Source organism: Gymnogyps californianus, chromosome 7 (assembly GCF_018139145.2).
Source record: "Gymnogyps californianus isolate 813 chromosome 7, ASM1813914v2, whole genome shotgun sequence".
Taxonomy (NCBI): domain Eukaryota; kingdom Metazoa; phylum Chordata; class Aves; order Accipitriformes; family Cathartidae; genus Gymnogyps; species Gymnogyps californianus.
The window spans coordinates 16012038-16137726 of NC_059477.1; the positions used below are offsets into that span (position 1 = coordinate 16012038).

General features: G+C 39.5%; 1 protein-coding gene across 1 annotated transcript; it reads left to right on the forward strand.

Moving 5' to 3' along the window:
• Nucleotides 1–24821: 24821 nt before the first annotated feature.
• RAPH1 (Ras association (RalGDS/AF-6) and pleckstrin homology domains 1) lies at nt 24822–121693 on the forward strand. The gene is made up of 14 exons (XM_050900097.1): nt 24822–25092; nt 63622–63741; nt 67217–67322; nt 68188–68705; nt 98522–98599; nt 99963–100122; nt 103732–103853; nt 105571–105636; nt 107091–107234; nt 108456–108566; nt 112277–112375; nt 112870–112990; nt 114639–114781; nt 119403–121693. Exons 2-14 carry the CDS (start codon nt 63622–63624, stop codon nt 121377–121379), a joined length of 3765 nt encoding a protein of 1254 aa, XP_050756054.1. The 5' UTR covers nt 24822–25092; the 3' UTR covers nt 121380–121693.
• Nucleotides 121694–125689: the final 3996 nt, after the last annotated feature.

A 125689-nucleotide genomic window follows, 5' to 3' on the forward strand; every position in this document is an offset into this window, starting at 1 on the left:
GCTGAGGGTGTCCCAGGAGCACCCTCGATGCTGGCTGTGGGTGGGCACAGCTCTCTCCTCGTGTAACTGTCTGACGACTGGGTACAGCATCCAGCAGAGCAGAGAATCTCCCATGTTTTATAGAGCCTCTGTTCTCGCTCCCACCAGCTGCTGCATCCCCTTACACACAGTGCTTTCCTTGTTCCTCTGAAGCAAGGACAAGCCTTTCCTGCTGCCTTCTCTCACTAATGGTGGAAGATCCACAGGCCAACACTATAACACTCGTCATGACAAGACGAGACGGGAGCTTTTCGCCTGACTGAACTTCTTTACCTCTGTCTCTGAGGTGTTTAGAGATTCATGGGAGCAAAGCTGCCTTTTCCTGATACCTTGTCTGATGATGTGACAACCTGGACTGTCATCACAGGGCAGATGTTTTCTGCAGCAGCTGGGCAAAAATAATTAGTACAACAGAGGTATAAGCAATCCTGCACTGTCTGTTCCTCAGCAACAGAGGCCTTAGGCTTTGGCTGCCTGAGCAGCAACATGAAAAAGTGGTGTAGTCCAAGGGATCTATTACATGAACCTGAATTTAGCTTGCAGCACAGTTTGATCATTCAGCTCATTCAGAACAGCCATCTTTGACCTCACTTGCTTCTCAGTTAATGCCTTCTGCTCCTCCTTGGTACCAGCATGGGTAAAACAGAGGTTATCAATTTGCTGTGCAGACTGTAGTAGCTGGACTCAGAAGAGCAGCTCCCTGCCAGAGTGGATTTTGGTTTGCTCTTCATGGGTTACAGCTGTTCCTGAGCAAACTTTTCTTTCCTTCTCTTATTTGCATAGCAGACTGCAAACTTTTCAGGCTAGTTCAAATGGCAGTCTGGTTGAACGTGAAATCCTTGCCACCAAGAGGTCTGTCATTTGGCAGATAAATAACATCATTGCTAAAGTATTAAAAGAAATAATAAATCTTCCACCCTCTGTGTCTTACAGCTGTCCTGGGTCTGTGGAGCTCACAGCTGTTTTTCAGGAGGGAGACAGATTTATGCAGAGAACTAATGTGCATGTAAATCTCTTCCCCATATATGCTGCCTCCTCCTGCATTGAATCTTGGCCTTGGTAAGAGCTGTCATAACAGCCAAAACTTCTTTAGCATTGATTGAAGAGACTATCCGCTGTGAAGCCACTCCTCTGTTGGGTCTCTCTGAATTGGGGAAGGAATAAAAACTAATTCAGAGATAGCATTACAATCAGTAACAAATTCATACTGATCAGATTCAGAAACATTCATACTGAAAGCCTGCGGTCTGTTCCTCTCTCTGCAAAACTCCTGTTACATATATTGACAGAAGAGAAGCATTTCTGTATCTGTGGGGGATCTTCCAAACAGAGGTCCTTATAATTCTGCCAGACTGTCATCTCACTCATTTGAATATTGTCCCCTGTCTTGAGAAGAAGCATAAATCTGACATTGCTGTAATGACTTATTCCTACCCCATAGAGAATTTTCATTACATGTGATACAGACGCTGCTCCAAGTTTACGCTCAGTGTTTCAGGTTTCAGAACAGACTATAAGTGCTAAAAGGAGCAAATTCATGATAGAACACAGCTCTAGCAAAAAATGGGAAGATTACTGAGCCACGTAAGGGTATAAACGCAGAGACTACAAGACAAACTGTCTTAATCTGGTGGTTACCTTCAGCCTGGATGTGGTCCTGGATGGTATCACCCTGTCCACCAGATTTGTCTTAGAGGGGCTGCCCCTCCCTGCTTCTGTAAAAACGTAGAGGGGAAGGACTGGATCTGTCTCCTACTGCCCATACAAAGCTCAGCTTCTCAAACCAGGGGCTGCTGCCGCTGCAGCAGAGCTCATGAGTGGAAGCCCAATATACACTGACCAGGAAAGAGGATGCACCTGGAAGCATGTGCATCTTCCAGGAAGACCATGGAAATCTAGGATTGCTCAGTGACTTTTGTCTTGGGTGTTCAGGAGGGATGCCAAAAGGTGAGAGATGTAGTGCAATGTGGCTACAATTTCTTTAACTCCGGCCACGCAGAAGTTGTCCGTTCATAGAAGGGCACCATTCTTCCCTCATGCACGCCAATTCAGGGGATGAAATTTCTTTCAGTACAACAGGACCTGTTGCCTAACTATCTACTTTGCCAGCAAGGTTCCTTCTGTGCTGAATGAATCCAAATGCAGAGCTCACCCAGATTAAGACCTTGAATGTAAGCTTCATTTCATTTTCAAGAAAGGGTCAAACACTTCATCTGTTATCCTGTGAGCCATCACCACAGGCAGCTTATTTTCCAGTATCAGCACATCCCAAGAATGGCAAAAACCTGCAGCTGGCTCCCCAGCCTCTAGCACTGCCAAATCAGAAACTATGCTCAACTTTAAATCCACCACAAATTAGTCTGGATCTGAGACCAAACAGTATACTCTGTCTCAAACACCAAAGCAAGAGAGTGGCTCCACCCTCCAGAAACAATTTAGCCCGGTATGACCTGCATACTGAAAAGCATACATTAGTGTTAGCATTAGCATGCTGATTTAAACATGGCAAGGCAAAGAAGCTGGCAACTAAAATTAGATGCATAGGGCACAAGAGTCCTGTTCAGCTCCTTGCTTCATATTGCACCACAAAAAGAGAGGGAGGAGAGATGCCTTTTGTCTTTTTTTTTTTTTTTTAAACACAGCATTATATAGAAAAAACTAATCCCTTTCATTTAGCAAATCCATTTTGTTTCTTGGAGGGTTAAATCCTGCTCGCCTCAAACAAATGAGTAATCCAATTGGCTTCAATGTGACAACTCCCAAAAGGCAAACAGGATTTGACTCCCTCCAGAATGTAGTACACAGATTTTGTGAATGAGCTATTTGAAATGCTGGATACTTTGTGTGCTAGCTTTGGTGCTGCCCTATAAACCCATGATGACTGTGTCAGCCAGTTTTTCTTGTGCTGAAGGTTTAAATGGCTTCCTATGGCTCTAAATTTAAACTAGGGCCTCTCACTACAAATCATAAATTTGGCCATGTTGGTTTTGTAAGATGGAGAGAAGAGGGAGGAGAAGGAAGCACTCTGTTTGAAAGCAGTAGTTAGGGCCGATTTACTTTTACTGGATGTTTTAATTTCTTGAGAACCACGTAATCTCCTAGGACTCTTGCAAAACTGAAAGCTCTGTATCTCTAATACGAGAGAGCGAGAGTGATAGAGCCACATTGTATAAACTTTCCCAGTTCACTGGCACCAGGGGCTTTCTCATCTCCTTACTGACTGAATTTCTATGTTCTCACTAAGCCCTCTCGCAAGAAAGCAGACATTTGAGCTTGCAGTTTGTCTCACATTTGCTACTGACAGTGCAGGCTGTTTTCAGAGCAGCCTGAATTTCTTTTCTTTGACACCTCCGGTTACTTCACAGAAGACACTTAATTAGACACCTCCTAGCACCCACCTACAATGCTTGCACCACTACAGAAGGGAGCTCCCTTGACAAAAATGTTCACACTGGCAGGAAACCAGATCAAGAAGGTAGTCAAGAGTCCATATGCATGAAACGCATCCAAGGAAAATAGCTTCAGTGATCTAACCTCGAGAGCTGAAAGAACGTGGAAAATCACCCACTGGCTGTTTAAAAACAGTCAGATGCGTAGAGGCACTGAGTCCAAATAGCAAGAAAGAGAAGACAAAATTGCAACAAATAATGTGCCAAACACATTGTATGTTGATTTAACTATGCCCAAAGACAGAATTAGTGCCATCGGACAGAACTTACATGTCTTTAGGTCCTCTATACTTGCCCTGATTGCTCAAATTGCAGCCTCCCACTGCCCCATATCCCCTAACAGGTAGCAAGGCTTAGGCAACTTGCTTTTTTAGAAGAATATTTGCATCCTCTTTTTTTGGTGAAAGAAAGCCTACAGAAGGAGAGGGGGAGTGGAGAAAGTTGTTATATAAGCAATGAGGATAGGGAGTTCTGATTAAGATTCTGCTCTGGGCTGCAAAATAAATAATCAAAGAAAATGAAGATGCAGGTGCTTCTTCCTGGGCACTTCTTCCCTCACAATACAGATAGTGTCATGGGACTCATCTGTGCTACGGTAATCAAGCTGTATAACACCACCGCATGCAGTATGTCTCACCGGGAGGGAGTATATTGGAAACTGGCCTAGTCATTTTTAACGTGTGCTGCTCATTACTAAATTCAAGCATTATATTTTAGAGAAAAGTCTTTGTATTAAGAACGGGCCTCAAACCAAAATGATGGATGTGAATACCTCCTGTCTGCTGCACTAGGTTTGATTTAGGATCACTTTGGAGCAAGGGACTCCGTATTCCAGTGCTCCGCCCAGACCATGAGGGTGACAGCAACTACAGCCCTCTGGCAGGAGAAGGGCACTGTGGCCAATCTTGTGTCCTGCCCTTGGCAGAATAAAATGCTGGAAATTTAGGGCAAGTTTGCAGGCGGTGCCGTTCTCTCCAGAGAAATTTCACAGGCAGGACCATGTAATCCATGACTATTTGAAGAAGAAAACTGTTGCACACCTTCTTAAATTACTTAGAAGGACTTTGATTTCAGTAATATTATAGCTTTTATTTTGGTAAACATGAAACAGACTCCCAAGCCTTGAAAGAGCAAATATCCTTGGAAAAGAAGACAGAAGTCGTCCATGAGCTAATTTGCTCTTTTTTCCAACTAAGACGAGATAGTTCCCTGGAGTCTATTTTCCTAAGATTTTTTTTCTCCAGTCTAGTCAAATGTCCTAATTAATAGATCTCAGCACAAAAAAACATAAAATTAAAATAATCCAAAGCTCGTGATATGATCTGAAGTGCTTTCCAGTTCCCTGTGTGAAATTTGCCTCCCAACAGCATGTGGGAAGCCCTGAGAGTTTGGCTCCTGCAGGGGCTGTGTTGGCACAGAGGTGGGCTGTGGGAAGATGAAGCTATGCGAAGCTGTACAAACCTCATCCATGTGAGTCTCCCAGATTTGGGGGGGGGTTCTGCATCCCATGGAGGGCATTTCCAAGGCACCTTCTGGGAAATTACTGCCTCAGATCTTGTTCATTGGAACTAGGTATTCCAAATCCCCTAGTTAGCCCTACAAATCTTTTTCTTTAATCTTATAAAAACATTTAAAATCTTTGTCTTAAAGGTCATAAAAGACAAAACAATGCTCAGCCTCCCTCTCCTGAAATTGATGTAAGTTGGAGTGAGATACCAGGCTGAAGGTGATTTAAAGGGGCAGGTATGAGGCAGAAGTTTTACAGTTACAACTAAGACTGTTCTAAGGTTAAAAACTTTTGCTTTCAGAACTTGCAGTGCATGTAGGAAGAGTGAAAGAGGGTTGTAACCATGAACCCAGCTAGTCAGCCAACAGGCTGCACTTACAGAAGTTTCAATCCACTAGAAAATTATTGATTTCTTTTCTGTGAAAAAGAGGCAAATGTTTCAGTAAAAACTTCCCTCTTTTCAACAAATACAAGTCTAGAAGTGTTGGTTTTTTCCAGTGCCATAAACACCTACAAGAACAAATACATTTACAGGAACAAAACCCAAGCTTTTTGCTGGAAGATACCATGAGTTCAGCTGAGACATCTGAGCACATTTGATAGCCAGTGCTGCTGCTGGATTCATAATCCTTTCCAGATAACTCTTTGAAGAAAGAAAGCTTAACCCCATTTGACCTACGCTTACTCAGGGTGTCTCTTCCACTTCAGCAGCTTGAGCCACATACAAAGGACCTTGTTTTTGCAACGGTTTTGATAGATTTTCAGGGACGCTAATGTGCCTGATTCTGAAGGAGGGCTGATGTGGTTTGTGCCTCTGGAAGTTGACTTGCAGTTCGTTAACCCTAGTTGCAGCTGTTGAAGCCCATTGTGCCAAAATAATGAAATGCAGCCCTGATTTCCTTTCTTCTGGGTCAGGTCTTGACAGCGAGTGACGTTCTCAGCTCTGAGAGCAGCTGGGGTCACTGGCTCTCAGAGAATTAGGCTCTCTGTCTCCTATGGAAAGTCTTTGGTCTGTTGTGGCTGTTGCTTTGATTTTCTAGTGATGTGTATTTTTATACACGTCTGTAAAAACAAACACAGTTTACCCTACTGCCACACAGATCCCTTGCGATCCCTTGTCAACAATGTCAAGCCAATGTTACACTCAAGCCCAGGAATGACTCATTTTTTACAACTGTGGTCTTCTGAGAACATTACAAAGGCTACAGCGGAAATGGTTTAATTCAGAACTATTTCCTGCATCACCATCAGTGACTTATTTTTCCTGGGTCTCCATTTCCTTTGCTTTTCCAATGGTTTGGGTGTTCTATATTTAGCCAGTTCACTGAAGCACACATGGAGAACTGAACTAAGCGCTTGTACAAGAGCTTTTCCCCTGAATTTCTGCCTTCATAGTAGAACCCCCTTTAATTTGACTGTCTTGTTACTCCCACTCATCCCTGCTGAATACAGCTGTATAAGATTTTAGCAGTGCACATTGCATTTTTAATTCACTGTGTGCCTCTCCCTCAAACGAGAAGCAGATGACATCTGCTGCCAGGGTGACTCAGCACGCGAAGAACTGAAATCGCAACCCATCAGCCTATGCTAAATAACCTGACCCATTTACTTCGAAAGTCAGTCAAATCTAAATGCCAGATATTAGATTAAGGTGCGGGTGGGTGGGGATTGGAATGAGCCTAGGAGAGGTGAGGGAAGGAACAGACGGTGTCCCTGAACTACATAGGCAAGCACCGGAATAGGGAGCAATGCGGCAGTGGTGCTTGGACCCCTACCCTGCAGTCCTGGGCAGGGTGGGTGGTGATTTGTAGCCCACCCAAACAAAAATATCAGGCGAAGGTATTACTGCAGTTGAAGGGGGAGAGAGAGAGATGTAGGGGCAAACCGGGGGAGCCTGTATGAACCTGCCTTCTGCTGCAGGAAGTGTAAGAGAAGGTAAAATGACTGGTTTCACAGGTGGCTCAGAGAGGATGGCCTGCGGGCAGTAGAAGCTCTCAGGAAGCAGTAGCTCACTTTATCTCCAGCAGTATTTTGGGAGGGAGAAGAGAGGGCACTATCCTGCATAGGCTTTGGCATGTGAACAAAAGACATTAGGTAGCCAGCAGTTAATCCACTGAAAAGGTGGATTCCCTGCCTTTGTAACAACAGATTTTCATTTCCAAGTGGACAAGATCATTGAAGGGATAAGAGATTAACAATCTAATGCTTCTCGATCTGCCTGATCAAGTGTAATTTTCCAGCAGTGCTTATCAGTGTCCAAACTTGTTTTTCATAGGAATGTAATGTTTTTACAAGGTCATTTTTAGTGGCTGAGCCTCAAAAGGGCCTTCCTGTATGTGTGAAGATATCATTGATTTTAGTATCTTCACTGGAAGTTGCTGATTATTTACAAGCCTACTATAGAGGAGCTGGGCTTAGTGCTGCTTTCTTCGTGTGTATGACAACATTGTCATATGCTTGTCATATTTTCCTTCGGAGTAGAAGGAGCTTTCCATGGATCTCTAATCTAAGCCCCTCCCTCCAAAAAGGTTTCCTTATTCAGAGATGAGGAAACTAAAACAAGAAGTGATTCAGTGGTTTTCCCGAGTTCACACAATTATTTGGAACCTATTTCATGTCTCTGATGGAAGAAGGCAGGTTTTGTGGCTGAATCTAGTGGCAGGAGCCCTTTACCCTTTCTGTGACCTAGAAGTTATGTTACAGCTATGTACTTCCATGTGCCCATCTTTTTAAAGCCATCAGGATGAGTGATTTACAGTGATTGTGTTTGGAAGAATTAATGGCTGAGATGAAATGCCCAGGAGTTCCTGGAGGACTAAAAGCATAAAGAATTTGCAGGTTCTGTTCTTCAGTCAAAAGGCTCTTTTCTCCTCTAGTAATGTGACTCCAGTTTCAGGGGTCTCTTTTTTTAGGAGCAAAAGGTCCTAGATTACTTTCCCCTGAGATCATTTGCGGAGCTCTCTGCAAGTCCTGGTGGCTTTGACTGTACAGCGTTGCAACGTGCGAGTGAGACGACGCGGAGGCAGCTGGCATTCATTCCAGAAATACATGGGCACTGGACTTTGCCAGGGCCACGCCTGGGAATGTCTCAGCTCTTCCGCTGCAGGGATGCATAAACACAGACTGTTTCTTCCTTAGAGCTGGTTAGTTCAATCTGGCAAACCCACCTAACTTTCTTCTTGGAAAACAGTTCTGCACTTTAAAGGTCCTTACCCTTCAAAGGTGTTTGAGCCTCTGTGCAGACTCAGTCGGAGAACGCTCTGGAAAAGGTGGGCTGTTGGCCATGATGTACGTGACAAAAAGTCAGCCACAAAGAGGGTTTTAATTTCAAAATGCCACATCACATGCATTACGAAATGATATAAAAAGCTACAGCTGCTCTGTTAATAATTCTCTACATGCCTTAATATGAAACATGTTATGAACTTGCTATACTTCTCAGACATCCTTTATCATGATCTCCAAGCAGCCTCAAGCTAGTTACATTATCATAACAATAAACAAAGTGTCCATCTTGCTGTCTCTTCCACACAGGTATCCTTTATGAATACTAGCAGCCTCTCTGAAGTCGACTAAGCCACTTGCATGCATAAAAATGTTTGCAGTGAAATTTCAAGGGTCAGTCCCAGCTTTCATTTTGTTTGATTATGTTTCATAGACATATACATCAGCCATTTCCCAGTCCTTATCTAGAAAGCATCTGCCCCTCTAGTTACACAGGGAGGAGTGAAGAAAAGAGCAAACTACAACATGCAGGCGCTTCAAAGGCAGGGAACAATGCTGTCTGCAGAGAAACACATACACACAGCCTGCTGCCCATAAGGAGCTGGACGAAAAGACTAAAGCAGCACAGAGGGAAGAAACAACACAGAGAAAGCCAGCTGTGTCTTGAGGTACAGTTTCAGTTGTCGTGTCTACTGTAGTATAGAAGATACACCTTATTTTCATTAGTCATGCTGAGGATGAAGTGAAGCTGAGCTGCCAGACAGTGCCTTTAGATCCTGCGTGCACTCTCCAAACATAACGTGTAACGAATGCATTAAACAGTTTTACTTGAATGGTGCTGCCGTTCAAAGCGTGCGGTGTGAGTACGCTGTCCTTTCATTGCCTGCTCTGATGCAGCTCTAAAGTCTGAGCCTGTGTCATCAGGGACCGGAAGGGATGTTAGCTACTGCCCAGCCCTTCCAAACAGCATATAAGGATGACTGAGGACAAGAAGTGTGTCAGAGCTCTAAGCTGCCCATCGGTTTATTGAAACTTGAGACCTTTAAGGAAGAGCAGAGTGAAAATACAAACTGTGTTAATTTAGTAGTATACCACAAAAACACTTTGAATGTGAGCTGTGTTGCAAGTAATCAATACTTAATGTTACAGTGAGCACTTCTTGGTTTCAGAAATATTGTCTTAAAGGTACAAAGCACTCAAAGGATTAAAAATAATCTTTGCATGTCCTGCTAAGATAAACGGGGGATGTTTGCACTGGGTTGATCCTGTTCTGTTACTCTCAGGCTGTAGCATACAAGACAGTGCTCTATTGTCTTATACTTCAAAAACTGTCTTCTCCCCCACCAGAACAGGAATAATTCTCATTTGAAATTAACAATCCCATCACCATTTTAAGGTGGAAAAAAAAGTGAGTCGGCCCACAGATTCCTTTTTCTTCAAATAGCAGATTCCTGTGTTTATCTCTGAAGTTCTCACATGTAGTCAATCTGCTGGGGAATGAACTGTACAGCAGCACTAGAGAGCCAGTCATTAGGCACATATGAACCGATCACATTAACGCATAATTAGCACATAATTTTCTGGAGAACCCATATGGCTCCAATCATATCATTACTAACAGCAGCACATCATATCATCCAACAAGAGCAGGTCAAGCCCTGGCCTTTTTCTAGCGTACATGTTCTGATAATAATAGATATTGGTTTTGGCTAGAAATAGATTTGTAGTGTAATTTATGACCCAGCTTATTCTTCTTTTTTCTTAAGAGTGAATGTTCTCTTTGATGATCTTGGTGGTGGTGTCTGCTATCTTGCTGCTGTGGCCGGCAATAACATAACAAAGCCGACTAGATCACCAGCTCAGTCTTACAACTGAGTAAGAGTCTGGCATCTTACCAGCTCAAATAGTGGTGCACTGGCTGCAGGGCCCAGGAAAAAAATGCAAATATTTCAGCTGTGTAGACAGCTATACAAATAGCAGAGCAGACGAGGCAGCCTCATCTGGGGAGACAAAAGATATGTGTGATGACCTCCTTCCTTCAAGTTAAACAAGTAAAATCTTCCCCTGCCTCATTGTCACAAGTTCCCCTCCTCTGTGAATGTGCACAAAGGGCAATGCACTATATCTGCAACTTGGCAGCATGACAAGAGCCCAGAGAGGATGTTCTGCGGTCAGGTCTCGCTGTGCCCTGTCTGTGTGCCTGCTGTGTGTGGTCAAGGTGCCTGCGGCTGACTGAGCACACAAGGCAGCAAATGCCAATTCAGGCTGCCGCATTTTCTGCCATTCTGTCTCTGCTCCTCTACCAGCATCTTTGGTGTTGCCATTCCATGTGTTTGCTCTGTCTCCTTGTGGTGCCCTGCTTTTCTTGCACTCTCATTTTTTCTTGAGGGAGCACAGAAGTTTGGCAGGAAAAGTGGAAGCTGCCTCCTCTCTGCTGAATGTCCAACATCTTGGTCATTCTTCCTTTTCAGCACGGTAGGCTTGGGTGTTGGGGTGTGATAGAAGTTTCCTTGCCAATTTCCGTCTATCAAGTCTGGCACAATGAGCAGTCTCAGCTGAGATATTTTTGGCTGACAGTGTCCCAACGTGCCATGCATTGTGCAATTTACTTGGCTTTGCTTCTTACCACAGAAATTAACAAAATCCATACCATGCTTCTTGCCTGTCAGGAAGCTATACTCTGCACTAATCTCTCATTTGGGAGACAGGCTATGTTACAGAGATGATTAATCCTAGCCACAGATAACACTTCCTGTCCTTAAATAGTTTCGGTAGATAAATAACTTCTGTAATGAAACACTATCCCACAATGGGGTTTTGGTCTAAGCCAGGAACTTTTGAGTTTTAATTCTGGCTTTCAGACAAATCGCTTTGTGGATAAAAGTAAGTAGAAGCCTGTTTTTTTCACAGAGAAGGTACACCCTCAGCTTTCTTTCACACTCCTCAGGAGTTCCAGCTCTTCAACACCTACAAATGCAACCCTGCTTCTCTGGCCACTTCTTTTGCTATAAGCTTGTCATAGAGTTTTCCCTGCAGATGTATTGAAAGGATAAATAACTCAATGCCAGAAAGATTTCTGAAGATGCAGGTCATGGCTTGAGGCAGATTACAGTCACACACAGTGCTCAGTGGTTGCTCTAGGGAGCCTGCATCGTCATCATGGTCCCCACCAGTACTCAGTCTTTACCTGGAAAATGTACCCAGCAGACCTCATTCTTGAATCTGGGTCACACATACATTCACTACTGCTCACGGGTAAGATCTGGTCCAAAGCCCATTAAAACCAGCAAGACTCTTTCCTAATTTAAGTGGGTTGGAGTCAGGGCTTTGCAGGATGCATGAACCCCAGCCTACCTCACTTGTGGATAGCACAGTGGTGATCTAACATGCAGCTGCCTTCTGAGAGCATGTTTACACAACTGGGGAAGTCTTGGCCTCTAGAAGATAAAGGACTTTCTACCATGGGCACTGTCTAAATGGTATTTAAAAAATAACATTCAGACTCCTGCAATCTCTCTGCAGTACTTGCCATTTAAATCCTTTTTCAAACCACAGAGAAATAGAGCATGCATTGCAGTGATTTTCTTCGATTCCCTTCCACCAGACAAACCAGGGAGAAGGGGCTGTGACCACCAGGTCTTGGGGCTGGAGGGAAATAAATGGAAACAGAAAATGCTGTGTGTAGGAATCTCATGCTTGCCAGGACATTTAAAAATAAGGAGTGGTGATGAGATAAATTCTCTGAAAGAGCTTCAATTTGTTTAAGGGACTTTTTCTTTTCTACCATGCAAAATAAATAGGCTACATGTTGGAAGTTCTTACTAAAGATAGCTGTGCAGATGCAGGAGCATCACTGAGCCTCCAGAAACACTGTGACTGCAATTTTAGCTTTAAACTAGCTACAGAGGACAGTCTCCACATCCCCATGCCTGCACTGCTGCTGCTGTTAGGCCCTGAGCTAGCTACACAGCACTGCAGAGACTTGCCTGTGATTTTGCTGGTACTCACAATAATTTAATACAGGCCAAAGTATCAAGCAAAGATTGGGATTCTGCATCTATAAAGGCGGGCAGCTGTGAGCAGAGCTATGTATGATGCTCTGATTAATGTTTGAAGTAATAACCCATTATTTCTCCATAATGGTGAGAGAATGAACTCTAACGTATGGTGGTGATTGGCAAAGTAGTGCTGTGGCTACTAGCACTCCCCTTTAATGCACCATGCAACAAACAGAAAGATGAAGCCAGGTTCCACCCTGTCGCATAATGATTTTTCCTGGTACAAATGCAGGAACAAGGATCTCAAGGACTGAAGGGAAGTAGTCCTTGATCCTTTTTCAGAGCAAAGTGGGAACTAAGACCCAGTACCTCTCCCTCTGTTCCCTCAAGAGGAGCCAGTCACTATAGTAATGGTTAACCAGAAAAGCAGATCGGCTCACCTGTTTAAACTCCCAGGCCAAGCAGTGAGAAGCAAATAAAGTTTCTATTTCATTAATTAGAAGCAGGGAAACTCTTTTACCTGTGTTTACTTTTGGCTAGTCATTTACTGGGAAAGGACTTGGGCAATGTGATTGAATGACTATGCCAATTCAGCACTGCCTGTGAGAGGTGCTTTCCCCAAAACCCTCAGCCTTCCCCAACTTGGAAGTCCAGACAACAGGTCAGTGGAGCACTGAGGCTCCAAGCACCCAGCTCTTCTCAGAGGGCAATGGTACCTCTGCCCAGGATGGAACCCGCACAGCTACTTTTTCTGCTATAATTTAAACCAAAAGGGACCAAATAGCAAAATCCTTATTTTGATAACAATTGCATTCAAACATGTTTTTGCTTGCGAGAATGCTGGCTACTGGGGCTCATATCCATGAAGAACATTGTTGTCAGAAGGGTTTCCAAGAAGAGTTCTCAAAACAAATTTCTCTGCTAGAAACCTAGGCTACAGCTAAGGTATCTCAGTATATGGGTAATGTTTTCAGAGGCAGTGGGAGGTCAGCATAAGAATCGTTTATCTTAGTTAACTGTAACCTCTACCATTAGATCAGACATCCTAAATAAGCTTTAGATACTCTGGCTTAATATTTTAACTCTAGGAGATGAAATTTAAGTTCCAAATGTCATATTTAAACTCCTAAATATAAGTGGCCTGATTTTCCAGGGTGTTAAGCATATGCAATGCCTGTTGATTTCAATGAGAAATGTGGGTGCCTGTCAACCATTTTGGAAAACCAGGCCATTTTATTTTGTCATTGACACATAGATTCCTAACTTTAAGCAGCCAGGTTTGAGACCTTTTCTAGCTTCATGCAGTTCTGCTTCAGCTTTAGCAGAAAATCACTTCCATTAAGAAGTACCCTTGGTCTACTCCCTTCCAGCCCTATTTTGCATGCTGTTGTAAGTATTCATTTAAGGCTGATTTTGCAGAAGCAAACAACAAAACCACATCAATTTAAAATATTGCTTTTTATTTTTTATGCAGAATTAATAATTTCATAAACATTTTAAAAAATGTCCCTTACAGAGAGAGTGACCTCATTTTTATATAGCAATTACTACTTAGACAGAAGGGAATTTGTGGTGCAGAACTGTTCTCTTTAGTACAGATGACACATTTCAGTGGGAAAGCCAAAGTTAAATACATAGCAAAGTTAAATACACACACTGGGTTCCAGCCATATTTGGACTGTATCACAAACTAAATAACACTAGAAAATTAAAAATGAGCACTGCTGCTCAACTCTAATCTAGATTTATTGTGCTCATCCCACATGATGCTTGATCAGAAAGGAATAGGAATGCATATAGCAGGAGACAATGTGCCAGGTCTATGCTAGATTGAATGTGCCAACTGTTCAAACACATAGTCCTACTGGAGGGACAACTAATACAAAGGAAAGCAAATATGCTTTAACTCATATAGCTTACACTAGTTCAGCATTAGTTACAGTGACCAAAATACTTTCCTCTTAGTACACTCTCATATATGTTAGAGCTATAAATGCTGCCAAAACTTCTCTGATTGATACTCATATAATAGCACAGGCTTTTAGTGGTCTTAGCCTTAATCTTAGACTTTTAGAGAGAATTAGCACCATGTGTTGCTTGCATACATCTCCTTGCCATCTGTGGATTCTTTAGGTTCAAAGGAGGCAACAAATACATCAACACTTAGGGAGCCATTTGGATCTTGAAATCTTAAAGTGGGAAGCATTTATGGAAGGGTGCAAATAGTCTGAACCTTCACACTGGAGCGGATGTTGCAGACTAAGATGCCTCAACACGGGCTCAACAGGAACAGAAAATTAATTAGACATGCCTTTCAGAGAGCAAGGGTAAGATGGTGAGGGGGCAGGTGGGGTTAGGGAAGATTTTGGAGACCTAAGGATGTAGCAGAGGGAGAATTTGTCTCTTTGAAGTCTTTTGAAAGAAGGAGGACATTTGTTTCCAAGGGATAGGTCTGAGCTTCAATATATCTTTCTTACACTGTCCTGCACACAACATTCTGACCAGCAGTAATTCAGGCTCTGGGTACATTCTCTTCTGGAAAAGAAGTTATGCTTCTTCCCTTAGTATGCCCTGGGGTTCCTGCGAGTCCACTGTGACATACCAAAAGGTGGATCTGCACAGGAGCAGTCAGATGAGCAGGAAGTAGGTAACAACAGTCCTGCTATCAGCTGCTTAACACGAGGCACTATGAGGTTACTAACTGAAAGGGAAATCTGGAACTATAGTGATGTGGTCTTGGCATGCTGAGGATCTGGTTGCAATTTGACACTTGTATTTAGTGGCATGATTTCTATTTAGCTAGCTGAAATTGTTTACAATGGTGTAAGAATAGCTCAGAACAGATCATACGCCCATTTTTCTGACTTTCTAGACACAACCATAATGTTTTAAACACAGGTGTTGGGCTCAGTCTCATGTCTTTGACAGTGTACACAACAAACCCATGACATAGTCATAGTTGGATCCTAAGTAAACCCATACAATAAACATACCCAAGCAAACAAAAGACAAAGAACATATGGGGTGCTGCTGGGGCTGATTTCTGGTTGGTTGTAAAACAAAAAACAAAGTCAGCACCACTCATAAACTATTTAAAGGAGACACAGCTGCAATCATCCCCACTCCCCCAGCCTGGCCCAGCTGCACAGACCCTACCCACCACCATTTTTCGGCCGTGGCAGGGGAGAGCTTCTCAGGAAGCAGCCACTGCATTAAGAGCCTTGCCACATCGTCCTGCAGCCACAAAGGGCCCGGCATTCCTCACCAAGCCACTGCTCCCCAGTCCTAGCAGAGGAGCGGGCAGTGCAGCCCAGCTTAGAGAGCCGTGATCCACACCACCACCACCACAACACAGCCTGCCCCAGGGACAAACCTGCAGCTGCAGCCCAGGCCCCTTTTCTGGTGAGACTGGAGCACAGCCGGTCACCTTGAATGTTCTCCAATGCTTTTGTAAATCAGCAGGGGTAAGTCCCTGGAAAGACCAGGCTTCTTTTCTACCATTTATTGTTTGTATTGTAACAGAACACAGGCTCCTGTGCAAAAATTTTGTCCTGGTGAAAGAAGATGGATGGGGCTATTTGTCTGGAACTGCTGAAGCAGCCCTGCGGGAACTGTCACTCTGGCCAGGTAGCTCAATAGCTGGGCATCTCCAGTCTGGCCACTTTAACCAGACCAACTGTCCACTGTGTCCAACGGCATCAGGCGTACTGCTTGCACACTGGCCATTAGGGCAGCAGATCTGTCGTACAGCTCATGCAGTCTGGATACGTGGGATTTGCTGCCTGCTGCATGAGTCGGTATTGCCACCCCAGGCAGCAGTATGGGTGTGGTAACCCAGGTCCTGTCTCTGCTCTCAGTGCTCTTTTATGCCAGATATTCACACATAGGTAACAGGGGACCGATGTCTTACTAAAGAGCTGACAGTCAGTTTTGACACAATACAAAAAGTGCAAGAATGTCCAATGGAGGAAATGGGAAAGGAAGGACAAGAATAGCAAAGATAAAAACAGGCAGTTGCACACATTGATTTTGTGCGCTGTAAGCATTGCCAGATTGCTATTTTGAGACATTTGTATTCTTACTGGTTGGTCTGGTGGCGTTATCAACTTTACAGATGTCAAAATGGAGTGCATATGGAAGAGGTTTGTAAGGGACCATGCAGTGGCTTCATATATTTGTCCAGGGAGTTTATTTTAGGACACAAAGGAGAAGACAGCTTGTACTTATAGAGGAGGACAACTGGTCAGTAGAAGAGGAGAAATGGTTAGACTTTGATGAGTTTTACAAGGATTTGAAACTTATGTGAAGAGGGTCTACTGGGCAAATTGGTTAACGTGAATGGACCTCTGGGAGGATGTGGAGGAAGTAGCAAGACTGCCGAATAACTTAGTATACATACAGCTCTAGAAAGAGAAGTGCCATTAAGGTGACTTCTAAGTTACAGTCTGGAAGAACTCACTGAGGTTGCTAAACATGAACTGGCTACACTAGCTAAATGCATAGGCATACGGTTGCTGGGGGACAGTGGGCTCTGTCCTTTGAAGCTATTTTCACACTGTGATATCCAGTTTGCTACTAGTTGGTATACACAATAGATGTTGCAAGTTTTTTGTATCTGTTTTAAGCCTAGTTGTCAGGTAAATAATCAGGAAAATCGTGGGGTTTAAATCTAATGTCACAAATAACTTCTTAAAGTAAATTTATAGATTTTTCTGGCTGAAAATCTGTCAGTTTAGTGTAGGCTTATGAGCTTTCCAGTCACATTTATAAAAAGGCATTTAATAAGAAGGCAGCATTCAGTTATGACTGTAGTCTGACTTATAGAAAAACTACCTGCCACAATATGATGATGAGTCAAAAGAAACCACTAGGTCCTCTCTTTCTCTACATGTACATATTGATACAGTACAAGTGAAAAATTAGTTTCAGAATTCTAACAGAAGGCAAAGTACCTTTCACCTAGACAGTATAATTTTGCAGGATTTCCCTTATAACCAGTACCAACCTGTGAAACTTTATGCCTGTCAATTCCTTCCTCAGAAATCTTGTCCACACAGACTCAGAAGTAATCCTCTAATAAGCAATACAAGTGTGGCAGAGTAAGATGGAGGGGGATTTTATTTCCAGCTTTCTTAACACCATATGTTCACTTAATCCCACTCTTCATTTAGTTAAAGGTAATCTCTGAGTACTTCAGTACAAATTACATGCAAACATACATTATGTGTATGGGTGTACCTGTATATAACACTGCACATGTGTCTCAGACTAAGAGAGGAATCACACTGATAGCTAAGGCAGTTGAATTTTCCTGAACAGATGCTCCCAAGTCATCTACCTCAAAAGTACACATTAAGATTCAAGAAGGAAATTTTCTCTGAAAGAATTACTAATGAGGATTGCTTGGATTTTTGCCCATCAAATCTTGAATAAAAATCTTCAAAGTTATTCTGAAGTGCCATTTAATTTTTCCTACATCATCACTAAAATTATTCAAAAAATCATGACAGCTCTCTTTGATAAGTCCAGAAACATCACACAGACCATGTTAAACATGCTGAAATGTTTATTTTCCACTTTTCACTTCAGAATGAGAGTTTTTAAATAAATTGTAAGTTTCAAAATACAATGAGAAAAAAGCTGGAATTTACTGTTCAAAAATCTACTGTCCATTCATCTACAGCTGTTCAAAAAAGAATCTGAAACTTCTCACAACTATTTTCAGTCAGTTACTAGTTAAAGAACAACTGCAGCAGTTTAAACTACTTCTTTAAAAAAATGTGACAAGTTCAGCCAACGTCACTTACGTGGTCAAGACACAAATTCCAGTAAATCCTAATGTATGACTTACAAGGCATATGTCAAGTATTTCACATATGCACAAAAATGACAGGAAAAAAATAGTTCTGCTCTGTAAACATTTGGTAGAGTTAAATAACACAGAACTTCTGGAGAAAGCTGTACTTTCTACCCAGTCTTGCAACTTGATCGGTGCCAGCTGGCTTCTGAAATAAAAAGTCCACTTCAGCAAGTCACTGTCCAGCATGGGATCTGAAGACAAGACATGGCTGAAGATAGCTGGGAAAGAACAGTTAATAGTAACTGGAAAAACAAACAGTAGTGCCAGCACTAAGTATACCAGAGATGTGTATATCTATCCCTGCAGCTCCAGAAACTCTACTACATTGCTGCAGTACATACACACAAAGCTTCCCCCTGCAATTATGGCCAGTGCATAAATAAGTTTGACTGAATTTAAAATATTTCACTCTATAAAGAAAGGAAGCTAAATGTAGTATATTGGATTTTCACAGTGCAGCAGGAGAAGCTCCAAAATTCTGTTCTATCTCAGACAGCAATGTGACTGATAACACTATTTTATTGCACATTCATAAAATCACTTATACTTTAATAATTATTAAATCAGATTTAGCAGGTAATTATTCCGTAATGAGGATTAACTGCATATAAGCTGTTTGGTCTTGAAGGAAAGATACTTTCAACATTTACATTAAAACACTTTTTCTAACTCAGTAAGCAAAAGACATCACTTCCAAAGTGAGATGAAATAGAACCTTTTCAGCGTAAAATGAGAAATGCTGTCATGGAGAAAGTAAAAACAGAAGGTTAAAAGTAATCTGAAAGGTAAATGACTACTTGTTCCTTCTTTTATGCCTTACTCTGTAATGGTAACATGGATAACATGAACTCCCAAGACCTGAGAAGTGCTTTCCAGCCTGACCCAGAGAAACGCCTAATCCAAACCCCTGGATTATCCTGGGACTCTCCAGTTTGATATCAAGCAGAGCCGTTATGCCTAAAGAGTCAGTAAGGCCATATCAAAAAGGTCATTGCAAGAAGACAAGAACTTTTCATCAGAACTACAAGACAAATTTGAGCTGCAAAGTAGAAGTAGCAAGCAGAAACAAACCCAATTTCTTTTCCCACCCCACTCTGCCACTCACCTCCCTTAGTATTTTAAACATACTGTGGACTTGGATTTTTTATGTAAAGCAATGGTTCTCATGACTGCAAAACTTCTGGTATACTTCTGTCATTTCACTGTGATGTTAATGACCAAACCTCTGCCATTACACCATCGCAAATGGGATGTTTTAATGCTTTTGAATTAATGTGTGATGTTTGCTCCTATGCTGAAAATTCTAGTGTTGATTGAATGAACGTGTGGAAAAGAATCACTATTTGTATTTTAAGTGAATTATGTGCCAGAACCTCGTAATTCTTGTGAATGAATAACCTCATAATTTTCAGAGGCATCACTAAAAGAAAGCAAAGATACTCCAGGCTGTATTTATTTGCAGAGTTGTTTGCAAAGTTGTTGCGATAGCTTTGGCCTCTTTTTTTAGACCATCCTTATCATGTAGTGACTTCCCCAAAAACTGACCATGACAGAGTCAATGTCCTCTACAGTAGCATTTGTTTACATTATCCCCCCTGCTGTTGTTGGTACCTCATTCCAGTTCTTGCCACCTTTTTTTTCCCTATGCTAATGGACCTTTTCCAATTCATCTTCACCACTGAGATTTTTTTCTCTTGGTTTTAAAGGTACAGGCAGATAGGAAAGTATCGGCTCCTCCCGTCTGCAAGATGACGATGAAAAACCTTGGTTTACGAATGGCCAGTGCAACTACTGTGATTGGGACCCACAGCTACATTATTTTCCCTTGTAATCATATTAAGTCAGATGAAGGAAAAAGAAAGGCAGCTAGAGAGCATTAATAGATCTTGGGGGTGTGATAGATCTTAAGGCCTGTAACTGCGCCACAGAAAGCCACTCATTTATCTGCCTCTCAGTAAGAATCTCTAGAAATAGAAGCATTTTACATTATTTTGTTCCTGAAGACATAAAAATACATACATTCTAATTGCACTTTGGAGAAGGAAAATTAGCAAAGACAGTTGCGCTATTCCCCAGTAGTGGAAATGCCCCACAGTTAACCTGCCTCAAGCACTTTCAATATCACTGAATCCCTTGTGTGGGACTTTCCAGAGTGCCAGCATTAGCTCAGCCCTGCTCCCATTAAAATCAATTACTGACTTCAGCCTGGGAGGAGAGTCCAGAGAGTCCCTGTGGTGCCCTGTATGTTGGAAGATCCTAATCTTTGTGTGCTGTTGCTTCCCTATTTTTATGTGCATGGCTGCACAGGTGCTCAGATACATTCAGGAGGGCCAGGATTTTCCTCAGAGGACCTAAAAAGGAACCAGAAAGTCAGCTGTGCAGAATAAAGAGTAATGGAGGGTAATATAAATCACGGAGGAAAGGGGAACTTCACATAAGATGAAACTTCATCAAGTGTCTAGTGAAGTCAGTTAATTGCAGCCTCCATGCCCCAATTCACAAAGCAAAACCTTCCGGAACACGTTTTCAATACTACTTCACACAGTATATTTTCTATCTATGGAATCCGATTGCCATAGGCAGTCATCAAGGCAAAGAGTTTAGTAGAATTAAAAAAGGGATTTAGGAAGCTTTGTGAGCAAAGACAGCATTTGCAGCTGCATGTGCTAGATTACAACAATGCAGGGGACAAACAAGCTTCCTGCTTCAGCAGCATAAGCTGACTGCTTTGAGGGTCAAGAAGTGTTTTCTTGCCATGTGCCAGCCCTACTGATTTATTGAGATGTGTGATGGGATGGTTTGAGTTTTCACTAAAAAGAGTGATAACGATAATGAATGCTGTAGGTAAATTATTTGCTAGTCCGTATTATGGTAATGCTGGCACTTCCATAAAAAGAGTATCAGTCAGTAAATCTGTGATGAAGAGCAATCTCCCAAGCAGGGACTGGTTTGGCACTGATGAGAGCAGAATTCAGATCTTGGCTATGAACGAGACTTCCTTTCTGACTGTAGGGAGGTAGCTTATTCTCTCTGTGCTTTAAATCATCACCTGAGAAATGGGAAGACAGTACTTCTCTAGTTCTCAGAGGTGGAATGAAGGGAAAGTGCATAAAGAAGAGAGTGGTCATATTTTCATTCACAGCCATTCTGTACTTTGGATTCAGAGCTGTCATCCCACTGTAAATCAGGAGTGCTTTAGCTGGAATTAGTCAAGATTTTCCTGATTTACACTGATGAAATGAGTTCAGAAAATGGTGTTTTCATTCCACTGTTTGTGGTGCTCCTCTGTTTGAACTTGTTCCCACATGCAAATAGCAGCAGCCTTTCCTAAGAACAGTAGCCCTAAGAAAGCTCAGCAGCCTTAACCTAGAACATGAGTGGTTTCTGCAATGGATTATGTATCATGCTGGCTGGCTTGAAACCCCAGAAGCTCCTGTCCAAGTCTGCATTCCTATTATGGGCTACTGTTGTCATTACACTTGTTGCTTCAAGGTCAGATCCTCTTCAAGATATTCTTGTTTACTCTGAACAGTAGATAACATCTGAGAGAAGACATTTTTAACGTATAGGCTGGATGAGCTGAATTATTTATGTTAATGGGTATGGGTGCTATACCTGTTGCTAAGAAACACTGTAATACTTTGTCATAACTCCCATTTGGAAATGCCATTATAGCTAGCTGAGCAGCAATAGATACAGTATAGGTTGAGCAAGCTATTGATGCACAGGAAAGGCTTTTTAATGATTTTGTACATTGAACACTGTACTTGGCAAAAAAATTGATAAAGAAGCAGGTGGAAACAGTCAGTCTGCTCTTCTCCTTGTTAGAGCTGGCAGGGGTCACAGGTGCTCAAAGTTCCATGATGGGGTAGCTGCATGTGTATATAGATGTACCTATATATGTACATATATATATACTTTTGATTGATAGAGTCTGGATCAGACCCAGCTGGTCTTCATCAAAATGTGAGATTTCTACTGCACAAGTCATTCAGCTTTCTTGGGTCCAACAAAGCAATCAAGATGGGAGTTGGTTTTTTTTAACTTTGAACTCTCATATTTCCAGCCTTTGCCTGGTGTGTCCTTTATGGAAATTCCCCCAACTGTCTAATGATCCAAAAGCCTACGTAACCTTTGTTTATTTATGTCTTCTTATTCAGAATCATTTAAATACAGAAAATTAAACCTTTGAAGGATTCAAAGTTAAGCTCAGCTGCCAACGCTGCTTAGCAGTACTTAAAATTGAGATTGATAGGCAACATTTAGGGAGAAGGAAGGGTCAATAGCCATGGAATTATTGCCCTGATTAAAAACAATGATCCATTTTATCCTTTCTTATTTGGAAGCAGATATACATTTAAACTGACCTTTTAACCTACTCAAAAGGCTTAACTATTTTTATTATTTCATTAACTGTTAATTTTACTGGCAGATGTATGACTAAATCCCCTGTACTACTTTGAAAACCTTACCCAACGTCTACTGCAGGTATGTACTATTTCCCTGGCCTGGGGGATGATTTTACATTAGTAACTGATGTATGTAATTGGATAGTGGTTCTGTAGGATGCACAGATCCAATCTGGTCCTCAAGCTTAAAATGGTCTGGCTCTGATCTCTACCCTACATTAAATTAACTGTGTTGTCTGCTTAGGCTTAGGGCAACTTAGCAAGTTTGATATAAAGGAATAACATTTCCACATGCCAAAAGCAGAGTTTGCATTAGTCAGCTGCAGCCTCTTTTGCCTTTTGATGCAATTTCATTATACAGTTGAGTGTATGAAGCTTTGCACACTTCATGGCCATGCAGTTCCTGAGCTACTGTGGAGTTGAACATGACTGGGCAGCGCTTCTGTGCTGGGTTAGACGTAGCTGGAGCTGCCATGGAGCTACAGAAGAACCTGGCCATGGCACACCCAAGTTGCTCCATGTACTGCCCATGCACTCACTGTGCTTACTCCATGAATCTCGAGTCTGCTTCTGGGGGAGGTGTTGTCATTGTAATCCCTTCAGGGTCACGAAGGATCATTAGGAAAGTATGGTGGGATTAATACAACCTGGAGGCACACTCTAAACCTGCTGATAACATCAGATTCATAGTCACTGCCAGCTAACTCTCACTGCTGATATTCAGCAAGTGCAGAACAGCACTGAAAATTGAAGTACTTACCACTTTTATTAAATAATGTGAGCCCAGTCATTTATTAATTGTGGAACATTTCCACAAACTATGAAGCAGTGTAGCAGTAGTGGTCTATTTTTTTGAATGGTTGGATTAAAATTATTTTATTTGCAACTCCAGAAGGCTACTGTAGTCTCTTGGTGATGAACACCTGTATTTTTATTCCACATTGATGATTTATAAAATAAATTCAGAGTTGCAATTGAAACTGTCTGATATTTCTGCATCCATAACTTTGATCTCACCTTGTCTGGGATGTTGTTAATTGTCAACATTTTATTATGTTGTCCAAAATTTAGAAGTGATTACATGCTCAGGCTAATTCACATAGCAAAGATTTTTTGCTAAATACATTAGAATTGTACGTGTGAACTTTGTCTTTCAAATGACTTAATCGTATGTACACATGAAAATAATTTTCTCCGTGTACTAGCTTGTATTTTAAAAGCTGCCTCTTCATGTTGCTTTTGACCTAGCTTATAACCTTGTCGGTAAATTAGTATTTACAGAAGTAAAACAACTAGCATGATTTTGCATAATTGTTCTCATTTATGGGAAATACTGTGCTTTAGCTGAGTGAAGTTTTCTCCTTGTCAAATACTGACAGATAAAACCTGATGTAAAACATGCCTATGTTCCGGCATGGTATGACAGCATTTCTAGCAAAGGGGAGAAGTACCTTCCCAGCCGCAGGCAGCATGAATGTCATCTCTTCTGCGCTATAGCTTGGAGCCCCAGCACGCTGACATCTTCCCCAGCAGCCCACGCAATAAACTATATTTAAGCGAACCTCCTCTCGCATAGCATTATTTGCAGTAGCACCCAGCGTTTTATCCCATTTTGTAAATAATTTTTAACATGGTGATCTCAGCCCTGAAGTTGTGGTAGAATGAGAAATAGGGGTAAACTCCCAGCCGGGGGAGAGCGTGGCCGAGGCCGCGCACTCCGGGGCTGGCCGAGGGCAGCCGCTGCCGGCTCTGCGGGACACACGACCGAGGGTTTCCGTAGGATCTCCAGGATTTGGCAATTTGCTGCCTACAGAAACCTTCGGTGATCGGCACGGGACGGGTAACGTCCCCCAGCGCCTGTAGCTGCGTACGGAACCGCACCGTATGTTCCGTGCCGCAAGCTGCCTGGGGCACGGCCAGCGCCCGGCGAAAGCACACTTGCCGCCGCCAGGTCCGGGCGGACCTGCTCCGGGCGGCTCGGCAACGCGACCGCCTGGGCGAGAGCCAGCGGCCCCGGGGCCGCGGGCGGCAGCGCTCGTCAGGGCACCCCGGCGCTGCGCCCAGCCGCCCCCCGCGCGCTAACCGCCCAACCGTCCCCCGCGCGCGCCAGCTGCCCAACCGCCGCTCGCGCGCCCAACCGCCCAACGGCCGGCGGACGCCTCGGCGCTGCGGGGCTCTCGCCGCCCCTCGAGCGTTGGCGGTGGGCCCGGTGGGGCGGGGCGAGGTGCGGCCTGCGCGCCGGAAGTGAGCGGCGGGGGGGAGCCCGGAGCGGCGGCGGGCGCTGGGGCGGTAGTGGCGTGGAGGGAGCGGTGTCTCCGCTGCCGGGCAGGGACGTGCTCCGGCGGCCGGGCGGAGGCGGTTCCGCGCTCGGCGGAAACAAGAAACGGGAAAGGAAGGGAGCGGCAGTGGGAACCGGTATCGGTGGCCACCATTAGGGGCGGTGGGAGGAGGAGCAGCAGCAGCCGCGGGGGTCTGCAGGCGGAGCGGAGCCCGGGTGCCGCCGCCGGCAGCGAGCGGGAGTGTGCCCGCCGCCTCGCCCCTCTGTTTTGTGGGGGGTCGCCGCTGCCCGCCAGCCCACCGGGGGCTTCCCCGGAGCCGGGGCGAGGTGAGTGGTGGAGACGCCTTCTTGTCTTTTTTTGGGGGGGAGGGGGGTACCGCCGCACTGCCCCGGGCGGGGGGGGCGGCGGCGGCGGCGGCGGCGGTGGGAGAGCCGGCGGGCGTGTAGCAGGCGGGGAGGGGCGTTTCCTGCCGCTTCCCCTCAGCCCGGCGGCGGGGTGGCGGCCGCTGAGGGACCGCTGCGGCCGGAGGCTGAGCGGGAAGGACCGGAGCGAAGGAGTGTGAGAGGGGCGAGGATTTAACGGCCCACGGTCTGTGTCCTGCGCCCTTCCACGCCCCAAACATCATCGGGTGATTTTTTTCAAAACAGGCTTTGCAATGCTGATGACTGGTGGAGGTTTTTTGTGTGTGTGTTTTTCCCTCCCGGCTTTTCCCCGTGTAAGGCATGCCTCGGAAGAGGCTGGGAAGTAAGCCGGGGATGCGCGAGGGATGTAGTCGGTGGCATCCAGACAATGTCAGCTTGGGTGAGTCTCCACCCTGTGGAGCTGCAGGCAGTCAAGTCCCCTGAACAGGCATCGCCAAGTCTCTCTGTGCGACCCGGGGAACAAAACACGCTAAAATCGTCTTTCCTGATGCAGAAAGGAAAGATTGGTTTGGATTGTTCTTTACAATGGTTTGGGGCGGGGGGGGAAGACCTGAAATCTTTTAAGCTTTTTAGCCATACGACTTACTGAGGGCAGGCTGGTTTGTGAAGAGCCTCCCAAGCAAGGCTGGTATCTGCATTGGTTTTCATGAAGATGGGGAGAGTGGTATATTATTTTTTTTTGCATGGGGAAAATCATTGATGGTAGGAGGAAAAGGAGGAGTGTCTGTACACATGAGTGTCACATGACCTGTGTAAAATTCATATAGGTATACTTATTTTTCTCCTGCATTAATGCTAATTGTTTTAAGAAGCCAATGACTTACCTTTTCATTTTGGAAGGTTTTATTTCTTTTGCATTTGTTATCTTGCGTGGCAGAAAATAGTCACTTGCATGTTTGTGCACTGTCTTTGCATTTTATCATTTTTACTAGTATTTCAAGGCTTTTTATGTTTTTACCTGGTTATAGTTATTCAGAAGGGGACAAACACCCGTATGTGTAGTATAATTCCTCTTTTACTGGAGGAGTACAGGTACACTCGGTTTGGCACAAGTATACTATTCCTTATGGCTAATATCTTTACATTGCTATTCATGTGATGGAGGAATGGGTAACTACTTTTTCGTGAGACTGTAGAATCACACCTACTCCATTTTAAACAAACTGCCTCTTTTCGTCTGTTCCCCCTCGCTCCCCTGTCCTCGAGACAGGGACACATGAGCTTGTAAAACACCTTTAAGCAGAAAAATGAATTTATTTATGTTCATTGATGAATTAATTTAGATGTTTATTGAAACAATATGTCTAAAACAGCAAATCTTCCTATTTTACTGTCTGTTTAATCAGCTTTTCTCTGCTGAGAAGTTTCCTATTAAAATAGAGGAACAGAAAAATCACTTGCTAAATCCTCTTGAAGAACAAAAGTATAGGTCATAAATTCCAGTTCTAGGGAATACTTTACATGTAAGTTATATAAAGATGTAGACATGTCCATATTTAATATGCTGGTATCCTTCTTGGGTGGGTGTGGTGGATAGTGGAATACAGAACTGTTTTTCTGCACCTAAGTTGGTATGTGGTTTTTCATATCAGTGGGTGACACTCAAATTACTTTACAGAAATCCACATTAGGGAGGCTTTTTGCTTTCATAGAACAAGGAGGTAAGTGGCACTAAGGAATTTATTTATTGCCCTCTTACAAATTTCATTTTCAGATAGCCATTTCCTTAAAATGGCTTGGTTTTTAGACTCATACGACATGTGATGAGGAGTCCTTCTACTACTGTTTCTCTGACTCAGCATGGGATGACAGCGAGAAAAAAGTATGGCTAAGAGATAAGCCACAGTTCAGGAAAGCAATGTAGTTTACCAGCTGTTAATCTCTCGAAAGAATATAAAAAATAATGTGAAAAGAGACACGGACAAATTTTATATAATCTTCAGTCTGCCTTCCTTGTGTAATATCTTGAGACCATTGCCTTCAGATTTGAATTTAAAACAGCTTTTTTCCAGGGGTGTAGTGCATTGACATAAACTGTTTTGTATACTTCCTGTATATTGCAGGCTGTTCCTTTCTTAATAAGGTAAGCCATGGTACAGAGAACACCTGTTGGTTTAAAGGAGTGTATGAGACTGCTGTGGTAACTTTTGTAGGTAGTGGTTCAATATGATTGATTTTAAGAGGCTTTATTTTTCAAGAGGGTGTCTCAGTCTTCTGTGTATCAGAGTATGTGGATATTGCCTCATTTCTCCCTTCCCCAAACCACTGAAAATTTTTTTAGCTGTAAAGCTATTGTGTTGCTTCTTTATTTGAATTTTACAAGAATATGAACATGTGCTCCTTAATCTCTTCCTTCAGCATCAAGATTTTTAATAAAATCAGCTAGCTTTTCTAGCCAGAAATAGTTATTTCTTTGTGCTCTTAATTGAACAACTTTATGCTGTATTAATCTGATCTTTACTGGTCGTACAACTTGCCTTCCTTCTTCAAATGTCTTTCAGCCACTGGAGGGGGCGGGGGGGAATCTGTCAAACTGGGACAGAGTTAAATCTGAGTGACTAAGCCAGTTAGGCAAATACTAAGAAGAATAGTTCTGAAGATCCCAGCCATTAAATAATTTAATCACATTCTTAATAGTAGAAAAATCCAAATCTCTTTGTGTTACAAATGAAGCCAAAGGTTGCAAAATAATCACACCGCCTTTTCTGTTATGCTAAACAACAGTTTTATTACTGAATTTTCAAGTAGAACTGAAATAATGTGCTTCACAGCTTCTGTTCATACTGAGGACCCTGCTGATTAAATCTAGAACTTGTTACAGGCACTTACAAAGCCAAAAATGTCCATCTTGTATTTCAGCCCCCCACAATAAACCAAACACTGAAGGGTGTGAAACATCACAAAATAAGCATCCATTCTCTGCAGTTGCTAGAAGAAAAAGTATGTTGATTTACAGCTGGATCGGGCAATTTCAGATAAACAAGCCTTATAAAAAGGGGCAGTCCAGATCTGTTTTATTGCTAAGGTTTAATAATATGTAGAAATGACAGCAGACTGCTGAGTAGTCATGTTTAATATATTGCTATGTGGAATGTTAATTTTGTTTAAGGAAATGTATCTTACAAAAACAAAGTTGTTGTATTAAGTCCTTTTAAGGATTCAAAAAATATCTCTATCATAATTGGCTGTCACAGATTTTGAGTGAGTACACAGGTTGAATGCTCTCCACCTGTAGGAATGCCTACAAGGTTAGGGAATGCCAGTGAAGAAACTTGCACTATAATTGCCTGTTATAATTGTTCTTCAGATTGGCAAGGGATTTAAGTTTCTTCTTGTTAATCTGCAAGCGTTATCATCACTTTAAAACTGTGTTCATTGAAAATGGCATATTATTTTCAAGAGGTTAATACTAGAAATTAGTAATAACTATCCAATTAAGCATATCAGTCCCTGTGAGAAAGACAAGTAAAATTCCTTGATGATTCAGGTTGCTAATAATCATCCTCATAGCTGAAAATCTTCTAAAGACTAAGAAAAGTATCTGCAGCGTACTTTTTATGCAACTTGATCCAGATATATTGGCTGATATTTTTGGACTTTTCAATGAGTTTAAAGTCACTTCTCTGTTTTGTCCTAAGTACTAATTTTAATTATTTGCCAGGACAGGCTTTCGTTGAAGTGTTTAATGTAAGATGTTACATAGAATAATATTTTTGTTGAACTTGCTTTTTTTTTAATACATCTATTAATGAAGAGCACTTGAAATGTCTTGTTACGCGAGCTATCACTCTGTTTGTTAGGAATTGTATGGAGGAAGATGATGTGCACGAGAATTTGAAACTGGCCTGAGGTTAAATATTGGGAAAATTATTTTTTGCCGCCTTATGTCGTAATGAGTTAGTTGAATTCTATAGAGAAGACTGGGGGGGAAGGAGGAATTCCAGAGCTACTATAAAAATAGTTTTAAAACCTTTTAGTCATAGAACATAATTTTTACCTGTTACTGAATTTCTAGTCTCAGAAATTCATCAGATTAATTTAAATTGATGTAATCAGAAAGGTGATTGAATCTTCATTGCCTCTGGTCTTTCTTTTTAGGAGAGCAGTGTCTAAGGTGAAAGTATTTATACAAAAATATTATGGTGAGCCTGGTGAGGGAATTATACACAGTAGCAAAACTGTTATGATTATATATATACACTTTTCTTGAGTAAGTATTTTAAAGTGTTCGAGAACTCAAGTTGTTGCTGATAAAAGTGCAGTGATGTTGCCTAGAGCAAATGGTAAACTGAATGAGGATTGTTCTCATCTTGTGTGAAAATTATCGTAAATATCATCCCTTATTGGAATGTTAATGTATTGTTCTAGTTGTATTTGACAGCTGCTGAAATGGTCTTGTACTGTGCAAGGGTGTCAGTACTCTGTCAATGTAAGTGTTTAGAATAGCAAGTTGTGTTCATATACTGAAACAGAGTGCTCTTTTGCTTAAGCTCTGTTAAGCACAGATCCAAACCACCTTACTGTTTCCTACTGTTTATTACAGCACAATAGGTGATTTCTAGCAGATCAAGATTAGAAAGAAACGGAGCAAGAAGTGACATCATGCTCCAGTTTTGTGGCTCTCATCAGTTTTATTAATTGTGTCAGTATTGCACTTTCATCTAAAAAAGTCTTGGAGAAGTTAAATAGAGAACCTGATCTTTTCTCTCAAATGCATGTATGAAGTGAAAAAAATATGCTAAATAAAACATATATACAGAAAGAGGCTGGAGGAAGACTAAATGGCATCCTTCATCCTTTCTGATAACTTTACCCTTCAGAAGGGTTTGGGAGCAGTTGCATGGGGACTGGCAGAAACTTCTGTTCATGTGATAGTGAGAGTTGAAGTCCACTGCCTATCGCTGGCATAGGGTCCTTTGCTACTGCCAGTGCTGTGATTATCTCATCTTGTCCTTCCCTTTCCCCAAAGACTTACCAATTTGCTGTGTTTGTAGGACCTGTAGTATTCCTGGCATATCCTTCTGTCCATAATACTGGGTTAAAGAAAAATTTAAAAAAGTGTAACTGTGCTGTCCTTAGAGTTGAGATGTGCGATACAATTACTTCTTGTAGTTGTTTTTTTTAGTTGTTGCCTTCATGGCTCGTTCAGTAGGAAGGAACAGTTTAGTAGTTTGCTCCCTAAAGGAAAGCTCCAAGTAAAGCTTATTGCTTTCCAATGATACATGGATAGACTTCATCTTAATGCAAATTCTGTCATTTGTTACCACTTTCCTGCTTTAAGAACAGCCATCTTTAGCATAGAAAAGGTAGTTCATTCTACGTGATCATAGTCTTAATGTCTGAACTTGGCTACAGAGTCCTGGTAAAAGTGCTCCCCCAAACTAAAACTGTTGTTGAGCGAATAGTTTCTGCTTCTGCTATCCTACCATCGTGTATCAGTGACTTGTGAAAAACTCTGCAGGTTCTTTGAGGAAGTACTGCAAACTCTTCAAGGATTACTCTGTGCAGAATTTTACTTCATTTTCTGAAATCCAGTTAGTCGTCGTAAAAGGAAAAATGTTTTCAGAAGTGTCCAGAAGACTTAAGTACTAGCTTTACTGAAACTGTTATTGGTGGATTTGCATCATCTGCTTGTAAAATTGGATTTTGAAGGCTATGTCATTAAATAGTGTTAGAAGTGCAAAAAATGAATATGTATCAAGCATTGATGATAAAATAATCCCATCTCAAATGGTTGAATTCTTACTCTGATACCACCTTTGCAGTTAAATCCCTTCAATATATGTCATAAAATTGCCTGCTGAATTAAGTGCAGCATTAAAAGTTGAGTGAGTTACTGCATACTGTGAAAAATGCTACCTTTACAACATAGAATTCATAAAGGCTTTTTTGCTGTGGAGTTTCATTCTTTTTGGAACTTACAGATGGTGCTAAGAGAGTTTTGCCCCAACTGTGTTGTTTCAATCAGTGATGAAAAAAAAATTTGTTTTTTTTTTTAATGTCTCTGGATTTCTTTTAAATCGTTTCATTGGTTGTTATGATGAAATACCGCTTTGTCTAAAATGCCTATTTGATTGGTTTGATCACTGAGAAAGTATGCTGAAACTACGTTTGATGGATTTTCCTCTCTGTCAGAGGGCTTGTAGATTTGTAGTGGTACTCTTACGTTTAACTCTGTGAAGTTGCTGAATTGATCATTGTGATATATTATTAGTGAAAAGACAAATGTTCAGAAGGAAACAGCTTACGCACATGCTTACTGGCTTTCCATCTCTCCTCTTTCCATCTCTTCATGATGAGATGTTACTGACAGACTTTGTTATAGATGCTATAGAAGATAGCATTAGCAAAACAAATGTGCAGGTTCTTTGGAGGAAGTAAAGTTGCTCCATGCGTTGTTTATAAACTTCTTCCAGTCATTAATCTCTGTACAGATGCAGTTGCTATGCCTGGAATAGCCACAGGTTTGCAGTTCTCCCTGCTTGCGTCTCTGACAGTACTGACCTAGTCTCAAGAACCGTATGTTCCACTCTGTTTTTCCTAGTAGGCCCCTTAATGAAATGGTATTAATAAGAGCAAAAGAGAAGCAACTGAGATTAGAGACAGCTTTTTTTCCTTATGCTTTTCCTGGCAGAAATATCCTTAGGTCTTATTTAGCTTTAGTGATCACTAAACTGTTGTGTGTTAAAAATACTCTTAAAAAGAAGAGACTGGTGAGATTTAATCCATGTAAGTTCTGTGATCCAGTTTACAGCATGATCCACAGCATGCCAAATTGGTAAAACTGAAGGGGTCATGAGTTGCGGTGAAAGGCTGTACCTTTGGGGAGCTGTTGAGAGAGGAGGAGAAGCTACATGCTTGTATACATCTTCCTAGACCATGATTATATAGTTTTGCGAAATTAAAGGTTCTTTTATCTCTGGGATGTAAAAGCATTTTTAAAAGTAAAGATGAACTCCCTTCCAGGCTGCTATTTGCATCTTATGAGTATTAAAAGGCATCTATCCAGGGTTTCAGAATCTGTTATATGAAATACTTTGCACCACGATTTTGTAAATGAGTTCGTTTTCATATCTAGATGACAAATGTTATCTATACTTATTTAGACAAGCTGGTTTACAAAACTGGGATGGGTTCTAGCTCAATATTGAAAACAGTAAGTTTTCAAGATATTTTCAAACATCTCATGAATGAGACTGATTTTTGCAGCTTAATGATGATCTTCCAAAGGTGAAACTGGCATGGGAAGCTTATTAGTTTTGCAGAAATACTGTACTTGCATACTAATTGCCTTAATGTTAATCCTGTATTTTTTCTGCCTTGTGTCTGAGCTCATTGCTTGTTACTTCTTTATGGTTTAGAACAAGAAGTATTGAATTAGGTGGGAAGAGAAGTACTCTCTCACAAATGTGAAACCATTTCATTATGACTAGGACAGTGTTCCCTCAGGTTTTCTCATATCATTGGCTGGGAATACACAAAGATAAGATCCGAAGTTCTTAAATTTGTGTTAAGTCTGAAACTCTGTGTCTACAAGGACAAGACACCCTATGTGAAATAAATGGCATATCTACTCTAGTTTCATTCAGAAGTGAGGACAATGTTCACCGCCCAGGGAAGTTCCTCACAATTGTTCTGTGGGAGGTATATTACTGATGGATTGTGTCTGGACTTAAAGCCTCAGTCTTTGGTATTGCGCTGTTGGCTATTTCTAGGCAGTTTCCCTCTCATGTATGGTTGTTTTCGATTTCATCCTGACTTGCCTAGTTCATGCCTGTATAGTGATGAGGCATCTTGCATAGGATTTTTGATTCCATGCCAGAAGCCACGCATTCCAAGCTCTCTTTATTTATCCTTAGTAATTTTGCTTCCTGCTTTTCTCCTTGCTAGAAGGATCACTGTGATCTTGTGCACCATTTAAAATTGAGTTAATCATTGTTGGAATCTGTTTTAATATACCCATGCAAGTTTGAACTTCCCAGGTGTCTGTAATCATTCTTCTTCACAGGTGACTAAAGACCTTTTACACAAATATGTTTTACAGTGCATTTAAAAAAAAAATTCCCATAGTGAAAAAACTCCTTAAGTTGTTCTGAGCCTTTAAAGAAAAATGCCTTACAGACCTCTGTTCTCCAAGGAAGTTGTCACTTATCTCTTTAACGCGTGACTTAAGAAAATGACCCTTTACTTGGACATGTAGTTCTGAGTGGCTTTGATAGAAACATGGGTGATTGCACACTATTCCCGGAAAAGCATTCTGCAAGTTTGTTGTGTGTATCAGTGACCAACACTTCCAGTAGTTTGGATTTTAGTTAACAGTAGTTGTGTCTGAGGGCTTAAGAAAGGCACTTGTATCTATTAAATAGTGGCATTTTGTTCAGGGGAGGAGAGGGGAAAGCCAGTAGTTTTCACTCATTAGTAACTTCGCAAGATAGTAATACTGACTAAAACTTGTGAATTCCTTTGACCATCTCTGAGCGTGTCACAGATCAGGAGAACAACTCTGCCTGAAGCTGGGTAACAGAAGATCACTTTTTCTTTCACCTCTTCTCAGGTATGTCTATCAATAAGTAACTTAGTGATATCTTATGATCAGTTCTGTGAAACTGAAAGGCTATTTGTCAGATTGTTGTGAGTACCAACAATAAATTCCTGCCCAGGGAAGAAGGAAAGGAATTTTTTTCCTAAAGAAATGTTCAGTTGTTCTGGATTAGAGACTTCAGAGATTCTTTCTAAGAAGCATAGCAGAAGTGAGAAGCCTCATTTTCAGCAATTACATGGAAGGAGGAGGGTCCCATAGAAAAGCGTGAGGGATGTCTTCCCTTCTGGCAGCTGGCAGAGTGGAAAATTGAAGCAATAGGGAAATGAGTGAAATTTTTAGGAGGAACCACTTATCCACGTCACAGTTCTTAAAGTGAAACATATTGTGTCTTTATGAAGACTGCTCTGTATTAACTGAACTCCAGTTGATAGTGCAGCATACAGCTTAACCTTTTGTGCTTGCTATCCTAGTTAGTGAAAATCAGAGACTTTCTTGTTAAAAATAAAATAGAAAACAAACCTCCCAAAACCCCCACTCAAGTGCTTGTGATTAGCTTGAACGAAACTTTCTATTTTGATATTGCTTATTGCTATTTAGCTTGAATCTGTGCAAAAACTTCAGAAGGTCCTCAAAACCAACAACAATTTTAAAAAAAAGCCCTTGGAATTAGTTATTACTACTTGTAATGAAAAATCTTAAATTGTCTTTTGTCAACTGGAATGGAATATTCCTGGAATGACTAGCGTGCATTGTGGGGTTGAAAGTCCAGTGTAGAGCAAACAAAGTATTTTCAGACTGTGCACTTTCAACTTCAATGGTGTTTCGTTTCTGAAAGGTGAAGACTTGGATGTCTCTCTTTTTGAAAAGAGGTGGCACTTAATCTTCATTCTCCTGAAGTACCAGCTAGTTAAACATATTTATAGATGTCATGTAGGAAGTTAGCTTGGATAGACTGTTATGCCCAAAAGTTTGGAGAATGATTTTATGTGTCTTTTTTTTCCTGGGCCTAGATCCTTCAAAAGTATATTAGGTTTGTGTGGCCTTTAAATTTAAAATACACGTAGTGTAGGGAAAAAACATTGTCATTTGACACAAATTACTTTGATTTAATGTACAGGCTGTCTGCTATCATTGTCACAAAAAGAGTTTAAATTGAACTGCTGTTGCTTGCTTTCTGGCCCAAAGACTGATCTGAGTGCAGTACATAAGGCATGTTACTGTATTATCTATGACTTTTAAAATTATTCCTCATATCTAGTACCTTTCGATGTTTTCCACCAATTCTTGTGAAGTGTATACTTTCTTATTTTGAAGATGACAACACGAATTGTTATGTCCCTGTATAATGTGATCATGGGCCAACCTCATGTCTTTGTATGCTGTAAGGTAAAAGGTGCATTAGCATTTGAGAAATGAGAAGTGAACCTGAAAACAGTATAAAATAGGTCTAAAGTGTTTGTAAAACAGGAGAATGTGCTTTAAAGCAATGTCTTCCTAAGACTTTATTTAGTTTCTCGATTTTTGTAGAGCATAGTAAAACCGCTGCCTTCTGAGCTTGAATTCTACCTCTCCATTTTTTTTTTCGATCTTGAAGGTACATGGTCTTCCTTGTGTTTAAAATGTATCTCACCTGAAACTAGAAGGCCAAAACTTTTTAGTTTTCTGTATTTATGCTCATTATTAACTTTGAGATAAGGTTAGTCTGGCATACTCTTTGATAGAACTCTTCATAGGCTGTGAGCATTTGAGAACAACTTTTCTATATATGTGATCAGATGAAACATGATAAAATGTTACAAGATATTGATATGTCTTGTGTAGTACACTGTTGCAGTTAAAGCTGCCTAAATCTTTATTTTTATTCTTTAGAGTAAGTTGAAAAGCAAGATGAAGGGCCAGTTGTTCTGTTACGAAAATGTTAAAGATTGCAGCTGACCTTATGCTGTCTGCATTCTTTTTGCCTTCCAGTATGGATTTAAATATTTGGGTTTACAACTGCGCATGCTTTCACTATGTTATGGTCTGCCATGAGTTGAGAAGGCGTAGCCTACTGATAAATTCAGCAGCTGCTTCTTCATTCCTAAAATGACTTTTGCTGGATTGCTTTCCTTAAAATGTTGGTATTTTAGTATGATTCAGGCAGTATTATTGACAGGAATACGGAACTGCCATATATTCAAAAGTAGAGCTTTTCTTGTTTTTACAGTATGATTAAATATGTTGTTTTGTATCTGGATACTGTATATAAAGTATGCATCTTAAATCACCACCTTTTATCATGTCTATTTATTCCAAGACACTCAGACTGAAGTATCAAACTTTTTGGAGTATAGTGAAGTGGAGAGATGGCTGGAGAACAGCCATTGTTCAAAACAGTGGTATGTAGGGTATGAAGTTGTTTGTCTGGGGTTTTTTTCATGGAATTTGGAATATGTGGATGGTTAATGAGTTAAAATGTTATATTATTAGTTCACCTTTTGAAAAGAAAATTTAAAATTTTGCCTGACACAACTTGTTGTGTATAACTGTAGTGCTGTGATGGAGTCATCTATTAAACTAAAGAACACTACTTTGAGGAGGAATTGAAGGTCCAGTAAAAGAAGCCCTTAGTTTATTTAATACTTCTTTTGTAATTTCTGAAGTTCTGCTTGCATCTATAATTTGATTAGTAACATTTCATTGGGGGGTGGGGGGGTAGCAGCAGTCTGGTCCTGTGTGCATCAAGAATTGTCTATGTAGTTACATGGAACTAGTTTGAACATATCGTTTGAGACTTGTATTTCAACACTAGTAAATAGTGATGACCTTCCTATCATTAGGCGTGCATGCAGTAGCCTGGTATTTAATGGAATACAGATTGATAACTATGTAGTTTTCATATTTTTATTGCCACTATGCTTAATATATTTTATAGATCATGTTTAGAAAATCTGTTTGTAACTAACTCTGATCTTTTTCTTTCCAAAGATGAGCAAGATAAGCACTGAAATGATATCCATGACTCTGCATTCTGTAAAAAATTGATTTGTGCCCTCTGTGTATTGCTGATCTTTTATAGTGTCTTGAGGAATAGGACATTATTTAAAAAGAGGAAGCTAGGTCTGCCACAGAGGAAGCATTATATTACGGATTAAATGCTGTCCGTGTCATCTTTGAACCACACTTTTTCTGCTGTCTTGTTACATGCATGGTTTTCTTCCTTTATACAGTCTTCCAGTTCTCTAGTTGAGTTGCAGACAACGAGCAGTTTTGAAAGTTGTTTGTGTAGCTGTCTTGTCCTCTCTTTGGGTATTGGTCTGGGAATGTTTGCTTCTGAAATGCAGCTTGATTTGAAACTGGATAGGTAGAAAAATCCTTTTTTCTGTGCTCAATTCCTTCCTGTACTTGGGCTTATGTTTGCGTGCGTGCTCTTAGGTTTTGTTGGCTAGAATTGTCCCACAGGAGATATTACGTCTGCTGAGAACTGGACAGAATATTGTTTTTGGTGTTCTCCATCTCAAAATGCACATGGGGGGAGGTTGGATAGTATAATTAGCTATGCTAGTCCTGTGCTTTGTACATATTCTCCTCAGCTGGGAGAAATTCTTTAGATGATGCACAAGAAGTGAAAAAGGGGCTGAGAACTTGCTTTCTGTGACTTGATTGCATTTTAAAAAATATAAACTGTCAGGAATAATAGAGCTGGAAAGAGCTACTGTTAGAATTGACCTTACTACTTAGTGCAGAAGGCTGTGAATGATTCCACGGATGTATTGCTCTTCTAATTTTTTTCTTTTGAGAGAAGGTTGTGACATCAGATGAAAAGTTGAGACCAGGAATAAATGAAGTCTTAGGATGCATCCTATTTTTTTACAGGTATTTCTTCATAAATGATGTTGTGGGGCACGCTCTGGCTTGTGATTGAGCTGTGTCATCTCCAGATCTCATAAGTGATTGCACTGAATGGATAGAGGCAGTGACATAGAAATAGTGCCAACAGCCAGGCATGGATTCTTGGTAGTCATTCTCAGCGGTATTGCCACGGGACCATAGCCAGTCAGTTCCCTTAATAAGTGTGAAGGTCCACTGGCAGCTCTGACAGAACAGCTGCAACTGATGTTACAGCATGCTAGCACCTAGTTGTTGAGTCATTCACTGCTGATTGTTCTAGCTACTGTCCAGTAAATAATGAATTTTGGCTAGTTTCTTGACTAAAATTCCCCCATGCACCTTGATGACCAGTCTTTCAAAGAGTGGTTATTACACTAACTTTGCACTGATTACAGTTTTGTCAGGCTTTTGCTACACTGCTGTATGTTCAGGCAATATCAGAATGTGAAGTTAAGATTTTAGAATACTATTGAACAATAAAAGGAGAGCAAAACAACATGAACTGTATCTTCAGCTTTCTCTAAATTCAGTAAAACCGAATTGTTTGTATGACTTCCTTCAATATGATGGGAAAATTGCCCAGGTAATTGCTTCCTTATTTATTCTCTTTATATGTATCATCATTCAAAGTGTGTTGCAGGATTTCTGTCAAATGCAAAAGAGCATTTTCAACAGAATGCCAAATCCAGCTGTATGAGAACAGAAGTTGCTTCAGCTTCACCAGCACAATTTAAAATGTACCTTGTCTATAAGTAGTTTAATCCAAAAAAACCGAACCCCAAAACCTAACTATGTTCTGTGTGGAAATATTCTAAAGACTTACTTTTTGAGACTTAAGTATTTGAGGACTCTTAGTAATGGATTATGTTGGTAATACTACCTTCCTCTTGTCTAGTGCTTTTTATGAGCAAGTATGCAAAAAGTATACTGGTGTAAATAAAAGTAAAGTTTTTTCCTTTCTAACTTTCTGACCTCTCTAATACAGTTGCAGCTAGAAAGTGATAGCAGTGAGTACTAGGAATCCATCTTTGGTCCATGTGACCAGCAATGTTTAGCACTGCAACAACAGCAATGTGTGGAAATCTTTCCCAACTTTCTTCCACTGACTTTTGGGCTTGTTTTTCTTTTTCCTACAGAAGATGGGCTTTTCTCATTTGTTTTTCTTTACTTGAAAAGGGGTAAGGAGTCTCATGGTTGGTTTTTTGTTGTTGTTGTTTGTGGGTTTTGGTTTGTTTTTGTTTCTGTGGGGTTTTTTTTAAGAAAAAGCTTTTTGAGGTTTTCCTTCCAGTCTTTGACTTGTAAAATTAAATTTTAAATGGCATACTGTCTTTTGTATGTGTGTAATGTTGTCCAATCCCAAATACACTATTGTAAGTCTAATATTTCTTGACTTTTTAACACTGTGTTTCTTCTTCCTGCTATCACTTGCTCTTGGAAAAAGACAACCTAATTTGTTCTAGTTGAATCAGAAGATTTATATAGAGAGACTTGGATTTTCTGACTTCGCATGTACAAATTGTTTGGATTGTCTGCTGCACCCTGCAGATAGTTTAGTCTTAACCTTTTTCTTACGGGAAGGAGAGGTCTTCTGGCTCCTTTCAGTACTGGATTCTGAGGGGGGGGTGATCATGTGTTTATACTTATGTGGGAGCTTTGTATCAAGAAATCTCCAGTACCATAATGAAGTGGTTGGAATTAGTCACTTCAGCAGTTTTAAAGGCTTTTGCAGGGCTTGACAATGGGAAAAGTGTAATTTATGAAAATTAATTTTATTAATAATAAAAATTAGTAGAATTTTTAAACTGCTTTGTTAATATCTTTCATCTAATTCTTATACAGCATGACCTATGAACTGAACTTGTGGATGATTTCTGTGTTTAGACATGGTACTGTTAACTAGATTTATTAATTTTTTTTTTATTTATAACCTGAGGTTATTTTGGATGCGGCATCTGAACTATTTTACATAGTGGTATCAACAAGCATAGGGTATTTTTCTAAACTTTTCTTTTTTACTTTATTAAATGTTTGAGTTCTCCTTGACCTGATTTAAAGTCTGATTGTTGTCCCACCCCAACCTGCAAAATCAATTTGGCAATCAACTTCTCGATGTTCCAATTTATACAAAAGTATATAGAGATTAAATGCACCAGAAATGCTCAGGGATTGTTAAGCCTAGATATATAGCGCAGATGTTTTTATTTTTTTATGAAACGGTTTGTTATCATTTGACCTGTTTAAAAACTGTTGCTTTGAATTATGTCAAATCCTTTCAGCCATTGAGTCACAAATAACATAATTCAATCTCTTATTCCTCTCCTAATACATCTGTGCGCTATGAAAATTCAGATGCCTTGTCTGTTTTAGGGTGGACTCTGTTACGCCCACAGTTAACTTCCCTCATTTATGCTTAGAACCAACCAACTTGTCTTTTATCAGGCTGCAGTGTGAAAACCCATTTTCCTCATGAAACATTTTCATCTGAAGTCTAGTGTGGCACAAGCCCTGTTATATCGCTGGAAGTCTTCCTGAAAAGCGTTGATGAAAGTGTTCTTAGATGCTAGGCTTAAAATTAAAAAGCACTGATTATGTTCTGAAAATGTTTTACTGAAGTTAGACTACCTGTTTTAAAATTAATTTCATTATGTTTGTTGGTTTTACTGATGTGTCATACTAGTTGAAAAGCTGGAGGTCTACCTTGCCCTAATTTTCTAGCTTTTAGGAGGTTCCTTGTTTGTTTTGATGGTCAGGAACCAAACAGTTTCTTTACAATTTTAGGTCTACTTTTACCATTGAGTAGGAGAGGGGAGATTAATGTCAGGGGATATCTTGACAAAAGAGCTGCATTTCTAGCTACAGGACCATGTTATCTACCCATCCCTCTGCATGCTTTAGAGTTAGGCAAGTGAACTACCTGCTGTGATGTAAGTGAACAAGATGAGATGCCCTGACCTGTATGAAAGCACTTTAACACGCTGCTTGTGAATGAAAAGGAGAAAGAGGAGGAAAAAAAAAAAAGGGAAAAACAGAGGTGATGATTTAATAGTAAGAGCTGTAATAGCTGATCTTTGAATGACATCTCTAATTCTGAAGGGTGAAGATGAATGAGGTCCATCACCTGTGTAGATTTCAGGACCTCCAAAGAAGCAGCTCCATTTCATTCCAGTGTTTCCCTTCTGCTGATGGAAACAGATATGTGGCACTATCAAATGCAACATTCCTTTACAGTCTGGACCTAGTCCCTGGCAGAAGTTATTCATAAATAAGTATACATAAGGAATTTAATTATATATTTTAGTAATTATAAGCTACCTTTACTGCAGAGATGTGTTGGGATGCAGGGAGAATGTGCAGAAAGCTCCTAGTGGAATTAAATGTATAACTCTGCAAAAATGACTTCCTTTTTTGGCTTGTAAACCTGTTCTGATTTGTCACAAGCTGGCCCTTTAAGGTATGCTAGGCTGTAGCTCCTATCAGCAAAACTTTATAAATCGTTTGGAAAGATAATGGGAAGAAGTTGCCAGCAAGACTTAGACCTGAATGGGTGTTTAGCGGTCTGAAGGAAGATAGAAAACCAATAAAAGCCATGAAATATTTTTTTTTTTAAGCTTCATTGTAAATCCTTTCACAGTGCTGCTTTTTTGATTTAATTCATCTTGAGATAGAGAGCTAAGATTCAAGCGTAATAATCTTTTCTACAAAAAACGAAACTAAAAAAATCTTCTAGCCAATTCACACCTCACTGTTAGCAATCTGAGGAAATGAGACTGTAGGCTAATGGAATGTTCCACAAACTTCTGCATCTGCATAAACTCTTTTATAGTGCAATTGACAAACACAACTTGGAAATTATTTTGCCTTTAAATATTGAGGTGCTAATGAATTAAGAGACTTCCTGTAATGTGGTGTTTAAACTGGTTGCTGTCACCTACATTTTAAATAGCTACTTTTGCTGTTTTGTGGCTCATTATGGCTACAGCAAATTAATGCAGAACAGTTCTTTCTTGCCAACCCTTGTCCTTAACAAGATGTGAATGTGGTCCAAGTAATTACTATTTCTAGTGTCACAAATGACATTCCTTATACAGTGTGGTCAACTCAGTACAGCTGCTTTAGCAGTAAAAATAGTAATTGTGGTACACATTCCACTTTTAGTGTTGTATTCTGTAGTTTATTCATCTGGCTCAATCCTTAGAGAGGTCTTTATACCAAAGAAGATATTTTTGAGGAAACAAAAATAATTGTTCTTTTGGGATGTTCGAAAAAAAACTTCACTCTGAGGCTTGCCAAATTGTTACACAGCTGTTAAGATGATATAATGTTTTTTTGTTTGACTAAGGTTGTAAATACGAACTTCCTTCCTCCTGCATTTATAATTAATGTAGCTGTGTGCAGAATTTGTGATAAATCTCTTCCAAATTTCTGTTGAGGGAGAGTACCTATGAAATGCTTACAAACTTCAACATACAGTTTATATTTGCTTATGAAATGGGTGACCTAATTTTCTGTGAACTAGATATAACCTCCTCCCATAGTCCTGCCAAAAGAATGTATGTCTAGAATAAGAGTTTGTCCTGGTTTTATATAGCAGAAAAATATTCATCTGTGAAAATTCTCGACCGGAATACCCTTAATCCTGGGAGGAGTTCACTATGGTTAAGTTGCAATAGAGCATAATTAGTCAGACTTCAAAAATGGGCTCAGAGTGGACAGTAAGTTCTGTTTTGTTTGGGTATGTCAGGTATTCCTGCATGTGTTGTAAGCCATGTTTCCTGCTGCTTTCCAAATTATACTGAAGGAAATGACAGCACTGGCGATCAGCCTTGTGGACACAAGCTTAAGTATTTTGGAAAGGAACTGAGACTGCCTGCAGCGATACTGTAAACTGAGGTAGTATTTTGCCTTAGGAAGGGCATGGCTCTTTGAGCATGATGCAAATTCAGTATGCATTACACTATAAGCTTGTTTTTAGCCCTGTTTTTCTAACGAATTTTTAATGCTTAGAAATTGCATGTGATTATTTTCATATGAGGACATGAATTTTTACATTCTGTGGGGAAAAAACTGAGGTAGTGTGTGTTAATAATAAAATAATACATCTATAAAAGGTTTGGCTTTTTTTAACAATAATGTAGTATCTATGTCTATAAAAGGTGTTTTTCTGTTGTTTGGCTGTTTTTCTTTAAACAATTTTTTAGTAATATCATTACATTTGTAGCAGGGAAAGATGAAGGAATTAAAATATCTGACTAGTTGAGAAAAGTAATCTATAAGTTAGTCTTCTTGCAAAGTTTTCCATTTTTCCATTGAATTCAGGAAAGAATGAGCCTTGATGGCTTCTGATATTAAGATGTGATGGCAAAAAGAGGCAGCAACAGTTTGTCAAGAAACAAATGTTCCTTATTTGAAGTTTTCTAAAGTTTGTGCGTTTGATTCTCAGTTATATAACAAAATAATAATAAATACAGTATATATGTTTCGTGATCACCTTTAGAGCCAGATATTGGGAAGACAAAGACCCTGCTTTCAATGGCAACAAGCTGTTTGCACAGAGTATTATGAGAAACCATAGCCACAGCTGAGAGTGTAGTTGGCTGGTACCCTTGTTTGAGTACTGAGCTCTGTACACCTGTTAAAACCCAAAATTTCCAAGATGTCATTTGAATTAGGGAAGCCTTGAGAGTGTGCTACTGAGATGTCTCTGTGCTGGACAAGGAAAATGGGAAGTGGTCATTCTTCCTTCTCCAGGAAACAGACTACAGGGTCCCTCTTCATCTTTCCATAAGAGAAAGATCATTTCAAACACTGAAAAACAAGAATTGTCTGTAGTTGCAATTAGGGTTCTATTTAAAAACTTAGAGTTAAGGTATTTGGGGATCTACAGCAGAGTATTCTTGTAAGTACTCTTTACACTAAGTAAAGGTCTAGCAGGAGATATTTTAAAAGTGTCATTCCAAAGGAATTTTGCAGTCTTGACTCTGGCAATGTGGAGAAAAGATTAGAAAATTCTTACTTGGCCTGAGTTTCTCCAGACTTAGCTTGGCACTGTTAATATCTGGTCCTTACACAGAATTTTGTGATCCCTTAGTATGCCTTCCTTGGAATTATGAGTGTTTTGTTTTGTTTTTAAATTAAAGTACGTCCAAGTATTCTTATGAAAGAATTTTGAATTTAGGTGTTCCTGAAAATATCGTAGTATGACATTGTCGTGGTTTAACCCCAGCCAGCAACTAAGCACCATGCAGCCGCTCGCCCCTCCCAGTGGGATGGGGAGGAGGATCGGGGGGGGGGAAAAAAAAAAACCTCATGGGTTGAGATAAGGGCAGTTTAATAACTAAAGTAAAAGAAATTATAATACTAACTAATAATAAAAATATAATATAGTAATGAAAAGGAATATAACAAAAAGAGAGAAATAAAACCCAAGAAACTACAAGTGATGCACAATGCAATTGCTCACCACCCACTGACCGATGCCTGAGCAGCTATCTGCCCCTCCCAGCCAACTCCCTCCCATTTATATACTGAGCATGATGTTCTACGGTACGGAATATCCCTTTGGCTAGTTTGGGTCAGCTGTCCTGGCTGTGCTCCCTCCCAGCTTCTTGTATGCTTGCTTGCTGGCAGAGCATGGGAAACTGAAAAATCCTTAACTTAGTTCTTGCTAAGTAGTGCTGATCCTAAAACATCAGCGTGTTATCAACATCATTCTCACGCTAAATCCAAAACACACTGTACCAGCTACTAAGAAGAAAATTAACTATCCCAGCTGAAACCAGGACAGACATTAACCATTCATGTTCACATCTTTTTGGTTTTTGGAAAAAAAACAACAAAACCCCAAAACACAGATGTAGTTATTAGCATGTAATGGTTTATAAAGCACGTACTGTAGTCTGGAAGGCTGTGAAGGACTGTAGGAGGAAGGGTGCTCTGTCGTGTGCCTGAAGCTGGTCACCTCATTTCTCTTTCTCATTGCTAACAGCAGAGTCAGAGGCAGTCAGCTGCGTGCTGGTAATGCCAGCAGTTTGTGCATACTCATCTGAAGCCATGTACAAACTTTGAAACAAATGTGAACTTGTGTATCATGGCTTAATTTTTGTATGAAGACTGCAGAATGTTTTTTACACTGGCAGGAGAGGCAACCTGTATCAACTAGTTAATGTATGCTTCAGACAATGAAAAATTGAAGTGACTTTAACTTCATGGAATTGGTAGTAAACTACACAATTATAGCTGTACCCAAATGACATATTCATAGAATCATAGAATATCTCAAGTTGGAAGGGACCTATAAGGATCATCGAGTCCAACTCCCTGCTCCTCACAGGACCCAACTCCCTGCTCCTCACAGGACTACCTAAAACTAAACCATATGACTTAAGAGCATCATCCAGATGCTCCTTGAACTCTGACAGGCCTGGTACCATGACCACTTCCCTGGGGAGCCTGTTCCAGCGACCAACCACCCTCTCAGTGAAGAACCTTTTTCTAATGTTGTCGTGGTTTAACTCCAGTCAGCAGCCAAGCACCACACAGCCGCTCCCTCACTCCCCATCCCCCTTCACCTGCTCCCGGTGGGATGGGGAGGAGAATCGGGAAAGAAGGTAGAACTCGTGGGTTGAGATAAAAACAGTTTAATAACTAAAGTAAAATATAATACTAGAGATAATAATAATGAAATATAATAATAATAGTAATGAAAAGGAATATAACAAAAAGGGGGGGGGGGGCAGGGGCAGAGAAAAAAACCCAGTGATGCACAGTGCAGTTGCTCACCACCCGCTGACCGATGCCAGAGCTGCGATCTGTGCCTCCTGGCCAACTCCCCCCTGTTTATATACTGGGCATGACGTTCCACAGTATGGAATACCCCTTTGGCTAGTTCAGGTCAGCTGCCCTGGCTATGCTCCCTCCCAGCTTCTTGTATGCTTGCTTGCTGGCAGAGCATGGGAAACTGAAAAGTCCTTGGCTTAAGATAAGCGCTACTTAGCAACAACTAAAACCTCAGAGTGTTATCAACATCATTCTCACACTAAATCCAAAACCCAGCACTGTACCAGCTACTAAGAAGAGAGTTAACCCTGTCCTGGCCGAAACCAGGACAAATATCCAGTCTGAACTTCCCCTGGTGCATCTTCATGCCATTTCTTCATACCATTTCCTGTAGCAAAGGAGTGTTTACATCTAAGGAAAGAATGTCTTGTTTGTTCCTGATAATTTGGGAAAACTGTGCTACAATTACAGGCCTGTTAAAGTGTAAGCCCTTCCTTTCAAATTTTACTTTTTAGTGGAATTTGTGTTGCAACAAGTATTCATTTGTACCTTTATGTTATCAGTTCTGTGGTGCACTTTAACAGAGATGTGCCTTTGATCATGCACAAATGGTTCAATTTTATAAATACCTACAGACTACTGTAGTGAATAAGTAACTTACATTGGCAAAAGAGTTTTCTTTTATTATTTTATAAATAATATATTTAAAAATTTTATATATCTGTATATACATATTTACAAGCACAGACATCCTTACGTGTGTTGCCTTTTGGGCTGGTTCTGAGACTACCAATTCCACAGATATATGCAAGGTCCTGTGCTTGTGAAATAAGTTTTTAGTTTCCAGAAATGTCTGACCAATGCTTGTAAGCATTAAATGAAAAAGTGCAGCAGGGAAAACACTATTTCTGTATTTAGCCTCTGATTTGAAAGCTCTCTAGTGGCATGGGCATGCTGTGTTTTCATATCTTGTGCCTCAGTGTTACGGAGTTAATCCTGGAAGTTTTCTGAATTCAGAATTATTAATGTATTTATGGATGGTAATGCTCTACTTCCCCCCCCCCCCCCCCCCCCCCAATTGTTCCAACTTCTGTTTAAATGTAGTCTTCTCTGGGGGTTAACTTGGTATCTGAAAAGTAATAAAGCATTAAATGCTTGTAATGAAAAATACAAGCTTTAAATATGTTTGTAGCTTAAGTAATTTATTAAGACTTGTCATTTTACTGATTTGGTAAAACCGATCCAATTTTAATACAAATAAATGCAAATGCACTGAATTGTAACTGTTTTTCAGTGTCATACGTATGTGTTTGCATATGCCTTACAGTAGGCAGCGTTTGAAATTTTCTCTGTACTAATTGGAAAGGTAGCCTTTTCTGTTTATTATGAACTTAAGAAGGGAAGCCAAGTGTTTGAATTTTTTATAGTACACACTGTGAGTTAGAAGTGGAGTCGCAAGTTACAGGCAAGCCTGTTACAGGTGAACTTGCTGCTGCCAAAAAGGGGAAGTCCCACTTGTTTCTTTCTCTGTCCCTCCTCCCAGCTGTCTGGTATGAACCCAAAAGAATGTGTTGGCTCTAGTATTTGTCCAGTCAAAGGGTAATCTATTTGTGCTTGCTAACTCAGCAGAAAGATTATTTTGGTGTTTGGAGTGTTGAGTGAGTTTTCTGGTAGTTTAGAAGCTTGAGCAGGCTCAGTGATGTTCTAGAGCAAAGTGCTAGTGGATGGAGGGGAAGGAGAGTCCTTCCTTTTCTTGGCAGCAATGAGGTATTAGGCTGGCTTAAGCTTTAATGTGTAAGTTGTTGTTTTAAACTGTGGGAACAGGAGCTTACAAAAAAAAAAAGACATCAGGGAAGTTTGTAGAAACATTTTTGCAAAAACTCCTTTAGAAAGGACTGTAGAAAGTTGGCTCTGGAATAGAGAGAAAGATAACTTTACAGTTTTTTTGCTTCTGAGCCAGTTGTCTGTTTTCTAAATGCAAAGAAAACATCCATGAAAAATGCGTTGGTTTTCTTTTTTTTAATATCCTGCAGCTCTTAATTTATTATTGTTATTGGCATTTATCTGAATTTCTCAAATGCTTTGCAAAAAATAAGTGTTTGTAGATTTACCCAGCTGATATAGTTGTAGGTGTGTTTGATGAATGAGTTGATCATGCAGAGTAATGCAGCTAGGAGATAGACTGTCCCTTTCACAACAGCATGTTCCTGAGAATAGGTCAAATTGAAGGATTTGGTATAGGAAGTATCTTAATGTTTTGGTGCTCAGCTTCTTCATCTGAACAGGAGGTATATTTATCCCAGGAGAGGATAGGAAGGAAGAAGGAGGAAGCATGTGCTGCAGCCCCTCCTTTCCTATGTGACTGGAACTATGTTGGGTATGCACAGCCCAGTGTGTGCTTGTAGGTGAATTTCTTTCTGAAGGAGCAAGCACAAATGAACTGCTATCTTCAGCATATCACACAACCTGCTCCCAGCTTTGCTTTTCTTGGGCAACTTGATTGCGATCTGTGTGAATTATTTTGAAAGTCGTTCCCCTATCTGTCTTGAGAAATAGACAAGCTGAATTCACCTATGACTTTTTACTAAGTAGCATGTTCCAAATAAAGCCAGTGTGATGGAGGAGAGGCTCTGTGGCTGCCAGGAAGGATGGCAATCAAAGGGTAGTTGCTATCAAAAGAAATAATCCTGCATGTTGCTACTGAGGATTCTGTGGGGAGGTGCTGTGTGGTGAAGCCCATGAGCCATCCTGTAGAGTATCATTCTTCTTAACTTCTTGAAAGCTACAGGGACTCTTGATGTTCACAATTCAGTTGTGATAGGAGGGTGTCTGTCCCCCAGATGGATGAATGCCATGGAGTATCTCATTCCTGTCCCTATGAACTTGTGTTTCTTAGCATGGAAATGAGACTACTGTACAGTATTTTTCAGTCAGTGTGACCCTTGCTAAGAAGCCCTGGTGTTTAAAAAGGCTCATTCAGTTTTTGTATTTAAAAAAGAAAAAAAAAGTTACGTGGAAAACAAGTACCCATGTTACTTTCAGATGGCTTTAAAACTAGCGATAAATTATATCAGTCTGGTCTAAAAATTTTTTTCGATTTGTATTTTAAAAATTTGTAACTTTTAAAGAACTTTTTTGTAAACTTTAAAATTATTTTAGTCAGCCTTTGGTGTTCCTTTTTCTCATCATCTAAATCTGTTTTACCTTGGTTTATTGATTTACCACAGCATCAAACTTAGATGAGAGACAAGAATAATTGAATACTGAGTGATAGAACTTCCAAGCATGTTTATAAGCAAAATGTAATATGAAACAAAATGCAAGGTATATATAAGTCTGTGTGTATAATAGCTGCACTCAGCCACCTGCTTAGGATTTTCCTTTACTGAATAAGAAAACTCATTAGTTTAAAAGTTTAGGGGAGGAATTAGTTTTAATCCAGAAACTTTTTGGAAAAAATCTTGAAACATATGTTCATGAGTGGCAGTATGGAGTCTGTGGACTCACTTGGTTTATTTTATTTTTTTGCCCACAGTTGCAGTAGCAAAGCACTCTACTGTCTTTAGTTTTCATATGCAAGAAAAGTTCCATTCACAAAGCTACCAAGTGTGGTGGCTGCAGACTTTACAGTAGTTGTTTATGTGACTCAGGTGCTGAGCTGTTTAGACAAGGCCTCTGCAGCTTAGGATCTGAACAGTGTTTCTTAGGAATGCTGGCCTAATCCCGTGAATTTAAATCCTTATGTTTAAAGTCCTTCTTTAACAAGACCCAGCTGTCAGCCCCCTCTTCCATGGTTGTTCTACTGTATAGAAATTTCATGTTCACTTCCTCAGTGGCATGACTTACACTTTCTTTTTTCCTTTTTGCTGTGGAAGCTGATTTTCTTTTACAGGAATGTCTGCTTTAAAACATTGATTCTTGTTAAATATTTACATTTCGTCTTAATCTCTACAATTAAATTCTAGATAAAGTCGTTTTGGTATGCATCAGTTGGTGCTTAACTGGCTTTTAGATGGCTCTAACCTTTGACATAACAAAACTTTTTAATGCTGAGGCTGCTTTCTTGCTTTAAGTGCTTTTTTCCTGGAAGTAGAGTCCAGAACTGGTGTGTTTTCACCCCTTTCCTCCCTCACTGTCCGCTGCCAAGATTTATTTGGAAACTGAAGTAATACAGCTTTTCAGCTTACATCTTTAGAGCACATCTTAAGTATACAAAATTAGTTTAAAAAAAATTTAGTGAGTTTCAGGAGGCTTATAAACTAGAGATTAAGGTCAGTGCTCAGTAGGTGATGCTTAGATTCCTCTTAGCAGTCTGTGACAAATTTCGTAGCTTTATACTTTAAATTGCTGATACTGGTTTGAGTTACCATGTGGACTTCTTGGTTTAAGATAATTAAACCATCCTTCCAGAGAAAGGATGTTGAATTAACAGTAGAAGCAAAATCCCAAGTGAAGAAATTATTAAAGAGAAAAAATGCAGGGAGCAATATTGTCAGTTTTTCCTTTTTTTTTTTTTTTTTTTTTTTTTTTTTTAGAAACTTTGGAGAGAGTTTTTCAGTGACATTTTGCTAAAATGGCAAATAAGAATTAAGATGTGTTTTCAGCCTTTATCAGTGATGAACATGCCTTTCTATATCTGCTTACAGACTTTCTCCTCTTCAGCAATTTGTGCAGGCTTGTCATGGTTTAACTCCAGCTGGCAACTAAGCACCACACAGCCGCTTGCTCACTCCCCCCTGGTGGGATGGGGGAGAGAATCGGAAGGGTAAAAGTGAGAAAACTTATGGGTTGAGATAAAGACAGTTTAATAGGCAAAGCAAAAGCCACACATGCAAGCAAAGCAAAACAAGGAATTCATTCACCACTTCCCATCGGCAGGCAGGTTGTTCAGCCATCTCCAGGAAAGCAGGGCTCCATCATGTGTAACGGTTACTTGGGAAGACAAAACGCTGTAACTCCGAATGTCCCCCCCCCCTTCCTCCTTCTTCCCCCAGCTTTATATGCTGAGCATGACATCATATGGTCTGGAATATCCCTTTGGTCAGTTGGGGTCAGCTGTCCTGGCTGTGTCCCCTCCCAGCTTCTTGTGCACCTCCAGCTTCCTCACTGGTGGGGTGGAGTGAGAAGCAGAAAAGGCCTTGACTCTGTGTAAGCACTGCTCAGCAATAACGAAAACATCCCTGTATTATCAACACTGTTTCCAGCACAAATCCAAAACATAGCCCCATGCTAGCTACTATGAAGAAAATTAACTCTACCCCAGCCAAAACCAGCACAGGGCTTTACTAGAGAATAGTGGTGGTGGAATTGTTACAGGCTTTGGCACCCTGCTCAACCAGATATCTCACAGAAGTTGTTTTGTGGATTGAGATCACTTCTCCATGGCTTCTCTCTTACTTTTTGAGGAGAAGAAGAGCAAGTGCTGAAAAGAAGAGTTGTGCAAGTGTAGGACTTCCTTCAAGTGATTTTTTTTTTTTTTTTCCCTTGCCTGGTGGGGTTGTCAAAATACAACTTTGATTCTTCCAGTATCAACAAGGAAAACAGTGAGTTGCAGTTTATGCAGCAGGAAGTTGGCTTTCTGTCTTGTTATTGCATGTGAGGTTTATGGGGATCTGAAATTGTGCCTAATCACCTGCAAGACCCAAGGGAAGATGCTGATAAAGTACTCTCACAAAGCAGTGGTTCTCCTGCAGTTGTGAGATGCATAAACATGTTTTTCCACCTACATCAATATCGTGCAGAACTTGTCTGTACTTTCTCCTTTTCATGCCCCATAGTTGCTCCCAAATTTCATTGTGTGGCAAGAGCCCTTTCAGCCCATGTGCCTCATATCACTGCCTGATGAGCAGTGTTGGTTTACTGCCAAATGATCCTCTCCTCTTTCCTGTCATAGAAAACTGTCCCATTCCTGCTAACTTCCCGCCTTTCTTTCTGGTCTTGACTGCTAGGACTCATCTCTGTCCAGTGCCCCACATCAGTCTTTCTCCTGGACTCACAAGGCTCTCCTCTATGCAGTCCTTCCAAGCCTCCCACAGGGCACAGCTTTTCCATGGAAAAACCTCTCCTTACATAGTATTTCTTTCTTTTCTGGTAATGTCATGGTGCAGTACCATACATCCATTTTTTTTCTTCCATCGGAGTGGCTATCCTCATCTGCCTCACACCTCAATAGATATACATTCTTCTGTGTAGAGGTTGGTGATGAAAAAGAGTGATGGGGATAGAGAGGGGTTTTATGTTCCTGCTTGCGGTTTGCGATGAAGTTGGAGGATGAAAGTTGACTGCCAATTTAAATACTTAAAATCTGGTCTTACTAGTGGATTAAAATACAAAATTAATTGAGCTGGGGCAGCCTGTTGTTTAGATATGTTCATTTTTGGTTTAAGCCAGTGTTGTTGTTGTTCTTTTGCTCAGCTTGTTAGGAGTAGGTTTAAAGTAAATCAAGTGTCTTCTAAATTGAATATACTTTTTCCTTCTTTGATAATGTTTCAGCCAAAAGATTATTTCTGTACTCATCCTCTAAACACTTTTTTTTTCAAGTGGTGTTTCTTAAGGTTATGCTGTTTTATAATGGCTAACTGTAAAGAACAAAATGTCTTGACTCATAAATGCTAAGAATGAAACACCTATGTACTTTAGGTGTATCAAACATTCATTTTTGGATTTTCTGAAAAATATACAGTTGTGGTGGTGTTTTCTTTTTTTCTTTTTTTTTTTTTTTCCTGGAGATGGTAGTTCCAGCTATAGTGAAATGCAGCTCTTCACAATGTAATCTTAATTTTTACCAGAAATCCTAAATCAACTTCCAGCCTGTTGCAGTTGAGGTTAGTGTAAAGAATATATACCCTGATATGAAAGTTTATATAAAGCAACCTGTGAAGAGTGTTGTTTATTTATCATAGCTAAAGCACTACTCTTCCATTTTTTTGAACCATGGTTCATAGGCTGTCACTAGGCCCTTGTTGAAAGGGATTTGGCAACTTCTTCTGAGTCTAGATAGTACCCACATCATACAGATTGCCGGTGTCTGGTGTTGTATCTTAAGTGAGCATTGGCATAATGATTATTTTTAACCTTTGAGAGGGTCCCTTGAGCAAAAATTAGTTTTTAACTGTACTGAAGCATAGAGTAGCTCAGAGTCTTATGAGGAAATACTCTCACCTGCATTGTAATTTGACCTATGACCTAAATGATTTTCTTACACCTCCCTCCTCCTGGTTGGTTTGATCCCTCATATATACCATCTTCTATAAGCACTGTTAAGATGTCCAGCTTTTACAGGTAGTTGGCAGTTACTTGCTTTATTTTGCTTTCTTATAGTTGAAAGACAGCCTAGTATATGTGTAAAAGTGAATTTCTTTGAGTATTTATTCCTGGTGGAAAAAGACTCTGTACAGGCACAATAGACCAGTCTGTAAAGGGATGTGAATTTTATGGTGATTGGTTGGCAAGTGCTTCTTCCCTTCCCAAGTGCAGGGTGAGCCTGAAAGTGCTGCTGTTAGCCTGGTGATTGTTATTACTGGGCCATAGCTACAAGAATATTTGGGTATTTCCTGGGATCTATGCGTAAGGCCAAATATTATAACAAAATTCATTGCTATTCTTAGTCTGCTGATGGAGAAGAGAGACTACATAATCTCTTCTGGAATGGATGAAGTTGCAAGAGGCAAGTAAGCTCATAAAAATTAGTTTACATTGTGCCTTCTAGTGCTTTTCTGGATTGAAGAGAAGGTCTACGGGGCACTGTGGTAAATTGGGTACCTGTGGAGCTATCATTCAGGGAGTGGCCAGAATGGCATGAATGTACAGCACCTGTGCACAGGCTAGTCTCACCTGCTTCTGTTGCGTTATTAAATTAGTGCTTATTTTAGTGTTGTTAGTAAAGTGGTTTCCTTGAAATGCAGCTGACAAGTGTTTTTCAGTGCCCATTAAGTTTAACTATGGATGTAGACAAAGCCATTCTTTCATGCTGTGTCTCTTATGTATCATTTGAGACATCCTCTCCTACAGAGTGCACATCCTTTCATGCAGTTTCAGACATCTTGGTTCAGTCGCGTGCTGATCCTGAATTAAGAAGTTTCCCGTTCGCTACGTTTCCTTACCGATCACACTAACATAGAAGTACCTCTTTTTGCATTGCCTGCAAGTAGAATAGTCAATGCAGCCTGCATTTTGAACAGCAAGGGCAGGGATGGAACTGTATACTGCCTGAGAGGGAGAGGGAAGAAAGATGATCTGCATCACAAACAGATGTTTTGCTCATGTCTCAGTTGAATCCTTCTTTTGCAGGCCGTTGTGTGGCCCTCCTACAGAATAAGAGCCTTGATTTACAGAATAAGAGCCTTGATTTTGTTGTGTGTTATTGCTTGGTTTTGATTTTTTTCCTTCTATTATAATTCAGTCAATATTAGCAGCTATAGAGGAAAGAGAGGACCAAATGAGACATAGCAGAATTAGGTGCCGTTTTATTTGAAATCATCATTTGGACTGTTGCTAGTAGTATGTCTGAAAATGTCCTCATTTCAAAGTAGAATCCTTTAACTGGTTATGTAAAATACCATGCATGTTTCTGTGCTTTTTTAGTCAGATTTTATGTTCTGTTGTTACATGCAGAATGTTGCTGAAGGTACAGTTATGGATGTAGGCAGTTTTCCTTGTTCTGTCTTCCCAAACTGTTAGCAGTTTGCTTTGTATTCCTTGCCTTGGCCCTTATCTGTAAAATGGAAAATGGAAATCTTCCTTCCTTCATTCTTCCAACATGTCTGGTGTAGTTTTGATGATAAATGCATACAAAGATATTAAAGGCTTGCATTTTTACTTGAATCATTAAGCCCTTGGGAAGTTTCAGTAACAGTTCAGACGTCTAAGTTCTTAGTTTCCTTTTCTAAAGGTTTTATGTAAGCTTTAGTGGAGCTTCAGGCTGGCTGATCGGTATGTGTGAGTCTACCATGTCATTAGGAGATGTGCGCTTCTGGATCTCTCATCCACTTCCTTTGTGTACTCTGGGGACAAAAGGCTTGCCAACATTGCCCTTAGTGTTCTCATATCATTTGCAGCTGTGTATTAGGATAATAACTGTAATTGAATTGAATATTATATTTCAGGACTTGAGTGCGTTGCCAGCTGTGATCAGGAATGTTTGTCTTCTCCCTATGCTGCTGCACATCTCCTCCCCATGCCCCCCCCCCCCCCATTACAATTAATGGAATACTTAGGGATGTTATGTTTTCCTGAAATGTGTGGCCATAGCCAGAATTGGGAAAGCAGAGCAAGGAGCCCAGTGGTCTGAGGTAGGGAATCCTCATTCTGAGATGCTTGCATAGTCTGTCTTGCTGTGTACTCAAGCTAGTGGGTAGAGTTGGCTGAAATCTGTTCCGCCTCTATCCCTCAGATCAAATTGGCAAGAAATGTCCAAGGGCTTTTCTTTTTCCTAATCTATATGGACCAAGAATCACCTCTTAGAGGCATCTGAAATTTATTTTGCTTAGTGATTTTTCACTTATTGTAGAGGCTCCATCAGCCTTCAACCTGGGGGAAGTTTAATGGCCTGCAACATAAAGGAAGTGTAATCTTGAGGATTTAAAGGAAGGATTCTTCTGAAAGAAAAACTCAGGGCTGAAATAGAACTTGTTGTGAGTCACTTGTGGTTCTTCAGTGGGTAAGAAAGAGATGCTTTTTAATGATAAATTACTCGAGCAACTGCATAATGAAGATTCCGGAAAATTGGAGCTAATGTATGTTTTTAAGTACATCTCTGTCTACTGAAGGCAGACTGTACTTTAATATAGATTTAAAGCTATACATTTTCCTAGCTTTCATAATCTCACTCTGTTTTCACACTGAAAATTCTCTAGTCTTAGCTGGTGAGACTGAGATGTTGGCTCCTGCAACTAGTGAGTGTCATTGTTTCAGAGAAGACCTATATTTTATTCTCTGCTTGAAGAATATTTTAGCTAAGGCAACTTTTGTTTTTATGATGTCTGGCTAAGCAGTTTTTTAGAGCTGTCTTCAGGTTGTCTTCATAAAGAATCTGCTGTGAGACATGATGTAATCTAGGATGCTCTTTTTATGGGAATTTAAATTAATGTCCACTTGGGTACTCTGGCTGGAATCTTGGTTCAGGAAATGGGACACAATGATTGATAAAGCCCCTTCTTTTCAAGGCAACATCTGTTTGGCTAGATGTGGGACAGGCACTGAAATATATTGGTGGGAATAAAGGTTTTACTGTGTGCCTTCTCAGCAGCACAAATTTCAGATGCAATTAGATAGATTCTTCAGTAGACTCCTCTGTAATTTTGGCGTGTGCCCTCTTACAGAAAGAAAGATCTTTTAAATGTGTTTCGACATGCAAGGGGTCACCCTATGGAGACTATTTTAAAATTTCAGGCTGCAATTATGGAAAGCTGGAGTCAATATAAATAGTAATAATAATACAAAGACAGCTTAAGTGATAATGAGCAACCAACCCTGTGGAACATAGGGTAGACTTCTGCTTCATCCACTTTGCATTTTACCTCTCTCTTCAAGCTTTCAAACAAAGAAGGGGTGGGCGGGTAGGTATTTTGTGGGTGGTCTTGCTGTGGCACATCAGAAGTGTTTCCCATTGTTTGTTAGAAATCAAGATGATGAAGTAAACTTTCTAGTATCTTCAGTTTGTTTATTTCAGGAAATTGTGGGTGCTTGTATCAACTAAAGTTAGAGGGGGAGTGTACAAGTTTTGATAAAATACAAAGGGAGTCGGTAGCTGCAGTGGATGTGAATGTGGAGAATTATGTTTTTCTATTTCTTCATGCTGCTAGCCAAAAAGAGCTTTATTCTTTCATATTTGTATTGTCTGTGAAGAGTACTGTGTTGTCATATCCCTGCTTAACACACTGTCTGCTTCATTCTAAAGATTTAGGGCTCAGTCTGTGGAAGACCAGGGAGCAACTGTGGTATGTTTTACTCTTCTGGTTAGAATCTCTGGGGGTAGTTGTTGAACAGCCTACTATAATGTGAAGGGCTCAACAGCGCTCTCATGAACAGCACTGAGTTTTAGAAAACCTGTGTACAGCACTGATGTATTTTGGGGGATTCCAGGAACAGTGAGACAGTTTGCTTTGATGTTACCATCTGATATCTGATTAAGACTTTTTTTCTCCTTCCAGTTACTTTTTCAAACAATTGTTTCATTAGCAGTTGCTAAAATTTATGTAAGTTATGTGTTCACTGATGTTGCTATAAATATTTATATTACAAACTTAGAGATAAAGTAAAGAAAAATATTTTTAAGAGCTTAGTGAAAAGGTGGTTGTTTGACTGGGCTTAAAATACAAACAGCCAGAGGCAAAGGCAAGTTCTTGTACAGGCATGTGCGTAATTTTAGGGGTAGCATTAGAAATCATGCTGTATATGTTTGACTGAATAACTGTTACTTTCAGCAGCTTTTAATTGGTCTTTTATTGAAACTCTAGCCTGTCCAGAATTCAAAACATGCATTTTCAGACACGAAGATTTCTTTTCTGTGGTTTCAAAGATACATTCTTGCATGTCACACAGATCAGTGGGTAAGGGAGGGACCATTGTGAGCTGTCCAGTTTTGCACCTCCCAGCTAAACCTGAGAATAAGGCCTTGCGGTGAGGATGCCTGGTTTTCATACTTGCTGGATCTCTGCGGTCCAGACCAGCTGCCTGATATAAAGTAAAAGACTTGAAAATGAAATATGCTCAAACTGCACATTGCTTTTAAAACTTTTTTTACACATTCTGCAATTACTTGTCTTCCTTCTCCCAGTTGCTTTGAACAAGTCTTGTACATTTCATGTTCTGCTCTTAACTTTCTATGTTTGAGGAATAGGATTTATTGCTAAAGTCCAATGCCCTTTTTTAATTTTGAAGAACAGCTTAACCCCATGTGCATAAACATTTGTTCGTTCCTTTTTGCCAACCCTATTTCCAAATTGGTACTAATTAGTTTATTTTAAGAAATAAGTAAGGAATTAAATAAAGTAAATTTTCCAAAGTAATGCTGAGTCCCTTGCTTCCTTGATAGTTGGAATGCAGTTGAATTTGACAGGACAGATCAATTGAATTGTGGCAGATAATGTGTTGATGTAAAGAAACCATCCTTAATGAGTTGGGGAGGGAGGGAAAGAAGGGCAGGAAACGGGTAGTAGACTTGAATAAAAGGTTGTCACATTACTTAATCCAGTGACCCAGTATTGAAATGCATTAGTAACTATGAATGCTTTATACACCTTAATTATATCTTCATTCTATTGATGTGTGATTAGGTGCAAATATTTCTTTCTTGGATCTTACGTTAGGGCAGGTCAATACTGCTGTCCAGGACCTCAAGAGGTCACCCACAGTACTTCTGAGTATGTGAATCTCTTCATGTGTGCAAGGCATAGATTCATTATTTTTCCATTTTAAAGCTGTATTGCATAAATAGGTTTGCCTGTTTAACTGGTACAAAAGAGTACACAGGCATTATTTGATTTTTAAAAGTGGCAACAGATGCTATCTTTGTATAATACATAAATGCAGAATTTTAACTGTTAGAATTATTGCCCAAGTAATTTCAGAAACACATGAGGTTATTGGTTATAAAAGGTCTCTTTACTTTTACTGAAGTGGCTGAAGCTTTATCTTTTATCAGACTTTCAATGTGTTTTCACTGTGTTGTGTGACTACAAGCCTGGAAAACTATTGCCTGAGGCATGGTTTAAAAAAAGAAAAACAAAACTCAAAGTTGGCTCAAAATAGTATATTGAAGGAGGCTTTCACTTGACATAAGATTTTTATTTGGGATGTTTTGAATTTGTATTTTTTGGCTGACAGATTTGTACCTCAGTTTTTGAGTTTGAGAGGCATTGGAATGTCTGTGTGCTGTAGGAGCCTTGGGATGTATTCAGTTAGTATCTATGCTATTTGAAGCTAAAAGAAAACAAATGCTCTTTTGTTCAGGTTTTCATCTAGATTAATGTAAACTGGGTTATAGGACATTGGATAATGCACAAAGACTTTCCCATAGCTTTCTAATCCCCCTCCAAATCTCTTTTTCAGGAGTAGTTAATTTCAGAATATTTTATGCTTATTAAGAAGAAACATGGAAATACTAAAGCAAATGATCTGCACTGTATTGTTGGCTTAGTGTGCTGCAGTGTTAAAAGAAAAATGTTAGGGTCAGTTATAGCGTAAGACTTCCTTTTTTACTGAAAAACATGCTGGATTTGATTGGTCCCTGTCATGTGAACAGAGTATTAATATGAAACAAATAATTTATGTGCTCAAACTACCTTTCATCATTTACCAGAACCTCAAGAAAATGTGTAGAAATGTGGATGTGAGCTTTAGCTGTCAGTTTTGTGCCAGCATTTCAATTTTTTTTCTGTGTAAGTAACCTTATTTCTTTAAGCAGTCAGGTGAACGAGTATTAGAGGTGAAAACCTGCTAGAATCTTACTCTTGTATTTATGTGTGCATACTATGCTTATGTGCTTGTACGGTATACTACTGTAGCATTCTGTCATATACAACTTCTTAAACAGAAATGGATACTGCCATGATGACACATGGATGATCACAGATGGAAGCACTCTGATTTCCAAACCAGCTCCAAACAGAGTATGTTTTCCAAACCAGAGTACGCTATATAGTTCCTTTTGGTTCCTGAGGCTAGATTTTAAAATGCAGAAATCGAGTTACTTGTTCAGATAATGTTTTGAATGTATGTGTATTGTTTACTGCATCCCTATAATAGATTTATAACAAATTCCATAGTTGTTGTTAGGAAGAAAATCCTTAGTTCAGTAACAAGCATGAGCTTGTACAAGCTTGTATTTAAATAATAAGAAAGGTTGGGAGTGTAAACCTCAGTTGCCTGAAACAGAGAGGGTTTGTTTTCATTTTGGGGTTTTATGCTGTCAGTTGCCTTTGAACATACTTAAGCATCTCTAGTTCAAAATGCTTATTACAGTGCTTCTGAAATTATAGTGAATAAACACATTCTTGTTGCTGACCCTTTAAGCACATTGGCATTTCCATTTGGACTCAGAGTTCTATTTTTGTTTCTCTGATAATCTTTCCATCATTAATTAAGTGTGGTATAGATAAATACTGCAGTCTGATTCTTTTACAACTACTTTTTTTCAGTGCAGAGTGTTTCTATTATAAGGAAATATTGTTAATATAATAAAATTTCCTATTTTCTTGAACTGGGTTGATTTAAGGTAGGAACTACCGTCTCAAAGTGCAAGTCTGCAGAATGGGGTCTCAGTGAAAGATACTTTAAGTACACCTTTGATTATAACTTACCTCTGTCCCAAAGCTGTTGCTTTCTGATGACAGCAGTTTGTTAGTTTCAGAATTCTGCAATGGTGTCTTTTCTTGAAAATGTCAAAATGGTGTATTTGAAGCATTGTTCTTGGGCTTTTCATCTTTCCTTATGTGTTTTGGTATCACATCATCTCATGCTTGTCCTGATGTACTAAAAGCTACAATGTCTTGCATAAGAATCAGCTTGAAATATATGTTTCTTTTTTTCTAAATTATTGTTAAGTTTTTTCCTTAAAGTGTAATTAAAAGAGTAGGTTATGATTAAATGTTGTAACTGGTGACTTCTAATGAAAGCCTCAGTAATTTTTTGTAAAATAATATTAGAATACTGTGCTTCATGTATTTAAAGGTGAACAAACCTAATGAAGTGTTTTGGAAACTAGACAGTTGACTTACAGCAATTAGGGGTCTGCCTGTTTAAATAGTATTTCAAACAGATAACGTTGACTGATGCAGTCCATAGTGGATAATGAAATAGTACATAGACCACACTTTAGTGCAGGAAGCCTTACTTGCATGTGGAAGACTATACCATGTTGGTACCTTATTTTATCTAGGTATACCAGAATGATGCTGCTCATTTTCATTAAGTTCTATTCTGACATACACTTGAACAGAATAGAGGGTGAAGTGTTGAAAAATAACTTGAATCCTAAAACTACTTTGGCACTTCACCTTGTATGAGCTAAGCAGAAGCAACAGCTACTTAAACTCTGCTACCCTGCAAATGCTTTAGGAATGTAAGTGGCTGACTTTATGGTGTCACACGAGAACAGTTATTCCTTTTCCATTTCTTAGATCTAATTTAGTTTTAAATTACTCCTTAAAAACAAAAACAAAAAACCAACACACACAGGCGCCCCCCCCCCCCCCCCCCCCCCCCCCCCCCCCCCTTGAACTTCTGCCATTTTTCTTTCTTGTTATGAATAAAAATGTCATATCCTTAGAAAGGTGTGATAACTCCCAGTTAGGTCATGATTTGCTTAAGTATAGTGCATGTTTGCTGTGATCAACAACAGCGAGAAAGAAAATGAGAAAGTGTAAAAAGGAAAATTTCAAGCTTTTTAGTTGGAATATGCACTCTTTTTGAGTTGTTACTGTTCAGAGTTCTCATGTCAAAAAGTTCAGATACTGTTATCTGAGCATTTTGTCTCTGCCTTAATTTATTGAATTAATCCTTTAATTGATGTCCTTTGGGATATCTCCTTCCAGTAGTAGAGCTTGTGCTAAGAGAGATCCCTTTTACAGAACTAGCGAGTTAATATTAGCTGTTTCTTAAGTGAGACACTACACTCTGTGTGCCTTTTGCAAGCGAACTTTGACAGGCTCATAGGAAATGCAGCTGACGTTAGGAAGCTTGGGTGGGGACTACAAGGAGCTGGCAAATACTACAGGGTTTAGTGCCAGACTTGCTGACACAACAGTACTTTACTTGTAAAAGTTTTCTTTAGGCTGCTAATTCTGTCTTCAGAGTAATTGGAACTAAAGCAGTGTCTCTGATGCCAAGTTAAAATAGCTAAAGCAACAGTTTATGGGAAATTGAGAATGCTGGTTTCTTTCCACAGCTTAGATCCTCAGAAATATCAGTAAAAAGAACAAGCTCCTCTCTTAATGAAAGGATGAGTTATGACCAGTGCCATAGAATGAATGCACTGCAAAACAAGTCTCATCTAACTGTAGAGTAAGCGGCAAAAACAGCTCAAAGAGGGAAAGGCTAGCAGTGTAAAGTATCTGTAAATATCAAGCTCTGTCTGTTTTATATCACAGTTTTCATTTATTTGATTTGCTAGTTCATAGTCATATTTCCTAAGGCATGCTTTTAATAGCTTCCCTTAGCCTTCAAATAAAAATTCTTTACTTCAAGTGTATCTAGACATTGAGAAATGCTGTGTTGTTGAATGTGAACACTTACAGCAGTTTGACCATGTCCCCTTAAGTATAATGTGTTTTGTCTTGAAGTTACAGTGTTTGTGATCCATGTAAAAGCCTAAGGAGTAGTAAGGCAAAGCTTTGAAGGGGTGTGAAAGTGGAATCCAGTTTCTGTTTGTTTTGCAGAAGTTCAGGCAGAGTATGAGTTGCTACCCTGTTGTCTCCGTTTCTGTATGTGGGAGGGCTTTCAGGTGACATCATGGAAATGAATCTTGCAGGGGGAGGTATGCCTGACTTATAGAACATAAAAACTGGTGCAGTCTTGGTGGAAGGATGCAGGTCTATTACATAAGCATATTGGCATTTTTTGGATTTCAGCATCACTCTTAGATTTTTGGGAAGAGCTTCCTTCCCTTCCCTGGAGTGCTAAAAGTACTTAACAGGACTCAAAACAAGTGTTGGAAGAAATGAGATTCAGATGGTGAAATTTACAGTGTTTGCTCATGCAGTGTGCCATGCCAGGTTAGCTTTAATATTATTGCCCCTTTTAAGGTAAGCAGCTGCATTGTGCTCTCCCACAAAAGTAAAATCTCGGTAGGAGACTGAAGCAGCTTTGCCTAGAGCAACTGGATGGCAGTATCTTGCATTTGTGGGAGGCATTGGCTTCTGCTGACCTCAGAATTGTAGATCACCTGTGAAGTCTCCTGTTCCATGATTACTGTATCAAGGTAAAGTGAAATATAAGCAATATATAAATAGAAGGAAAGGCTATTTTTAAATCATGGAGGTTTTTTGCATGAAGTGTTGTCATATGAAGTCAAAAACGGATTGAACAGTTTTTCTCTGAGATCACCTTTATTGTCTTTCGTAATGTCCCTCATCAGTTCAAGTCTGCAACGCTGTGATGTCTTGCAGACCAAAATTTGACTTTTCCTGAAGACTAGCATTTAGAAAGTTTGCTTTTAAATCTATGAAATGTAAACTGGTGCTTTCTGAAAGCTATGTCGCAAATTACTATGTAGCCCATGACTTGACCAAATCAAGCTGTACAGCACGCCATGAATTTTTTGTATAGCTTTTGATGGCGATCTGTTCTCATGTCTCTCTGGACATTCTGTAGCACACCTCTAGGATTTATTCTTCTGCGGTGCCTGATCAGTGCCAAATTGTTGCCTATGTGTTTTCCCCCCAAGTATGTAAATTTTCATTCTGAACCAGATCCTGGGTTTAACAGTGTGGATGTACCCAGGAAGGCATGTGTGTCTTAGCTCCACATAAGGGGCTTGGAGGAGTGTTTGGGGAAGAGAATAGAGGCTTGTTTAACAAAAGATTAATGTCCTTTGAGGTGATAACAGATAACCTTTAGAGAATGTTAAGTCTTTATTTTGGCCACTCAAATTTGTTGAATGAAGGAGAGTCTGATAGCTGTAATGGTGACTCTTTGCTTCCAGGGAGGAGTTTCTTTGTTGGGTAAAAATTGTGCAGTATCACTGAAGTGATCTGGAGAGTGTCCAAGATTTAAACTGTCTCATGGGATGTATTGCTGGCATTCTCTGTGGCCTGTTTAAGCATTTCTGTTTACAGATGTGTAGAGTCAGCTATTTGCAGTGTAGTGAGACTGCACTTCCTGTGGGTTGAATGGTGTTGCTTAACAGTGGTCAGCTGAATTCCTTGGACAAGAGTTGAATTTTTGTAATGTACGGTCAGTAGACTTTGCCAACAATAGCTGGCAGTGAATGCACGTGCAAGGCCAGCGTGAAATAATTTCTGATGGTGTGTTAAATATTGTGGACTCTGTTCTTCATCTTTTTCTGCATGGCTCTGACAAAAGTGAACTGCAAGAATGGCTTTGTAATTATCCATTGCAGCTTTCACACTAAGTCTTTACTTGTGAGCTGGATAATAAACTGTGAATGTATGCAATTTGTATAAAGTTTATGGACAGACATGTGCTTTGACTTCAGAACACTTTTTCAGAAGCTTAGTAGCTGACACCAGTTTTCTTAGACACTGATACAATTTGAGTATCAAACTTTTTTTTTTTTCCCTCCCCAGATGGAGCAATTATCAGATGAAGAACTTGACCATGGTGCTGAAGAAGATAGTGATAAGGAAGATCAGGATCTGGACAAGATGTTTGGGGCCTGGCTGGGGGAACTGGACAAACTCACACAGGTCAGGGAGGTTTCAATCATCTCACAGAATAATTCTTTATAAGTATTACATGTTTCTTTTCAGTTGGATGCTAACTACTTAGCACTGCCACTTGCAGCAAGGTAGCCTGTAGCATGTGACCAGCTCAGTACTCTTTAAAGGTTTCTAAATTGGCTTGTTTTCCCCATCTCAAAGTTGTTAAATTCATTTTTCACAACATGTTAGTTTGACCTTTCCCAAAGGATATGATTCCTTCTGACAACTATGGAATTGGAATTTTGTCCTCAAGTATATAGAGAAACACTGACTTTAGCTGGCTAGAGGTAGGCCGTATCTCCAAACATATGGTTGGACATTGTCCAGCTACAACAGCATTTATTTGTTGCACCTGAACAGCAATAAGGAACAAGAAATTGTGAATGTTACCACTGGTGACATGGTAGCGTGCCCTGATACACCCTAGAGGACTCACCATTGTGCCAGAGTACTCTTCCTGCATCAGAGGGGCAGCTGATAGGACGTCTTCGTTTGGCACTTCCTTCTTTCTAGTGCTTTTTCTTTCCTTCACGAGCAAATCTTGTGTTTTGCATGGTATGCCAGACTCCTGGGGTGATAGGCTGTTTCTCTGTGACTGCCTGCTATGTTTTTTTCAGCTGTGTGAGCTGGCCCTCCTGAATAACGTATTTCATCATCTCCCTCTTTGTCACGTAGACTTAAGCAAAGGTATGATACCTCAAGTTTCAGTAAGCTGGAGAAGAGGCAGTTTTTCTCATCTTCATCTTACCCAAACACTGAAGGAAAATTGAGCTAATCATGTGACAGCATTTCAAATTCAGGCTCATCTCTGTTATCTTCTGGTTAAATCTCTGCCTGCAAGATCTAAATGTAGATAGCACTCTGGGGGAAAATGATTTTTTTTCTGAACTTGTGCATGTGGGGCAATAAAGAATCCTGCCTTTTGAGATGAATGGAAGACAGTGTGAAATAAATCTGTATATCGTAATTCTTGGGTTTTTTTAACTTCCTGTGAAGAATTTTTAAGGCGTGGGCTCTGTAAATTACCTAAAGTGAGGATCTTCACAGAGGAGCACAGTGGGTAATTGGTCTTAGACCTTTGTTCTCTGCCCCATTTTTTTCAGGTATGAGCAGCCTCGAAATACAAGCATACGTGGGGCTTACAGCTACACTATTGACATACAGACTTTATGGTGATGTCTCAGTTTGTGTGCTGATCCATGCAAAATTCTTAAAACCTACTAACAGATAGTTAAGGGGAGGACCCACATTGTTTGTTTCTTACTTTCATATTGCTGTACAACAGTCTGCAACATAGCCTAACAGTTGCTCTTCTGTCTTTTCTGACTACTGAGAAATGACATTTCCCCCAGAACTTTGAATGACCTCATATGGTTTTGTATAAACAAGTTAATGCAGTTAGTTGTGTCTCAGTTCATTTGTTTGGAAAGTGATCCTGTCTTGATGCAGCTGTCCCAATAAAGTCCCAATAAAGGGGGATGATTAGAGCTAATGAGCTCCGAAGTGCATTCTCCTGTAGTCTCAGCATTTGTTGCTATTTATCAGCTGGACCTTAAGAGCAGTAGGAGGACAGGTTTTTTTTCTCCTGAGTTCCTTGAACTTTAGCTTCCTTTTTAGATTTCCTAAATGTTTATTTGTGGGGGATTGAAAGTAAGACCCAGAGTCCTTTCCAGATGGAAGTGTTTTTTAAAAGATTTGTAATTTTTAAGATGCCCATGAGATCATTTGAATTCACTTTGCCCTCTTTAACTGCTGGTCTAATAAAAGCATTATAAAATGTAGTCACAAAATTTGCAGCATGTGTGAGCAGTGTTTGGCACTGATGCAGAGTGCATTAACATTTATCCTGCTCTAGTTATCCTGCTCTATGGTGCAGGTTAAATGAAGGAAATCTTACCTTACTTCTCATGATCATTCAGAACTAAGCTTTTGATGCTATTGCATTTTTCAGCAGTTCTCCAAACTGCTAGTTTAGTGTCATAATGCGTTATGGAGAAAGTGCTCTGATAATAGTGAGAGCATATCCCATGTGTTTCCAAGGGTTTGAAAAAACTTAATTAAATTCAGCAAAACACATTTTAGATGCTTTTAACCAGAATATATTAGCTTTACAGGAAATCTTTTGTAGCAGTCTGTGGGTTCAATCTGAAGGAATGGGCCCTAACTTGCCTCTTCTGTAAGCAATTTCACTGCTGCCTCTAGGGTTATAGATAGATATTCCCCCCCCCCAGCTATTCTGTATGGGACAATATGTAAGCTCCATCAGAGGTACTACAGCTGAGTTTTTTTCCACCTGATGGAAGACAAGGCTGCATCACTGGCTTCTCCTTAAGTGATGATTGACTTCCTTAATAAAGTGGTTTGTTTTTTTTAAGTGCAAACCAAACTGAGGAGAGAAGGGAGTTCAGCAAAAATAAATATTAGGGAAAAAAAATAGTGTATTTGATTTTTAACAAAGGCTTGAGTAAAGATGTAGAAAATGGAAATAAAAAAGTTTAGGTGAGAAACTTTGTTCTCTTGGAGCTAGAAGATGCTTTTCTTTCAGACAAGCATATCTTCAGGAGAGCTTTATCAGTACAAGCATTGCTTAAATTCAAACCCTCTGCAGGCCTGTCGAGCCTCAGCGACAGCAAGAGCTAGATTCCCCATCTAACATCTGTCACTCCAGGGGCAGCAGCTCCAGACCCTGTCATGAACCTCTTGGGTCACCGGCTGGATCATAGTGCCCTACTGCTTGCTAATTAAAAAAATGCTGGTATTTATTACGATGTTATGCCCATATTAGCCTTCATAACATAACAATTCAATGTATTGTGTAGAAAGATGTCTTGTCTTTTTTTTACCTATATTAGTTTTTCTAAAAAAATTTATCCTACATTAACTGGCTGGGATTTGCTTTCACTATTTAACATTTCTCACAGGAAAGGCTTATTGAGAAAAACGGCTGAATTTAGCCAATTTAAAATCCTTTTTAATAAAATAGATTTCTTCATTGAAATCCTTTGTGTGCTTATGCCATGATTATGCTCATAAGCTAATGATGCATTTCTTAGAGAGGGTGCCACCATTTGAATGTTTAGATACTTGTGCAATTCGCTGCAGAGAAGTTGTTACTGGTAAGCCAGCTGTCTGTGTTCCAAAATGAGCTAGTATGTAACACCACTTAAAAATGCATTTGGAATATAGTTCCGTCCTTTTGATTCTAAAAAAGCCAGAACGTGTTTAACATCTTTTCTCCATTGAATATCTGAAGCTAAATCTCTGGTATGGTGATGTATGTTTTCAGTCTAAAGCCTGATATGCCAGGAGTCTTTGAAAAATTTCTCCTAGAGAAAGTTTTTCAGTTATTTTGAATTAATTTTCTTTGAAAATATCTTTGAAATAATTTTCATTTATCTTGAAGATTTGCTTTTCCAGTTCCTTGTCAAACTTTATTCTGCCCTTTTTTTGTCTTTTTCAGAGTTTGGATACAGACAAGCCTGTGGCACCAGTGAAGAGATCACCTCTCCGTCAGGAAACCAATCTTGCCAACTTCTCATATCGCTTCTCCATGTACAATTTGAACGGTTTGTTGAATTATTTACCCCCTCAAATATTAGTTTAGGGAAAAAACCTGTTCCAGCTATAAATAAGAACATTGTAAAATATAAGAGCATTTAAATACACTTCTAGCTGAAGTGAGAACATGTTTGCTGAAGGTATTGCTTTCTGATGGCACAGAATTTTGAGTATCCTAAAGCAGTATCTTTTACAGCACCTAGTATCTGAGAATTGTAGTCTAGTGCTTGTACAGAAATACACGTTCTGGGATCTGGTCTCATGAAAGAATGCATTGGTGTGTATCTGTTAAACAGGAAGAAAGAGCATCTTGCTTCATGGGACAGGATGCGGGAATATAGCTACAGAATGCTTTCACGTTAAACAAAAATCATGTTTTTCCTTGTCTTAAAATAGCTTCCTCTGGTTGTAATACAGGAAGCCTTAATTTAAAGGCTTGAGTAAGCGCATAGTATTTTGTGGGTTTTTTTAAAAGCAGTGTCGCATACCTTGCATTACTTTAGCAGAAAATGCTTAGCAAAACACCTACACTTTTTTGAAAAGTTGAGGCATATTATACAGATGTATTTTTAGACCCTGTTCACAGGACAGCAGTTTAACCTTTTCAAATGTAATCTGAACATTCATAGATTTCTTCTGTTGGCAAATGTATTTAACCTAAATTTTTTTAATTGCTCTTAGACTGGTCAAGAGTAGTAGTGCAAATAAATTTCTGCTTAGCAGTGAGCAGAGATTTTGCAATACAGATGGGAAAAGAAAATATAGCTTGCTTTGCTCCCTTACCCTAACTGTTAAATTTGATAACGCAAAGTGAAGAGTTGCAAAGACAAATGAAGTAACTCTGCATGTACTGAAAACTCTTGTTTGTTGCAGAAGCCCTGAATCAGGGGGAGACTGTGGATCTAGATGCCCTCATGGCTGATCTCTGTTCCATAGAGCAGGAGCTCAGCAGCATTGGGTCTCATTCAGCAAACAATGCTGCAGTGAAACGCCTTACCACAGAATCCAAAGCTCAGAAACCACCTGCTAGCCGACCTTCTATTAAGCACAGCAGCATGAAAGGATTATCGTCCTCATCTGGTAAGGTGACTAAACCATCACATGCCAACGTATCTTTGGATGATATCACTGCACAGTTGGAGAAGGCCTCTTTGAGCATGGATGAGGCAGCCCAACAGTCTGTTGCAGAAGACACCAAACCAGTAGTTACTGCTCAGCACAGGAGGACGGCATCTGCTGGCACAGTGAGTGATGCTGAGGTGCGTTCAATCAGTAACTCCTCACGTTCCAGCATAACCTCTGCAGCTTCCAGCATGGACTCCTTGGATATCGATAAGGTGATGAGACCTCAGGAACTGGACTTGACATCACAAGGGCAACCAATCACTGAGGTAGAGTGTCATTAATTCAAGATTCTGGTTAGTTTTAGGGGTTTTTTTCTTTAAACCTCTCCCCCCCACCCCCATGCTGACACTCCTAGCTAAACATCTTCAGTGCAGTGGGGTTGATTAAAGATTAAGATTGCTTTTGCATGGACTGCACATGCTGTGGCTACTTCTTTCTCTGTTTTTGTTTCTGTCTGCAAGGAATCTTTTTAAAGAATGTGTACTTCCTTTTTTTTTTTTTTTTTAAAGGCTTTCCCCATCTCTTCCTCCTCCTAAGCCAGTCATGGATTTTAATGTTTTATAGTTAATGTTTTTATTCTAAGTAAATCTCATATATTGCTTTTAATTTAAATCTGAGGAGTGCACAGCTGTGGAAAAAAGGAAGTAGAACTGACAAGACTACATTCCTGTTACAGTACACTTAATACCTGAAACACATGGAGCAATTTATGAGTGTCTATCTGGAGCTATACTATACCAGTAATTTGCTGCTACTTAATATTCTTGTTTAATGTATGACAGGGAGAACTCTTTGAAGTAGTGCACAACACAGGAAAAAAAACTGGGCTGGGATACAGCAACAGCAGATGTTCGTTTGGGATTTTGGTGCCTTGGTGTTGCTTAATCAGAGAGGAAACTTTTCAGTAAAAGCACAGCCAGTTTGGGGAACATTGAAAGTGCTGGTGACTTGTGTGAGGAAATGCAGAAAATGTTCTGGTGAATTTAGAGAACTTGAACTAGAAGCTGTCTTGCAGAAATATTCTCTGAAACAGAAATCTGGCCTGTTCAAAAGTCAGTTGTACTAATATGCATGTTCTCTTTTATGGGAGAAAACTGGAACAAGCTGAGTTTATTCTAATCAATAATTAACACTAATTTGAATGAGCTGTGCTGAAAGCATGCCTCTACCCATCTGCAGCAAAAGTTCATCTGATGTAAAGAGGAAATGATGCAGGCATGTCAGTCTAATGATCAACTCATCAAGGTCACACTTAGATTTAAATCTTTATTTGAAGTGGTGAGAAATGAATGAATGACAGTTTAGGTAAACTTTCTTTTTTTATAAAAAGTTGTTGGTGTTCAGTATATTTTTATTGGAGATTCATATTGAATGAAGCAAAACAGAGCTAGATAGAAATGTGTCCTTTTCTCTTTGGAAAGTTAAAATGCAAACCGTTGCATTATTGCTGTAGGCCTAAGTGTTGGAGCCAGCCTATGACAATCACTGATTATATTGTTGTTTTTGTCAATCGTTTTCTTTCTGTGGTATGACAAGGCTTTTTTTTTTTATCTCTGACTGTTATTCATGTTGATATCTCTCTTTTTTTAATGTAGAAGGTTAGGCAATATTGCATTTTTGTCTCTCCTCAGGCTACAAAGATGATTTACTTGCATTAATCATTTCTGTAACTTGCATAGCACAAGAAAAACTTGAATTTTGCATTCTTAATTTTTAAAAATGCAGGATGTTTTCTGCAGTTGATTTTGCAGGTCTCCCTCTAGATCTCAGCCTCTCTTTACTTCAGGAGGGATATGCTTGAGGCATCAGTAAGATTGCTCTTCTTGTCTCCCAGATTTTTTCAATTCTTCTCATGGCATGAGTAATCAACAAACCACCTGCTGCACTTCAGTAACTTGATGTTGGTGAATCAAGAGACAGGTCAAGATGTTGCTTTCTCTTCACTGGAAGCTAATCTATATTGCTGCAGATGTTGCAGTTGCTTTCTCAGTTGCTTTCTGAGCTTAGCCACTGACTGCAAGGCTCAAAATCACCCCCAGAAGCTTTTCTCACAAAGACATGTGAGAGCTGCTTTTATAAACCCGGTGATTGCTTCTCATAAGAATGTGGCTATTGTTTCTCTGCCCAGATAAGTTGACAAGAATGATTCCTTTGAAGGAGGTAACCAGAAAGTGTTGGTAATTTGAGAGCCAAATTCTGCTCTCCTCTTGAGAGCAGAAACCTCTACACTCATTAACAGTACTGCTTTGTTTTTGCTCTATCTGTTCTTTTTAAGTTCACTAGCAAGGAAGGTGTTCAACTCTGAGAAATTTTCCCCAAGTTTACAGAATTGGTATTCAGCTATTGAGTATTAAAACTGTTATATGGTGGGTTGGGACTTTTTACTGTGAAGCAACTTTTTTTCTCATCACTGGTGAACAGAAAAGGGGAAAATCACATTTGTTTGGAGTTTGTGACAGATTCTGTGGTGGTGGTTTTTAAATGAAATTCACCTTATAAATGGGCAGAAACCCAAGGATCCTTTGGTGGAATCATTGTGTACCAGCAAAGGAGTTTATTTCCTTTTTAATTCATTTAGTGCCTGAAAACTACTGTTTAGGGGTTTATTAATCTTCACGGCTAGGTTGTGTACCAAAACAGCTTTTCCTAGTAGAGCTGAATTCTACCCTCCCACCCACACAGTTGACTCAGTGGTGCTGTTTCTAATAGAGGACATCCCTCTGAGGAAGTAGCCTTTGAAGACAACCTAGTGCCCATGTAGGAAAAAACCCCACGGTTTTTATGCAGAAAGTGAGAGGGGCTATTACTTCATGGCCATAGCAGATCTGTTTTGAGATTTGTTATTCTCACATAGTGCTTCAAGTTAGCTCTTTTCTTGTTGCCTGTCTTCCTTGAGACTGTCTGTAGTTGAGCTGACCTTTAAAATTTTTCTTTGCTGCTATGGCTCTTACAAAAGAGGTCAGTGACTTGGCAGCTCTGCCCTTTTGACCGATCCTTTCTGTCCTCTCCAGGCAGTATAGGTACTTTAAAAAGTCATCCTTTCTTCCACAACTTAATGTTATGCTCTTCCTTTTGTGATTCCAATAAAACTAAGTAAAACGGAAGACTGTTTTAATAGGAGGAAATGCTTGTTTGAAAAAGGAAATTAAGCTTTGCAGTTATTAACTTCAGTATTCTATCTTAAAAAATAATTCTGCTGTGTATTTAGAAGCTCTCTGACCTGGAAATGTAGGGAAATCCTGTAAAAGAACTGCCATGCAGTGGCCCACTGAAGGGCCCACTGAAGTCTAGTATACTTTCTGACTGGTAATAGTCCACAGCCACCAAAAATGGGAGGATATGACTTCCCTTTCCTCTCTTCCTCCCTTCCCCAAAGCTCTTATTTACACTGTCTCATCTCCTCCCTTGTCCCAGCTTTGGCACTTACTGGTACTTCACACACTTGCCACTTTTATTCTGGGGCTCAAACTGTGTTATTTGGGTGAATTGCATAGGCTCAGAGGGGTCTGATGTGTGCTGATGCGCAGTAGGGGGATTGTAGCCAAGAACTGGAGGCTGGAAGGGAGAGCAGGAATACTCCCATTGGTGGTAATGGATTATTCAAATCATTTTGCCTGAGCAATTCGACAGGCACTTAAGTGTCGTTGTTTTCCTCTTCCTCCTAGCAGTCTGTAGTGTAGGAACTTCCTGGGGTTGAAGATATATCAGCATCATGACAGATGATAACTCTAGGTGGTCCTGTTGGCCAGGACCATCCTTGTTGTTCTCATTCTGAATTTGTCTCTCTGCCACTTTCAGGAGAGTTGACTGGAATTCCCTGGGTTGCCTAAAATCACGGCTTTATTAGTTGTCATCATGTTTTGTTTAATTTTCTCCCTTTCGTAACAATTCTTAACACTGTCTCTTTGGACACTGTGAACATTAATGTCTTCAAAGACTATTGCTTTGTAGTCTTGAGATCTTGTCTTGGTGGTACAAAGTGTCTGTCTGCACTTACGTTCTTGTCTTCAGTCTCCTCTAAGCATTACTGAGTAAGAAAAGTTGTTTCCACCCCACCCCAACCCCCTGTAATTTTTGCTAAATTGAAATTTCTCTTTCACAAAATTATTTCCCAAATCCTTGCTTGAACAGTATTCTTCCTTAAATTGGTAGGTTACGTTTTGTCTTCTGTGCTTTTAGTTGTGTAATGAGTGGCATACACTTTAAATCTTTGTTTCTGCATGTGAGATACTTTACTTGAACGCAGACCGAATGAGTGATGTAATAGCATGAGTTAAAGATAGGGGAAGTGATGACTATATGACTAACTTGTCCCCTCCACCCACCCATATTATCTTTTTCCTTCTTCCTTCAGTCCCTCTGCCATCAAGAAATTGTCTCTGTTTTCAGTGAGCTGTGCTAGAGCAATAGGAGAAGAAAGTAGTGGGGAGAGAGTAGACAACTGTGTTGATCATGCTCATGTAGCTAGTTATGTTTGATCAGTGAAAGGGTCCATTCATGGACAGTCATTGTTACTGTCCTGCATATACTCAGTGAAGAGGTTGCAGATAAGTTTGAAGTCTGGCACAGTACAGCATCACCCCCACTCCCTCTCAACATGGAGTTCTTTATGTCTGTAACCCAGTTTGCACAGCTGAGAGATTCTGACTTACAGACGAAGATAATGCATAATTTAGCAGTTGGTAATGCTACATGATTTTTTTTTTTTCTTTTAGCTTTTACTTAAATTCATTGTAGTTTTAGACTTGATGTATAAGAGGTGAAAATCACGACAGGGGACTGCCAGTGCATTAAAACTACAGGTTCTTTGCTTCACTTGGCAGAGAAGGTGGCAGTGTAGAGTAAATGTTAATGTTTTTTGGGGGGAAAACAAGGGAGCTTTTGGGGGCATGACAGTTAGTAATGGTTGTAATGTAAGCTCAGCACACATAGACAAATCTGTATTGGCTGATAACTCCTGTGGGATAAAGTGGAAAACTTGAAATGGGCATAAGGAAAGACAAAGTTGGTGTTCCATAGCAATTTTGCCTTGGTTCTTGTATGGACATGTTGTCACTAAAATAATACTTGTTACACAGTGGCATAACACAGAAGCTTTTCTACCCATTAAAGATTATTGTAGGTCATGTTTTATGTGTGATTACTAAATGTTACATTGTATGAAAATGCAGTTAACTGTTTCTGTATGCAGAGATATCAACCCATAATATACATAGTCTTTGGTAGGAAACAGTGTCTTAAAATAGAGTTGGACTGCTGAACGTCATATATTATTTGTAGGTGATTTAAAGAACAGTTGTGGGCTATTTTAGCTCTTGGAGGAATAGAGCATTATTGGCTCTTGTATTTTGGGAGCTTAAGGTTTGAGTAGTTTTCCTTACATTCCATGTTTTGTGTGGTTAGCGGATGCAAAGGATGTTAGTCTCCGATTTGTAAGAGTAGTTACAGATATGCAACAAACAAGGCATGACGGACGTTTATTTTGTGTTTCTTCTAAAGACTCTTAAAAAAAATTAAATTAATTTCATTTTCTGCCAGTTCTATTATGTCCTTAGTTTTGTACACAAAGTGTATTCTGGAGTGTTTCCAGTTATCCTTTTCCTAAGCTGAAAATAGTCAATGGAAAGACTTAATTTGAAACACAATTAGACCATCTCTTTCTCTTTCTTTTTTTCCAATTATTAGTCACAAAGTGTTGTTTAATAAGTCAACAGTAAAGGAAAATTGTGCATATCTATCATCTTGAAGCATTACTTTGGCTTTCAATTTTGTTGGCATAAGAAGTGTGAGCCATCCAGTTTTCAAATGTTCTTGAAATACACGTAAAATGACTCTTGCCAGATTTTTGGAGGCTTTCAAAATATCCTCTGAGATAAACATATCAGTTTACGAAATATAAAAAATACTTATGTATTTTGGTAATCAAATGTGCTTGGCTATTCATCATGAAGTTTATGCATGACAGTAAAACAGTTTTTGTTATGTGATGCACTAGAACCCAAAGATTACTAATACATTCTTCCTAATACCTGCAAAACTACTATCTAAACTTTTTTTTCCCATTATACTTATGGAATCTGCAAAGCAAATGATGGGAAGGGTTTTTTGGGGTTTTGTTTTTTTTTTTTGGTAAGAATTTTGCATTGAATCCAAGGGAGACGTTCTAAAAGTTTAAATTACTGCACATGCATGGAATGGTAGATTTTAAAAATTGGAGTATATAGATATAAAATAAGGAAAATGAGAACCTAAACATTATCCTTGTATTGGTAAATCTGGATTTGCCGATCAGTGCATCCGACTTATTTCATAGCCATTAATTTAAAATTTACCCTGTAACTTTTTTCCACATAGGAGGTCACTATTTAAGGTGTAGCAAGAACTGTAAAACATGTAAGAATATATTTATCTTCTGAGACTGCCTGTCAGCTTTGCCTCACACTGATGAATAAGCTTAAAAGTTCCCTCCCTGGAAGGAATAGGAAAATGGACAGTATGTACCTGTCTTGTTTGACACAGCTGGCTGGCAAAGCTGGTATCAACTCAAGAATTACAGTTATGGTATGTTTTGTTACCTTAAGTATGAACACTAAAGGCATTGTCTATGCCTAAATGCTGCTCTTTCTGGTTGTTCCATGATGTTGGAGTCTTTTGTGGACGAGCAACTGAATAACTCAAACTCTGCTATCCGAAATGCATTTATTTGCAGTTAAAACTGCTTCTTCAGAAACTTCCCTGGTAGCCCCTTGCATGTGGCAGTAGTGAGAGGACTGTCTCCAGCAAAGTCATACTATACCAGTTAGAATTTGGCTGTGGTGTGCTTGGCCTTTCTTCCATTGTGTTCTTCTGGAGATACCAAACACTTGATGGTTTCTATTCTCCAGCCGTTCCAACTCTTTAAGATGAACGCACGCAGTTCAAAGTTCATCAGCCTTCACTTTCCAGTTGGAGTAGACTCTTGCCTATTACAAGAAAAGGATGTGAGCTGGTGGCAGTGGTAGTCAGCTGAGCTGGTACCCTCTTAAAATGGTTAGACTTCTGTGTGTGTATGTACATGTGCTGTTTTGATTAGTAATGCTAACAGTAGAACAGCTGCTGTTGCTGACGGAAGCTGTCTGCAGTCCAGTGACCTTTTTTATGCTTTTAGCTTCCCCTCCTGCCTCTTTACATGCATTGATTAGAGAAGTTGCTATCACAGACTTCATCACTTGTAGAAGACAGTCTGAATTGGATGCTGTGTAAATAACCAAATTTTAAAATAAATCTCACTGCTTTCATGCCGGTTCCACAGCACTTTAGAAAAATACTTGTGTTTATGATAGGATTTATTGAGAAAAAATTACATCATTGATACAGACAAGCTAAGAAAATGGTGGCTCCAAGGTTGGAACTCTTACTAGGTTCATCTGCAAGAGACAAAATACCATAGATCAATGACCAAGTAAATCTAGGCAACATACCTCTTTGAAGAAGCAGTCTTGGACCAAGCCACTAGACCTGAGTTGAGAAATAAGAGTTCTTGCCTTATGGTGCTACCAAAATTTGTCAAAAGTACTGCAGGGAGTTGTATGCTTTGGTTGCAGTTTCCAGTGAAGATATCATTCTACAAGTTGTGATTAATTAATGGAGCTTTTAAAACAGCCAATTTTTTTGTAGACACACCAGTCGACTTAAAACCAAGACAAATTCCTTTACTTTTTCTGCAACATCTAATTAGATTAGGGAAGAGAAATACTACATCTGTAGGAAATTAGCAAGAGATTACTTGTTTGTCCTTACTTCAGGTTGCCAAAAATCAAATTTGGAACAGATGACAAAAATTAAGAACACAGCATCCGGTTGTGGAACACTAAACTCTCTTAAGAGGAGAAAAGAATTTATGCAGTTTTCTTCAGTTGCATATACTTCTAACTTACAGGATGAAAACTAGGGTTTGTCAGGTTTGTAAAGGAGTTTGAACCCAAAAAATGAGACTTCACGTTCTGAAGAAACAACTGAGAACTGGCCTTTCAGCTGTGTCAGTTTTGTGCATGCTGGTTAAGTGTTTAGTCTGTTATAGTATAGTAAAAGTTGTCTGCAAATACAAAGAAAAGTCTTCATTTTTAGTTAACAAAATTTACAGCCTTGGTTACAGTTTCCTGTGTTGGACATTTACTAGTCTCACCTTTGTAAAAGTTACTCAAGATTTTAGACCAGCCACATCAGTGGTTTGCTTTATGAATGCAGGTTTAACTTTTTTCATATGGCTTATCTTCTTTTAACCGAAAGGGTAGATTTGTGACTTTTAACTCTCTGGCTGTGTATACCCGTTCTCTTCTAGTGATTGATCTTTGGATGATTTGATGTCTACAGTCATTTTTTTTTGGACTGATTCATAGTTTAGAAGTCAACAGACACATAAGCAGATGTTACTTAATACAGTTACTACTTAGTGTAGAAGGCAGCAGATTAAAACAAAACCAATTAAAGCTATGTGTACTTTTATTCCTTAGGTTTCTTAGCTGCTTTGATGTCTTGTTTTCTGTGCTGCAGGTAGAGCCCTTCACAAGATGAAGTATCTAATATTCTTTCTCTAATGCAGTTATGCATGAATTAGTCTTACTAAAGTTTAGGTGGTGTTTTTTTTTTCCTTCCTTCTTTCACTCTTCCACTTAATGCATCTCTTTTTGGACAACCATTTTCCATGAAATTATACTCCATCTTTTTATTTTTTTCCTGTTGTGTTGTTTTTCTTTTGGAAAATTCCACTGCTTGAAATCTCCCTGCAGACAAACTTCATTTGGGATTTCATGTTTGGTTTATGCTAATTTAGGTCCATGTTACTGCTGAACTGGGCAGTCTTGCCCCATCTTGTATTGGCAGTAGTGTTTGTGCAGCTGCCTAGTGATTTGGATCAGCTTGTGGTCTCCCTGAAAAATAATCCTTCTGAATTAGTTGTTCATTGATCCACTGGACCACGTGGTCAAAATCACTGCTGTCCACACAAGAGATGTGAGAGCATATGGTTGGGGGAAGGTCAGGACTGCCTCTTTCTTGTGGCACTTTAGTCTTAAATTTCTTAAAACCAGTAGTGAAAATAAGCTTGAACTGAAATGTTTACTAGCTTTTGCAATCCTTTCTGTCCTGGTGTGTCCCAAGGAACTTGTTTGACAGGGAAGCATCACAACCTGACCTGGGAGTCACATGGACTAGCGAATAGTGCACCTCATGTACACAGTGCAGCAGTTTCTTAATTTGAAATGTCCGCAGACATGTTTCTTAAATTGCAGCGAATTTCAATAGGTTTAGACTGTAACTGTCAGAACTGGCATAAAGTTACAAGCGTCCCTAGTAGTTAAGAAATACTTGCTGTAAACTAATTTTTTTTTTTTTTAAGTCCTGATTGTTTTGCTGTTTGTTTGTTTGGGTTTTTCTTAAAGTTGCAAAGTTGAACGCTTAGAGTTAGGAAATTCCAGTTGCCTGCAGTGAAATGGAGTTGCACGAGTTCCAGGAGGAGGGTTGGCCACTTGGGAACACAGAGTAATAGCTCCAGATTCTCACTTCGCATATCTGGCTCCCATATGCTCTGCAGCAGCCAGTCATTGCAATTTGAAGAAAGCTGCTGTACTCTCCCACCATGGGTCCAAGCATTCTCAAGCTTGGCCAGTCTTTTGTTCAAGGTTAATAGTGTGCAGTCCAGTTGAGGGGCCAGGCAGTGCTCTGTGAAAGGATGCAGCCTTGAGGTTTTTTTAATTGTGATGGTCCAGACTTCACTGAGACTTTACGGACTACAATTTTATTTCTAAAGGCTTATGCTCAGACAAATTTGGGTAACTTCCCATGGGACAGCACAAAGCAAGTCTTTGAGGATGCCCCTGCCAATAATATATTTCATGGTCAGATGTGCAGAGGTCTTTAAAAACATCTATATTTTAAATGAGATACACCTTCCTTTCCTCTCTTGGAAATACATTGTCTAATGTAAATGACTAGTAATCATCCCATAACAGTAATCCATCATGGAAAATTTCTGTCTTAGTGGTTATAGCTTGGCAAAATTTTTGTAAGCAACTGAAAACACATCTTGTGTTGAAGTATCAGGCAGCTCCGTTATCTAATGCTGCCACTTCAGTTTCTAAGTGTCTATTTTCCTTTTTTGAGGTTTTGATAAGAATAAGCTGTAACCCCTTTTGCATCTGTCAAACCTTAACTGTGTAACTCAGTTATCAAAATTAACATGCCTGAAACAAATACTTCTGTACCTTTGAAGGAAAAGGAGCAAGCATTGGATGACACACTGGAAATCTTAGGGACTCCACTTTTTAGTAGCATAATATTCAATTTTTGATCCCTTAACAACTTCACACTAAGAAGCTTGTCACTACCATGAACATTTTGTCCTGAGCCGCAAATATCTTTTTTCTTTTTTTTTTTCCCTTTCCTTACTGAAGATTATGGAAATACAGAAATACTTCATTTCTTTTAAAATGAATTACAGTGTGAGGATGATCAGAGTATGGCCATAAAATAGTATGGCCAACTGGAAATAAGATAAATCTCTACTAAATGGACATTCTTCTAATATGTACTTAGTAATTGTCACCAGAGAGTATTATATTATTTACTGGTATGGAGGAACTGACATGGGAAGCAGATAAGCTTGTGTAAAGTGACAGGTTTTTTTTTTTCTGTTTGTAGTGTTTCGCGAATTTAACTCTCAGTTGTTGGCTTAGTGAGCAAGTGATTGTGCAAATAGAATGTTACCTGGGTTTATTTTCTGATTTGTTTCAACAAAGGAAGAAAAAGTGTGTTGTGTGTGCCTGCAGATGTTTTACTGCAGTGCTTTTATCTGACTGTTTCCCCCCTTACTGTGGTCGAAAACGTACTTGTACCCTATATCCTTCTCCCTTCCCATAGGAGAGAGCCTGAATCTCCTCTTGTCTTCACGTCATTGATCAGTTGTCCATAAGAAATTTGGATGAGGGACGCTGCAACTTCTTAATCTAGTTTTGTTGCCTTTGCTTATGTTAATTGTTATCACTGCTTCTTTCTTCCCTCTTCTGAGTGATAATAAAACCTTTCTTTCTCCTCCCTCCCTTTCCCCTCTTCCCCTTTTGCATCCTTCCCTCCCCATTTTCCTACATTTTTACTGTTTCTATGGGACATTCCATCAATCAGCCCAAGCATCCCATTAACTTTCCAGAAGAGGAAGCTGAATTGACTCCTGTAAGTTATTATGACATGTTTATATGGCTTCTGTTTATATCAATAATTGTGTCGATTTGCCTGCAACACAAAAATCACATATGTGACTTGAGTTTAATTCATTAATATCCCAACAGTGCAGTAAGGTAACCAAGTATATCATTACAGTCAAGCTTTTTAGTCTTCTTTAAGTTGATCATTGCCTATTTTCTAGTTACTAATTCGGCAAGGCTACTTAAAATACACTTAACTTTTTTTCTGAAGCATGATTGCTCTTGGCAGTCATAGAATCATGGAATAGAATAGAATCATAGAATCATTTAGGTTGGAAAAGACCCTTAAGATCATCGAGTCCAACTGTTAACCTAACACTGCCAAGTCCATCACTAAACCAAGTCCCTAAGTGCCACATCTACACGTCTTTTAAATACCTCCAGGGATGGTGACTCCACCACTTCCCTGGGCAGCCTGTTCCAATGCTTGACAACCCTTTCGGTGAAGAATTTTTCCTAATGTCCAATCTAAACTTCCCCTGGCACAACTTGAGGCCGTTTCCACTTGTCCTATCACTTCTTACTTGTGAGAAGAGACCGACACCCACCTCGCTACAGCCTCCTTTCGGGTAGTTGGAGAGAGCGATAAGGTCTCCCCTCAGCCTCCTTTTCTACAGGCTAAACAACCCCCATTGCAAAGGAAAGCAGAAAATGGATTTTTTTAATTAGATGTTCATCATTTAATATTGTGTGCTCTTACACATTCCATATGAATACATGATCTCAAAGAGTTTGCAAAGAAAAATTTCAGTTCTCCTTTCCCTTCTTTGTCCCCCTTTGGGACAAAATTACAAAAAATATGTTTAAACTGTTTTTAATTCCTGAGTTATCTTTTGAAAATAGTGGATTCTAAGTCTTTAAGCTGGAGTCTAAAGAATTCAACGTACTGATGTAGTTGAAATGAAGGCTATAGTAGTTATCTTTTCAACAAAGTTTTGCAAGGATATAACTCTGTTGGACACTGCTTACTCAGTTTCCCTCATTTTAGTTTGTTTCTTAGGGACAGAAGGAGGCTTTTAAAAAAGATTTTTGTACTGTTTCTCAACTGTCATATTAAATACAGAACAGTGGCACAAGAGTGCCACCAGCTGGTTTAATTCGATGTATGTGTTAATGTTAAATTGTTAGAGTTTTGCAAGATATGCGGCAAGATATTTATGTACACGAGTCCTCAGTGTTTTGTCATTGTCTTTTTTTTTTGATGTATTGAGGTAAGTTATTCTGTTGTACATACCTTGAGTGAATGATGTCTTTGAACCTACAGATAATATTTAACCAGAAAGGAGTTTTTCTATTTAACATATTTAAGGCATTAGAACAATAAGATAAAATACCTTAGAAGATTGCCAGGTCATCTTTTTCTTACACTTCCCACCCAGTTTTTGTTCATTATTTGTAAATTGAGAGTGTAAAAAACATCTTTGGCACCTTTCATACTGTATTGTACTGTTTTTAAACCCTGCATGTATGTATTCTGAGCCCTTACCTTAAAATTAGAGGAATTAGATACAGCTCTGTCTCTTAGCGACGAGATTGAACCTTTCTAAATTTGTCCCACTTCTGTACTAAGTGATAATCAGGTGTGTAACAAGAAAATGGATTAGTGTTCGATATGAACATGATTGTCAAGGTTTTGCAAAAATGTGCAAGTAGAATTGAAGAAATGAGGCAATGTATATAGCATGTTACCTGTGAACTGATGGCCTGCTACAGTTGCAAGATGGGCTACACAGCCTGCATCCTTCAGAACCTAGCTGGACAGCTCAGTTTATTACCTCTTCTAAAAGGATCTTTACTTCTTAAAATCCACTGATCAGTTACTGTATGCAAAAAATAATTCTAATATGCTCAGTATTTCAGTGTTAGTTTAGAAATCATTTCAGTTGTTTGTTTGTTTTTTTTACAACTGGCTTTCATCCTAAGACCTCAGAACCTCAAGAATTAAAACAACCCACTGAGCTTTTCATAAAGGAACTGACAAGGATAATAGGGGAGAAAATCTTGAGCTTTTGGCCATGTAGAGGATTACTTGTCCTTTAGTATAGTGCAGCCAGTTATATTCTGAAAATCTGAAAGGTATTTTCAGTTTCCTGGTAGTCCATCTGTTCTATCATGTTTAGCAAACATGTTTTGTAGATGTAGGGTTGGTGATGGGTATAAAAATGTTTCAGCATTGAAAAAACTTTCTGGCATAAGTAGCTACTTTGTATTTAAGAGAAGTATTGTGTTGAGTTCTCTGAAAACACTGTGAAATGCAATATTCAACAGCTGGTCCATGAACTTCTGGTATTTAGGCCTGAAGATAATGGATGTTACATTCCTGTCTTCAAAGAAAGGATATAGGAAATCTTTGAAGTCCAAAATGTAATTTGGAACAAGACTATATTCCATGTTTTTACAAACATCAAGGCTAGCTGTCTTTGCTGAATGAACTACACATGAAAACTATTTAAAATTTTTTGTCCTAACTGCATCTAGAACTTTTAAATGTTAATTTTACTCAAATCTAGTTTTCTGTGTTGTGATTATCCATACCAGCTAAAGTTCGTTATGGAGACATTAGTAGGATTATTTATATGCTTTTTTGTTAGTTCTGATATTTTGATCATCATACCCCATTTTTTAATGTAAAAATGTTTTTGTACTTTATAGTTTTGTGCACAGCTGTTTTGTCATCCCTTGAGAAAGGTATGCATTTTATTTTATAGAACGTTAATGTTCTGATCAGCATATCTTTTCTAGTATTTTAAGGATTTTTTTTTTTTTTTTTTTTTACTATTATTTTTAACATCCATAGTTTTCAGTGTGACTTGGAATAATTGCTGCTGGGAGTTACGGTAGAAAACAGTCCAAAACAGTCATCATTGCAATGTCTGCTTATACTTCTGGTATAAAATGAGTTAAAAACATAATTTTCCTATTTTTTTATAGTTTTCTTTTCACTATTTTTTTCTCTGTCCAGGTCTTTTGAAGTAAATTGAGTTTCTGAAACTTAGTTCAAAGCCTGTTCCATATTAGGAGGAAGCGCTAAAACATAATTGAATAGCTTTTTATGTATTGTGTAAAGATTGTCCCTAAAAGAAGCGATTTTGGCACGAAAAGAAGTTGCAAGCGTATTTGATACCTGATGGTAGGCTTCATATTTGCGTTTTTTAAGGAAGGAAGAGTATCTTCTGAAGATTATAAAGAAACAAAGTGAGGTTCAGTCTCCAGCACGGCTAGTGTTATGGCCTGTCCAGGGTTACTGTTGTAAAGTCTTGTAGCACAGTTTATATCGACAGATTCTTTACTTAAACAGTTTCTGCGGAAGTGCAAATTACATGATACGATTTGATGTGACAAGGAGAAAAATTTCTTATTGCCTGTTAAGAATCCTCTTAAAGCCCTATCACATTTCCCTTCCTGGATGCTCACCAGGCTATGGTACTTTGAGTTCTGCCTGAGCAGTGGTGGTGTTAGATTAACTGGGAATCCTAAGTGGAGTCTGGCTCTGTATTCATCATTTAAAATATCAAAGTGTTGGCTTTAAAATTCTTTTATTGACAGAGTGGGTTTATAGATCCCCTTTAGTAGAAAATTTTAACATCTACTAATGCCTATTAAGTGAATTTTTTCTACATATAGTGGAAATAACTTTGGGAAGCTTTTTCATTTGCACTGCATTTGCATTAGTCATTTTATACAAAAACTTATGAAAAGGTGTGGCTGTAACTGATGGCTGGATTTTATTGAGAAAGCTATCCTATACATAAAAAATACAGCTTTAAAAAAACCTTCTAGTAGAAGAATTATAGCTAGCTTTGGTCTGTACACGTTATATACTATTTGGGTTTGCACCCTTAGTTAAGTGCTGGCCTAGAAATATGTGATCTTTCAAAGAATTTGGTAAATGAATTAGGCATCAAGTCTTGACTCAGTGTTATTCATCTTGAATAAGCTTCACTGAGTATTTTAGTGAATACAGCAATTAAATAGTGTTCCAACACTTTTACAACCTGGATCTTATATAACTTCATGCTTAGTATAAAGAACTGCACGTTTTTGCCTTCTCTGAAGCTTTTGTCAAATTTTGATACTTTCATGATGTTCCAAACTGCTTTTACCTTTCAAGGATATTTTAATATTCTGGTTGCGTGACAATTTTTTAAAAATTTAAACTGAAAATACCTATTATGAGAAATGGTGGACTTGTACTGTGGAAGCAGTCAGCTTCCTGCAACAGGATAGAAAAATGCATGGCATTGAGGGGGATGGGGTGGACAGGACATACTACTTTGTGTAATAAGAATTGTTTTTCTATCCTAAATGAACCTAAGACGATGCACTGGGGGAGAGAATTCTTTGTTGCCAGGGCGTGAGTCCTCGTCGTTGTGACGGGAGCAGATGGAAGGAGAACGGATGCTTTTCATGATGGAAGACTAGAAATGCCTACTCAGGAGTAATTAATGTTTTGGTTTTGTTTTCCTAGATTTCATTGGTGTTATTTTTAGTCTGGGAGAGTACTTGGGGCAGAAAAGTAGGTTAATTTATTTGGAAAGATCAGGCGTTTATATTGTCAGAGCTTTGATATATATTTGAACTCCAGAAGTAGAGAGGAAGAGTGGGCTATTTAGATCCTCTGTGTGGTCCAATGGGATTGTAGTATCTTAAGAAGAAGTAACAAAATATTTATCTTTCCCCGAACAATGGAATATTCCTAGGAGCCTCTATTAAAGGGCAACATCTGTTCACCTCAAAGCTTGATGTTTGAGCTGAAGTCTTTCCTTTGAAATAGATTAAATGCTTTAAAACTGTGGATTGTGAAAGAGTAACACATTGTTCTGAAATGAAACTTAGGTTTTTTTCTTTCTCTAATGGTTTGTGCAGGTCAAATATTTAAAAAATGTTATGTGCACATAGGTGTTGTTTAGCCAATCTATAATTCCTAGAACTTGGGCTTTCCTGTTGCTTTGCTACTTCTGCTCACTCTAACTTTTGGATATCTGCAGTACTGCACAGAATGTGTTATGCAGTGGGAAGGAGCCATGCACAAAAGGTGTCTGGCAAAGAACTGTTGCGTTCCTGTTTCTAGACATGTCTCTCCAGCTCAAATCCACATAGGTAGTTGTCATCACACTGTTATTTCACATTTTCCTGGCCAACACCTGTTCACATTAAATACCATCATTCTTGATTTCCAGAATAACTTTCCTGTGGTTATCTGTTTTCATATTTTGTTGCAAGTCTGGAAAGCAGTATTAGCAAAGTCCCCAGTGGTTGTTATTTTCTAAGAAATACATGGCATTCCCATTTCTGGATAGAATAAAAGTTCCTTAGTGGAGAAAAGTTCCACTGTACTTAAATACAAGATGACAACAGGCAAAACGACCAATGACAGGAAGAAGGTTAAATGATATGCCTTGAGCTTCTCCGTAGGAGAAATATTCTCTAGCAAATAGTATTGCCTTTAAGGAGAAATTCAATATCCCCTCTTTATCCTGACACTATTGTTGACTGATAGGCTAAGGAGAGAGGGTGGCTAAACCCTAGGGAAGAGACTACAAATGTACATTGTAATTTTCTTTCTACTGCAGTGCTCCATTCCCCAAGAAAGAGTGATCCATATTAATTGGAGTCCATGGTGTCTATGAAGAAACTCTTTAAAAGGATTTCCTTGAACTTGTCTTTGGATTTTTATGTATATTTTTGAGCTTTGGATTGAGCCAACCAATTTATTCCAGAAGTTCTGTAGTAATATGTTGTAATGAGACGATTCTAAACTGACTTTCTGTGAAGTTAGAGCTTCTGTGTGGGAAAGGATGCAATTCAGGGTAAAAATGCACCTAGCAGAAATCATAAAAAGAGGATTGGTCTGCCTTCAAGTTAAGCAAAGCTTTGTTATTCACCAGCAATGTTTAGCATTGCCTCAGGCTTGCTCAGGCTGAGTAAATGAACTGTTCTTTAAATGGTAGCCTTTCTTAAGTATCATTGAAGTTGCTGGAAATCCTGTGTATGTAGAAAAAGCAGAATATATTAGTTCGTCGGTCCCAAATGATATGATGATGTATGTCAGGAAGTCTAATCTGAGAATTCTGTATGGCTGTAAACAATGCACGAGATCTTTTAATTATATCAGGTCCTGCATCACAAAGCTCTTATCAGTGTGTGCTTGAGGTGTGAAAAATTTGTCACTAGGCAGCACTGCTGTACTTCTAAAACATATGATGTAGACACAAACAGTAATTAATCTGCAGGCAGAAGAATCTTCCTTCAGTCTGTAGCATAACCTGTGTCTGTATTAGTGGCTAAGTACCAGGTGGAGCTTGGGCTGGATCCTAGGTTTTACTTCAGATACTGTTTAGAGTCTTTTCTGAGCTGTAACTTTTAAAGCCTGCTAGAGATCCTTACTTACTCATCCCAGCATGTGGCAGTCACATCAAGTAAACTCCCCCTGCAGGAACTGTATTCACCAAACTATTTGATATCACTTTGCATGAAGTTGTATACATGGTCTCTTCATTTTTTTTCAGGAGACTGTACCTTATTGTGGCTCTGAAGAAGAGACAGGGATTCTGTGCTGCTAATTGTTAAACGAGTATAGTAGGCTGCTCAGTTGTCATGCCTTGTTTCCTATAGCATTGGACCAATCAACACAAATAAGGCTGAGACAGATGCAGTACAGTGGTGGTACACAGGAGATATACTTAATGCTCTTGTTAAGTGCCACAGTATTGGCCTAATTTCCTTAGCAGACTTGTGACTATGTGGTTCTGCAAATTCCTGTGGGCTGATGGTTTTGTTGTTCCTCTGTAGCAGATGCTGGAGAAGACAATCACTCTGCTAACTGTCATTAACTGATTTTTGCCTTTTGAGAAGTCCTTCTCTACTGGTTGCTACTGATTCTGCTTCCACTTTTTAAACAGATTAAAATATATTTTCTGCTAACTTCTCTTCCAGGAGAAATATGGGGATTTGTTTCTAACTTCTTGGATTATAAAATTTGGACTGTACAAGAGAAGAGAGACTTAAGTCCTTTTTAAAAACAAAAAAAAGGAAAAAAACTAATTGTAAGTCAGGTTTGGATTATTAGTATGGTAACATCTTTTTTCTTTAACTATGGAAGCAGCAGCCAGTGTAGAAAGCATGAAACCAGTTCCTTGTCTCCAGGATGACCAGTTTTTAGTGGCTTTATGTTTGCGTGACGGAAGTAGAATGTTCAGTTTTAGAAGACTGGACAGGATTTTGAAAAGCATTGTAAGTGCATGTTTTCTTACTTTTTATAGTTCTAAATGTCTTAAAAATAAGTTGTCTCTTGCAGAAAAGAAACCAGTAGCAGGTAAGCAAAACTTTTCTTAATTCTATTGTGTGACATTTTGTACAGGGAAAGATTAAAATAGTGTCCTCTATTAGCACAACTGCTTTTATACTAGCGTGTTAGGCTCGTAGTATTTGGGAATGTTCACGTTTGTATGGGAGGGAAATAATGTGATGACGTAGGGGTTTTTTCCTTAAACCCTACTTTATCTTCTGTAATCAAGACACTATAAAATTACTATACTGACTTCTTTTGACTTATGTTCTTTCTCTTTCTTTCTGCACAAGCACTCCTATTTGGACAGGGAAACCTCCCTCCTTCTGAGAAACATTGCAGGAAAGCCTTCTCATTTGCTGACCAAGGTGATGCTTCTTCTTTCCACCTGTATGTGACTATTTCCACATAGAAAGAATGCTTTTGGTGTGTGCTATGCTCCTCCCACCCCTGCCCTTTCCAGGAACTTGTGCATTTACTTACATGATTTTCCTGATTGTCCAAGGTGCTTTTAAAGGCTGAATTTTATTGTTTGTTTCTGCAGATTTATCAAAGTGTTCAAGTTCTTGGCAAATACTTAACCTACCTGTCAGCAGGTAAAATGCCTTAGCTGAAAAGGAAATGTACTGAGGTAGAAGTTATTTTGTTCCTATTCCCATTCACTAGTTTAAAAAAATAAAAAAGATCACAACTGTGGAAAATATGTGGGAGTATTCAGTACTGTTAAAAGGCAGTAGTATCCTTAAAATAAGTTCACTTGCTGTATTGAAGAGAAACTGTAGTAAGTACTGGGATTTTTTTTTTAACTTTTTGAATGCTGTCTTGATATAATGTGGGGAGAATATCCTAGTAAGACAGCGTTCTAATGAGCCAGGTATGTACAAATCCTGATTATAAATTCATTTTCTTTACAGGAAAGAGGTCAGTAATGTGCTAAGAGAGCACAAATTGCCATTCAGTTTGTTAACAATTACATCTTCTGTACATATTTCCTTTTGAAACTAGAGTAGGAGGGATGGAGCCAAGCTATAAATCTCCTTGATGAAGAACATACAGCTTCATGTTGTTGAGAAAACTTTGAATGTTCAGTAGCTGAGGTGTCAGATATGTCTGATGCTACTACCTACTGCAAACCACTCCTTGGGTTATTTTTCTAAAATAGACACTCTAGAGGAGAAACCTCAGGCAAGCCTGAAGTGACAAAATGTACCTTGGCGACTTCAAAACAATAAGGATAATGTTTACTGGGCGTAAGTAGTCCGTATTTTCCAGAAAGTTCAGAACTAGTTTACTGCTTTTTCTTAAATACCGTAACATTCTTCTCAAAATGCTCAGCATGCATCTTGATGACAAATTTTCAGGCTGTCTTCTAGAGGAGTATAAACAACCAAAACAAAGTAATTTTCTGCTCTTGTGATTGTTTTGCTTAAAATTTAAGTCCATACCTCTTTCCTTTCCCCCCTGTCAGCTCCTTGCCCCCGCACCCCCAACAAAGCAAACAGCCACCAAACGAGCAAACCTTGCTTTATTACAAATATATTAACAACGGCTGTGGCACAAACAGAAACCATAATTTTTTCTCTTTCATCTCCATGTGTTTTCATATCCTCCCTTCTGGTTATTTATATATGGAATGAGTGTTGGTTACCATAGGGAACTTCAGTTAAAAAAAAAAAAAAATGCATAAAATATTAAGTCCATTGTGTCATATGACCATGGACTGCCTCATATCGGTGATTCTAATAGACTCCTGAAGTTAAATGTTTGGACTTATAAATCTTTGTCTTGGCTTATTAGACTTTGCAGCCCTTTGAGTCAGGTGCTTTTGGTGAGCTTGCTGATGTTCTGAGGATAATGTTTGTTGTTAGCTCCGCTTAGGACTGTCTCAGTACAGCTGTGCCTTCTACTTCTGGCTACTGAGCACGCAGCCCTGGTGTGGATACTTACTGGTTCTCTTCTGACCTCCAGCAGAGAGAAATAATCTTTATTAAAATGATGACAAGGAAATCCACTTTGCTGCTTAGATCTCTTCAGCTTGCTGTAGTGTTAGATAAGCCCCAGTATGAGAGAAGCAGTCCCAAGAAATGGGGCTTTTCCTTGCAATTGTAGCAAGGTGTTAGATCAGTTAGCTGTAGGGATCATGTTGCAGCTCTATGCTGGTGACTCTGTGTCAACTATTTCTTATTGTCTTATTGTTTCTTGTATTCTTCCCCTTCTTTGATCTGTCTACCTCTTATATTGAGACCAGAGACACTTTAGGGGAATGATAATACCATTTTTGTCCTCTGGTAATATAACTAACTGTAAAAATTCTAGGCATGGACTAGATTCCTTTTGCATTACAACCAGGCACAGAACACAGTTCCTGTCACAGCATAGAGCAGATCTCAGCACAGAAAATGATCTATTCGTTGTGGTGGTCTCTTCATTTTTAAACGTAATTCCGTGTGTTATTGTTCACACATCATTCAAACCCTTTTTTTGAAAACAGAAGGAAGTGAGAGCATATCAGTGAAGTTATTGACTTTTGAAAATAAAGCAATGTATCTTTAACGTCAAATCTGCAAGCTTGTTTCCCTATAGGGTTGGAATTAAGCTATCAAGTGAATACTGAAAACTAAGCTTAAGGCTGTGAAATACAGAGCACTTGCAAATAATTTTGAGAGAGTATTCAGAGCTCAAATATATCCCAGTTTAGGACATGAAAATAGGAAATAGAAATGTAACATGTTGGATTTTGAAGTTACCATTTCTTCTACCATTCTGATGCATGTGAAGCTGAAACTACATTCAGGAAGCCAGATGATGGTGATTTAACGATGTAATGCTTCAGATATGTATGTCAGCATCTGGAGAAAAGGAATCATGTTAAGCCTTCTGTTCCCAAATATCTAGTACTTCATTCTTCTTTTCTTGTTGACCTGAAAGGCAAATATTCTTCTTATGAACGTTGATTCCCCTGGTTTGTAGGTTTTGGTTACTACACACTGTAATCCCTTCAAACCTTTGAATAAAACAGTTGTGAAGTTGGCTTCATGCATCTTAGGTCAATCTAATTCAGATGTGCTCATTCTTGAGTGAAGCATCTGTTTGAGATTTTTTTAATGCAGTTAAAAATACAGTAATTGATTTCTAATCTGCAAAGGATGTAAGCATGATCTGAAAACTCCAGCCTCCTACAGCCAGTTTTTGAGGAAGTTGTGATGGCCACACCTGGAAACCACAAAAAGGATGTATGGGGTTAGTAGCAGCGTTTTGTGCAATGCTGAAAATTATGATATACAATTTTTATTCAACAAGCTGCTTTGTACTAATCCGCTGTGATTATTGTGATGTTCCTGTGTAGTTTTAACGTCACCTTTGTCTTGGAATGAATTATAATAAACTGTTGTGGATACATTGTTAGACAAACAGCCTATGTTCTCAAATCTGTGTTTCTGCCCTGTTCCGCATATCAGCTGAGCTTTTTGTCCAGCTAAAACTCCTTACCAGTCAGTCCTAGTGCCTTATGTGTTATGTTGTCGTCGTCTTTCCACTCTCAAACTTCCTTACCGTAGTTTCTAAGGCCTGTTCTCCTTCCTGGTTTGTTTGGTTTTTTCTTCTCCCCTTTCTTGCTTTTTCCTGGTCCCAGGTCTAGTACCTTTTCTCCTGTAACTATTTGCCTTAGGTAGCCCCAGTGAGAAGCCTAGCCTGGAGCTGTTACAAGACAGGTCCTGTTCAGAGGCAAGCAGGAAGATAATCTAGTGCAGATGGATGCTTCAAGGGATACAGAGACAGTGAAATTCCTTGCAAATGCATTTTGGTTTTTTTTTCTTCATCGCTACTAGCTTTGTCAAATCTAGGTTGAGTAGTCTTTCAGGGGGACAGCAGAATGTATGTCCCTGCTGAACAAGATTCTATTCTGCCATGCCTTGAAGTGTACCTTCAAAATGACACGAAGTCTAGTTGGAGGCCATTAGCCAGTGGTGCACCCCAGAGGTCAATACTGGGTCCAGTACTTTTCAACATCTTCATTAGTGATCTGGATGGTGGGGCAAACGCTAACCCTAATTTCTGGCTCAGGCTTGGACTAAGTCCCCCACCTCTGGCCCACACCAAAAACTACTCCTCAGCACTAATCTCTTTGCTCCAGCTTGTCTTTGGCTACCCAATTTCAGCACCACTCCAGTGGCCCCTCTAGGTGCTCTCTTTTGCTCAGCCCTAACCCTATAGACAAGCTAACCCCCACAGACAAGCTGTTGATGTGTGGGATGGATAAGCAGACAGTGAGGTGGACTGAAAACTGGCTGAATGGCGAGGCCCATAGGATGGTGATCAGTGGCACCAAGTCTAGTTGGCGGGCAGTAACTAGCGTTGTATCCTGGGGTCAATACTGGGTCCAGTCCTCTCTAACATCTTCATTATTAATCTGGATGATGGGGCAGAGTGTGCCCTCAGCAAGTTTGCTGATGACACCAAACTGGGAGGAGTGGCTGTGATGCCAGAGGGTTGTGCTGCCATCCAGAGGGACCTTGACAGGCTGGAGCAATGGGCTGACAGGAACCTTGTGAAGCTCAACAGAGGGAAGTGTGAAGTTCTGCACCTGGAGAGGAATAACCCTGTGCACGAGTCTGTGCTGGGAACCACCCAGCTGGAAAGCAGCTTGGCAGAAAAGGACCTGGAGGTCCTGGTGGACACCGAGTTGACCATGAGCCAGCAGTGTGTCCTTGCAGCAAAGAAGGCTAATGGTATTTCGGGCTGCATTGAGAGAAGTGTTGCCAGCAGGTGGGTGGAGGTGATCCTTCCCCTCTACTCAGCACTGGTGAAGCCACGCCTGGAGTAGTGTGTCCAGTTCTGGGCTCCCCAGTACAAGAGAGATATGGAGCTACTGGAAGGAGTCCAGCAAAGTGCCACAAAGAGGGACTGGAGCATCTCTCCTGTGAGGAGAGGCTGAGAGAGCTGGGACTGTTCAGCCTGGCAAAGAGAAAGCTCGGGGGGGGATCTCGTCAGTGCGTACAAATATCTGAAGGGAGGGCGTAAAGAAGACGGGCCAGAGCCAGGCTCTTTTCAGTGGTGCCCAGAGGTGATGGGCACAAATTGAAACACAAGAGGCTCTGTCGGAACATCAGGAAACACTTTTTTACAGTGAGGGTGACTGAGCACTGCCACAGGTTGCCGAGAGAGGTTGTGGAGTCTCCATCCTTGGAGATACTCTGAAGCCATCTGGACACGATCCTGGGCACCTGGCTCTAGGTGGCTCTGCTTGAGCAGGGGAGTTGGACAAGACGACCTCAGCCATTTTGTGAAAATTGGGAAAAACAGGTTTCCCAGAGATAGGGACATCCGCGTTTTTTTGATATGGACAAACTTAACTTTTGCTTTTCCTCATCCTTTGAGGTAGCTGAGGTACTGGTTTTGCATCCTCTCTTCCTCAACTTCAGTTTGAGATACACTAGCATCACAGTTTTCTTCCCAACCAGTTGGTTTAGTGATACTACAAGCAAGTAAAGTTCTGATCTTGTTAAAGTTGTGCAGTGGTTCTCTTTAATAAGTAGCAACACTGCCAGGTTTGTCTGAAAATTTCTTTGCATCACACTTCTAGCATTAACACTTTGCCAAATAGTGTATGTTGTTGTAGTATGGTCCAAGATCATTGAGGAGAGTGTGAAAAGTACTGGGTAATTTTGATCAAGTACAAGGGAGGTTCTGGAGAGATTGATAGATGCCATTATGCATTTAAGTTCATAAGCAACTGCCATCTATCTCTTGGCCTTCCTTCTTTGCCCTAATAGACTGGGGGGGAAAAGACCTTTCTGTAGGAACTTGTGACAAGGGCCAGTGTGACTTTGAGATGCATTTAAAATGTAACTGCTGCTTTCCAGTTTCCATTCAGAAGCCATCTTCTGTGTTGGAGTTAGGCTTCTAATAGCAAAAAGTTTGTGAATGGTGCACAGAAGTAGAACAAAGGTAAAATATGGCACTACCCTAGTGTAGTGTCATTGTAATATTTAAAAACTTTTCAGGTGAAAAATTCTGACGCAACCCCCAAAACAATACTACTGCTTTACATGCATTTCCATATTTATTAACATAATACAATATGGTGACAATAAGTCAGGAATGTGCCAGAGGTATGGAAAACTATATTAAGTTGGGAGGGAAGAAGGAGGAAATTTGGTGGGATGAGTCTACGTTAGGGAGGATGGACCTCTCACCAGGAAAATGGCTGCTGTACACTGACATTTAGTGAGCTTTGAAAGAGAGTAATGTCTTGTTTCCCTTTCTGCTTTACTCAGATATATGTTATTCTGAGTTATTTTGAGAAGAAATGCAATAAAATGTATGTTTGGAGAATGGTCATGAGCTACTACTGTAAACACAAGTTCACTGTTTATAAATGGGCTGTGCCACTATTGCCACACATTGTTTTTTAAGGTAGGGTTGTTCTGCCTGTCCTAATGAGTTTATCAGGAAATACAGAACTGCTGTTAATATTCACTCATTCAGCTTTCCCCTTCCAGTGCTGATCACATACACACTTGTTCTAGTGTTCCTTTTTTTTTTTTTAAATAATAAATGAAAACAACCAACAGAAAACACTTCATTAATGTGATTAGTGTTCTGATTGATACACATTAAACATGGGGCTAATAAAGATGTCTTGAAGTTTTGGGGAATGTCGTGGTTTAACCCCAGCTGGCAGCTAAGCACCACGCAGCCGCTCGCTCATTGCCCCCCCACCCCTGGGATGGGGGAGAGAATCAGGGAAAAAAAAAACTCGTGAGTTGAGATAAAGACAGTTTAATAGGACAGAAAGGAATGAAAAACAATGATAATATGACAATAGCAATACTAAAAGAATTAAACTATACAAAGCAAGTGGTGCACAATGCAATTGCTCACCACTCGTTGGCCGATGCCCAGTTAGTTCCTGAGCCACGATCCCCCCTCCCAGTTAACTCCCCCCAGTTTATATACTGGGCATGATGTCATATGGTATGGAATAGCTCTTTGGCCAGTTTGGGTCAGCTGTCCTGGTGGTGTCCCCTCCCAGCTTCTTGTGCCCCTCCAGCCTTCTTGCTGGCTGGGCATGAGAAGCTGAGAAATCCTTGACTTAGTATAAACACTACTTAGCAACAACTAAAAACATCAGTGTGTTATCAACATTCTTTTCCTACTAAATCCAAAACACAGCACTATACCAGCTACTAGGAAGAAAATTAACTCTGTCCTAGCCGAAACCAGGACAGGGAATTAGGTACAAATTGAGATGTTAATATGGTGTTCTCAGGCAACAGGAACCTCTGTTTCAATAAAAAAACTGCAGGAAGGAGAGTCCTTGCAAAACAGGTGATTGCCTTTCTACCTGAGGCTAGACTGTAGCTGGGAAAATAAACAGTGAATAGCTGCTTCTAGTCCTTCAGAAGTCAATGCTACTTTTATATTTAGTTACCTTCTTATCTCCATTCAAAGAAAGACTTCAGAGAAAAATTTCAAATATTAAACATAAAAGAAATTTCTTCTTTTATGCCTCTTGTGATCTGTGTATCTACTCTGTTAACTTAAGTGAAATGTGGACTTTGTTAATTACTAGCTTTCCTAAATACTGTAACCTTTCTTAAGTGATTTTTTCCTCCCCTTTCTTTCCATTCTGCCTGTGATCTCTGTAAAAGGGATCAGTTAGTGACACTTTAAAAATGTACAATGAAACAAAAAATAAAACCCCAACCTAAAAATGTCAGGCATAAAGTCGTTTGAGCAAGGTCAGCTCTGTCACAGCACACATCTTGCATATTTAATGTTAAAACACAGCTGGAATACCTTGTAACTGCACATTTAACTGGAAACTGAGGCAGGAGACTGTCACTATATTAAGGAAATCTTAACTTTAGATTTTTTGGGATTATTCTTTCCAATATTCCAGTATAGGCTAAAATTATTGAAAACTGAGTTCTGATATAAAAATACAAAGAAAAAGTCATTAATTTAGGACCATTGCATTGCAGACCTGTACTCTTCCAATTTTAGTTCACAATATGTTAGGATATTTTGGATGAACAAGTTTTTAACATGAGTATGTTGCCAAGAATTCTTTAAGTCAGGTGTGATGTTTTCCATAACCAAAAGTAATCTCAGCTCAAAGCTTTAAAATGCAAGTATAACAATACTCCCAAAGTTGTCCCATTAAAGTGAGGAATTTATGTTGCAATTTTACAGCGATGTGTACTGCTACTAAAAGAGAATATCTTTTTCCTGTCAGAGGTGGAAATGACACTCCTTTAAGTTTTGTGTATTTATGTAGTGAGTATATGTATGTGTTTCCTTTATGCTTTTCCATAGCATGTATGTGACCATAAAGGCAGTCTTATTGAGGAGTGGGTTCTGCTGGATCTTTCTGCTGTGTTAATTTTCAACCAGATCACCTCCCTGACTGAATTGTCTATGTGGCCACAGCAGCGCTATGACTGCTATAACTGAGAAGTAATGCTGTGCAAGGGAGGCAGGTGTATCAGCCGTATCAGGGATTTACGTTGGTATATGCCACTTGTGAAATAATGACCTAGGCAGCAGTCCTGCCATTTACGTGCATGTTTATGACCCTTTGTCAGCCTAACTCGCATCACTATTTCTAGAAGGATTTACTAGCAACGGGGAAATAAATACCGAAGTTAAATGTGATTGGACTGTATGTCCTGGCCTTGTTAGTTTGTGGCGTTGAATAGTTTACAGTTGCAGTCAGGTATTTTTGCCACCTGTCACCTTTCTCCCTGTGTAAAGAAAAATGGTGTTAGATTAGTACAAGCTGATGGATTGCACAGTGCTTCCTCCCATTGAGGAGTTGTCTTAGTTCCATGTATGGGGGAGGAGAGAGCCTGTGTTTGTGTCTGACTGCAGTTTTGGGGTGGCTTTGATGGGGAGGGAATGTGGATGGCTGTTTTCTTGGACCATTAGGAGAGAAATAGAATAAATTGTTGTGAGTTTTGAAGAATTCTGTAGTTATTAAATTATTTTATTAAGTAATCAAAATAGATAGTTCCTCCTCCTGCTCCAGTGAAACATCATTTGTCACATCAGCAATGATGCAGCAGTGGCCTGAGCACTAACTATAAAAACTTGAATAACTTAAAATCCTTGACTGCTATGTGCTTTCAGAAATTTCTAATTCTTGCTGCTTTTTCGTCTGTGCTTTTCCAGTAAGTAGATTCAGACCTCTCTTTATAATTTGTGGCTGGTTGAAACAGGTTCTTATTTTTATAATCGTAATTCTGGGGTTTTATTTAAATTTAAACTGACTTTGTTAAACTCTAGTAAAATACAAGAAATCCTGATCTCTGGACCCACATTAAAATTGAGTGGGAAATGAAAAGTAATTGGTAAGCGTTAAAATAGTAAATCCTTGAAATCTTTTTTGGTCTACATATTTATTTATTTTTAAAAGCATTTTAGGGAATGATGGATTATAAACTTTGACATCAACAAAGATATTTTAGCTGTGTTGGCACAGGTATACGGGAGGCCCCCAGCTGATTCCTTGTTGCTTGCTCTCGTTGCTGCCTGTGCCTGTGCGCTGTGGCTGTAAAGTGCTCCTGCTGGGGTTTGCTATAAATAGTTGCATTGCATGGTGTACAGTGAAATGGGGCTGGAAAATTGTGCTGCTTGACTTCAGTGAAGAGCAAAACCAAATGTGCTGTCAACCTTTGTACAGCAATAAAGGTTTATGGTTGGGTTAATGAGCAGCTTTTTTACACCATAAATTACAGTTTCTCTAAATCTGTGATAAAATAAAAAAAGTCTTTTGCTCTTGTTGATTTCATAATGCACAGGTGCATAGCATCACTTTTAGAAACTTACAAGTATTTAAAGCCTTGGTTTTTAGTAATAATTTATTTCTAGAGATGGAAATGGTTAATGTTAAGGAAGAAGAAGAATATTTTAGAACTCTAGGTGTGTTTTACATTTAAATGATTCTAGGTATCATGGCACTGTTTGTTTGTTTTTAATAGAATGCTGATCTGATTTAACCTTTCTAAGCTATATGACACCATCGTTATGGTGAATAAAAAGCCATAGTTCCCTGTAGACTAATAAAAAATGTATGTTCCTAGGTAATTGAGTTCCCAGATAATGTTTCAATCTTACAGTATTTCTGCTCGTGTCAACTTACTGGTTCATTTTATTGAAAAGAATTATGTTTCTCACAAGGCAGCCTATTGTCCTGTCTGGCTAATGTTTTTTCCAGTGCATAGTATGGTCACAGGTGTGAGGGAGCAAAAGCTGTTAAGTAAGAGTACAATAAGCTGCATAGGAAATGCCCTTTAGCAGTTGATAGGAACATTAGTAATTCGTTGAGAAGTGGAAAACTTAAACTCTGTGGATTTCAGGATAGCTGAATCTTGACTTTTGCAAGAAAAGCAACCATCTAAACACATGGTAAAGAAACCATGAATTACATTCATACAAGAAAGCGATGCAGAACTAAATGTCTCTGGCATGCTGAGTGTTGTTGTGATGGGCCGTGCTACTCTTGATCTGAGAAAAATCTTAATTTTTCTTTTCTAAGGAGATTGAATATTTTGGAGGGGATTTGTTTATTTAATATGTTTGTTTATTGTTCTAGAGATTTTTAAATAATTATGATGCTTTTAGATATTAGCCACAATGAACATCCGCAATTTAAGATTTCTAAAATCTGAAACCTGTGTATGGCATCTTAAAAAGAGTGGTCGCTTGTTTAGCTGCATATTTCAAATCCACTTTCAACAAAAATATCAATAATCTCCAGAAGTTAAAAACCAGTATTTCTAGTCTTAACAATATACAGATTTCTTTAGCATCAGCAGATAGAGTCGATTTAAATGATCTGAATTTTTAATGCATTTCCAGTTGTAACAAAAATAGATTACTTAGAAGAGCATCAAAGAAAAGAATGCTCATTTGCTTTATGTGTCTTAAAATACTTAAAACGAGGAGAAATACAGCCTGGATTTAGTAAAGATAAAGGGAGTGTTCAAGCTACTTACTTATTGCAAACGGATTTAATAGTTTAAAATCTTCCACACCAATGCACAGTGTGGAATCCTATTTATACAATTTCTTTTCCATACTTTGTGTGCTTTTAAATTCTGATACTTCTCAGTGTGCTGTTTATGTTTTATGTTGATCAGCCAAGAATCTATTGGGTGTACTCAATTGTACACTCTTGTTGAATATGTATTGTCCAAATCTATGACTGTAAATACATGATATGCTAAAATATTTGGTAGCAATGCACAAGGCTACTTACAATATGGAAGAACAGAGAAATGCCAAATGTGTCTATACAAAATATATACCTCCAGTGTGTTCTTTTGGAGATAATGGCAGTTGTATTTCTAAATGTTAGATATATATATATAGTAACACTTTTTGCCTTAAAAAATAATAGTCTTCATCATCACTAAGAAATAGTTGAGGATTTATAAGTGGGTAAATCAGCATTTCAGTTCATGTTTTAAAGCATGGTAGCCTCAAAATTAAATCTACTAAAACCAGACTGAAGTTTGTGTTAACTGGAATTCTGTGTGTTGTGTCCCCCTAGGAGGAACAGGCTGCTAAACTCAAAGCTGAGAAGATTAGGGTTGCATTAGAGAAGATTAAAGAGGCACAAGTGAAAAAGGTAAGTTATTTATACTGGTTTATAAGATCTTTATTTTATACTTACTCACCTGGAAAATGCAGGCAAAATTCTTCTCATTTGTGTCTATTACCCTTAAGTTGCCCTAAATAAAATAGGAACACTGTAGTGTTCTGATATTGAATGATAATGTACTTTCTCAGCTAGACTGGACCTAATCAAGAAAATCCTAGCATATGGAATAACATTAAGTTTTTATTAAGGAATAGCTTATTTTGCAGCTAGTGCACATTGAGAAGACTTTGCCAACTTCCACCCAGAGCTGAAATGAAAATGCAGCGTCCTGAGACTGTCTTTGTATATTAAGCCGTCACACATTTAAAATTTGGGTCTCTTTTCTTTACAGACCCCTTCCCATTATGCATAGTAGGATTTTCCAGTGATAAATGGAATACAAGCATTCCAGACTACAGACAGGGATTACCAAGTGGAGAAAGTCTACTGACATTATTTGATGCGCTATCAAAGAATATAAAGTGTTCTCTTGAAATTTAACATTCTTATTTTACGTTTGGAGTTTTTTCAGTAGCTTAAAATGCCTTTTACATTTAGTGTTTATATATCAAAAGCTGAAATACTGTCCTGGCTGGAAGGTGGGAATTAACAAGCCAACCAGTGTATTACACCTAGTACGTTTTAACTTTTCCAGCTGAACAAGGTGTAAAAAAGGAAGCATAATGATGGGCAAGAAGAATCTATTGTCGTAAGTTTTTTGATTGGTTAAAAAACTGGCTGCATTTTTCTTTCTGGACAGTGATGTCTTTAAAGTGCATATGAAAAGCCATTGTGTTGTAAAAGCAGATTTCTTTCACACTAATGCTTCATACTCCCCAGAAAAAGAAGATTTAGTATAGGTATATTGTTTACATAATTGGCATTTTTAGAAAATATGGAGGAAGCAGCCAGAAAGCTTGAATTGCAAATATGAACAATTCTGATTCTATATAAGGTTGTGCAGAACTCTATATCTATGTTTATTCCACCTAGATGTGTGAGAAAAATTGTCACAAAGACACTTTATTAATCAGAACAGAACACTTTGGCAGGAGGGATTTTTCTGCTCCTTAACACACAGCTAAAGCACATTGTCATTGTATTGGGAAGACCTTTATATTTATTCTGTTATACTGAAGGAGAACAGTATCTTGTTAAGTGTCCGTGATGCAAATATCTAACCATCATTTGTGGCTTTTTACATTTTGAGGGAGTGTTTTGATTGAACTTAATATTTTATGCTATTTTAGCAAAATCTTAGAAAAAGAAACAAGATCTTAAAAAACATGTTTTTATTTGAAATGTGGGAAATGAATCCTTTTTCTTGTTTTCCTAATTTTCTGCTCAATAGTTGGTGATCAGAGTCCATATGTCTGATGACAGCTCAAAAACAATGATGGTGGATGAGAGGCAGACAGTGAGACAAGTATTAGACAATCTGATGGACAAATCGCATTGCGGTTATAGTTTAGACTGGTCATTGGTGGAAACCATCTCTGAATTGCAAATGGGTAAGTAATAATTATAAACACTTCTAATTCTTATCTATTGATGTAATACTTGTCTATATGTCCTCAGAATGATTTAAATTCTTGTCTTCATAATGTTCATCATCCCTTTCATTCATGTAGTAAATGTTCGTTCATGTAGTAGATGTTCATTCATGTAATAAAGCTCATGAATGACGGTGTTTCAGAATGATCTGGAAATGTTTTCTTCTTTCATATTAAAAGCATGTCTTAATTCTAAGGTGTGATATGGGAATTTTACTAATGTCTAGTCACTGAGCCTCTTGGTTTTGATGTATTCCTCACAGAAGAAAGAGGTAAGGGATAAAAAACTTGCCCTGCATCTTCATCTTTGTAAATAGTATTTTGTACTGATCCTAATAGCTCTTATTACAAAAAGCTGTCTACATCTTTTTTCTGTTAAATATTTTAATGCAATTGGCACTATGCCTCTAAGGGCACTTAAAGCTCCTTTGCACTGCATTGCACATACCACAACGTAAGTTGTTCATTTAGCTAAAGGATATAGCATCTGAATGGAAAAGAAGGGGAAAAATGATAGGAAAACAATATTATTAATCTCCATTATCAGAGAAGAATTTCATCAGAGAGCTGTTAAGCACCTTACCCATTGACTAAAGAAAAGCCCAGAACTGAACCCAAATATCTTGATTGCAAATTAAAATGCAGATTAATATTTCCTCTCTCTTTTGGTGAAACCTTTTCTATTTCCAGCAGTGTGGCATGTTAACTTTGCTTATTGTTAGACAAAAAAGGCCTTTGTAGGATGACAAGGTATCCTTTGAATCTTCTACCTTTCATATGAAAAATAACATCTCTGAATGTGTAGGTAGCAGGATCCTGAACTCAAGGCTCAACCAGGGGTCTTTCCCATCCTAGATTTGCTTTCATAAGACACTTCCATTCACTGTGCAGCCTGGAAAGAATAATGGAAAAAATACTGGGAAAAATATTTTCAACTTCTGTTAGAAACAAAGAGCTAGGCTGCAGACAGGAAGATAAACTGATATTTATCCAAATTAACGGTGTGACTGAATTAAGATTATTTTGAAATGAAACCAGGGTTAGCAAATCTCTCTTGTTGTTGGGTGTTTTTCAAGTATATGCACGCCCTACTGTATGGGCTCAGAGACATACTGGGAATGACAGAATTTGACTGCTGTATTGAAAGAGTTTCAAGCTAAAGAACAACATTATTATAATTACAGAATTTTAAATTCAAACTACAACATGATAAACCTAGAGAGATGCAAGAGGGTAGAGTTCATTTTCCTCTTTCGTTTTTCAGTTTGGCTTTCCTTGATCCTTGGTAGGGCAACTGTTAGGTAGTTTTTCATAGATTTCATGTATGTGGTTTTTTTAAAAGACAATCCAAAATGCAGCCTGTTTGATTCATATATTTTATACTGGAACTTGAAAAACAGATGAAGAAATGATTACAACAAAGCTCTCACCCTATGTACTGTTGTGTATTGTATTGTGTTATTTTGCCAGTGGTTCATTTTTTGAAACATTTTTTTCTGGCAATGCATATATAAGAGGAAGGAACTCCTTTATTACAATATTTTCCTTTAGTGAGACACAGAAGACCTGTGTACCTTCACAGTGTATTTTACCGTGTTGTCTTGTCGGTTGATTGCTCATTAATTGCGCAGTTCAATAAAATGCAGTGAAAGCTTTAAGCTAACAAACTGCAGAGAAAGACATGAGGCCTGTGGAGTTCTTGATTGTCTTTGCATTTTATGTGGTCTGCTTCAAATGTGTGTGGTTAACTAGTTTTTGAGGAATCTGATTTAGGTGCGTGTACTTGAAGTAGGCCACCTGTTACTATCTAATGGTTTAACCAGGAGCTTTATATGTACTTCCAGAAAAATTCAGTGATATTATTTCCAGAATGCAGAATTAAATGCTTTGCGCCATTTTACCCTGCAAGTTTGTAACAGAAACAACTCTGGAAGGTTTCCTTTGGTTGGAACAAAGGTTGTTTTCCTTTTTTTTTTTTTTTTTTTTTTTTTAAGTTAGAGCAGAGTATGTCTATGAAGTATCTGTGAGTTACAATGTTTTAATTTTAGAGAGTATGTTTAATAATAGGAACATTGCATTATATGCATTTTTATGTACTATAGGTACATATGCACTCAGTGAATAAGTTGTTTCATGTTTCAGTTCAGTTATTGTTCTTGTAATAACAGTTGACACGTTTTGAAAGCTATCCAGTTTCACTGATAAGGCTGCAGTGAGATTTAAGCTTTTGTATCGCAGTCCTCTGAAGTTTTTTGTTTTGTTCTCCTGTTCGGTAACACCTTTTTTACTTTCGTGGAAGACAGTATTGCTGTGTTGCTGATACAGCTTGATGGAAGTTGTAAGCTGTAACTCGAAAGGTTCTTAGAAAGATCTCACTGAGACCTCAGTAGTGTTGTGTTGTCATCTCAAACCTTAATTCATTCCCTACAGATGACATTTTGTTGCATTCACTCTGCTTAGTATTCTTAATTACCAAAGATGTTGAGATATCATCTGTCATCTCAGTCTTCATTAGTGATAGCTCCTAGGTCTGGATGTGATCAGTGCCATATACCCTCTGTAAAAATGTGGTGTAATTGATTTTGTGGAAAAAAACTATGTTCTACTTTCAGATGCAATTGAAAGGTCAAGCCAGTCCCAAAGGATTCTGAAAGAAATAATTTGCTGAAATGCCACTGTGTGGCCTATGTGAAGAGGGAACAAATTGCAGAAAGCAAGATTCTACTTCAGTGTCTTTGAAAGGAGGAGAAAGTTGGTCTAGTGGTTTCCCAAAGATGTATTTTTCCTTATTTATTTTAGAATAAGGGGTTTCAGATATTTCTCTACCATTTCAGTAAATTTTCCTCTTTTTTCCTTCCTCTCTTCTCTTTTGCCTATTTTCAGTATCTTGTACTAGTGATAGCTATTTCAACAGAGAATCAGTCAGAGGCTCAGAGTTCTCAGAAGCCATTATTGATACATGATTTATTCAGCAAGATAGATTGTAAGAAATAGACAGTGTCAGTTTTCAGACTTCTACAGTACCCCCGCTAACCATGGGTATTCTGCATTTCAGAAGCATTTTGTTTTCCCTCTGATAATTGTTACTTTTTTTGATACTTTACGAGTGAGATAGTGACTGGGGATGTAGAAACAAATTTTGTGCTGAAAAAGCTGCCTAATGAATTCCTCCAGGGATTGTGTGGACTGGAGTACATATAAATGTGATAACCTTCTTACTTGTACTCATAACATTTGAAATGTTATTTGAGTCTGCTGTGTTCATGTGGATGGTTGGTTTTGTCAGGTAAAAAAAAGAAAAACCACTTCATATGTTGATGGAACTATAAACCTGAAGAGACGGAAGTGAGTGTGTTGCGTGAGTGTATGTGTAAAATTAAACCAGGCACGTCTGAAAGTTGACTAAGTTATTTTAGTTTCTTAGTGTAAACTTCTTCCCCATTTTAGTAGACCTTGAACTCTGTTTTCTCTACATATATGCCTTGTCTCCCAGATATGACTACAGAGTAGTTTCTATCACAAAATGTGACAGATTCAAATGTATTTGCTCTCTTGTTATTGCTGCAGAAAGGATCTTTGAAGATCATGAAAATTTAGTTGAAAATCTTCTGAACTGGACAAGAGATAGTCAAAACAAACTAATGTTTGTGGAACGTATAGAGAAATACGCACTTTTCAAGAATCCCCAGGTAAACCTGAGATTCATGTTGAATGCGTGTGTGCGTGCATGCGTGCATGCCTGATTGCAATTCTTACTTTTTTGGTAGCATTCCTTTCCATACTTTATGTTGATACTTGTGTATGTATTAAAATGCCAGGCAACTTTACATTTCAGCACCTTGTACATCCACATTGTGGTTGGCACAAAATCAAGTCCCCAGCAGAAAACAATGAGCTGAAGCAATCTGTTTGCTAATGTGTTTGTGGGTAGTTTTAATGGAGATGAAAGCAAGCAGTTTCATGGCATTTACACCAATACTTAGTGCTGTTCAAATATGTAAATATGCAAGAAAGATGTTGACAGATATTGCTAATAGTAATGCCTCTCCACTGTGCATTCTTACGTTGCTGGCAAGAAGGGGAAGAGAAAATCTAAGAGAATAGCTACTCCATGGTCAAATGGCAAGTGAAGAGAAGAGAGCATGTGTCCCTCCCTGTGGAAGCTGGGACCTGCCTCTATTCACTTGTGTTTCCTGTTCCTTGGCTAGGAAACCAAAGGCCCCTCTTCTCTTTCAAATGGCCTTAAAGGCCTCTCTTCTCTCAAACGGTAGCTACAGATTTGATATCTGGCAGCAGTTCAGTATTGTAAGGGAGTGGAGGAAAAGATACAGAAAAGCAGAAGGTGGGTCTCTGAAGAATTTGAATTGAAAAAACCTGAATATAATATCACTTGATCTCTCTCTTAACTCTTACCTAATGTATTCCCTTTTGGGGTCATAGATTATTTTTATATCTGTATGGCATCTATGTAGTCATTTCTTGCATTTAAACTGAGTATCAGTTTTGCGTGCTCATCCTTTGGGACACCATCAGTGTACTTGATTTATTTTTTTTATTTTTATTTTTTTAATTTTTTTTTAAAGCAAGAATTGAAAACCAGGTCTTATTCAAGTGCTTTGCAATGAAGCAGCAAAACTCTAAATTCTTTTTAAAAGCATGTAGTTGATATGTTTACTATCAGTACATACGGTAGGCACTGTCAACAAGAATGAGGTACCAGCATAAAACCAATATTTCTCCTTGGTTTAAAATATTGAACTGGCTAAACTTTGTGAATATTGTTTTTTTTCCAGTGTAAGAGCTAGGGGTTAGGAAGAGGAAGATGTTCATTGTCCCAGTCCTTTCCAAGCTGAAGAAGAGTACAAAGCTTCTCATTAAATAAGATACAGTACCTGTGCATAGTTAGGTTCCTTCTAAGAAGACAAGGAGTATTTAGTAATTCTTCATGAAAAATAAATATTTTTATTCAGCAAAACTGTCAGGGCAAGGTAGAACAAGGACATTGCTTCTATGTGTGCTTCTTTGAACACATAAATAATGGCAGTATGTAACAAGTTGAAAGATCTCTGGTTTTTTAATGTCTTTATTGTGCAATTTTCAAGTTCATAGTACATTTATTTCTGGATGCATTGTACCAGGCAGCTGTTTGTTTTGTGGAAAGCCAGGACAATGTTGTTATGAGGCTGTTACTTAAGATAAGAGTATGGACTGATTGATATTTCTGGAAAAGGTGGTTATAACTTAGTTCCACGTATTATTTAGCAGTCTGACAGATAGTTTCAATTGGACTACAAAGTTTAGTTCAATTAATGTTTTTTTCTTACTGCTACAGAAAGGTAAATGAGAAACGTTATTTGGCTTGATTTCAGAATGCCTATAGAAATATTAAGCTTTCTCTTGTTACAGAACTATCTTCTGGGGAAGAAAGAAACCTCTGAGATGGCAGACAGAAATAAAGAGGTGCTGCTAGAGGTAAGACTGCCAAAGCAAAAAGGGCATAGTGGTCATTTCAGAGCTTGAACCTAAACTCTAAAAGGTTGTGGTGATTGAAATTGATGGACGGAGCTGAATGTAATTCTGGAACAACTGTGAATGGAATGTGTTACATTTGAGATAAATGGCTATTTTAATGTTACCTTGTTTCAGATACGATCAGTTAATAAAAATATGTCTTTATTTTGTTTAATAACTGAAATACCATACACAGTGATAATCAAAATGAAGTTACCTGTAACTAGGGCTAAAGACAGTTGAAATTTGCAGAACTGTCACCTGGTTTTTTGTCCTGTGGTGGTAGAGGTTTTTTTACTAGTACTCTCCAAATTGTTGTTCTCTACAAAATTCTATAGCATTGGTTCAGTGACTGCTCTATGTTAATATTCTAAATTTTGTTAATAAGCAAAGTAGTTAAAAATTGTTTCAATTACTTTTAAAAATAAACAACCAAATATTAAATTTTAAAAATGGGTGACAGAAAAGGAAGTCAATTAATATCAAACACATTAAATAGTTTACAGAACTAAGGACAACAAAAAAAATGTGTGGAGCAAATAAAGCAAACAGTAAACATAGCCTCCATAAGCTGAAAACTGAATGGTTTTGTGACATTTTTGTAGAGACATACCCATGCTGAAGTGTCATAGCTTCCACTTGATTTCCAGAATAATGATTATAATTTAAGTAGTTACACAAAAGTAAATATTTTGGGTATTTAATTTTGGATTATACTTAATAGAATTTAACTTACAAGTAGCATATGCATGCTCTTAGTATATTATTAATACAGGTTTTAATAAGTGGTCATGTGAATACTGTGGATCAAAAAAGATGCTTGAAGCCATGACATGCAGAGGGTTGTAATTCTATCTAATTCTTTCTGTCTTCTAGGATTACTCATAAATCTCTGTGCTGCATATTAATCTGGAGTGTATTTAAAGCATTTGTTTTCCTCTGTTAGCTGTTTATAAATAGAACCTTAACAGAAGCTGTAGTGTTGGCAGGTAGTAACAACAAAGTACTCATGCTATGAATTATAGCTGTATCTGATGGATATGTAATTAGGTTGTGTGTATACTTAGACTTATGAGGCTATATCCATAAGGCAACCTTGTGACTTTAAAGCCAGTAAAGCCGTTGGGGGATCTGTTACTGATACACAGTGGTTAGAAAATCTTTACAGTAGCTGCTAATATTTTTGTTGTCATTCTTGCGCTGAGAAAATGCTAAGATCCCCTTTTGTGTTTATCTGAATTACCTTATAGCTTCTACAATTAAGCTCTAATTCATATCACTGCATGTAAAAAAGAGCTGTCCCTGTTATGTGTGCATTCCTTAGATAAAGAATTTTAGAATTTCAGTCACTGAACCACTTCATGCTGTACGTTCTGTCTGTTTCTCTCTTCGCAAACCACTGTGTTTATTGGCAGGAATGTTTCTGTGGAAGTTCTGTAACCGTTCCAGAGATTGAGGGAGTTTTGTGGCTGAAAGAGGATGGTAAGAAGTCTTGGAAGAAACGTTACTTTCTTCTTCGAGCTTCTGGAATCTACTATGTCCCTAAAGGGAAGGCAAAGGTATACTATTTTAAAGCAATTTCCCTGAATTGTTTGTTGCTAGTAAATCGTGCGCACAAGAGTCAGCCTTAAATTTTGGCTTAGCTGTGCCTTGCCTCGTGCCACAATTGCCTTAATTAAAAGTGTAGCTTTATCATGGAAATATTGTGTAAATTACTGTGGTAGCACTTGATGTGAAGGATGTAACCCCAAAATTAAAAATACAAGAAGACAAGGGTCTGCTTTTTGAGTGAGTTTGGGGTTAGGTGTTCAGAAACACTTGAGGAAAAATGATTGGTGGAGTTAAGAGGCTGTCTTTTCTCAAGCAGAATTCAGATGAAGGACCAAATTGCACTGCAAATGCCAAGCATAAAATATCAGACCAACTCCACAATCAGTCTGCATAATTTCATTGCTTTTCGTTAGTTCATATAAAAGGGATTCTTTTCAGACCAGTTTGTGCTACGTTTTTTGAAACTGGTAAATGATAATACCATTTCTTCAGTGTCACTGCTGTTCTGTGTGTATCAACAATGGAAAGTAAATAGAAAGCTGCTACAAATGCATTATAGCTTCAAGGCTGAACTACTGTGAGTTCAAGTTGTCCATGAATCCATCAGTCTTGACAGCATCAACTGATCCCCAGTACAGGAAGTCCACTTCTCACACAGCTGGCAATGAAGAGGAAATATCTGTCAGCGTATCAGCTCCCTTTAGAGCTGAATACATCTCAGATGTTCTTTCCACAGCCTTTTGCTTTGTTAAAACAATCTATATGCAAGATAGCCTGTTGAAATTCTGCGCCCTACAGTCACTGCCAAACATCATTAGAATTTTACTCATAGTTACATTGGAATTTGGACACCTTGGTTATTACCAAGATGAAATGTAACCAACAGCTGTTAAAAAGTTCCCAGTCAATCAATCCTATTTACTTTCTCCTGATATCAATTCTGAATAAATGTTAGTAGTCTGGTGTAAAAAGTTGTCAAAAGGCAAAATACAGACAAAACACAAAAAACCAGACCGAATTTGGAAATCCTGGTTAAAATTGAATGTCTGATGCGAGAGTTTATTCATGGCTGTATCTCCTTGTATTGGTAGTTTTCGAATCAGATTGAAACTAATATTTGACCTTAACTAGACCTTATATTAGTATTGGATAACACTAGACTGATTTTGTTAGTGCATGTGATTTTCTTATAAAGATATTTTGTAAATGATTATTTTTATATTTAATAGGTCTCGCGGGATCTCGTGTGCTTTCTACAGCTAGATCATGTCAGTGTTTACTATGGACAGGACTATCGGAACAAATATAAAGCACCGACAGACTATTGTTTAGTGCTAAAGGTAACTTGTTAATTGTTTTGAAAATTCTCATACTGAAAAGAGCAATTAAAGAGCTTGAAACATTTGCACACTAATCTTAGTCCCTTATAATAACTACACTTCCTAATTGTGTGCAAGAGCTGATTAACACAATGTTAATCTTGGGAGAGATTATAATTTAGAATACACTTCCTATAGTCATATAACAATTGGAAAACTATGCCTGTCAGTTTTCAGGGCGAATCTCTAAATTGTCTTCATTCTGCACATGAGAAATGTAAATTGCCATAAGTTACAGTGACAATGAGAAAGTTATGTTTAACTACATTTTCTGTGGAGTTGTAATGAGCCTCCTTGACAGAAATACAGTAAAAAATGAGAAAATGCCATGCAGGGACTAGTGCAGAGGGAAGAAATGGTTATGAATCACTTTCTTCCCCATCAAGCTGACAGATTTCCTCTACCTGCCAGAAGATCCATGTGGATTGCATGGGGAGGGAGGAAAAAAGATCACAGAGAGCAGCAGAAGAATGGCTTTACTGGATTCATCTAGCACTCTAGGTTTCTCTGACAGTGGCCTTTCTTTATAAGCTGCTTAGGGAAAAATTAGAAGTACAGGACAGTCTTGCAGAGATACTTCCACAGAATACTTTTTCAGCCTTTAGAAATTTAGGGAGCCGGGGAGTGGATCTTGGCTGTTTAATAGCCCTAGGTGCATTCTTACTCTTTGAGTATGCCCTGTCTCTTTTAGGATTCCAAGAAACTTTTAGAATGCTGCAGCGTTTGGGTATACCTTGTATGCTCTTTTACTTGTTCTGAATCATCGGTTGCTTTCCATTTCATTTTCCTCTAGTGCTTATATAGGAAGTGAACAGTTAGTGAACAATTATTCTCCATGCTCCTCGTAACTTTGTAAATGTTTTCATATTGCCCTGAATTGTCTTCCAGACTGATGAGTCCCAGTCTACTTAGTTGTTCATCATACTCTAAAACATAACACTAAACTCTTTTTTTCCATTTGGCAACTCTATACCTTACAACAGTTCAGGTTCAGTGAGATAATACCCCTTGAAATGCTAACTTCAGGGAGTTGCCGTCTTCTCAGAGTGTAGGTCCAGAGTTGTGCAGAAATTGGTATTAGAGAGTCAAGTCTACCCATATTGCCCAACCTGAGGGAAAGGGGATGCTGTAAAGGAAGAAACTTCTGAGTATAAAGGACAGGTAGAAAGAGCAAGTAGAAAAAAATGTTACGAAAGCAGTGACCTGAGTTTAAACTGTGAGATTAATAACTTGAGTACTTCAAAGTTATTTTAAATTGTATCAACTCATTTCCTAGTCTCTCTTGACTCCCACACAGTGCTCAAAATGGTGTCCGTTCCTGCAAGATAGCTAGCTACAAAGCTATTTTAAAACAGGTTTTCACAGTATGTTCACAGCAAGTAAAGCATCTTCATGGATTTGAAAATGGTGCAGGTAACAAGAGATGGTTATAGTTGCACTCCCAGTTTTCCTTTGACCTCTTACCTTCCCTGATCTGTAGCTCATGTGATGTTGCATATGTCAGTACATTAGAATGATTTATGTGCCTGGAGTGTGTGGCTGCCTGTCCACTGTCTGAAAAACAGATTTCATCTTCCAGTAGACAGGGCAACATGCATTTGGGCCCACTGAGAGGTAGACACTGAATATCAAATATGGGACGTGATATTCAGGGAGAAAGCATACAGCTGAAACTGGAAATATTTTCCATGTTCTTATAGGTCATTGGCACAGTTAATTGAATGCAATTAAAAGCAAAAATGTCAGTGTTTTTAGGTATTTATAAATTCCTTGAAGTAAATTGATTTCTTCTGCTTACATGTCACTTTCTATCCACATCCACACAGGTTAATAGTGAATTATTTTTTCAGACTTGTTGACCACACAGAGTAAATCAGACTAAGTCTTATCTAAGTAGATTTTTTAAAAAGTATTGCCATTCTGAGCATAAATGAAGACATGAAAATGTTAAAGTCAAATTTTAATGTGTCTAAATTGTCCCTTTATTTAAGTAAATTAATGGGGTAGAGTTAGTCAGGTAACTTAGACAAAGCGAAGCTATGTTTGCACTGTGGAACTGATGAATCAACAAATTACTATATTAAGCAGGATTGAGTTCTGCAGTTCTGCCTTCCTCAATTCTTAAAATGTTACATCGATGTTTTATATTAGTACCAATGTATAGAAGCCATACAGGTTTTTTTTTTTAATAGAAACTCAGTTTTGTGCCACAAAGATGCACTAAGCTGTGAAATATCTCCAAAACATGAACATGTTTTTGGAGAGGTGAATGGCAAATACAAACTGAAAGGCTGATTCTCACTGAAGTCCAGAATGGATTTGTCTTTACGTGTTTGCTTGCTTTGTTTATCTTGAACCTTACTGTGCAAGACAGGTGCTGTGCTATTGTTAAATATAACATTTGTATGCTAGTATATAATATTAGCTCATTGGTCCTAAATGTTAGGTTTCTGAGAGGTTCTTTTATATAGCCAAATTTTTGAACAAGTCCAGGAAAAAGATGGCTTGTCAGTGAAGTAATTGTTTGTGCTTCTATAGACTCTTCTTTGTTATACAACATGTATGTGAAAGAGGCTGGTAGTGAAAAATGAAAACAATTATCTAATATCATAATGAAGTTAGTTTTATATAATCTGTTTATGGAGATAAACATGTTCATGTTCATTTTGAAATAATTATGTTTGGAAGACAAAAGGAGAAAATATTCTGAAAAGAGATTAAAAGTTCTATGATATATGTTTCAGACAGTGTTCAGGAAAACTTAAACACCTACCATCATCTAGCAAAACTCTGTGTCACTGAACTGTAAGCTAAGAGAGGAAATTATAAGAACTTGAGCATTCAGAGTTGCCCCGACAGCTGAGAGACATGTAACTTCTACAGCATGGACAGGAAATAACTGAGTAATCCATCCAGAATGATTTCCAGTGTCTGATTTTTGAAAATTATACATTTCTTTCTTGACTGCTGAATTGATAGATACAACACCTTTTCTTTTTTTATACATGCATGTGGGAGCAGCAAGTATTTTAGATGATAGCCCTGTATCAGTGGGGTGCGGACCTTGAAGGCTCTACAAGCTGAAAATGGAATTGTGCTTAACAGCATGTCATTTGTGGAGTGTCTCACTCAAACCACACAAAAGCAGAGAAGACCAGTCTGTTTGTTTTCCTCCAGTTTGTTTTGGTGTAAGAGGAAGGTGAAATATCAGTTGTCTCCCTCAGGTGGTGAGTTAGTCCGTAGAGCAGTGAAAGGAGACAGCTCTTTACGCTTTGGCAGTCTCTTGCTTGTGTTTAGGAAAGGTTTTTAGAAGCCGCCACTGTTCTGACCACTTGGCTTGAGAGTATAAAGATTTCTAAAGAGCCTTGCAGGTGCAGAAGACTCTGTTGGTAGGTAGAAGGTACGGCACTAAAATACTGAAGGATTCACCCTTTCTTAGGGTTTCAAACCTGAAATCAGTGCATGCTGGACGTGCTGCCAATCCGTGCGTGAAGCAATCCCCACTGCCACCTCCTGAAATATTCTCAAACATTTTTAAGTGGGCTCAAATACAGACTACTATTGAAGAGCTTCCAGCGTTAAGTTTGTCTGTATTGACCTCAACAGATAAATGGCTTTCCTTGCATTCCTACATATTAAAATATTGATGAGGATTAACAATTTTTCTGCAGCATCCTCAGATCCAGAAGAAATCCCAGTATATCAAGTATCTTTGCTGTGATGATGTAAGAACTCTACACCAATGGATCAATGGCATCCGCATTGCTAAGGTAACCCCTTCTAGGCAGTCTCACAGTCTTCTTACATATTTCATTCCCTAGCAAAGTTGTTAGGCTTTGTGGTTATGATAATTCAGTAATTGGGCCCTTTCTTCTTGTTTCTGCTGCACCTCTGTCACATGACCAAGTTCTAACTGACATCATGGCTAGATTTTAGCCAGCTCCCTTACAGATTTTAAAAAGAAGGCTTATGGAAAAAAAGAATTGAGAAAACAGAATTGTTTCCTAAGATCCCCAGGTTGGCTTAGTTTATTCATTGGCCCATTTCTTGCTTGGTGCTATCTCTTCTAGCATAAATAAACTGTTCTTCTTTCTTTCACTAATTCACTAATAAAAAAATAACATTGCCTGAGCTCCTTAACAAAGAGCCTGTTGTTTCTCTCTGGGGGAAAAAAAGGTGGAAGAGAAGCCAGAGGTGGAGCTCAACAGTCTGAAAAGGGTACACAGCCTATACAGTTGTTAAATTTGTTTGTCATTTTGCTTAGTATGGGAAACAACTATACATGAACTATCAGGAAGCATTGAAGAGAACAGAATCGGCATATGACTGGACTTCCTTGTCTAGCTCCAGTATCAAGTCAGGCTCCAGCTCATCTAGTTTGCCAGGTAATAATGTGATATGTCTCATAATAGAAAGATTTAATTACCTGTTTTATCGTCTACTATCTGGAGACCTCAGGAGAGACTATTGCAGGAAATGGACTGTTTCTCCAAAGTCTTTTATGCTATGTTTAGTCTAAAACATAGACTTTATGTTTAACATATATATATATAAAAAAATATATAAAAACCTATTTTATTATATTACTTGCAGTGGTGTATGTATTTGGAACATATAGTACTTTCTTGTTCACCTCCAAAAAAGAATGTTTTTCTGATACTGACAAGAGGAAACTTCCTTTCAAATTCCTGATGCCTCTATCTTCTTGAAAAAAGAAATTAAATATATGTTTTTATGATGCATAGAGCATGTGTTTGTAGCTCTTAAACTGCTTTTGTTGACTGAAATATTTGAAATTGGAAAATGAGAAATAGTCCCTGCCCAAAGGCAAAGATCCAAACAATCTCTTTAGAGACAAACTTTGAAAATACTGTTTCTGTTCCTGTGTCAAACTGTGTGTGCCTGCAGTAATATGCTCCTGTTTACCCCTCAGCAGGACTGGGACTGTTCTTTTATAGCACATAACAGCTTAAAAATTGATGAATTGTTTTATATAGTCTCATTTCACTGTTCAGAGCTGGCTGACACTTTGCCAGGTTATTTTGAACCCTCAGCGGCAAGTTTCATTATAGAAAACGGGCTATTGTGTGAAAGTGTTTTGTCCATCGCAGATACAGGTCAGGAGGTAACGCTACTGAATTGGAAAGGTTCAGAAAGTAGCCTGTGAGAATGAGCTAAGCAAATTCAGCCTAACTGGGAAGGCACCATGTTTTTTCAACTGTGTGGCACAGCTTGGCAGGTGTAGCAGTAAATGCTCGGTTACTGACAATTTCTCCATCCAAGCTGAGTGTTTTTCTGATAAAGTTTCTCTTCTTGTGGGGAGCTGAGCCACAGCCCACCAGCCATGCATGTTCTGCCAGAGCTGCAGTCCAGCCAGTGCCTAGATGCTCTTTTTCCCCGGGACAGCTTGGGACTACACAGAAAGTAGGTGCCAGGCTGGATAAATCGGTCTGGCAGTGGCTGCTGCTGTCTTTTCAAGAGACCCTGTGGACCCAGAGCATCATCTCTGCTTGCTAGTTGCAGGATGTGCATCATTCCTTCTCTTCCCTTGAGGAATGGAGCAGTCAGAAGCAGACTACTGCCTTGGCTAGCATAGTTTGCCCGTCCTCAGCCTATGTCCAGTGTCTGTTCCTGAGGTTGTGCTGGGAAGGAGTGCTGGAGAGAGCAGGCTGCATGCGTTCCATGAAATGTGGCTTTTCCCGAAGTGCAGGAGCTGTTGGGTGTTTTCAGAACCTATACAACTGCAGCATGTTTTTATTTTGCGGCATATCTGACACGCTGTCATCTTTGTGGAGCCTCAGATTTGGTTAATACCAGAGATCTGTTGCACTGTTTTGTTTTCCAGACAGCAACGGCCTGTATGTGAGCTAGAGCTTATGCAGTAGTTAGTGGGAACAATGTCCTTTGGTGGGATAACATGTTTAACAAGTGTGACCAATAAATGTCACACAGAGGTGCATTTTATAAGCACACCTACTTTACTCTTACATTCAGAAACATATGCTAACTCTTTCTTAACTTTCTTCTAAACAGAATCTCAATCAAATCATTCTAATCAGTCTGACAGTGGAGTTTCTGACACCCAGCCAGCTGGACATGTCCGTTCCCAAAGTATTGTCAGCTCCATGTTCTCTGAGGCCTGGAAACGAGGCACTCAACTGGAGGAATCCAGCAAGGTAACAAGAAGACTTTAGTTTGAGAACCAACGCCCAACAAAATGTACGAGAGAGTGATACCTCTTCCACCTCTGTCTTGAGTGGGATTTCTTCTCTTTTATCTCTGTTATTGACATACACTGGCATATAATTTTTTTTTTAAGGAACCACTTTTTCAGGGAATTCAGCCCTGGAACCTTCTGTTCTTACTCTTACTTGTGTGCACAGAAGCTCTCTGTTCTTTGAAGGCATAATACAGCCCTTCTCATAGAATCCTATTAACTAATGTTGAATAAAGACAAAATAAAAAGATCAACTGTTAACAAGTTGAATGAAATTCTTTCACTAAGATCTTTCTCCAGTTAACTAGACACATCTTTCCATTGTAAAGATGTGAATAACTGAGACCTGAAGGCAGGTATATCTATTTAAGAAGTACTCCAGTAGTTTGTAGTCAAATGTTTTCTATTGTATTTGGTGGAAATGGAAACAGTAACCATAGATATGGTCAAAGCAAAAGTACTGAAATTGACAGCAGTTGTGGATTGAGGCAGATTTGGTATCTGCAGTTGCTGGTAAAGAGTTACAAAAGATTTTAACCCATTGAAGCCTGGGGCTCAGGTCTGTTGTGGTTTGGTTAGTTTTCTGTCCTTTCTGTGGTAGTTGACTGGTGTAGTTCCTGGGAAATACTTCCAAACACAGCAGAATTGCAACTTAAGCTGGTTTTTGTCAGGCTTAAAGGAATTTCCAGGTTCCTGAACAGCCATGACGTCAGTATTAACTGCAGCAGTTATGTGTGGAAGTACATTGGCAGGATGCTATGAGAAGCTATCTTCACTCCTGTCAATTTTGAATCTTCCCTAGACCCCAGGTTCAAGCTAGAGAAGCAAGCTTTAAAACTAAAACCACGGGTCACTACACCTGACATTGGTGCATCAGATGAATAACTAAAAATACGACACAACATCACATTTTCAAATAAGAAAGCACATATGGTGCAATGTGAAAACCGATATGGCTGCATCCTTTGGGATTCATAACCTTTCTGCAGTGCCTGCTGGCTTGGAAATTGTCTGATTCTAATAGTAATGTAGTACTCAGCCCAGGAATGTAGCTTGCTAAATTGTGATCCAATTTTTCTACTGCATGAGTGCAACACCTGGTGCATGTTCATCAGCAGATGGCTTGTGTATGTGTACAGGGTGCATCATTTGTGCAGGAGCAGGGTAGATGCAAAAGATAGGGCACTTGAGTCTGTCTAGCATGTATCTGACAGGTGAAAGAGTACTGTTATGTTACTGTTTCCTAAAGTTTTGCATTTAATGTGAAAATCTTGCTGCTACACTCTCTGTGAGTGCTTGGAGAAAAGTTTGAAGTTTACCACAATGAGGTCACTGTTGTTCTTGTCAAGTCCACAGTGCTGCTGGCAATTGCTCATTTAAATAAACCCCAAGAACTTTTATGTTATCTGATTAAAGCCATTTTAAAAATAAAATATTCAGAGTGCTCCCTGTTGAGGGCCATCCATGTTTCAAGATTTCATCAATTTGAATTCCTTTCTATGCACAAATCCAAGAAAAGGTATATTTCTCTTCCTCATGTGTAACAGGTGAATGGATTGTCCTAAAACTTCCAAAGAATCCAAATGAAATGAACCATGTAAAATTATAATTCGAAGCCGTGTTAAAAAATTCTGAGTAAATTGGTGACAAATTTACCTTCAGTGAAACTACAGTACATGCTTTTGTCTCCTGTACAGGTCTGGCCCAAGGAACTTAAATAACTAATAAATCAGACTGGCAGTGGAAAATGTTAAACTGTGTGGCAAGAAAGGAAACAACAGTGTTGAAAAAGTTCTTATTTACATGAAAAGGTAGTTGCAGTTGCAGTGATACTGAGACATGCTGGTTTAGGCAGATTAGTCTCCAATCAGTTATTTCAGAGGTAGTTATTCCACAGTGCTTTGGTCACAAAGCTGGCTTAAGTAGTTCATACAGGCAGGTTCCTGCAAGTGGCAGAATTAACGGAGACTTGTCCAGCATGTCCCTTCCCCTTCTGCGACAGCTTTCTGCCTTTGTTACTCTTGTCTCCTCCCACTCAGCAAGCGGGGCAGAACAGAACATGCTTTAGCTCAGCAGGGAGATGACATTGAGGCTGGCCAGCCAGCCAGGATGTTGTACTGGTTGGCCAGTGGCTAACTGCTCAACAAGTTAAAAATGGGTGAGTTCTGCCTGCTTTTTCCTCATTTACCAGGTGCCAGTAACTTCACAACAATTTCCTGAAGTTGAAAATATTGAGATTTCTAGTGGTCTGTCATATTTGACTGAAATCTGCTAACAAATCCAAAAGCAACTGGCATAGGAAAAGAGACGACAAACAGTTCAATTGCAAAACCTTGTTTTCTTAGGAAAAACAGCTAAAAAAAAAAAAAAGCACAGTTGTTATTTTAAAAAATAGATACTATTCTTTTTGTAGCATTTCTGAGAGTTCCAGATAGTCATGAAGATGCATGTTACAAATATGAATTGATAGTATGCAATAAGTAATTTTTCAAGATACCTAGAAGGACATCACATAGTTATAAGGACAAAGACAATGATCTGTTTCAAGGTTCTTCTATAAAAAAAATATCACTGAATATGTTTCTGGTTGTGGAAATTTAATTTGATTCCGTGGAGATGGGAGGGCCTCCCCCTCCTGAGAAGCACAATATTCTTTTCCCTGTCCTGAGTGTTTAATTTGCTCACTGTGAAAATGACTGTCTTCAGTGGATATGAGGAAAATTCCTCTCTGTTTCAAATATATCTAAGATTAAAAAACCCAGGTTTCCCAAAATGCAGGTGATCTGTCCACTTCATATTTTGAAAGATTGCTGTTTGCCCAAAGGATGCTTTATTCATCTGGTCACATTCTTCACAGTTGGGCAGTGAAGATCTCATTATGTCTCATTTTGCTTGTTAGATTTTGAACACGTTATTTCAAATGGGATACTACAACAGGCATCAAAATGTGTGCTCACTGTGTGTGCTTTAAGTGACAAATTCAAGATTCTCCAAGGTCTTGCCATTCAGGGATAGCTGTTCCGTTGCCTTGGTCTCCTTCTCTGTCTGTTTTATGCCGCTTTTATTTTTCCTGTTGCCTTTTGCTGTCTCAGGTGTCAAAAGTGAAGCTCAGCACAGCTAAGGTCAGCACACCCGTGGTGCCTTATACAGGGCACAATTAAGGTCAGGTGGTGCTACTTGAAAATTCATTAACCTGGGTGATTGGGAGAATGGTAATTTAGAGACTAACACTTGCAAGAGATCAAGATTTCTCTGCTGTTTTGTTATGTGAACACCTTGGTTTAGCTCCAGAACTGTTACACTCTTGCCTTCCAGACCTAATGTGACAGGTAGAGGCACACCCCATGTGTGTTGTAAATCTCTGTTTGGTGTTTCTGACTCTAATCCTTTTGGTGTTGTTCTGCACATATAGAAACTCTGTGCACCTGTGTTTAGAACAAAGCAATAAGCAAACCTGCTCATACAGTGCAAATGAGCATAATTGGGCTAACTTGTGGCAAAGTATGTACTAACGAAGTATAGGTACCCAGTGTGGTCAGTTGCCATGTTGGTGTTGCATTTCTAATGCATGTTTCTATGCTGTGCACTGTGAAATTCACAACTTGGCTTCTAGGCAAACCACTTTGTATTAGGAGGATGTTTATGAACTTGAGTAATGCAATTATCTTTTTAATTTTTAACAGGAATGTAGGCTTACAATTTTAGAGAAACTATTTAACTTGAGCAAAACCCAACGAGTAGCCTAAAGCATTGCCTGCTGCTTTCCCCTTGCTCCTTCCCTTAGTCAGCTTTTCCCTGCCTTTCCTTTCTTTTTCTGCTTAACGTAATAGTTGCATGTATAGCTTTTCTTTCCCAAGCTAACTTTCTTTTGCAGATCTCTAAACATTTCCTTCTGGGGAAATTTTCCTAGGAAACCTCAGTTCTCCCTCTTTTTCCTCATTTTCTTCCTTGCCAGTCTTGGATATCAGAGCATGTGGAGTGGAAGTATCTCAGTAGTATTCCTGCGTAGAGCTTGCTCTTCACCTGTTCTAGAGCAGTTCAGGATTTCTGCATTTTGTAACACTGAACAGTGTAAGGCCTGAGCTAACCAACGTAAAGACTCCAGTCTTACTGAGCTGAGGAGGTGTCTGCAGAGTCTCTTGCTCTGCCTGATGTCCTCTGTCACGGCCTGTGGCGCTCTGGGGAGTGCTCTGTTTTGGGTCATTATACTTGCCCAGAGGAGGACCAGCGATTCTCACTGGGTACAGCTGCCTGCCCCACAGAAGTGACAAGGCTGGTGTATTTTCTCCCTGACATTCAGCCTAGCTTGGGGTAGACCTGGCTCCACTGATTCTTGCCAGCTCCCCTCCCTGCCTGCCCGGTCAGACTGCATGGTCCAGGCTTGTCAGTGTATGGAATTGTCTCTTGCAGCATTGTTTTGCTAATACTTCCTGCATGCTGTAATCTGCCACTTAATTTTTAATGATAGGCACATTTAGACCTTGACTTTATAATCTCTTTGTCTCCTTCCTTCCCTCCCTCCCTCCCTATCTTTTTCTTTTTCTCCCTTTCCACTTTCACTAAAAATCCCTTCCCAATAGGCCCGAATGGAGCCTGCAGGTCGGCCCTTCATGTCTGTTGCACCTCCTGTGTCCCCACAGACAAAAGTGGCAACCCCCTATACAGCATCACAGCCGTCCCCCCCACTGCCCCCGCCGCCTCCCCCACCCCCCCCTCCTCCGCCCCCCCCTCCCCCACCCCCACCCCCACTCCCTAGCCAGGCCGCCCCATCTGCAGGCTCACCCGCCACCATGTTTGTCAAGTACAGCACCATCACCAGGTTGCAGAATGCTGCCCAGCATGGCGGGCCTTTTTCCAAAGCTCCTGCTGCGCAGCAGGCCCCCCCGCCCCCCCCGCCCTCGGGAAAGCCTCAGATACTGGTGCCCCCCAATGGGGTCATGCCGCCTCCACCGCCTCCACCGCCTCCCCCCACACCAGGCTCGGCCATGGCACAACTGAAGCCGGCACCCTGTGCCCCCTCCGTGCCACAGTTCACACCACCACCACCGCCCCCCAAAATCCATCAGGTTCAAGCAAATATAAGCCAGGCCACTGCCACTGCCGCCACCTCGTTGCCACCACCTCCTCCTCCTGTGCCTGCCCCACCACCACCCCAGGCACCCCCGAAGCCTGTCATGGCAGCTCTCCCCCCACAGCCTAGTGGGAAGGCAGTGTCACCAGGGGTCACGCATGTCACCCCACCTCTGCCAGCTCCCTTGCCCCTTGCAATAAAGAAACAACCAAGTGTCACCTCTCCCCAGGTGCCTCCACTGCCCCCAGCCCCTCCTGGCCCCACTCCCCCCCCAACGTTCCCGAAGCAGCAGAGTTTCTCTGTGAAGCCTCCTCCATCCCCTCAGTCCCCAGTGCCATCGGTGGTGAAACAGATAGTTAGCCAGTTCCCACCTCCTCCCACCCCACCTGCCACTGAGCCCCAGCCTCTGAAACCCCTTCCACTGAGCGTGGCTCCACAGTCGCCTCCAGCAGTGAAGGCAAAGCCCAAATGGCAGCCCGCTTCTGCTCCCTCACCAGACTTCCCTCCCCCTCCACCAGAGAGCAGCTTAGTGTTTCCTCCTCCACCTCCTTCCCCAGCTTCCTCTGCAGGTTCTCCCCCCCCTGACAAATCAGGGTCTCCAGTCAAAAAGACCAGCAAGACATCAAGCCCTGGAGGGAAGAAACCACCTCCAACACCTCAGCGAAACTCCAGCATCAAGTCCACCAGCTCCACGGAGTACCATGAGTCCAAGAGACCTTCGGTGGACCGCCTTGTCAGCAAATTTGCACACCCACCAGAGCCGTCAGGGTCTCCTTCCAAGGAGTCATCGCCTCCTGCAGCTCCTCCAAAGCCAGGAAAGCTCAACCTTTCTGGAGTGAGCCTGCCCATTGTCCTTCCACAAGGAGGGATCCCGGCCAAGTCTTCTGCTCCGGGTGTGTCTGGGAAGGAACCTGTGGCCGAATTCCCTTCACCACCATCTGATTCAGACTTTCCACCACCACCACCTGAAATAGATCTTCCTCTCCCACCAGTTGAGATCCCATCTGTGTTTTCAGGCAGCACCTCCCCAAAAGTCGCTGTTGTCAATCCCCAGCCTCAGGCGTGGTCAAAACCGTCTGTGAAAAAAGCCCCACCACCCACACGTCCCAAGCGGAACGACAGCACTCGACTGACGCAGGCGGAGGTCTCAGAGCCACCAGGGTCAGCTGGCCCTCAAGTGCCCACTTCCCCCAAGTCCAGCCTTAGCGTTCAGCCGGGATTCCTGGCAGACCTCAACCGGACGCTGCAGCGGAAATCCATCACCCGGCATGGCTCCCTCTCCTCCGCGCGGATGTCCAGAACAGAGCCCACAGCCACCATGGATGACATGGCCCTGCCTCCACCTCCGCCAGAGCTGCTGGCTGACCAGCAGAAGACGAGCAGCTTTGGGGGCAGTCACATATCTGGCTATGCAACGTTACGGAGGGGGCCACCCCCTGCACCTCCCAAAAGGGATCAGAACACCAAGCTGTCGCGGGACTGGTAGTCAGTCCCCAGGGGCCAGTGCTCTCCGTGAATTGTGGGCCGCTCCGTGATCGGCCAACGTGTGATCTTGCGCACTTGGAGAGAATGTGGGAACGTGGATGATAGCCCCAGCAAAAGAGGTGATCTCAAACTGTAGCTAAGGCTAAATGTAAAGACATTCCCCTTCCATGGCTAGGCCAAAAAAGCTGGGGGCTTAGGGGTGTTGATATTTTATTGGGAAAGGTGGGTAGAGAGGCATTGACTTATCCTTTCAATTTCTTTTACCCTTCATATGGATTGGACCAAAAACCCATTTTCTTACTTTTTCTGCATTTAGGGGAGGGGGGGAGATAATTTTTTGTAGTGTCTGTCCACGTGAGACATGTTTGTGCATGTATTATAAGTGTAGGTATATAATATATTGTGATATATTTCGTCGCAATTATAAGAAGATAACCAGAATGTTTTTGTAGAACCGTATTTATTGTTTAAGTCACTATATTATTTGGAATCGGACTCTGTAACTAGTCAAATGTTACCACAACGATGAAGATGTAGGGGGCACTTTAAAGAAAGGAAGAAAAAAAAACAAAAAAACCCCCCACAAACCTCTTGGCAGTTTGTGGTGGGTAAATGGTGCAGAGCTGAGCTGTTCTGCTAGTAACTGTACATTGTCCATTGATTGAAAAGTACAGATGCAACATACCAAAACATTCTGGTCATAATACTACTGAAAATGAGTATGTTCTGAGGAAGAAAATAGATTTTATATATAGTGGGCTGGAGTGAAATATATTTATATTATAAAGAGCTTCCCTCTCCCTTCCGAATAGTTTCAAAATATACACTGCTACAAATTATTTCAAAGTTATTTGTCCATGCAGTAAGTAGGATAAATATATATTATTCCAATCCATTATGCATTCTGACTTTATAGTAGGCTCGATCATTTGTTTCTGTGGCTCAAGATGAATATATTTGTGTTAACCCCTTCTGAAAGCTGCCAGGACTCCTGCAATCGATGCCGACCCACAAGGCTGACCCACACCGATACATCATTTGTACGTGTAATTCTTTCCCTGAATGAACAGGTAGGTTTCTGTAGAGCGCGTTATGTTCTCGCACAAGCATACATAGCGTACAGTCTCACCTTGTCTGTGCCTGATAAGATGTATTATCTTTACAAAAACAAGTGTCTGGAAACATTTAAAGAAAGTATTGCTTGTAATTAATTAGAAACTGTCAGGAAGCTTTCCCTTCTAGAAAGAGAGAAGGGAGTGGTAATTTCAGGCCAAGCACAGTGGGAATTCTCTCTCTGTTCTTTGACCCGCCAGAGACTGTGACCAATGCATAAACCTGTTAATTACAAAGTTGCACTTCTAGCAGTCAAGGGAGAAGACTGGGAAAAAACCCAACCTTGAGAGGCAATAACATTTGCTAATAATTTAATTTAAGGGCCCATATGAGTAGGAAATAGACTATCATATTTGCTTTGGGTTTTTTGTTTGCCACCGATTCAGTCAATCACCAGATCAAGGACTAGAGTCCTTTTTCATGTACTTCAGTAGCTTGATTGTATGGTCTTACCCACGTATTCGGATGTTGTGATAAGGTAGTGTAGTTAGCGTAAGTGGTCTTATGTATCATGCATGTTCATTACAGGGTAGTGGTACACAACCTTTGTAAAGTAACTAAAATATTTGGACTGTACCTACCCCATCTTCGGTTGTTACAACTTCCCTCATCACCGTGGGGATACTGTCAAGGCTCAGATGGCAAATGATTTTACTGTTTGTTTACCTTTTCTCCAAAAGCAAATTTTCAATGCTTTCCTTCCCCCAAAGAATGAAACGAAGTAGCTTGACCTGACAGTATCCTCAAGCGTGTAAAAAAGATGTAAACTAATCTCTCATTAGAGTAATTCAGGCTGATAGATTTAAGAAATGTTGTGACAGTGTCCCTCATTCCTTTTTTTTTATGAAGTGTTTTTAAAAAAATCCAATAATAAAATAAATGTCTTTGTGAATAATTTATGACTAGGAAAAAAGCTTTGCTAATGAGAGGGGAAAAATGACACATCTATAACTATATAGTTTTAAATAAGTGCATCATGAAAAGAGAAAAATTAATGGTGCTGTCTCTGCTGACCTGTTTCATATGATTTTTTAAAATCTGTTTCAGCACCTCTGGAAATTGTTTTAATATTTCAGACTAGTTTTTTTGAGCAATAAGAGTATATACCATTGTGTGCATTTTTAAAGCACTGCTATGGAAAGGCACTTTTTTGTATCTTTCAGATTGTTCACAAAGTTTTCTTTCTACTATCTTTGTGCTTATAAAGTGTCCTTAAAAGCATTTGCATTGTTGATTTTAAGCATGCTCAGTGTAGCTGGCGAATAACTTCACAGGAAGGTTGTTAAGCTATACTGCAATTCATGGGTGCTGTAATTTTCAACATTGGTCCTCCTGCTGCTTTGTACTGTATGCAGCTCCTGGGGCTCATACCCACCAGTGGAGCAAAAGGTGCGGAGATAGTCATAACTCCCCAGCTGTTAGTGATGATAGGTAAGTGGACACGTTCTCCTGCTCCCTGGCAAGATGCATCTGGGCTGATGCAGCCTGTGCTCCCAGATGAGAGCAGTCAGGGAATTCTGCTTGCCCCATCTGTTTTTCTTTTCCCCCAAGACAGCTTCACTGGTATGTGTCAGTTCCAGCCCTTGTTTTCTTTTGTTCATTCAGTGCAGGTACCTCTGCGCTTTGGACTCGGCAGAGCAATGTTTTGAGTGCCATTTCTTCAGAGGCATTTGAGCTTTGTTCTCATTTTCCTGTGCCCAAGTTCATTTACCCAGTATCTCTCCCTAGACAATGAATCCATGCTTACTACTGCAGGCTGCTACACAGCTTGCTGGGAGGCAGAAGTTTAACTCTTAAGTTTGCAGCAAAAAGAATGAGCGTCAGCAAAGGTGGCACCCTGTATTCCTTCTTGTTGCAACTTATTTCCTAAGCCAGTAGTGATACAGAAATATAGTGAGTGGCTGCAGCTTGCTTTCTGTCAGCTGAGCACTGAAATTTGGCTACAGTGTGGTTCAGACAACCTGGTTGCCTTTTCAGCTTATGAGACCCCTCATTGTAACTTGTGTTTCCAGTGTATTTACTGTTTTTGTGACAGTAAATACTGAAGCCTTATTTGCAAGTAAGTTATTTTCCCCTGTGTGCACTGATCTCATAATTGTACCATTGTATTTATTTAACTCGGAAGACAAAGGGGCCAGATCTCAGACACACAGCTTCCTGCTGCAAACATGGGCTGTAATCCTCTTGGCACTATTAAAATGAGCATGTGAGAGCTGAGCTTTCATACTCTGGACACAAAGATAGCAGATGCTTTGATCCTAAAATACTAAGAGAGTACAGCTGTAGTTGCATTACATGATGAAGCGTATGTCCTTTGACAATTGTTAAGGTGGGTGTTGGGGAAAGCCCCACTGCTGCAGGCGCAGCTGAGAGCAAACAGCTGCATTCGGTAATCTGTTCCGGATTTGGTCTTCATTTCTTCTCTGCCCTGCACCAGTAGCATCCACCTCTGTGAGCAGCAGGGTCCCTCCTGTTCAGCCAGGTTTCTCTGTGCCTGCAGCACAGGTGTAGAAAGCAGGGAGCGTCTTCTTGGACACTTTCATTGTAATTCAGGTCTTGGGGAGTTGCTTTGGAAGGGGAAACTAGGCTCTTATATCAGCACTAATCTTAGAGGAGAAATTATTTTAAAAAACAAAAAACCACAGGTTCTAAACAAACCATAGGTAACATGTTTGAGGTGGATATGCCGGGGGTTCTGTTTAGTCTTTCAGAACCTGTGGTTGGGGGAGGAGGTTAGGCACAAGTCTCACAATAAAATAATCCTGTTATTTTCTGTGGAAGAGGCAAGCTCCTTCTTTGCCTTGTGCAGTGGTTTCCTCCTGTGGCAAACCACCACTGCTTGCTCTGACTTGGTGCACGACCGCAAAGCCAAAGAGCTCCTCTTCTGAACTTACTCTGCAGTTTCCTGCAGGGCAACAGTGACTGACCCATCAGGGAAACAAAGTGAAGGTACTTGGATCACTTTGGTTTCAGGTCTGATGGGAGAGGGAGCAGTTTTTTCAACAAGTGCATTTTAAGATTTACTGTTCTGGACTTGCACATTTAAAGGTTTTCTTATTTCTTCTTTCTGTGCCCTTAGGCAACCAGATAACTCAAATCAGCTCAGAGATAAAGTGTGGCCAGTTTTCCTCTGAGTTAAAATTATTTTTTCCATAGTTAAAGGAACCAAAAGTGCCGTTTCAACAGCAGAAGGGCAAA

Bases quoted from the DNA above. Each gene is read 5' to 3' on its own strand.
- RAPH1 (XM_050900097.1), top strand. From the start codon at position 63,622: ATGGAGCAATTATCAGATGAAGAACTTGACCATGGTGCTGAAGAAGAT. The intron at 67,323-68,187 runs GTTTGTTGAATT...TGTTTGTTGCAG, and splicing joins CTCCATGTACAATTTGAACG to AAGCCCTGAATCAGGGGGAG. The intron at 68,706-98,521 runs GTAGAGTGTCAT...GTGTCCCCCTAG, and splicing joins AAGGGCAACCAATCACTGAG to GAGGAACAGGCTGCTAAACT.